The 144179-nt window shown below is 38.4% G+C and overlaps 2 protein-coding genes across 2 annotated transcripts; both read right to left on the reverse strand.

The window, feature by feature from the left end:
- Positions 1-6408: 6408 nt before the first annotated feature.
- Positions 6409-32669, reverse strand: Tmem168 (transmembrane protein 168). Its single transcript, XM_055612948.1, has 5 exons — positions 32462-32669; positions 26954-28201; positions 19778-19920; positions 17617-17891; positions 6409-8357 (listed from the first exon to the last, which is right to left on the reverse strand). Exons 2-5 carry the CDS (start codon positions 28079-28081, stop codon positions 7810-7812), a joined length of 2094 nt encoding a protein of 697 aa, XP_055468923.1. The 5' UTR covers positions 28082-28201; positions 32462-32669; the 3' UTR covers positions 6409-7809.
- A 27201-nt stretch (positions 32670-59870) lies between these two features.
- Bmt2 (base methyltransferase of 25S rRNA 2 homolog) lies at positions 59871-117996 on the reverse strand. The gene is made up of 5 exons (XM_055612998.1): positions 117695-117996; positions 101096-101237; positions 81520-81690; positions 65107-65221; positions 59871-63240 (listed from the first exon to the last, which is right to left on the reverse strand). The coding sequence occupies exons 1-5, from the start codon at positions 117849-117851 to the stop codon at positions 62611-62613; spliced, it is 1215 nt and encodes a 404-aa protein (XP_055468973.1). The 5' UTR covers positions 117852-117996; the 3' UTR covers positions 59871-62610.
- Between the last annotated feature and the right edge of the window lie 26183 nt (positions 117997-144179).

Below are 144179 nucleotides of genomic sequence, written 5' to 3' on the forward strand. Positions count from 1 at the left end.
ACATCAGGACTATGAGTAGAGGTCTATTTTCCCATATTATGCAAAAAATAAATAAATAAATAAATAAATAAATAAAAATAAAAATGACATCAGCTTGTATTTCAAAAGAGTGCACCCAATGACTTTATGTTCTCCTCCAGTTCACATTAAATTAACAAGAAAACAAAAGCCGACTATGCCATCAAAATGTAGGGAAGGGGAAGATCTATCATTAGACCTGAGGCTTCGACACGTAGCTGGACAATCAAAACAGAAGAGCACGAAGGGACATTCCAGAAAGGAGCAGCTTCAGCCTTGGGGAGGAGCAGTGACATCCTGCACAACCCTAGGAAGGCTCTAACTCAGGGGTTTTCAACCTTCCTAATGCCGTGGCCCTTTAACAGAGTCCCTCATGTTGTGGTGACCCCCAACCATAAAATTATTTTATGGCTACTTCATGACTGTAATTTTGCTACTATGATGAATCGTAATGTAAATATCTCTGCTATCTGATGGTCTTGGGCGACCCCAAGGGGTTGCAACCTGCCAGTTGAGCACAGCTGCCTAGCATCAACTACTATTGATATAAACTGAGGGAGGGATTAAGGAGTGGCGTTCACCAATCCTCATCAGAAAGGCTTCCTTCAGAAGGTGGTGGGAGTAGATAAAGAGACCCACAACCATATGTTAGGCAGAGCTGCTGGAATCCCTGCAGAAGAGGACAAAGATTGTAGGAGACAGAGAGGTTGAGGACACCAGGCAAACAGGGCTCATAGTGGCTCACAGAGACTGATGTGACAAGCATGGGAACTGTGTGGGTCTTCTCCAGGCTCTATATAGCTGCTGTGGTTACTAAGCTTGGGATTTTTGTTGGACTCCTAACACTTGGAGGAGGGGTGTCTCTTTTTCTTTTGCCTGCTGATGAGGACCTTTTCCTCCTACTGGATTGCCTCATCCAGCCTTGATAGGACAGGTTTGCCTCATTTTATTATATCCTGTTATGCCATGTTTGATTGAGTATCCCTGGGAGGTCTTCCCTTTTCTGAAAAGAGATGGAGGAACAATGGATCTTGGGGGAGAGAGGAGGTAGTGTGGGAGGGCTTAGGAGGAGTGGAGGGGGAGGACCCTGTGGGAAAAAAAAAAAAACAATCAAACAAATAACAAAAAAGGACCAAGGGGGGGGGGATTCATAATTCTGTAGTTAATAGTAAAGGTCTTTATTTGTGAGTGTTTTGGGCTTTTGTTTTGTTTTGTTCTGTTTTGTGGCAAGATAACTCCAATGATTCTATAAAGATATCTGCATTCACCTAAGGGCTAAATCTTTCTTTTTCTACTATGTGGGGGGATCACCAAAATATACAAGCTCAATGTCTATCATTTCATTTAAATGTGAAGCTCTATGGCTATCAGTTCTTACCATGGACGAGGAAACTGAAGCTCAGCCACTTTCTATTACTCCTTAAACATCAAGAGGCAGCCGATGACATTCAGATGTAATGGAGACTAAAAGAATAGCATCACGTTCCAGGAGAAGCATTGTAGAAACCCAGAAAGATTTATTTGAAGTCTCAATTACTACTTAGAAAAGAATAAGACACTAAATTTGTATTGGAAGCTAAAGCTGTGATTGCTGAGGAGAACGTATCATGAGAAGTAATGGATGATAAACCCAAGGAACTCTTTCAAAATAAAGAACAACATCAAAAATAATACCGGACGCTCTATACCCTACTCCAGCAGCATGGCTTTAACAGAGTGAGCGCGCGGAAAATAAATGAGAGAAAACATTACAATTTTCAGCTCGAAGACACAAGTGTTCAAATAAAAAGGATTTGCTATTGTATTCATAGCAATGTCTAAATCAGGCTGGGTGTGGTGCCTCTAAGCCTTTCATCCTAGTACCCAGGAGGCAGAGGCCCATGGATCTTCAAATTTCTAAGAGGCTTGCACAGTCTGCATAGCAAGTTGCAGAAGTTAGGCAAGGCTACATAATGAAACACTGCCGAGATAGATAGATAGATAGATAGATAGATAGATAGATAGATAGATAGATAGATAGATAGATAGATAGATACCCCTAAAACAAATGACTAAATTACCTTTACACTGTGATGGCTGTCTCAGTAAAGGCTCAGAGACAAAGAAACCAGCCAACCATGGACCAAAAGCTTCAGAACCAGGAGATAAACAATCCACACCTTCCTTTAAATTGTTTGTGGGATATTTTGCTGCAGGAATTGAAAGTGACTAATCAAAAATGGTTTGAGTCAGGCTCTGCCAATAAATAGGTTCATGGCCAATTACAGCACAGTTGTTTCATACTGAATCATGGCTGAAGAATCTGAAGCAGAGCAGGCCTGGGTAGGTGCTAGAGAATGTCAGAAGGGTAGCTTCAGATCTGTATGCATGCTCAGACTTGTCAGGGCAGGGTAGTGAAGGATTTTCCCTTGACTAAAGAAAGGCCCTGAACACAGGATCAGGATGTGATCAAATAGGTCATTCCCGTAAGAGTATCCTCCACAAGCAAACAAACCTGAGCAGATAGATGCTGTGCTGTCAGAGCAGTTCACAACAAAAGCGTAAGGAAAACAGACAAGTGAGTGCAGGTGGGAGAATCTCCCAGGAAAGAAGGACCAGTGCAGGATATGCTGGACATACTGTCCAGATGCACAGAGCTGGAGCCAGGTCACCATCTCAGAGATTCCCAAAGCTTTCCTAACCTCCTCACTTCTACCTCACCCAACCCCCTCACATCCTTTGAAAGGCCCTAAAACTGAAGAAGGAAGACTAGAGAAAACATTCACTTTATTCCCTTACCTAACTAAACAAGGTAGGTGTAACTGGAATTTTGATGAAGCTGGGTCCTCCTTGTTATTTAGCTTCTTTAGGTCTCTAGATTTTAGTATGGTTATCCTATATTATATGGTTAATATCTGCTTATAAGTATTTACCATGTGTATCTTTCTGTTTCTGGGTTACCTCACTCCAGATGATCTTTTCTAGTTCCATCCATTTGCCTGCATCATTATTTCCTTGTTTTTAATAGCTGAGTAGTATTTCATTGTGTAAATGTACCACAATTTCTGTATCCATTCCTCCATTGAGGGACATCTAGGTTGTTTCCAGATTCTGGCTATTATGAATAAAGATGCTATGAACATAGTTAGGCAAATGTCCTTGGCGAATGGTGGGGCATCTTTCGGGTATAAGCCCAGGAGTGGTATAGCTGGATCTTGAGGTAGTACTATTCCCTATTCCCTAATCTGAGAGCACCAGATTGATTTCCAAAGTGTTTGTACAAGTTTGCAGTCCCACCAGCAATGGAGGAAGGTTCCCTTTGTCCACATCCTAGACATGTGTTGTTACTTGAGTTTTTGATCTTAGACATTCTGATCAGTGTAAGGTGAGATCTCGAGTTGTTTTGATTTGCATTTCCCTGATGACTAAAGTTATTGAACATTTTTTTAAGTGTTTCTCCTTCCTTTGATGTTCCTTGGTTGAGAATTCTCTGCTTAGCTCTGTATTCCATTTTTAAAATGGATTATTTGGTTTGTTGATGTCTAATTTCTTGAGTTCTTTATATATTCTGAATATTAGCCCTCTGCCAGATATAGGGTTGGTGAAGATCTTTTCCCAGTTTGTTCCTTTTGTTGACAATCTCCTTCTCTTTACAGAAGCTTTTCCGTTTCAGGAAGTCCCATTTATTGATCTTAGAACCTGAGCTGTTTGTTGGTTTTCTGTTCAGGAAATTGTCTCCTGTGCCAATAATTTATTTAGACCCATATATATCACCCTGCACAAAATTAAAGTCCAAGTGGATCAAAGACCTCAACATAAAACCAGACACACTAAATCTGTTGGAAGAAAAGTGGGGAAGCTCCTCACAGGCCTGAACTTCAAATCTGCTGATTTTTCCGGGAAGGAGATGCTGACACCACTGGAAAGACATGTAGGGCAGCATTCCCTTCTTTGTAGATTTGGGTTATTTCTTGACTGCATTGGATGACTCAGGTCCATGGCACTTTTCTTAAAAGATCTAAGGTGAGAATAGGGCTAGGTCAAGTTACTAGAACCCAAGAAGTAGGAAGAGTATTTGAGGCCATGTGAGAACTACTACAGATGCTGGCCAGGTCTTTCCATCTCCAACTCTGCTGAAACATAAGTCTACAGATAGACAAAGTCTTCAAGCATAGTTTTTCAAGGGATCTATTTCACCCATCATCTTGGTGGTTCTAACCTGTTTTCTACAATCTAGGTAACAGATATTACCACACATTCCAATAAAGCACAGGTGAAATGTATTCCTTTGCCTGGAAAGTAAATAGAACATAGTGCTTCGGACTTCTGTAGACTAAATTTAATCCTCCAGATCTAGCTTTCCTGAGACCTAAGGCCTTTTCTTCCCTATCATAATCCTCTCACCTTTAACATGCTGTCACGTGTAGTAATGACACAACATTCATCATTCAAACAGTTATATTCATTAGCTTCTGTCCATGCCCGTCATCTCTGACAACCTCTCCTGGATGTACAACTATGTTTCATATAAATTGGGAAAGCCCATCTCAAAGCCGACATCTACAAGCAGCACTGTCTGTTTACTCTGCCAAGGCAGCAAATGTAGAAGCTGTCACTAATGTCATAGCATGGTGTTAATACACAAGAAACTATTTTTTTGAACCCCCATAGTGTTTCTCAAGATTTGCAAATAGTTAATACAAAATGAGGAATGGCTAGAGGCAGGAAATTGCTAAATTATCTTACGAGTGAAAGGGATAGGGTAGTTCTGGCAAATATATGGAGATTAAATTAGAAACAAACAAAACAAAAACAAAAACTTGAGATGGCTGAGAAAAAGGAAAGGTTTTTATAAGGCAAAGGCAATGCGAATGGAGAAAGCAGATAGTGCTACAAACACTAGAACTGGTAAGACCTAACAGTGTACTGTTATGGGAATAAGGAAGTAGGAAAATTAAGTTTGAGTAACAAACATGAGTAGTGTCATGATTCAAGGGGATAAAGTGACGTGAAGGGCAAGCTGGGCTCTTGACTGGCACTTGCTGAATGGAGGAGCCTGTGAATGCTAAATACAAGGGCAGAGACAACTGGTTAAAGACATTTGAGAATAATCAATAAGTTACAGCTGAACTCTCACATATGGATAAGGTCACTGAAGAAAGCTGTGAACAGGCAGTGAAATCTTCAGGTTCATATACTAACTATAAATAGAAGGGTTGAAAAATATATCAACATACCAAGGGGCATCCTGAGAGTAAGAAAATCAATAGTATAATAGAAACCAAACATAAGAGGAAAAAGCAGTTCATGAATGGTATGGAGATCAAAAGAAATGTCCACTCGCTTGACAATAGGGAGATAATTGTGAGTTTCTAGTATTGTCAGCAGGGTGCTATGTGTGGGACTCAGGTCGCTGTGGGTATATTACATAGTGAAAGTCAAAAAGTTGAAGAAAACATGAGATTCTATATTGAGACAACATGTGTGTGTGTGTGTACACACTGTATTTACATAGTTATAATGAATATAATGGAGTGCTACGGAGTTCACTATTGAAGTCTCAAGAATGCTCATATCACAGTGAGAAGAAAATGAAAGTAGAGACACTAAAGATACACATTTGATTACAAAGTAGTAGTTAAGTGTTTTGAACCAGAGCTGAGTCTAGAGCACGATTTAGGTTTCAAATTGGCTTCAGAGCAGTTTATTAGATGCAACTTCTTTTGTTTTGTATGAGTACACTGCCTTAGTTTCATCATTTACTAATATATATATATATATATATATATATATATATATATATATATATATATATAGTTATTAGAAGTGTTTGGGAAGATGTAATTAAATCAGATAAATTCGTAGAATAAACAATATCCATGGTCACTTATGAAGTTGTTTCATACAGAAACAAAGAAAGGACCTGAAGGATTGAAGCTGGAAAGCTCAGTGCCTTTCCACCTAGGTAGGAGAGAATAGCTATCGACGTACATGGATGTGCATAGTGAATTAGCATCTCAACACTATTTTCCTTAGCGATATTTAATTTTGAATTAAATATGAATCAGAAGATCACTGCAAGAACTCGAAGAAGCCTAGAAATTGTACAAAATTGATCTGAAATGGCACCCATCTGAAATTTCACAGAATCATACAAATGAATCATTTGTTGTTCAGTGAAGTTTAGTATCTGTAGTTCAAGCTATAAAACGAGACCCCCTTTTAAAAAAAAAAAATATCCTGTGTAGGATGTCACTAACTTCCAATACTGTATTCTGTATTCTGGGATAAGGAAATATTTCCAAATCAACGTGCCACCAAATATAAACTCTAAACCATAAGCATTTTGTGTAACTTCCACTTTTAATATACAAAGTATTCAGGAACTTTTAATTCACATTAAATGAAAAATTAATTTTTAACAAAATTTTTATTCAAAGTATTAGGTATACAATATTCAAAACATAGAAATAGGCTGTAGCAATGCTGCATAGATAGTGGCATACAAGTTCCCTGACTTCTTCCTAAATAAAACTTCAATTTTCAAGTCATCAGTAGAAAATGGTAAGTGTTTTTACCTCTTCTCTCTGGGGATGGAAAAAATGGCTTCAATGGTAAGAAGTCACCACTTTAACAAACACTAATCTCCAATTTAATTATACCTCCCTCTTTCAAAGATGAAAATTTAGAATGTAAGGATTATTGGAAGGGAATAAGAAGTGAATTACCTCTTAAGGAGATATCCTGATCAGTGCCTACTTTACTCCAACAAAACACTGAATTAAAGTTTTAAAATTACAACCACACCATTATGCTTACCCAAAATTACCAACATGAATACTTTTTTACATAATACAATACAGGTATACAACAAAAACGAAACAAAAAAAATGATCTGTTCCCCATCTTTTTACCTTCAGCAGAAAAGTTATTACAATAGGATCTGAAAAATAATCTTCCATGGCAGAGCACAACTCCACAGAAATACTTAAAGAGAATGACTTGAGAAACTGCAAAATTTATTTTATAAGAGTACTTTTTGAAAAGAATGGCAATTTACTTGAAAGGCATTTACAGCTGGAAATATTACTCATTAAGAAAACATAAGGTTACCCTGAGAAAGATTCTTAAAATTACCAGTACTTTCAAAGTCCCTCACTAACCATGAAAGAACACTTTGTAACATCTGAGCTCTTATTGTTACTTACATTCACAACGTTTTCATCTCCAAGGCAGTTGGAGCTTTGCTACTGTACTGGTAAAGGTTATAGCCAAGACATTTGGGTGTGGCGGAAAGGGCATTTTGCAGTCATTATGAACAGGTCTCTTCCTGCTCTAAAAGTTTATACTCCTGCAAACAGTCTTGGGGTCAAACCTATGATTCACAGATGAAAGAATCTTCTATTAAGTAAATTGGTAGTTTTCTTAAAACACATTTGTCTGGTCTACATTCTCTAATGTATGCCTAGAAAATAAGGCATTAAAAATTCTTCATTGGCCACTGCAGAGGATAAACAACTGTTTTCTTTTCATTAGAGACAAATGGAAACATACTTGAAAGTGCACTGTTATTTTTAAGATCTTATACAGCTACATTCTGCATTTTATGACCCTCTGTATACTTTTGTATAAAAATCATGCATATTCCCAATATCTTACATATCCCATAATTACTTAAGAAAAGACAAAGTGAGAGCAGCTACAACAGTAGCAAGATACTTTCCACAAATAAAAATACAGTATACAAAAAATGGCAAGTTATTGATGAATGGTAACATGAACTCTCAATAATATCCTTCCTTGGTGTCCAAATTAAGATTTGACAAGTTTAAAGCCTTGTCCTGTGTCCAGCACTGTAGGAAGAAACCAACTCATTTTTAATCTTTTCAAGCACCTAAAGCAAGTTTTGCAGATCCAAAAAAGGTTCAGACCACATAGCCAGTTGGCCAAATGCACCAATGGGTATGTAATACGAGGGAAGTGTAACATCCAGTGCTTGGCCACATCACTTCCTGTTGGCAGGTGCAAAGTGTAGTCACTCCAGCGCTTGGACACACCGTACACGGCTCTCACTGTGCGTCCCTTCTCAGTCCAGCAGATGTTGGTGGTGGAGTTGCAGTTGTACTCTACCCAGTCTTTCGTGAAGTCACCCAGCTGTGGAGGATCAGCTTCTTCGATATCGACTGTCTTTGCCAGCTCAGCTCCCTGAACTGCAATATACTGGTCATTAATCTTTCTCACTTCTTTCACCCATGGGGTTGAATTCTCGCTGTCCAATATGATGATAAGCCGGGAGCAGAAGGAACCATTCTTTTCTCTCCACCATTCTAAAAGTGTATCAAGGCGAAGTATGTCTCCACCTGTGGACAAGAAAAAATTCAGAGCACTGGTGATTTTTGAAATTTGTTTCTTTAAATTCTTTAAATTTTTACTTAACAACAAAATAACTTTTTAAAAAGTATCTTTTCAGAAGATACTTTCAAAAACATACTTTTAGCACTATAACTTACATAAAAGTATAACATGATAACTGAAGAAAATTGATTTATATACATATATTCCTTGGTTTACAACAGGATTTCAACCAGATATAAATTATTCTAAATTGGAAACACTGTAAGTTAAAATTGTATTCAACATACGTCACGTTCTAAATGCAAACACCAAAGCCTAGTGACCCAGTCCATTCAAGCATTAGCTGTGCACCACTGTGACTGTGGCTGGCTAGGATCTGAAGCTGGTGGAGACTTCCCAGCATCCCCACATTATCACATTGCTGGTTTACAGTAAAGTAATCATAACATATGCTTTGCAGTGACTGCATCTAGCTTTGCACCACTGTAAAATCATTAAGTTGAACCTCTGCAACTTAGAGACTGTACATAAATGTTTAGCAAACATTCTAAAACTTGGGTAGCAAATGATAGCTCATAATCCCAAATGCAAGTGTCACTTGGCATTTATGACCCACGAGTTGATAATATATTTTTACATAGGAAAAAAATCAAAAGGCTTTATGAAATGTTAAATGTATAGAAAATTCAATCTTCATAATTATTGCCACAAAAAACATTTTAACAGAACAGAACCACACCTTTTCAGTTTTATTTCTGGTTGCTGTAATAGCTACTGAGCAATATATAGAAGTCTTAAAATAACTGGCTCTATAAAAAAAATAGTTTAGTAAACCCTATTCTACACTGAGAAATCAACCCTTCTTTGTCTTCATAAGCTAACACCTATTGAGTGAGGGCAAGGGTCACTCCTCAGAGATCCTTACCACTTCTCCTAAGCCTGGAGAAGAGTTTATGGGTATGTTCACATTGAAATCAGAGCTATACCTGAAAAACCTGCAAGGAACACAGAAAACTCCGGTCCAAAGATCTGAAGTAAACACATTTCTATCTGGCTCACTGTGTGTTTTTTAGCATTTCTTCCTTTCTTTGTTTCTTTCCTTTTCTTTCTTTCTTTCTTTTTAAGAATACAATATTAAAACATTGTATTTATTTTTATGAATGAATTAAGTTTTTTCAGTATTTACAAAAGATTTCATTAGTTTCTATGATCTCACCGACACAGAAAAAACCTTGAATATTTAATATATGATACAACCCTTGTACAAACTGGGGAAAAAGTTAAATTTAAACTAACTAATGTAGCTGTTAATTTCTAGACAAGGCCAACTCAACATAGCAAACTGGCCTTCTATAGATATAGTCTGTTAACCCCTTTTGTACTTCACTGAAAAAAACAAACTGTTTTTCTTTACCTTCGTAAGTAGGCACCTACTAAATGAAAGCAACTTTCCCCAAAAATTGACAGCACAGCTTAATAATTCCAAGATCCAACATAACTTCCGGATTCTGTAGTCCTCTGAACAAAAAGTACAGAGGCATCCAGAATATTCCACTAAGAGAAAGGAGTGGATAAATGGAAAGAAAAAAAAACAAAACAAAACAAAGAAAGAAAACAAAGGAAGGAGGGATGGGGGAAGAAAGGAGAGGGGTAGGAAATAGAGACACTGGGGGTCGTTACGAGAAAAAAACAAAACAAGGAAGTTGTGCTAACTGCCTGTGCTGGTCTTGTCAATCGCGGGAAGAAAGCGCCATGGAGAAGCGGCACTCCAAACAACCTTGATAAGGAAGGGCCGCTACTACACACACAAAGCAGATGTATATTCTATTGCCAGCCCCTCAACTAGAACCAGAGGCATTTCACTTTTTGCTCATTCTGCGTGAATACTCAAAGTACTTGTGTTTTCATATGAATTTTGTTAGGTCTAAAACAGGCCCCAAGAATGGCAGTGCTGCAGACAATGAATGTCCTGGATGACAGTCTGGGCTTATCTCAGGCTGGACTCTGACCCAGTAAACAGAAGAATTGCTAGCAGACAAACAAAACTCAGCATTATTGGACACCCTGTACGAGGGGTTTCTGTTTGTCAGGAAAAGTCATTATTTCCCTTATCCTTTGCTCCACCCCACCTCCACCCACAGCCAACTACCTCAGTCAGGGCATCTAATTCCTGACTAACTCAAACAAGCCTATAACAGACCAAAGTCCCCATTCTGGCTCTGAGGCTGTTGGGGCCCTCATGCCAATTCCAGCCACTCAAACTCCCTGACTGTTCTGACCCACATGCACCATCCCACTGCTACCTGCTCCCCCTAAAACTGCCAAGGTTCTTTCTGCCTTTTGTTGTTCTCTCAGCATCCAATAGCCCTAACAGTTTAAATTCCTCAATAAACCCACAAAATGGTCTAGCGTTCTGTGGTTTCACTGAGTCCTTGCTTACAAATTTCAGGATTTAGATTTTTTTTCTTATTCATAAAGACTTTCATGAGTATTTTAATGGGAATTGCATTAATCTGTAGATTGCTTTTGCAGTACGCCTGTTGAACAATATTCTCTCAATCTATGAACATGGGAGAATTTTCCATCTTCTACTATTTTCTTCAATTGCTTTCTTAGTTGTTATAATTTTCATTATTGTGGTCTTTGTCGACCTTGGGTAGAATTATTCCTACATTTTTGTTTTGTTTTGTTTTTTCCTTTTTAGTCTACTATGAGTGATAATACTTTCCTGATTGAGCTCACTACTGACCTTTTTGTATGTTGGTTTGTATCCTGCTACTTAGCTGTTTTTGTCAGTTCTGAGTCTTTCAGTCTTTGTAAGTATAGAATATGAAGGAAATGTATACTTCCCCTTTCAGTTTTGTGCCTGAGGCAACTGTCCTCACCTCATCACCTTGGCTCTGTGTCAGTGACAGAAGGACACAATCATTTTAATTCTAGGAATTATCCCAAGAAAAGAACAGTAGAGGCAAGTTTACAAACATTTCTTACCACTGATATTTGAAGTAATAAAAAATCTAACACAAGGGGAACAGAAACTATAGAATAATCAAGAGAATTTTATAATAAAACTTAAACAATATTATGAGGAAATGTATATATTATGAGGACAGGGCACAACACTGAAGTTTATGTACAGAAATTACAGCAGTAGATACTAATGGGTATTTGGAAACCTATGGCCTTTCCCAATAGAAAAAACACCTTTTTCTCCTTTCCAAAATATTTAGATGAAGTAACTCTAGAGGGCAAAAAGTGCTTGTACACACATATAAGCACTGGAGAAGGGAGGAAAGGTACCCTCACAGGCATCCTTCAAAGGAAAAGATCTTTAACCCATCCTCCTCCTGGAACACTGGGAATGGATGAGTTCACAACCGCGTGATCCTCTGCCGTCTGATGAGGCAAGCTCTACCAGCACCTTCTAAAATTGACATTTTACTTATCCCACTAAAACCTTGGCCCGTGCTTGTAGGCCCTAAAAGTCATCCTTGTGAGAGATGTCACTTGTACTTACAACAGCCTAGTGACTTCTAGTTATCTCAGGCCCTTACTCAGTCACTCTCCCCAACCCTTCTCTGAAACATTGTTTCTAAGTCAACAGAACCCATGTTATGGACAAACCATATGTACTTTGTAGCTTCACAGTAACATGACTTGAGCTTTGCTGTACTCACATCTGAAAACCTCTTTCCTGATCTGTGCTATACATAAATATGACTCCAGAAGTGTCTACAAGGGCCAGACTATAGAAGTTCTGGCCTAGCACCAGAACCCAATTTCATTCTTGTCTTTTCACAGATCTGTTCCCTGACTGCTATAAGGCCGGCAGGGGCCCTCTACAGAGCAACTCGTACTTTCACAATTAGAAAGAGCTTTCATATGCTAGAATTACTAGCAAAAATCCAACAAACTAATTTCAGAATACAGAAACATCTTCTTTGCTAAACTATGAAACTACTAAGAGTATTTTATATATATATATATATATATATATATATATACATATATATATATATAATTTGCAACTCTGCTGGTAATAGAAGAAGTTTTACTTATCCCAGACCCTTTTCCCCTAAAACTTTGAGTCATGCTTCTAGGCCATAAAACTTGTCCTTGTGAGAGATGTCATTTATACTTTACAACAGCCTAATTGACTTCTAGTTATCTCAGAGGCCAGGCTATGTCACTCACTTATCCACTAATTTACTCAGCTTGTTATGAGAAAGACTGAGCATACATCCTACCTGATCATTGCTCTAATACCCATGCGTACTGTTTTAAAGGCAATACTTCAGTAAATGGTTTCCATGCACTACTAGTATTCTTCCACTTTTTCAAAAATGTCCAAAATATTAACTTTTCATAATTTCCAGATCTATAAAAGTATCTAGACATCAGACTACATAGACTACAGCCATGACACAAAGTCCACCCTGCACAGAGCCTCACAACTCACCCTAGCATAACACTCACAACTCTTAACACTCTTGAGCATATTCTATCCCGATTCTTTTTTAACATCAACAAGGCACTCAGAGCAGCAGTGAAGCCTTGTGACTTACCTTCCTATCCTGTTTTGTAGTGTTCTACTTTCTTGTAGGTTCTGTGCTTTACTTGGCTTCTGGCCCAGATTCAAGGTGCTTAACATTTATCTCGGTAACAGCCATTCAATACGTTTCAAGTATTTGAGACAGCTTTTTAAAGGTGCTATGTATCCATGGAAAACTGCTTGATAAAATACCTTATTTTTTTTCTTTCTTTCTATCTCTCTGATAATTATCCTAATTGATTTTTACCCTCAAGCAAGGAGGCAAAATTATCAGGTTTAATATTAAAACTCCATGAATCTAAAAAGACTACACATTCTAAGTAGTGTACGTTAAAGTATAAAGGAACAGTGACACGTTGAGATTCTTGTTCCCAAAGAAATACTGTTTTGGACTCGTTAATTTGTTAACCCAAGTAAAATCTAGTGCTAATGGTCATACTTCAAGGCTGCCAGAGATAGTTATTAATAAATTATTAGAGTTTAAAGTTCTTGGTCATTTGACTTGGAACAAATTAGAACACTTTACACAGAGCAGGGGTGTTCTATTTGATTTCAAGGCCAAATGAGTGTTAGAAGGCTGATGTCAAGCAGGCCAGGTAGCAACATCTGAAGAGCCTCTATGGCCTTGGGTCAACCTGACTATTTGCAAATAAGGCAGGGGCCACAGGCCACACTCCATGACAGTATGCATCTCTGAATTACAAGATAAGGCAGGACAGTGTCATACTATGCTATATGATACCCACCACTTTGTCCACTGAAATTGACTTTCCTACTGTATATAATAAACTCTAGAACAGCTGCATAACCACAAAATGTTCTGGATATCAAAGAACTGCATAAGAGCTAATTTATTGGTAGCATATTTTAAAGACTATTGAGAGATTACTCTAGAATGTTACACCCAGATAGTTATCAAAATTATAATTTTACTTCTAAATTAATTTTTCATAAATTGTTCCTAACTCTTCATAAAACTCAACAATAACAAATGTAGATGCTATCTACTATGGTATCTTTTTTTTCTTCCATAAAATGAAAGGTAATATATTAGTAAGCTGAATATGTAGGATTTCCAAAGCTTAAAATATTTAAGAAGAAAATGTAACCTTTCTGAAAAACATTTATATTAAGTATAAATCCTTAACGGAAGTACACACAAAAAAGCTTATTCCAAAAATTATTTTTCTTAGCTAGTGGAATGTAAAGAGGGACACCTCTAGTGGCAGCTCACCTCAGGAGGCAAAGTCAGGAGGATCACCTGAGGTCACAAGTTCAAGACCAGCCTGAACAACACAGAAAGATCCCATTTCCTAACACTGTCTTACAATACAATATTTAAAAATATAGGGATATGTGAATATCCAATAAAATTTGTTTGCAATGTTTATTATAAATATTTCATTTACAAAAATCAGTTCCCTCCTTTCGTCTGAATTTTTATTCTGTAAAGAGTTTTTAACAGACTAGAGCTTTTCTATGGTGCTCTGAGTTAGAATATACCATTCTTCTCCTCAATTTAAAATAGTCATGATGGCTCCTTTCTGGACTGTCATTCAAAAGCTATATGTAAAGGAAATTAATTTGTAAACTGCATTCAAGGCGTTTGTATTGAGTTCCTTCTGTATATCCTACTATTGTTTAAAACGTGTGGTCCATGTTAACAAATTCTCTTAATCCAAGCATGCCACTTCTTTAGATTCATGGTGACCGCCAATGTTGGTGACATGAAACAGTACGCGGAAACAGAGTTGCTGGGCAGGACTGGGATTGACCACAGTGAGTTACATATTGCCTTCAGCTTTCATTTTGTCCTTTGAAATCTGTAAGGCAACAGTGGTGATCAGAAGACTTCTCAGTGAAGCCAAGCCTAATGTTGTTTACCAAGTACTAAGCATAGTGGCTGATACTTAAAATGTGTGACAGCAGAAGCTGGAGAAGACAGGGAACAGGACAGAAGCCCACCACAGACAGCCTCTGAAAGACTCTGTGATCGAGGTATCAAAGCAGAGGCTGAGACTCATAGCCAAACTTTGAGCAGAGTGCAGGGAATGAAGGAAGGGGGAGATAGAAAAACCTGGAAGGGACAGGAGCTCCAAAAGGAGCCAACAGAGCCAAAAAAAAAAAAAAAAAAAAAAAACCCTGAGCCCTGCAGGGTTCATATGCCAATCAAGGACAATGCATGGAGAGTACCTAAAACCCCTGCTCAGATGTAGCTCATAGACTCAGTCTCCAAGTGGGTTCTCTAATAAGGGAAGCAGGAGCTTTCTCTGGCAACAACTCAGTGACAGGCTCTCTGATCACCTCCCCCTGCCAGGCAATTGATAAAGACAATGCAACCAGTCCTGATGAGACCTCATAGGCTAGGGTCAGAGAGAAGGGGAGGAGGACCTATCAGTGGACTAGGGGAGAGGCACCGGGGGAGAAGAGGGAGGAAGGGTGGGATTAGGAGGAGATGAGGGAGGGGGACACAGCCGGGATACAAATTGAATAAATTGTAATAAACGATAAAAATTAAAAAAAAAAATTTAAATGTGTCCAATGTTTGCCTTTACTCCTAGAACAAGCATTGCATTATTTAATATTGAGTTACAAAATAATACACTTTATAAAAAGCTGATTTTATTTATGATAAAACTCCATTACAAGTCAGGCATGAAATCAGTGGGCTCAAGCTGGCTTAACCCCATCTGCTTTTTGAACTTGTTTCCTTTTGGAGTCCTTACACTGCAGCTCTATGTCTGCCTGGCATAGTCTCTCCAACCAGAGTGAGGGTATGATGACTTTCATATAAGTAACACGGCCTCTGACAGAAACAACTAGAAGTCAGGGTTTACTGGCCCATGGTTTGGAGGGTTCAGTGGGCATGCAGATGGGCACAACAGTGCAGAGTGGGCTCATACATGGCAGCAGAGAAGAACAGAAAGTGTACCAGGGCTGCCTGGTTTCTTTTTCCCGCTTTTTACTTCACTCAACCCTCCAGACCATTGAACTGCAGCACCTACATTCAGGAAAGTTCTCCCCATGCCTAGGGATACTTCTCTCTGGAAATGCCATCAAGCACACCCAGAGATATGCTTTAATAGTCTCCTGTTTACTACTAAATCAAAACAGTTGGCAATGAAGATCAATCATCACAACACTTATACTTTATGACTATTATTGTTTTGATCTCAATTTAAAACTAGGCTAGATATAACTAAATGAACTATTTTCAATTGAAAAGAAAATTATCCTAATTTTTCATGATATATTCCATGAATTTTCCTAGCTGGGTATTACTTAAAGATGCCCCTACTATGATCCCCTACCATGTTCCATATTCTCTTAGATTCTGGGCATGTAATAATCTACAGAACAAAACCTATAATTAATGAAATCTTTATTATACTTAGGAAGATGGACAAATTTTGTAATAGAGTAAATCTCATGTTTCTGAAACTTCTCTTGGATAAAAGAAAAGTGTTTTCTTTTTCTATACACAGGTAAACCAAACTCTTTTCCCTCTCTAAAAAATATAAATGCATCAAAAAATATAAAATAACCCTGAAGAATTTTATAGCCTCCAATGAAACAGCGCTCATCCCCTGTCCTCTCTTAATTAATGGACATGGAAAATGTACCTGAAACAGTGCTGCAGCAGCAGAGGAGCAGAGAGGGCCCTGACCTGTTCCAGCGCGACCTCACGTTTAAAGTCTGGGTGAGATTTTAGTACTGCCCTGCTGCAGCACTGCTGAAATTTGTGTTCACAACATTTAAGGACTAAGAAGTACTAGTCAACAGGTCATCAGCTTCTGAGGGATACTACTATGTGGAATGATTCTGAAAACATTTTTTTTTTTATTATACCTGATGTGTGTTTTTATTATAGGTTGTAAAGTTTAGAAAAGTGTAAGCCCCGTGTTCTCTTTTTCACCGAGTAGCCTGCATAGTACTTTCCAACAGTCTGAAAAATCATTCATATAGTTTATCACTCTTAGTTTTTGTGACTGCCTTTAACACTAAGATGTATTTTTTTCTTTATTAACTACACTTTATTCACTTTGTATCCCCCCTGTGGTTCCCTCCTTCCTCCTGTCCCAATCCCTCCCTTCCTCCCCGCTCTGCACACATGCCCCTCCCCAAGTCCACTGATAGGGGAGGGCTTCTTTTCCTTCCTTCTGATCCGGCTACATTGTCTTCTTCTGTGGCCTGGTAAGGCTGCTCCCCCCTCAGGGAGAGGTGATCAAAGAGCAGGCCAGTCAGTTCATGTCAGAGGCAGTCTCTGTTCCTATTACTATGGAACCCACTTGTATACTGAACTGCCATGGGCTACATCTGTGCAAGAGTCTTGGGTTATCTCCATGCATGGTCCTTGGTTGGAGTATCAGTCTCAGGGAAGACCCCTGTGATCAAAATTTTGGGTTCTGTTGCTCTCCTTGTGGAGTTCCTGTCCTCTCGAGATCTTACTGTTTCCCACTTCCTGAAAATACTTTTAAAGGTAGACTGATTGTAAGTCTCAAATCCAACACGTTTTTTTTTTCTCTAACTACTATAAAGGAAATAGTCGTAAATGCTTGTTTATTTAAAGCTTACTAAAATAAAATAGGTATTCTTGAAATTAAAGGTAATCATGTAACTTTGGTCATTTACTAAGCAGGGAGCTGAGAACTTTACTGTCTCTATGTAAGCTGTGGATACATGTATTTCACAGCTGACAAAGGTGAACTTACCTGCTAGAGCCCACTCTCCCGAGCCATGGGTGTGCCCACTGTAATACAACACATAGGTATCGTGTCTAGGTCCGTCCACCGTCCGAAGTTCAAGGAAAGCTTTCAGTTTGGAATGCAGGGTATCAAAAGACAGTCCACTTGTGGAATAGTCACATCCATAGGTCTCAATCATATGATATGCAAAAAATCTTTGGATGGCATTGAGCATGGCAGTAGATCTCAAATTTAACTCCTGTACATGTTCTGGTGGAAGCAGTGTTGGCTGACCATCAGGACTGCAAAAAGAGAAAGAAAGAAAAAAAAAAAGTATTGTGGTTTTTAGAAGGTATTATTTTGAGAGATGGCTCAGTGTTAAGAGCACTCCTCTTCTGAAGGTCTTAAGTTCAATTCCCAATACCCACATGGCATCTCACAACCGTCCAATGCTGTCTTCTGATGTACAGATGTACATGCTGACAAAGTACCCACATATATAAAATATATGAATAAATCTTAAAAAGGGATCTACATTACATTCTCATCTGTCATCTAAAATGATTTTCCAAGAACCATAATCAACCATACTAACTAAATGGCAGGTTTCTCTTCCATAGCTCCTTTCATGTTAACAACTAAGTTTAGAAAAATCAAAACATGCTTTATAAACTTGTATTTCTTCTCAGTAAAACAGTAATAACTGGAACAATATTTCATGAAATTCAAAGCACTATTCTTTGCCTCCTATTCTTATTTCCTTACTGAATGCAAGACTGTATTGAATATTTCAAGAATAAAGGAAAGGACATTGTCTTCCTGAAAAAACTAAATTCACACATAAAACATGGGAAGCAAGAATGTGGTTATACATTTAATTTCTGTAAAACTGAAAAACAGGATCTTTGTAATGTGCTCAAACTTTACTAACTTAAGGTATAATCTAAAATAAAAGACATTAAATATCAACAAGGATAACTTTAAAATAGTTATTAACACTAAGGTTCACATATTTAAAACTAACTGAAGATTTCGACCTGACCCTGAAGCAAATGGTTCCCTGGGAAACACATAGAAATTGAGAGCTTTTAGTGCAGAGGGAGAAAAGCATCGCTGCTCTCCTCTCCACAGCAAAAGTTCTATCAGAAATTTTGAAAAGCTAAATTTTACTTCATGTCCTATCAATCCCATCCCAGTAATACTTCAGTTTTATTAAAATAAAAATTTTCACATATTTCTGACATTTAATGGTAATCAAAAAATTATCAGTCATATGGACTGAAATTATAATGGGGCAAAATTAATTGTGCATATTACTATTTCCACAAATTCCTTCTGGCTGAATTAGCATGTCTAATTTTATAAGACCCTTCCTAATCTCCTTCATTTCTCATGAAAACTTTCCACTTCTACCAAACCTTCAAAACAGAACTATTACAAATTTACTTGGGGGTTCCTTTCAAATATTGGGAACCAAATTTAAAAAACAATTATTTCAAGATATCCTCCCAAAACCAAATGAACTATAACTCATTTATGGCAGAAACTATTCTTTCTATTGTATAGTTAGCTATTAAAAGGTTTAAAAGTTGTAATGTTTGTAGTTTCAAATTCCCCCTACAAAATTATATGCAATGAAACTACAATAAAGTTAATTTTTAATAAACTTCATTGCTAATCTTTCATGTTTGTGCAGAATTTTTCATAGTGTAGAGTATTTCTACATCCTAAATCTTACAAGCTTTTCAGAATGCCCTTTTTCAGAATGCTATTTCCAAGAAGGGTGATAGTACCATAATTATCTTAGATAAGGACCCTGAGATTCAGAGAGATTACAACTGGTTATAAACAGAGGACTGGAATTGCAGGTTCTCAGGTCCAGCAGACATTCCATTATTGCATCGTTTCACAGGAACGTTCATGATACTTCCTTTAAAGATGGGCCTTTTCCTTCAAAAGGTCATCCAGATTTTCTGAGGCTTAGCTAAAATATAAGCTATACATATTTATCAAAATATTTATATTTAAACCTGAAAAATACAATATCACTTAAGAGTTAAGTTTTACACAAGGATGAAGTGCAAGGACACTATAAATTGGAAATAAAGTTGTGAAAAGTAATCTATAATAATCATTAAGAGATGCTAACAATCAAGCAGCTTCTCTCAGGTCCAACAAAGCACACTACCTGCAGAAGTTGGTAGGGATCACAATAGCATATCCAACGGAGGTTCCTCCTAAACAGTTACCGAGTTCGTGGAAGAGCCCATGAGCCATGGACTCCAGTGGCAAAACAATAAGAAACATGCTCAAGAAGATTCCATTTGTGGGCTAAAAGAAATAACAAACAAGAAGTTTATACAGTTTGTGGATATTTAGATACATATGTATTGACTCAGTTTTTACTTCTATGTTCAAGGATTAAAAAAACAACTGATAATCTAAAAACAATCATAAGTAAAAGCACACATTTGTAGACACGGATGAATTAGTAGAGTAATGAACCTTAAACAGATTTCTAAGTTTTTGGAAGCTGTAGCAAAAAGCAGCACATATTTTTTTTTTTTTAATTTTGTTAAAGAACCTTCCATCCAAATTGAAAACAAAAATGTGAAACACTGAATTTGTTATGTGGATGTTGGTAATCAGAAATCTGGTTTTCATGGTCGCATTGTAACCATTTTTAATAGCTAAACCATACCTCTCCAGCCCCCAACAAAACTCAGAAGTTATTAGAAGCAAAAGAATATAAATCTAGAGAACTACGTTTTTATCTAAATGTCTAATTATTACTTAGGAAATCTTGGTGGACACCTGTCAAAGTTCTAACAGAAGCATTAGAAATCGATCCTGTGACTGAGTACTCTCAAAAGAGACCAAACCACAAAAATCTTAAAGCCACAACCTTTATAAGAGTGAAAACACAGGTACAGAAATAAACTCAGGCAAATCTACTTACTAATGCTTCCTTATAACAAACAAAAGATTATGTAATCATAGGTCTTGTCAACTCTATAAGCATATGAAACTACAATGATCAACTATAAAGGCTGTGAGTGGAGGCTTCCTAGATTGAAACCAGCTACAAAGGCCAAGCTTTCTAATCTTGCAAGAACATTTCTGACCTACAAAGGAAAACAGTAATGATAGCTACCTCAAACAATTATAAGGATTCAATATATGTATACATACATAGTACATACATTTATACATACACAGAATGGAGGTTAGCACACAGAGAGCAATCTATAAATGGTAGGTCTGAATAGAATAGACTAGACTAGACTAGACTAGACTAGACTAGACTAGACTAGACTAGACTAGACTAGACTAGAATAGAATAGAATAGAATAGAATAGAATAGAATTTAGTAATCTTGTTGGTTGGTGGGTTTGGTTTTTTTTTGTATTTTTGAAACAGGGTCTCAAGATGTAGTTTTAGCTAGACCGTAACTTGTCATTTAGAAAGGCTAGCCTTGAACTCAGAGAGATTCTACTGCCTCTGCCTCCTGAGTTTGATTAACAGCATGCACCACCACACATGGCCCTCATTTAAAGGATGGAAAATCAGGTGAAGAGGAAAAGACAGTTAAGCACAATGCAAAAATATTTCAGTCAGCTATGGACCATATGCACCAGTTTTGTGTATGAAAATAAGTTACCCATTCAGGGTCCCATAGACTGAAAATGTCCTACTGTCTAGTAGCACTGTTGCATTGCTGTGTCGGATGTGGAAAACCTGCACTGTCAGTCATATGATTATGTACCGCACATAGCCAACAATAAATGACTGTTAGTGGTCCACGTATTTACCACCTGTGCTTCCTACCTAATGCATAGTTTACTGCAAAGTGGTATGCCATGTTTATGCAGCAACAGCCCCACATTTTGTGTTTGCTGACTGCAAAAGGCCTGATGGAGTGACTGACATACAACCTAAATTTGTGATAGCATACACTAGAATGCTCAGAAGTAACCTGTTAGGAACTGTACCCCACTCATCCTCCATGAAAAACAAAACAAAACACTATTCTGGACCATTGCTTTCAGGGGAAGGGGGTTAGAAGATCTACTCTTCTAAGTGGTTTCACTCTGTTCCCCCAAAGCATGCTCTGTAAACTTAATTCTCAATACAGCAATCTTAGAACATGGGGTCTAATTGGAAGTCATAAGGGCATAAAACTTACAAATGCTATTCACAAATGAATTAATTATCATTATATAAGGATTCACTCAAAGCTGCGAATGCTTCTTAACAATTCCCATCCATTCATCCTCCCATCCATCCATCCATCTATCCACTCACCCACCCATCCATCCATCAATCCATCCATCTATCCCCACCCACCCACCTGCCTACCTATCAATCTATCAACTTCTATGTCCTCAACTTCCTCTATTAAAAATGGGCTTCCCAATCCTCTCACTGTGAAAAATAAATGTCATTTCTTTATAAATTACCTACTCTGTGTTTCTGACACAGCAACACACAACACATGGAACATCCTATTTTATAGTTACGGAAAAAGTGATAAAATTTTAGCTTCAAACTAATATTCCCTTTAGAACCTAGACTAAATTGCTCTAAACTCGGCAAACAAATGAAATAAAACAAAAAGTCTGAATACTGTGCACTTCTAATTCAGCAGCAAATTGGAAAGCTTCCTGTTCCCCATGCCAAGTGAAGGACAGGCTGGCTCTCCCACCTTCCTAGGAGTGAAGTCATATTTCATTAACAGATTTCAGCTCTTCTTTGGATGTGAAGCTTATACTAAGACTCTACCATACCCAGGAATTGTCCCTCTATCCTAAAGTGAAATTAACCGTTTTACGGCTTTTCTAGTTTGGGTGAAAAGGGCTTCTACAAAAAGCTGTATCAAATCCCCATGGAATCTTCAAATGGCAATGCTTAACAAGGAAAGACATGTGAGAGCTCAAGTGAAAGATTTCAGAGAGCATGTCTAAATATAGAAGGTGCCATGGGGTATGTTTCTAAGTGGGATGCAGTCTCCCTTTTAGCCTTCTGTGAATTATCAATTACCATAAATGCAACACTATCTATGCTAAGATACTGTGCCTTTCTAATAGACTTATTTAAGGGAAAAGTTTAAAAGACAGAAGCAAACGGCAGGCAGTGAACATAAAACAAACTATGAGAAAAAGCAGCTGCACTGGTGCATTTTAAAGTCAGAATGAGATTATGAACCACAACAGAAGCTAATGTGACCTTCCAACTCTTTAAGGAAAGTAACCTGGAATGAAACTCATTCTGACATGATTACAGTTGAAAAACAAACAAAAAACAAACCTACTTAAATGAGTTTCGTGATGATTTCTTAGCTATAACATAAAAATACTTCATAAAAGAAAAGTAACTGATGAGATAGGTATGCCATCTCTATTTTCATGTATCCTGACCAAAGCTGACAAATTGATCTACTTAAAAGTTTCTTTAACTTCTTGTTTTTCTTTGTTGTATTAGGTCTGTTACCACCCAAGCAGTGGAAAAGCTTTCCAGTAGAAATCATAAATTAATGAGACATAAGAAAAGCTTAACATTTCAATATTATTCTTACAGAAATGTCACGTCATGTCATATGTGTGTGTAAGAGAGACAGAGAGAGGAGAGAGGGAGAGAGAGCTGGCAACAATATTTAGAAATGTTAAGTAAAAATAGTTCCAATTCGAGATAGCTGAAAATTTATTTGGATTAGCAACGTCACTCTTTCCAAAATAGTTTTACTCCAACAAGACCTCAATTGTTTCCCTTTCACTGTATAATTTTCTGATTCTAAATCATTTGAAATCACTAGAACTTTTGTAGGCCCAGTGGGTGCTTTCCTAAGTTATATTTCATATGAATGTTACATTTGATCTTCAGCAAAAGTCCAAAGGCAGATCACACATAGAAGTTAAAGAGTGTGTGAGCTGGGAAAGAGGGTAGTCAGATTAATGCGGTTTAGAGACAAAGGTTTCACAGACAGATGAGTGTAGAAATGAGACACTTTCGGTGTTTCTTTGAATATTTTTTTTCTCTGAGCATACTTATTTACACTTCACAGGACACTGAGCAGAGTAAAGGTTTTGAAATCTTTCTATAATCAATTAAGTAAAAATTAAGTTTAAGAGTCGAGTTTCCTGTGAGGCCCAATGCCAATATAACACTCAACAGATATCAAGGAGCAGCCAGCTGGGGAGTGTAAATACACCCAAGTGTCTTATGTCAGTTTGGGCCAATAAATCACCTAACAGGTGGATGGCTGACCAGGACTGCCACACTATCCCTTTAGGCTTTTAGCAAAGCATAACCTTTCTTTCTTTTCTTTTCTTTTCTTTTTTTTTTTTTTTAAGCTAAGCATAGGCTTAGCTTCTTTCCCATATCACTGAATTATAGACTTTAGAACTTTAACAAATTTCATGTGACTCAAATGCACAGATATCAAGAGCAAGGCTTGGCAAGCTTTTTCTATAGTTAATATTTTACACTTTGGAGGCAGGTAATAGTTTTCACTGATACTACTAAACTATGCCACCTATCATGATAAAAAACCAAGTGCTAAAGAGTTCTAAAACCTATTCCTACATTTAGGAACAGGTCTTGAATACCTAAGTCCAAAAACAAACAAAAGACTGAGGGGCCAAGATAGGTCAGCAGTAAAGAGTGCTCACTGCTCTTGTAGAGAAATCAGAATTCAGTTCACAGCGCCTGCATCAGGTGGCACACACATCCAGCTACAGGCAATCTGGCACACCTCTGATCTCTGTGGCGCTTACACATACGCACGCACACACGGTTTCTTAAATGAGAAAACACATTTTAATATCTTTCAATATTGACAGAATTAGACAGGTAACCATCAAGGACACTGATAGAAGAACATCTCTACCCAACTTGACTTGGCCGATATTATAATGTACTCTGTCCAATAGCACTGTAATCTTTTTCAGATCATAACAAGTCCTCACTAAAAGACTAATATCATACAAATTCTGTCCCCCTGATAAAGATAAATCAAAAATCATCAACAACACAAAGACTGCTGTTGGAAAACCAACAAATATTAGGATTTCACACAATAAAAATATAAATAACCCACAGGTCAAAGAAATTACAAAGGAAATTAGAAAATGCCTTGAAAGACAGTATAACACTGTATAAGACACAGACATATTGATCAATATTAAAAAATATCTCAGGTGTGAAATCTCACACATTTAATCATGGTAGACATAAGCAAAGGCAATTCAGTTGGGTAAATGTCAGTCTCTAGTCCTTTCAAGTAAAGGTGCTGAAGCAATTAGATATTTGTATACTAAACAAAATTAAGGTCCTTATACTATAAAAAAGAAACTAAAATAGATCATAGATTTAAATGTAAAGGCTAAAGTGGAAAAGCTTCTGGAAGAAATACTAGAGAAAAAAACTGATATCCTAGTGTTGAAAAGATTCTTGTATAAAACATTGAATTCACAGTCCATAAAAGGGAAAACTGATAAACTCCATTTTATAAAGTTAAAAGTGTTTCTTCAAAAAAATATCAGTAACAAACTTAAAGAAAAGCCAGAGTGAAAGGAACATTTCTATATCTTTTTTCTGATAAAATACTTTTATCTGATAAAAATAAAATCCCCAAATTCACAAATTTGGGAATTGTCTTAAAACTTAAGACACATAATCCAACTGAAAAAGGGGCAAAAAAAAAAAATGTAAGTTATTGAACTGACACAGAGTTTCATTAGGGACCTATAAACTAAAAGCCAAATGGGGTAGCACTTGAGGGTCAACTTTAAGAACACTACCATTGACGGTTACAAGCTAGAGATTGAGTCTCCTAACACTGTCTCTGCTGGGAGAGTCCTTAGAAAGCTTTTGTGAACTGCCATCAGTCCATACCCTTTACTAGAAGACCACTGATATATGCAAAACAGAAAACTCTAGTGACCAAGAAAGTATTTGGTTAACAGAATATTGTGACCTGGAAAGGAACCCTACATAAATGAGGCTGACTTGGCAAAGAGAAAGTAGCTAAGACTGGGGAAGTGGCCAACCCAGAAAGGAGAGGAAGGGGGGAAGTTCTAGAGCCCTGACATCTTCTAATTCTCTGAGTCCCAGCTCAGGCTTTGTAGGTAAAATGAGGAGGCTGCCCTGAGGCAGCAAAGATGTTTTCACCACTTGCCTGACCCCACACAGACTCCTCCAGGCAACCTACACTGCCTAGGAGCACCATGCCCAGGCAAGTCTTCATACACTCACTCTAAATCTCATGCTGCAGAACAAATTGGTGCAAAGCAAAGGATTACACCAAGAACAGTTGCTCTCTATGCCCACCTCCCAGCCTGAGGCACTCAAATGATACAGGTTGTCATACTACAAACAGTTATGATCAGACTTTTCCTGCCAGCCTCTTCCTCTCATTACCAAGACAACTAACTGTTTTTAATGGCAAAGGCATTCTGAGATCTTCAGCTTTCAGCACCTCCAGCTGAATGTCAATACTAGATAGTCAGTTAATACTCAGAAGAAGGAAGCCTAGGTTCACGAGTAATGTCGACATGATGCTGAAAAGATGGCTTAGTCAGCCAAGGGCTTGACATGAAACATGAGATTCTGGTTTGGAAGCCCAGAAGTTGTGTAAAAAGCCACGTGTGGTGGCATAGGTCCATTTCCCAATTCTATGGAGATGCAACAGACAGGCGAACACCTGCAGACTGTGGGCCAGCTAGTATAGCCACATAGGTGAGAGACTCTTCCTCAAGTTAAAAAACAAGAAAGGAAAACATAAAAGGAAAAGAACAGGCAAACTACAGAAAGCAACTGAGAAAGACAAGTACTTGCCAGCCTCTGGCCTCCATACGCATGCACATAAGCACAAACACACATATAAATCTACACAATAATACACATGCATAAATCACACACAAACAATTTAAAAAATTACTATAAACACAAACTTTTAACTGCACAGTTTGAACGTCCATAGCATATTTTTAAAAAAACATTCTGGGCAGGAAATGTACAATGAAAGCCATTTTTCTCACATCTATAATTCAGATTCTCTAATCTTTAATTTAGAAGCTGAATTATTTAGATAGTACTACAGAGCTAATTTCTTTTCAAATCTTAAGAAAAAGGCTACACTATAAATGTACTATACATAAGCCATGAAGGTGGGTATGGGTTTAGACTAGTACTGTAACTCTCAGACATCTGTAAGGATAATCTTAGCTATGTCTTTAGGTATAATCTAAGTATATCTTTCAGTGTAATCTCCACAAATTCTAAGTTTATCTCTTAATGCTAGGATCTTATCCAGTATCATTGGCATTGACATAAGAAAATAAGCAAACAAAAACCATGATCTTACCTGCCAGGAGACTGCTCCCAAAATTGCTGTTGCAAGAAGACTAAAAAAAACTAACTGCTCTGAAATTAAACAGAAATGACGCATCCCTTTGGATGCCATGATTCTATCAAGGCTATTGTTATCTGCCCTGTGGTTGATATATACTTTATGGCAGTCGTTTAATTTGGTATGAAATCCCCAAAGAGTTAAAAGAAAAATAATATGGCAAATCATCCAGAAAATTCCAAAAATGGAAAACCCTGGTATCACGAAATACCAGAGATGAGTGTCTCTAAGTTTAAACGCTGAAAGAATGAAGAACGTAAGCTCAATCATTCCAGTAAAAACCACTGAAAGTCTCCTGCAAATTCTTCCACGGTACAGAAAAGGTTTCCACCTCTCAGTGACTGAAAGTCCACTAAAATAAATGTCAAGGAAAGGATCGGTTATCAGGCAAATAAAAAAACACGCAAAAGCAACTGCATTTCGGGGAGTTTCCAATGAAGAGAAAAATAACAATACTGAAAAAATGATTAAGTTTGGAATAGCTAGAAAGGACTTCATTCTCAGGTCTATAATGAGCATGGCCAAAGCTATGACAAGCAAAATAACACTTAGAGACTTCTCCACCAACATAGTTGTGCTGGCGATGGCAAACCCAACAAGTTCCAGAAACTCTACTGTGGTTAGCAAAGTGGGCCGATGTCGGACATAACCAGAAATCCTCTCCACCAAAGCACACAATATCCTTAATACTATAGATGTCAGAAGCAGGTACTTGGTTGATTCTTCTTTCACATCAGTTTTAAAGGATGAATTATCAAGAAAACATAGAAGGCCGAGCAGGAATCCAAACCAGAGATTGGAGAGACTTAAACTTGCTGCTTCCATTGAAAAGTAATAGTAGAGTATGCTGGCGATCCCAAGGACAAAGAGGCCGAGAATAAAAATCACCAAAATTAAAGAATTTGCTGTTTTTTCCCATCTTACATAAAGCCCTAAACATATAGCCACCAGTAAGTTGATTCTGGCTAAGTAGCCAAGGTAGCGCACTGAGGAATGCATGTTCACTTCTCTATTGACTTCTTCCAGCCTCGTCATTGCCAGATAGAGACAGTGACTAACGCAGTAACGCAGTGATTTACACATGTAATCTGGCAACGCAGGTGATCCCACACGTTACAAAAATGAACTTCTTTATGTCATTCAACAAAGCCAAGGTGATGGTAACTCCTATTCCAACATTTTCTCAGTTTTCTTTATAGTGATCTAAAGAGAAGAAAAAATATTTCACAGTTAATTTTATATAATACATTGTGCTATCTTCTTTATACTAAATAAATAAGAGAAAAATAGAAGTTCTTCTGAAATCCAGTTCAAAGACTAACTGCATATATCTTAATTTGTTTTCTGGCTTACAAACTCTGCAGGTTACACAAAGAAAAATGTTCACAATTTCTATTCCTATTGATAAAATTGCATCACAAAGTATCAGTGGCGTCTTTCAGCGTTGATGCTGAACATGCCTAATCTATTCCTATCTGAATATTCAGTTTGGCTCAGATCACAAGCACTTGGCTTTGACACAATGAAACACCACTCAACTTTTAAGCAGAACGAAGGCCTTCATTATTACTTCTAGTACATAAAGATGGTAACCACTGTTACTGCCCTAATCCCCTACATCTTTTTACAAGACAGTTCTTAAATGCTATAAATTTTCAGCCATTACATTGTTTAACTAATAAACATAACTAGAAGTTAAATTTAACACTATTAAGGTTACTCAGTATTTAAACTTGAGCCGTAATTCTTGTACTTTCACTCCTACCAAAATAAACTAGTTGGACCATAGCTTACTTTTCAAATATAAATACTATCTATTTAGTAGACCAATTGCTGAACTTCTTACTCAAAAACCCCAAACTGGAATACTTACCAGGCCTTAGTAAAGTAAAGAAGAACTTCAAGTCTACCTTTTCAAAAGTCACTACAGCAATTATTTGCTAGGACCTAAATAAGTATTTCAACCTTAAGTGCTCCCATAGGTTTCACCTAAAATACCATAATGTATATACGATAACATATAATCCCACTATATATGTAGTGGGATCAATGAGATAGCTCAACTGTGAAGCAGGATTATATAAGTCCAAACCCTGAGACGCATATGGTAGAAGGAGAGAACCAACTCTTAAATTTGTTCTCTGACCTCTACAAGCATGTCATGTCACATGCACACATACTGAGCACACACACACACACACACACACACACACACACACACACACAAAGGATTACTGATCCATCCACTAGGTAGTTCTTTCATGGTTTCCATGTACTGTAAGAACTGGTCTATTGCAATAGCTTATGGCTATACAATACTCAAAGACTCATATATTCAGAAAACAAATAGTTTGTGGTCTGGGGCTGGGTATCAGTGCTGAAGTGCTTCCCTAAAATGCACAAGGTATTAGGCTTGAACCACAGCAACAAACACGTTATCAGTTTACTTAAACTCTCTTAATGGAGGAACATAAAAGACACACTTGACAAAACATGAGATAACTGAGAATTAATCCCTAACTAGTGTTTGGCTAGAGAAGAATGTTTCTAAAACAATCTTAGGATCATTAGCATATTTGAAGTGTTATTATTATTTCTACTTTCTTAGGTCAAAGCATATTTTCATTTCTAAATCTATTCATTGTATATTCAAACTAATTTTCCTCTATTATGTTTTCATGCAAGCATTTCTTACCATGGAGAGCTAAAGCAAATGTCTGGGGTTTGTTTGTTTATAGTGGATTTTTTTATGTAAGTATAAGAAGTTGGTAAAATCTAGACTACAAAGAGTTTTATGAAATATTACTCCTATGTGCTATACTGCCCAGGAGGAAAGGGAAAGAGCCTCAAAATACTGACAGTATAACATAGGCTCAGAAGCACTGCTAGAGGGAGAAACAATTCACACGCTACACTAAAAGGCACCCCTCCACATTCAGGGGATACCTGTGTTTCCTGGTCAGCACTCTTTCCTACTCTGTCCAGTCAAACCACTCTTTATTTCTCAAATCTCTCGACACCCACCTCTTACTGCATTTGTACCAATGACTTTCCTACTGAGTCAACAAAAAGGAACTTACTTAAGTTTCCAATCGCACAAATCCACCTCTATCTGCATCTCTGAATGGCAGTCAAAAAGAGTCCCCCTGCTCTGTGTAAAGCGTTCCTGTTCCAGAATGCCATTCTCCTCTCCAAACTCCCACTTATGCTTTATTCATCAGTATTTCAGCATTTGTAGGTCAGCTTTTTAAAAACTACCAAAGGATGAAGAAACAAAACAACCTTGGTTCTCCCCATCTCTCCTACCACATTCAGTTTTCTTTCCTCTTGACAGCTGATGTTTGCTTAAGTTCTCATATATTCACCTCAAAACACTGAACAGTGTGAGTCCCTCAGAGAAACCCTCTGCTAACTTCTGAACCGAACTACGCGTTCCTGAATATGATGGAACCCTTGCAGGATCCTGCACATTTTCTTTAAGAGCATTCACGCTGTTGAGTACCACCACCTTCTGAAACCTTCCCTTCCCTTGCTTCCTGAAGTACAAGAATCCATATTTTCCTCCCAACTCAGTGGATTGTCTTCAAAGTTCTTCACTTGCAACTCATCCTTTGGACACTGAATCCCAACCCATCCTTTGGACACCTAATGCCCAATCTTTGAGCAATCTCAATTTAGTTCTGGGTCTTAATTATATAACTAAATAAAAGACAATACATCTGTATCTTGGAATATTATATAGCCACATTCTTATCGGTCTTAAGTCTTTACCCATTCTGACTTTGTTTTAAAAATAGCCTGAAGTGTGTGTGTGTGTGTGTGTGTGTGTGTGTGTGTGTGTGTTAGGGGGGACAGTAGCCTGAACCAGAAATGAAAACAAATTTTAAAAATAGCTGCCTTCCCTAATGATTTGCTGGAAAGCTCCTAAGGTAAACAAAAACAAAGCACAAGGGGGTCAATCAGCAAATCACTGTTTGAGTCTAAAAAATCTCAGGCTGGGGATCTAACTCAGGAAACATGCTTAGCATTTGGGAGGACTTGGTTTGGCCACAGTAGTACTCCCGAGCCATCAATCCTGTGTACTACTTTAACCTTCTGCCACACTTATTCACTCACTATTAATCCTCACCAGTTCTAGATTTTTCTTTTTCCTAAGCTTCTCTTTCACATTCCCTCACCTTCTTATCCCCCAAAACACCACCTAAATTTTGGCCACCACGATCTCATTCTTGGATGTCTTTTTATTTTCTTCTACTCCACTCATTCTTATTAAAAGTGCTTTTAAGACCAAATGTTACCATGTTACTCTGCTATGCAAAATTCTCTAATGGCTTTCCACCCCACACAGCATTAGGCTACACTCTTCCAAGTGCCTTTATCACTGGATAAATTCCTGTACACTGCATAGGAACTACTGCCCTTGTACTGCTCTTCCTCTCACTCTTTATTCCAACACTGGCATTTCCATTATGAACTACATAAATACCATGCCCTCTCTGGACACATGCCTTTTCCTCCTCCTAGTCCAATCTGCCCTTTACCTGTCAAACTCTACAGGTCTGGGCTTAAATCGTGTTCTCAGAAGAATCACCTCTCACTCATCAGATGATCCTGGCACTCCCACTGAAACGGAAAAAAAAAAAAAAAACCTCCTTTCTTCACCATTTGTTTAATGTCTGCATCCCTCACTAGGCCACAAGGTCTCTGGTGAGATCTTCTACATGCATGCATAGTATCTAGCCAAGTCTGCAACCAAAATAGCATTCAATTAAAAAAAAAATAATACAGAACTAATTTGGTAAAGCAAATAAATACACAAATATATTTTATAATTAAAATAATTAAATAAAAACTTTTTAATAGGCCCACAGCTAGTACCAGTCGTTAAGTGAGTTCCTAGTAATTTGGGGATTACTTGCTTTTGGCTTTACTCTGGCTTTCACTTAATTCACCACATTTCTTGCAAAACGAAAGTGCCCTCCCCGTGTCCTAAGGCAATGGGCTTCACCACACAATGTATCTCTTTCATAACCTTTCGGTGGAAATCTATTTCTGTTCCATCGAGGGGGAAGTATCAAAACGTGAAAGAACCACACTGAGAACTCAGAGTTGGAGAATTACAGTCTTTTTTTTTTTTTTTTTTTTTCTGAATCCCAGCTAATAAATCTTTCGGGCCGCCTCTTAACCCCAAGGACGGCAACTCAAACTCTAAAATTCCTCCCTTTTAGGCAGCAATAATAACTTGTCTCCCATTAGGCCTCGTTCTGGCGAGGGATGGAGAGGTGGGGCCGGGACCCTGGCTGTTCGCCACCCCTGAGCTCTGGGACGTGACCCTTTGGGAGCCCTGGTGGAGGTGACCGCGGACACCAGGGGTCCCCGGCTGGCGTCGCTCCCCCCCGGGAGGCCGAAGGGGCGGGGCCTGGCCGGGCCAGCCGGGCTCTCGGCGGCGCCCCAGCCCCTTACCTGACTCGGCAGTCGCCACCGACCCTCGCTCCGTCCGTTGCGAAGCTCGCAAAGCAAAAGGGCATGGGTCTCCCGAGCCTCCTACTCAGAACCTGGAGGTGGTGAGCCGTGGGGGCGAGAGCTCGAGACGGCCAGCACTTAGCACTGCCGGGCCTCGGTACAAACTTTCTCTATTACCGACACGGCCGCCATGTTTCCGCCGCCGACTCTGGGCGCTACGGATCGCCGCGAGGGTCAAGCCGCGCCGCGCGCTTTCTTCCTTCCGTGGCCCGGCCTCCCAGAGGCTCTTTAACCCCAGCGGAGAGCTTTAAGAAGGCAGGTGTGCGCTGTGCTGCAGCTCCACCCTCGGTCCTGTTTAACTCCCACCCGGGATTAGCTGCAGAAGCAGGGAACCGAAAGACCAGACCGCCGAGGATGAGGCTCCGAAAGCAGCGAGGTCACAGCTTAGGGGTGGACCGAAATTGGGCCAGCTAAGGTGGAATAATTACAAGCGGGTTGTAAAGATGTGTAGAAGGCGTTGCTGCTCTTTCATACAGATGATATAATATGTGGCTTTGCGTATGCAAACAAGCCTTCAAAGCCCTTCTCTCCTTGCCTCAGTCTGCTTTTCTAATTAAGTCCGCCCTTAACCCCATCCCGAACATCTTTATTCTGCGGCCCTAACTGCCCGTGGCCCAGAGTGACCTTCAAACTCCGCTGACAAGTTTCATTTGCATTCTGATGGTGCTTGTATTAACATGGTCATACTGTTGGGAGCCGCATTTCACAGCTGCTGTGGAGCCCAATAGTCTTAGGGATTGGAATCTGTTTGCAATCTTGGTTTTTCCATCTATAAAAATTGTAACAAAAGCTTCCTCACAAGATTGTGACTCTACAGGGAAACAGTGTGTCCCTCCCTGCATAAAATGAATTTTAAGAATATTCAATACCTGTAAGAACACGCTGTTGCGGGGTAGGAAGCTTTAGTTGACATAAGTACAAGAACCGGTGTAATTCCATTTTGAAGTGGAGGGGTTTCCACTCAAAATAGAGCTTGTTGAAGTAGGAATTTAAAGATGAGCAAGGGGTAGGTATGCATGAGTGGATGGAGAATCACCAAGAGGGAACATTAACGTTAAGGAGAGCAATGACTTAAGAGACATAATATCATTCTTGCTAAGAGAGCAAGGGTGACTACCTATTACCTAGAAAATAGATAAGAAAGAACGTTCTAGCTAAACTGAGTTCATAGCATTATTGGTTAAAAGCTAGATTTTTATAAGGAATTAAACAATTAGGCCTGAAAAGCAGGTCCTGAATAAAGTATGACCAGGCAAAAGGCAGGAAGACCCCTTTCCTTCCCGAAAAGTTTCTGCCTGCCTTCTAATTCCTGCTGCTTGCAGCTCCCACAGAGGTCAAACCATTTCAAAGCCTTGGTCTTCTCATATGTAAACAAATACTGATACCATCTAGCCTACAAGGTTCCTCTATGGATTTAGGGAGAATGTGTTTTTAAAAAATACCTTACAACCTTTAGATCGCTTATACTTTCAGATAAAGCTCAAAAGATTTAAAACAGGGCATGTAAGTGTTATCTAGGTGAGAGAGCTCAGCTAGCTTGCCTGATGTTCTGGCTTGGAGCTAGCACTGCCAGAAGGAGGATGAGCAGGAGGAGGAGGAAGAAGTGGAGAAAGAGGAGGAGGAGATCCTTAAATAAATGCAAGCAAATTGTGTACTTTTCACCTTTGGCTTAACCTCCCCCACACTCTCCATTTCTGCACTGCAGCCTGTTTTCATTTCCTCAAATCAAGGGCGACATCCAATTTGGCTCAGTATTACATCAGCTTAGTTCCTGATACAGAGTTAGCATTTGTAGGCTAGGCTGCCCTTGAACTCGCAGAGATCCACCTGCCTCTTCACCGCTTATTGCTGTGTTTTTCCATGTCTCTTAATGATACAGTTGCCTTGGAGACGACTGAGGACATCAGGGCTCTGTGGATGCCCATTAAAGAAAAGCTATTTCCTTCTGGTCAAAAGAATGGAATCTACATCTGGCCCTGATTGTAGACCTGACGTTCTGATCTGCTTCAAAGGTTGGAACATTCCATATCACTGTCTCCTCCCTTGGGAGTCAGTGGAGCTGGGCTTGTCTATTATCGGGCCAAAGACCATCCCTCAAGAGAGCTGCCTTGCTAAGGAGATAGGAGGAATAATTATCCTCTTAGTGTGTACAGAGCCTCTGCCATATGGTTTACTTGCTTTTCTGAGTTAAGAGTTTTTCTCTTTCTTCTTTTATTTTCAGATACTGGCAAAAGCTTAGGCATATTTTCTTTGACATTTGGGATTGTTCTTTTTCTCTGAAGCTATCCTCTTTTTGCCACATAGCTGTGTAGTGCCATGGGCCGCTTGCTGACCTCCATTCCAGAACACGCCCCCCTAACTCAAATGGCATGGCTTTGTCTCCTCTACTTCTCCATATCCTTCCTCCTAGGGGCTACCAAGATTTATAGCCTACCTGCACTGTTGTTTTCTTCTCTTACTCCAATAAAATTGCCCTTGAGCTTCTGAATTCACTTTTAAACCACTTTATTGACAAGAGAAAGAACGCAAAGAAGGAATCCCAATTTCCCTGGTAACAAATGGTACTCTGCATGCAGTTCTGCAAATTTTCTGGTAACACTAATAAAGTTGAATTTCACCATTTTCATTTCATAAATGCAGGAGGTTTCAACAGTGATAGGTTGAACCAATCTCTCTGATTCATATTTGGAGATAAAAGACTGGCTTAGATTCCCCGTAGACTTTAATTCTGCTTCCTAACCAAACTACCAAATCTGTAATTTTTGCCCTGCCTATCTCACAGATACTGTATTCACTTCCAATTCAACATGGCTTTTGTGGACACTTGAAATGTTTTTCATTCATGCCACCAACTGAAACCTCTTTGGAGAAACTCCTATTGTAGGAGTTCAGTGACTGAAGCTGAAATGACAAAATTCTGACCTTCAGCCTTCATGGTTTTCAGACTTGACCTGATAAGGGTGATGAGGGAATGAAGAAGGGACAGGCACATAGACACACTTATAAAAAAGCTGGGATCAGTGGGGCATACGCTCTGATGGAAATACCCAGCAGTCTGGAAACTGGGTCATTTATTATCTACCTCTGAACAAGGGGATAGATTTATTGTATACTTATATATTCTGGAGGAGTTCGGTTACCTAATCTAGGTAGGTGGTCTTTGTAGGTACACAGTTTCAGGTTATAGTCATCCAACAGTGAGAAAGCTGTGGGAGATAATTTTTGTATCCACTGGTTTTAGTTAAAGGTTAATAGTTCTTAACCATCTGTTCTAGAACCAGAGCACTGCTTTGCCATTCCTGTGAGCCACACTTGCTGAAGGCCTAGCCATTTTCATGGGTCTGAAGCATTGGGGGCCCTAGGCATGGCCATGGCCATTTTAACAGTATGCATTCACTCGGGACTTCATTGGTTCCCCACAGATTTGTTCATGTAATCATGAGCACCACCTGAGAGAAGCGGATGACTGAAAAGCTTCAGCTGCAGGAGTGGAGGGGCTAGAGCTAGAGCTAAGTTCTTAGGACCGTTGTGAGGACTATGGGCATGTTGCAGCATCTGGCATTCATTATTAATGTTAAGATGTGAGATGTCCATGCTTGAAAACTATAACCCTGCCACTCTCTTTCAATCAGTTTTATAGGCTTTTATATAGTCTGTGAAGAGCTTCACGGCCAGTTATAAACCTGCTGTAGTAATTATCCAATTGTAGTTTCTAGCTATGGATTTTCAGAGTTTGATCCCCAGGAGTCCTTTGAGCTACCAAATATCCTCTACCAGATTTATTTTCTACTTAAATGAGCTATTTCTCCTTAAATAGCAATAGCTTTTTTGTGTTGCTCAGTACTGTCTTTGACACAGACCTCCTCTTCTTCCTCAAAAATGACCCTCTGCCTTGTGACTTGACCTCATTCTTGATGTTAATTATCATTTCTGTACACTGTAGAATATTTTGTGTTTGAAGGTATATAAATGTTTAGTCTGTACCATCTAGGGTGGATAATTGGCCCAGTTGGATTCTTGTGCATCCAAGAACTCTGACTATAAATTTTGACTATGGGTATATTAATTAACACGAAGAGTGAGAAGGAATTTTTTTTTTCCCCCTGTGCAAGTGCGAGGCTATAACATCACACAGGCAATTCTTCCATCTCAAAAATCAAGCCACTCCCCTCAAAGCATTGGGGAATCTCTGAGGAAGAGGAGGTGGAAAGATTATAAGGTAGAAGTGAAGAATGACATCGAGGAAACAAGTGTCTTCCAGACACCACGTTACTGATGTACTAGATCAGCCACATTCCAAGGTAAACCTCATGCCCAGTGGTAGGCCAAACTCAGTGTTATTTCATCTCCTCTCCCCTCCTCTCCTCTTCCCTCCCCTTTCCTCTTCTCTCCTTTCTTTTCCTTTCCTTCCTTTTTTTTTTTTTAAATATCTTATTGGTCTTTTACTCATTTGCTTTGATTCTGAAGAGAAAGTATCTTTTTTTGGGGAGTGTTCTTTGGTTTCTCTGTTGTTTTGTTGAAAGGGGAGAGGAAAGAGAGAACCAAGATGGGGTTGGATGTGTAGGAGAATTCTAGGATGAGTTGGGAAAGGGGAAAAAAAGTGATCAGAATATATTGAATGAAACAAATTAATAACAAACTGAAAATAAACATTTACATAAAAAGTGAGTTGTGTTTCAAAAACATTTTTAAAAATCTTCTGCTAGCGGCGTGACACGGTTCAGAATGATTCCATGCATCTAGATAACGTTTTTAGTACTCATGCAGCGTCCTGTTTGAGCACTGTTTCATGTCCCATTTTTGATGAACGTTTGTATAATAGCATTCTGTCTAAGCCTTGCTTTCATTATGTGCAACACAGAGTAGTAAGGGACCTCCCTTACTACTGATGACAGTGCCCACTGATTTTTTTAATAGTTTTTTTTTAAGGTAGCATAAAAAATATTGGGTTTCATATGGCTCTCTTTGTACTTGTTAATTGTCTCTCTAACATCCCTTTGAAGATCACCTATATTAACCTTATTGAAAGCTACTACACAGACCAAATAATCATGAAAGACTAAATGAAATTTATTTTATAAAAGTTCGGGGGCAATGGGGTGCTTCAGCCAGTAAAGGTGTTTGACTCTAAGCCTGGTGACCTGAGTTCCAGCCCCAAAACCACATTATGGAAGGACAGGACTGAATCTGCAAGTAGTCCTCTGACCTCCAAGCACATGCAAGCACCCAACTCCTGACATCTGGCACATCAACATCCAAACACCTGGACATAAGACAGTCACCTGGGAATCATTTCACTGTCATGAGACTTCAAGCTATGGTTATTGATGCCAGTATAATGATCCCAACAGCTGGAACAGATGCTCTGACACATGCTTTTTTGCAGGCAAAGTCTTTGCACCCCATGCCAAGAAGTTCACCCACAGCAGTTAATTCAGACGAGCAACACCTGTTAAAAATAGAACCATGCTAATAGAAAAGCAAGAAAGGGCAGAGGCATCTGTGTTAGAGAAAGAATGACTGTTTCCATCATATATTCCAATCCTGTGTGGCAGGAGGCCAGCAATGAGTCCTAAATAATTTCTTCCCTACATTCTCTGTTATATTCCTTCCTTTTAATTCTTAAGTCTGGACCTGAGGCTAAAGTCCAGGTTCCCAAGGAACAGTAGCAACGTGGCATTTTGTTTGCAAAGTGCTTTCATCTATTTTATATAATTTTTATAAAAATCCAGTGCTATAAATAGCTTCAGCAGTTTGCAGATAAGATCCAAGATCCATGGAGACTACATGGCTTCAGGTCCTTATAATTAAGCATCATAGAGTAGGGGCTTAAACCTGTTTTATGGTTTCCATTTTGGGTTTCCACTGGGAAGCAATCTTATTAATAGTGATCATAGTATATGGGAATAGGGCCATTGTGCTACTCTTGAAAACACCTTAGAACCATGTGGAGGAGTCTAAACTACATATCCATATCAGGTCTACTCTCTGTAATAACTTGTAGGTGTTAAGTGATTCTAGTAAGTAAAATCTCAGAACCTATAAATTTAAGGATTAAATTCAGGTGCATATTGTTCATATTACATGATATTTTTAACTCAGATTTTTACTTTTATCTCACTGTTCTCCATGTTTAAAAAGTCCATCTCCTAAGGCTTTATCTGTCTGTAAAATGAAAATACTAACAATATTTACTCACAGGGTAGTGAAAATAAAAATAAAGTGCTATCAGGAGACAAGTTCCTGAACAGAACTCCAATAGCACAGGCTCTAAGAGCAACAATCAATAAATGGGACCTCATGAAACTGAAAAGCTTCTATAAAGCAAAGGACACTGTCGTCAGAACAAAATGACAGCCTACAAACTGGGAAAGGATCTTCATCAACCCTATATCTGACAGAAGGCTGATATCCAGAATATATAAAGAAATCAAGAAGTTAATCAGAAAAAAATCCAATTAAAAATGGGGTACTGAGCTAAACAGAGAATTCTCAATAGAGGAACATCGAATGGCAGAGAAACACTTAAAGAAATGCTCAATGTCCTTAGGCATCAGGGAGATGCAAATCAAAACAACCCTAAGATTTCACCTTACACCCATTAGAATGGCTGAGATCAAAATCTCAAGTGACAACACATGCTGGAGAGGATGTGGAGAAAGGGGAACCCTCCTCCATTGCTGGTGGGAATGTAAACTTGTACAACCACTTTGGAAAGCCATCTGGTACTTTCTCAGACAATTAGGAATAGTGCTACCTCTAGATCCAGCTATACCACTCCTAGGCACATATCCAAAACATGCTCAAGTACACAACAAGGACATTTGTTCAACCATGTTCATAGCAGCTTTATTCTCAATAGCTAGAACCTGGAAACAACCAAGATGTTCCTCAACAGAGGAATGGATACAGAAATTGTGGTACATTTACACAATGGAATACTACTCGGCAATTAAAAACATGGAAATCATGAAATTTGCAGGCAAATGGTTGGATCTAAAAAAGCTCATACTGAGTGAGGTATCCCAGAAAGAGAAAGACACACATGGTATATACTCACTTATAAGTGGATACTCGACATATAATATAGGATAAACCCACAAAAATCTGTACACCTAAAAAAGCTGAGCTAGAAGGAGGATCCTGGGTAAGATGATCAATCCTCACTCAGAAAGGCAAACGGGTCAGATATCGGAAGAGGGAGAAAACAAGAAACAAGACAGGAGCCTACCATGGAGGGTTCTAAAAGACTGCCCAGCATTGTATCAAAGCAAATACTGCCCAAACTTAGGGCAAAATGCAGGGAATCTTAGGAAAGAAGGAGGAGATAGTTAGACCTGGAGAGGACAAGAGCTCCACAAACAAGGAGAACAACAGAACTAAAATAAGTGGACACAGGGGTCTTGGCTGAGTCTGATCCTCCAACCAAGGACCATTCATGGATATAACCTAGAACTCCTGCTCAGATGTAGCCCATGGCAGCTCAGTATCGAAGTGGGTTCCCTAGTAATGGGAACAGGGACTGTCTCTGATATGAACTCAGTGGCTGGCTCTTTGACTGCTACCTGATGGGGGAGCAGCCTTGCCAGGCCACAGAGGAGAACAATAGAGTCAGTTCTGTTGAGACCAGATTAGCTAGGGTCAGATGGACTTGGACTTGGAGAGGGGCATAGGAAAGGTAGCATTATGAAGGGAGGTGGAAGGGGCCTACAGCTGGGAAAGAAAGTGAACAAACTGTAATTAATATAAAAAAATAAAAGTTTAATTTAAAAAATGAAGTGCTGAGGCGGAACCAAGATGGAGACAAGCACACACAGTTCCTGAGCTGTGGAAGAGCTAAACTGTCGCAGTCAGTGAGTGGAAGGTCCTCTGAACCCAGGAAAACAACGGTGAGGCTTTCTAAATGACAGGGGACATCGCAAGACGTGAGGACTTTGATCTCCGGTCACCTGGGGACTTGTTGGGGAAAGAGAGAAAGGATCCTCTGATCACCAGCACTCCCCTCTTGCAGACCTTTCCCCTCCCCCACAGAGCGGACTCACTGAGATTCTCAGTGCAGACCTAACTACCTGGGGTCTGCAGCGGCTAAGGCGTAGCTTCTACCCTATAGCGGCAATTGCCAGCGGTACCGGTCTCGGAGTACCAGAGACCCTCGGAACCAGACCCGCGTGGCACCATCCTCCCAGGGTCCTGGGGCTGCTAGCCGCCATACTGGCTCCATAGGCTCACCCAGCCACTGACTGTACTCCCCGCCCAATCCCACAGTGACAGAGAATACGCTATATACTCACCAAAACCAGGCAGAAACGCCATACAAGCTAGGCACCAGGCGCTGGGCCTCCCAAGCTCAGAGAGCACAGTGGAGAGCCTGCAGGACTTCCCAGAAAGCATCTGGACTGGCAAGCCAGTCCCCAGCTACAGAGGGACTTCCTAACCTGGCAGCGAAGCACCTCGAGCTGGCGGGGCACATCAGGCCTCCAGCTTAAGACCAACCAGGGCTAAACCAGAGAGCAGAGGTCCCAGCTACCTCAATCCCTGCTGACCACCTAAAGATCTCCAACTACAGTAGGACTTCCTAACCTGGCAGTGGCAGCAGCACTGAGCTGGCAGAGCACATCAAAGAAGCAGGACCAAACCAGAGAGCAGAGAGCAGAGAGCCCGATATCCCGATCTCTGCCAAGTGACCTGCCTGAGAGTGAGTGCACCCCTGAGAACCTGCAGAGACCCAGACCCAGGGTCCTTATAAAACAGAAGCCAGGCATCGAACCCCCTCCCACCTACATACCCACTTTGGGAAACAGAGGGGCACTTGGGACCTTGAAGCTCTTGTACTGTGGGTCTAATTGAGGAGTTAAGGCAGTTAATGCCAGAAATTGCACTGCGATCATCACTAGCGCCTGCGACATATACAGTGCAGAGCCCCTCCCACACACTCAAGGGTTCAACATTATCCATCACTGTGTCCCTTGAGACACACGTCCATGCACACTTCCACACACAAACACACACACACACACACACACACACGTGCGCGCGCAAGCCTGCACTTGCCCGGTTTGTGCCTGTGTACTTTCCTCCCACAGGTACAGCTAGTCCTCAGCACACACTAAGGACACGGGACCTCTCTCAACTTCCTGAAGAATTCTCCAGACGCCAGAGTGAGACAGTACCAGTCTGATCTGCAGAATCCAAAAACAAACAGGGATGGTTTCAGATAAGCCAATGGCCAGGGGTAGGCGAAAGAATACTTCCAACATAAATCAGGACATCATGACTTCACCAGCAAACCCCAAAATTGATGGATACTCCAATTCATCAGAAGCACAGGAAAATGACTGTGAAGCCATGCTTACCCAATTATTTGAGGCTCATAAGGAGGAAATGAACAAATCTTTCAAAGAGTTGACCAGTCAATTGGAGGTAAAGAAAGAAGAAATAGACAAAACCCTTAAAGAAACACAGGCAAACATAGCCAAACAAATAGAGGCACAAGTAGAGATAAAATTAGTGGCATATAAAAAGGAAATGAACAAAGAAATAGAGACCATCGTAGAGAGACAGGAATCCAAATTCAAACACATAAAAGGAATGGTGCAAGGCATGAAAACAGAATTAGAATCAATAAAGAAAACATAAACTGAGAAAACCCTTGAGCTGGAGAACTTGGAGAAAAGATCAGGAACCACAAAAGTAAGCATCACCAACAGAATACAAGAGATGGAAGAGAGAATCTCTGGAGCTGAAGACACACTTGCAGAAATTGATACTTCTCTCAAAGAAAGTAAAATCAGAAAAGTTCCAATCACAAAATATCCAAGAAATCAAGGATGCTATGAAAAGATGAAATCTAAGAATAATAGGAATTGATGAAAAAAAGACTCCAGGCTCCAAGGTCCAGAAAATATTTTCAAGAAAATCAGAGAAGAAAATTTTCCCAACTTAAAGAAAGAGATGTCCATAAATATACAACAGGCCTACAGAAAACCAAATAGACTATACCAGAAAAGAAACATATCACGTCACATCATAGTCAAAACACTAAATCTACACAACAAAGAAAGATATTAAAAGCAGCAAGGGGAAAAGGCCAAGTAACATATGAAGGTAGACCTATCAGAATCACACCAGACTTCTCATCAGAAACTATGAAAGCCAGAAGGGCCTGAGCAAGTATCATGGAGACTCTAAGAGATCACAAATGTCAACCCAGACTACTATACCCTGCAAAGCTTTCAATCAACATAGATGGAGAAAACAAAATATTCCATGACAAAACTAAATTTACGCAATATCTACACAGCAAACCAACCCTACAGAAGATAGTAGAAGGAAAACTCCAATCCAACGAAAACAACTTTACCCAAGAAAACAGGGCATACAGATAATATCACAACAAAAATGAAAAGAAAACAAGCAATGAAACAGGGTAAGATCACCGACTCCATTACAAAAGGAACTAACATGCATTGGTTACTATTATCTATCAATATCAATGGACTCAACTCTCCAATAAAAAGACACAGGCTAACAGAATGGTTGCGGAAACAGGATCCAACATTCTGTTCCATCCAAGAAACGCACCTATGCAACAAAGATAAACAATATCTCAGAGTAAAGGGCTGGAAAAATGTTTTTCAAGCAAATGGTTCCAGAAAACAAGCTGGAGTAGCCATCGTAATATCTAATAAAATAGACTTTCATCCAATGTTAATCAAAAAAGATAAGGAGGGCCACTATATTCTCATCAAAGGAAAAATCCACCAAGAGGACATCACAATTTTGAATATTTATGCCCCAAATACAAGAGCACCTACACTCGTAAATAAAACATTATTAAACCTTAAATCATACATTGATCCTAATACCTTAATAGTGGGAGACTTCAACCCCCCATGCTCATCAAGGGACAGATCAACTAGACAGACAGCAAATAGGGAAATAAAAGCACTCACAGAATCCCTAAAGCAAATGGACCTAATAGACGTCTACAGATCTTTTCACCCAAATTCAAAAGAGTACACCTTCTTTTCAGCACCACATGGAACCTTCTCCAAAATAGACCATATAGTGGGTCACAACCTCAACAGATGCAAAAGGATTGAAATAATCCCTTGTATACTATCTGACCACCACGGACTAAAGCTGGACATCAACAACAACAGAAACAACAAAAAGCCAACACGCACATGGAAACTGAACAACTTACTACTCAATGACAGCTGGGTTAAGGAAGAAATAAAGAAATTAAAGACTTCCTAGAATTCAATGAAAATGAAGGCACAACATACCCAAATTCATGGGACACATTGAAAGCAGTGCTCAGAGGAAAATTTGTAGCACTAAGTGCCTGCAAGAAGAAATTCGTAACATCACATACAAGTAACTTAATGGCCCAACTGAAAACCCTAGAAAAAAAAAGAAGCAGATACACCCAAGAGGAGCAGACAGCTGGAAATAATCAAACTCGGCTGAAATCAATCAGTTAGAAACAAATAAAACTATCCAAAGAATCAATGAAACAAAAAGCTGGTTCTTTGAGAAAATCAACAAGATAGACAAACCCTTAGCCAAACTAACTAAAAAGCAGAGAGAAGCTATCCAAATCAGCAAAATAAGAAATGAAAATGGGGACATAACTATAGACACTGAGGAAATCCAAACAGTTATTAGGTCATACTACAAAAGCCTATATGCCACAAAATTTGAAAATCTAAATGAAATGGACAATTTTCTTGACAGATTCCATCTACCAAAATTAAGTCAAGATCAGGTAGAAAGACTGAATAGCCCTATATCTCCCAAGGAAATTGAAGCAATCATTAATCATTAACAGTCTCCCCTCCAAAAAAAAGCCTGGGCCAGATGGCTTCAGCGCAGAATTCTACAAGACCTTCAAAGAAGTGCTAACACCAATTCTCCTCAAACTATTCCACAAAATAGAAACAGAAGGAACACTACCAAACTCATTCTATGAAGCCATAGTCACCTTGATACCTAAACCACACAAAGATCCAACAAAAAAAAGAGAACTTCAGACCTATCTCTCTTATGAACATTGACGCAAAAATACTCAATAAAATATTTGCAAACCGAATCCAAGAACACATCAAAGTTATCATCTACCACGACCAAGTAGGCTTCATGCCAGGCATGCAATGGTGGTTCAACATATGGAAATCCATCAATGTAATCCAACACATAAACAAAATGAAGGAGAAAAACCACATGATCATCTACTTGGATGCCGAAAAAGCATTTGACAAAGTCCAACACCCATTCATGTTTAAAGTTGTGGAGAGATCAGGGATACAAGGCAATACCTAAACATAGTAAAGGTAATATACAGCAAGCCTATAGCCAACATCAAACTCAATGGAGAAAAACTTAAATCAATCCCACTGAAATCAGGGACAAGACAAGGCTGCCCATTGTCTCCATATCTCTTCAACATAGTACTTGAAGTCCTAGCCAGAGCAATAAGACAACTAAAGTAGATCAAGGGGATACAAATCGGAAAGGAAGAGGTCAAAGTGTCACTATTTGCAGATGATAAGATAGTATACATGAACGACCCCAAAAATTCAACCAGAGAACTCCTTCAGCTGATAAACACCTTCAGCAAAGTGGCAGGATACAAAATCAACTCAAAAATTCAGAAGCCCTCCTGTATACCAAAGACAAAAAGGCTGAGAAAGAAATTAGGGAAACAACACCCTTCACAATAGCCACTAATAACATAAAGTACCTTGGTGTGACTCTAACCAAGCAAGTGAAAGACCTGTTTGAGAAAAATTTCAAGTCTCTGAAGAAAGAAATTGAAGAAGATATCAGAAGATAGAAAGATCTCCCCTGCTCATGGATTGGTAGGATTAACATTGTGAAAATGGCCATCCTGCCAAAAGCAATCTACAGATTCAATGCAATTCCCATCAAAATACCAACTCAATTCTTTACAGACCTTGAAAAAAAGATTCTCAGGTTCATATGGAGAAACAAAAAACCCAGAATTACCAAAACGATCGTGTACAACAACAGATCATCTGGAGGTATCTCCATCCCCAATCTCAAGCTGTACTACAGGGTAATAATAATAAAAACTGCATGGTATTGGCATAGAAACAGAAAGGAGTATCAGTGGAACCGAATAGAAGACCCAGAAACAAACCCACACACCTATGAATACTCGATATTTGACAAAGAAGCCAAAAGCATTCAATGGAAAAAAGACAGCATCTTCAACAAATGGTGCTGGACCAACTGGATGTCTACATGCAGAAAATGAAAATAGATCCATATTTATCACCCTGCATAAAACTAAAGTCAAAGTGGATCAAGGATCTCAACATAAAACCAGATACTCTATATCAGTTGGAAAAAAAAAGTGGGGAACAGCCTAGAACTCATTAGCACAGGAGACAACTTCCTGAACAGAACACCAACAGCACAGGCTCTAAGAGCAACAATCAATAAATGGGACCTCATGAAACTGAAAAGCTTCTGTAAAGCAAAAGACACCGTCATCAAAAGAAAACGACTGCCTACAGATTGGGAAAGAATCTTCACCAACCCTTTATCTGACAGAGGGCTAATATCCAACATATATAAAGAACTAAAGAAGCAGAAAAGCAACAAACCAAGTAATCCACTTAAAAAATGGGGAACGGAGCTAAACAGAGAATTCTCGATAGAGGAGCATTGAATGGCAGAGAAACACTTAAAGAAATGCTCAACCTCATTAGCCATTAGGGAAATGCAAATCAAAACGACCCTGAGATTTCACCTTACACCCATCAGAATGGCCAAGATGAAAAACTCAAGTGACAACACATGCTGGAGAGGTTATGGAGAAAGGGGAACCTTCCTCCACTGCTGGTGGGAATGTAATCTGGTACAACCACTTTGGAAGTCAATCTGGCGCTTTCTCAGACAATTAGGAGTAGTGCTACCTCAAGACCCAGCTATACCACTTCTAGATATATACCCAAAATTTGCTCAAGTACACAACAAGGACATTTGTTCAACCATGTTTGTAGCAGCTTTGTTTGTAATAGCCAGAACCTGGAAACAACCCAGATGTCCATCAACGGAGGAATGGATACAGAAATTGTGGTATTTTTGCACAATGGAATACTACTCAGCAATCAAAAAGGAGGAAATCATGAAATTTGCAGGCAAATGGTGGAATCTAGAAAAGATCATTCTGAGTGAAGTATCCCAGAAGGAGAAAGACAAACATGGTATATACTTGCTTATATAGACCTACAAGATTTGATAAACATAATGAAATCTACACACCTAAAGAAGATAATCAAGAGAGCAGACACGGGCGAAGATGACCAATCCTCATTTAGAAAGACAAATGGGATGTGCATTGAACATATGACAGGAGTCTACCGCAGAAGGCATCTGAAAGCCTCTACCTAGCAGTGTTTCAAAGCATACACTAAGACTCATAACCAAACCCTTGGCAGAGTGCAGGGAATCATATGAAAGAAGGGGAGTTAGTATGATATGGAAAGGATAGGAGCTCCACAAGGACCAAATATATCCGGGCACAGGGTCTTTTCTGAGACTGACACTCAACCAAGGACCATCTATGGATATAACCTAGAACTTCTGCTTGGATGTGGCCCGTGGTAGCTCAGTAACCATGTAGTTTCCCAAAGTAAGGGGAACAGGGACTATTTTTAACAGGATCTCAAGGGCAGGCTCTTTGACATCCCCACCCCCCAGGGTTGGAGCAGTCCTGTTAGGCCACAGAGGAGGACTTTGCAGCCAGTCCTGAATATACCTGATAAAACAGGCTCAAATGAAAGGGGAGCAGGTCCTCCCCTATCAGTAGACTTGGAAAGGGGCAGGGAGGAGACCAGGGAGGGAGTGTGGGGTTGGGGAGGGAATGAGGGAGCGGGATACAGCTGGGATACAGAGTTAACAAATTGTAACTAATAAGAAAAATAAAATTAAAAAAAAAAAAGTGAAGTGCTAGAACAGTGCCCGAAGTTCCCAAAAAGTTCATCACTTTTTGTTGTGTGGTTTAATGAAGCAAATGAAGTTAGACTTTATTAAGTAAGGCATGGACATTTGTCAAGAAAAAGTTATTTTGTGGATTCATCGAAGTATTAGACAGTGGGAGAGATAGGGAGGAGAGGGAGAAGGATGGGTGTTTTGAAAAATGGGCTGTTGTAGTTGTTCTTGGTTTGTTTGGTCTTTTGAGACAGGGTCTAATGTACATCAAGCTGAGCTCAAACTCTGTCTGCAGCTAAGGATGACATTGAACTTCTGATCCTGCTGCCTCTATCCTCAGTGCTAGGATTACAGGCACCACACTGAGTTTATGCAGGGCGAAGGATCAAACCCAAGGCTTTTAAGCATGCTAAGCAAACATTCTACCAATACCTAACTCCTCAGCCTCTCATTTTTGTTTTCTATAGAGAACTGAGCAGTTTTGTCTTCTATCAGTTTTCCCTTCTCATATTTGCAGATCAGCAACTTCATGCCCTTAATGTAGCAAAGGATGAGAATATGACCTTAGATATTAACCATATCCTGACTTGTAGAAACAATATTTCTGCAGAGAAATATTGTTAGTTTAACAGTGATTCCCTTAGATGTGTCTTTCTACTTTTCCCCACTGCTGACTCCAAGGTTCTCTATGACTCTCAAACATTTGATGTGTTGGCTGTAATACACTATGGTGAAGATTTCTTTTTCTGGTCAAAATGTTCATGTCTAGCCACTGCGTGTGGTTATCTATATCTTTCCAAGGATTAGGAAAGTTTTCTACTATTACTTTTATTGAAAAGACTTCTTTGCTCTTTTCTTACTCTTAGGGGTTCAAAAAACAAATGCTTTCTCATTGGTGTCCATAAAGTCTTGAATGTTCTCTGACTCTTTCTTAGACTCTCTGTCTGTTTGATTAGACTACTTCAAAAGAACTATTTCATTAAGTTCAGATATCCTTTGTTCTCGTAGTATGTTGTTTCAGATCTTAACTATACTTTATTTGACTTTTTAAATTCTTCATTTCCATGATTTTTATTGAGTTTTTCCCCCTAAAGTATCACTCCATTCATTCATACCCTAATTTTATTTCTTTTAAGTGTATAGCTTGCACGTATGTTGTGGTTAATTTAATGGTATGGTGTAGTAATTTTTATTATTAGCCCTATACTTATTATGGTGGTATATCTAACTTGCTAGCACATTCAATAAAAGAGACAGACATGTGATAGATTTTACAATAGCCTTATCTTACCTGGAGATGGCCGACATTAGCCCTCTAAGCTATCCTTATTACTTCTAAGGCCTCATCTCAGCCTGTCTGTTTTAACCATTCCTGCCTGGGTTACCTCTCATTCATAATTCCAAAATAATTGCTAATGTCTTCATTTGGGCCAATTTCCTCCATGCATGCTGATCAGTCATGCACCCTTCTACACTAACCCATTATGGCCTTCTCCTTCCTTCTCCCATTGCTGTTTCTCTCTTCTGTGATCCTTCTGTCCCTAAAGCCCTCAAACCTTAGCCACACCTATTGCCTTCTGTCCTGCCCAGGTGTAGGTCTTTTAATCAGCCAATCAGGGATAATTGGGGAACATTCCTTCTCCTCACATAGTTACAGGAGATCTCAGTTGGTTTCTTTATTTGGTCATTATTGGTTTACTTATGTCCTTATAGTGTGAATGCAGGTATGTGGATGTCAGAGGACAGCTCGTGGAGCTGCTGTTCTCTTTCCACCATGTGCACGGTTGGTGGCGAGTCCCCTTAAGACCCAATTTATTTACTTAAAAAAGATCTTGCTTTCACACCAAGGTTGGCTTCAAACTTGCTTTGTATCACAGTCTGGCTTTGCGAGCCTGTCTCTGCAGCCTGCTATAATGAGAGGTGTGCCCCACCTCTTCGAGTGGATCCATTCTTCACCAGTCATTTCATCTACTTCAATTTCCTTGTACTATATCGCTGGAGAGTTCCGTTATTTTTAAGGTTTTTTTTTTTTTTATGTTTCTTGTGTGGCATGCTGAAATTGGTGCAATTCCTTACCTTATGGTGTGGCCTTTGTCTTGAAGATACGTCGTGAGGTGTTAATGTGTCATGCAATGCTGGTTTTAATTTGATCTGGACACGCCAGTGTAGTCTTTTAATAGTGTCTATGGCTCATACCTTGGCAGGGTTGGTGTCTTTAGCAGTTTCAACAGATGTGCAGACAGCAATGGATGATCTGGGTTTGTAGAAGATCCGACTGTAGAGAGGCTAGAAGTTTCCAGCCCCAGGCCTAGGGATAATGAGAACAGAGATAGAAATGCTCTGTGCTCAGCCCAAGCCATGTATTAGTAAAGCTTGGGTATGCCTCTTATCTCATGCTATCATCGGAGGAAATAAAAACACTTACAAAGTACTAAGGGAAAAGTACTGACATCAGGATAGGAACAAATGATGTGTTTGGTTGTGACCATGTTCGGTAGATACATGAAATATATGCAACACAAAGATGTAAGTCTATTTTCATGGCTTTTCTCCACAAGAGTTGAAGACAAGCATGAATTTAGAAAATACAGTTGCTCATATACTTTCCTGTTTTGAGCAATGGTCTATTGCTGTTATAGTTTATGCGGGCATTTCATTCTAAAATCAATAAACTTGTTTAATAGTTTTATAATTAATGTAAGTAGAAGAAACAATTCTGTAGTCAATGCCTATTGCTCAAAGATTTGTACTTACTTTCCTTTAGCTTAAAACATGAAAAAAAAAAACCCTCAGTTTATTAACCTCAATATCCGAATACCATATAATTGAGGTGGTCCCCAATGCAGAGGGTATTCACTTCTCCAATCTCATCATGCTTCACATAGTAAGTACAACCAGACCTTTTTAGTTCATTTTTGATTCTTCTGTCTGTAGCTTTATTTTGGCACCATTTCAATAACTACTTCTGTGTCCAGGCTGGGTGTTTACACAATTCTCATTTGTGAACTATCAGTAGAGTCGGTTTTTCAAAAGAACCAGAGGAGTGAGTCAGACAGCAGCTCCCTCCAATCAATCCCAGTCCTCCCACAAAGGCAGAGGCAACTAAAGAGTGGTTGGGAGTGTGCAGCATTTCTTTATTTTAAATTGAGTGTGTCATGTGACAGGAGTCTGGGTAGATATGAAGACTCCTGGTCAAAGGGCTTGGTTTTGATTGGGCAGTCTTTATTTCTTCTCTCTTGTATTCTCTCATCTCTTTTATGTCAGGTTCTCAGCTTTCTCATCCTTTGTCTTGTTTCAAGGTAAGTCTCTTCAGAATCTCTTTATAGTTGTAAATGGCTGAGGAGTAAAAGTTCCTATATTTTCATCATGTCTCCCAATGTTGCAAAAATGGTCCCTAAACTGTATAATTTCCAGTTTTCTGTCTTTCTTTTGTATGTTTTCTTTTCTTTTCTTTTCGAGACAGGGTTTCTCAGTGTAGCCCTATCTCTCTTGGAACTCTGTCTGTACAGATCAGGCTGGACTCAAACTCATTTGTCCACCTGCCTTTCCTTCCAGAAGGCTGGGATTAAAAGTGTACACCATCATGCTCAGCTGCAATTTTCTGCTCCTTAAAATTCTACTCCTTTTTCTTTTTTCTCACTTTTCTTTTCATTAAACATTTTAAATATGTTTTTGATATTTTTAAATCAACATACGATATATTAATATTATGGCACTTAAAAACAACAAAGTGAGCCAGGCAGTGGTAGTACATGACTTTAAACCCAGCACTTGGGAGGCAGAGGCAGGCGGGTCTCTGAGTTTGAGGCCAGCTTCTTTTACAGGGTGAGTTCCAGGACAGCCGCGCATGCACAGAGAAACCCTGTCTCCAACCTTTGCCTCCGGCCACCCCTGCACCAGCGAAGTGTATTTTACCAGTTTCTCCTCCCTGCTCATCTCTCCCATCCCACTCCTGCCCTTGATCTACCCATATAAAACATTCCCTAGTCTCTTTTTCAGTTTTGTGTCCCATGTGTTCTTTTGTCATGCCCCTGCATTCTTTCAGAGCATTTATTTTTAACACCAAAATAGTAGCAAGCAAACTGTCTTAGGGTTTCTATTGGCGTGAAGAGACACCGTGACCACGGCAACTCCTATAAAGGAAAATATTGAATTGGGGATGGCTTACATACAGTTTCAGATGTTTAGTCCATTATCTTCATAGTGGGATTCATGGCAGTGTGCAGCCACCTGGTTCTAGAGAGGTAGTTGGAGTCTTACGTCTTGATATTCAAGCAGCAGAAAGTGTTGAGATCCACTAGGTCTAGCTTGAACTTCTGAGATGGCAAGCCCCACCCCTAGTGACACACTTCCTGCAGAGATGCCACACCACCCAATAGTGTCAGTCCCTAGGAACCTATGGGACCATTTTCATTCAAACTACCATAGAGACAAAGAGAAGATTGTAATAGATGGGGGATAAGAAGTGTTGTAAAAACATATTATTATTTACTATTGCCCCACGTTGGGCGCCATTTGTTGTAATGTTCATTAATATTTACTATTGATATATCTTTTAAAAAAGCTGCTGTTAATCCTAAACAGCTGTATACCCAAATCACCACACAGAGACTATGAATTATTTAGTTAACCTAGAACACAATGCTGGGCAATAGCTACTCCATCCTAATCCTCCAAGCCCTCATAGTTTCCTAACATTTAGATTCACCCATTGTATTTGCTTTTTGTGAAATCTTAGATCTGGTTCATTTCTCCAGGTTTTTCCAAGACCTCTTCTCCTGCCTCTGCTCTCCCAGCCTCTCTCCTGTCCTCTGGCTCCTCCCCTCTCCCTCCTATTCCTTCTTCTCCCTTGCTCAACATTGTGGCTGGTTGTTTTATTTTGGCATGTTTACACAAAGTTGAGACAGGTGATGCTTAGAATAAGTATCACAATGCAAATGTCCAGATTGAAACCACAGAGTGGGGGAGAGAAATCAGAATTTGAGTGAACAAGGGTAAGGTGTGTACATTCCAAAAGAACATTGTAACAACACAGAAGCTACCAAAACATTAGTCTTTACTGTACCTCAGACTCCTGTTAGGTTTCTCAGTCTTCCCCATCCCCTTCCACTTCTCTGTCTGTGAGCTCATTGTTAGTATATAATATACATAAGCTATCGATTTTTGTATATTGTACTTATTCCACAATTTTGCTGAAAGGGTTAATGGGATCTAAAAGATTTTATGGTAGGAACTACAGGACATTTCAAGCACCGAATCCTGTCTGCAAATAAGGGTAGTCTTGTTTGTAACAAAATTCCAAGTGCAATGTTGAGGAAAAGAGGAGAGTGGGCATCCTTGTCTTTTCCTGATATGAAAGAAAATGCTATTTTATCCATTTAATGTATCATTGGCCATGTGTGTCATATATAATATTATGAATGAAGTATGCATTATCTATTCCTAATATGTTCAGCATGTATCATGAAGTTATGCTGGACTTTATCAAATGCCTTTTGTGAATGTACTGAGATATTTACAGACTCTATACCCTTAAGTTTACTTACAGGATATATTATAGTTATTGATTTACATATACTGATCTAATGTTTTATTGCTGTGACGAAGCCCACTTGGTTGATGTGTGATCTTCCTAATGTGTTCCTGAATTTAATTTGCAAGTAGTTTTGATTTTTCATTTTAGTAAGTGTGTGTGCTGTGCACATGCCCCGACACCTGGGGATTCCAGAGAAGGGTATTGACTGCCCTGTAGCTGGAGTTACAGGTGGTCTCTGGGAACCAAATTTATGTCCCCTGGAAGATCAGGAAGCACTTCTAGCCACCACCAAATCATCTGTCCACCGCCTTAACGGGAATTTTTGCACCAATATTCATCAAGAAAATTGGTTGGTAGTTTTATGTGTAGTATATTTATCTAGCTTTAGAATCAGGATAGGGCTGGAGAGATGGCTCCGAGGCTAAGAGCACTGGCTGCTCTTCCAAAGGTCCTGAGTTCAATTCCCAGCAACCACATGATGGCTCATAACCATCTATAATGAGGTCCTGTGCACTCTTCTGGCCTGCAGGCACACATGCAGGCAGAAATTGTATACATAATAAATAAGTAAATCTTAAAAAAAAAAAGAATCAGGATAATAATGGTTTGTAGAAAGAGTTTGGTAGTTTCTCTCCATTAAATTTTACGGAGAAAATTGATTAGTGTATTAAAACTTGCTTAAAAGTCTGATAGAGTCCTTGTGTGGGGCAAATACTTTTAGTCTTAACACTCAGGAGGCAGAGGCAGGTAGATCTGTGTTTGAGGCCAGCCTGGTCTACGTAGACTAGCAAGTTATAGGCCAGCCAGGGTTACATAGTAATATCCTGTCTCAAAAAAAGAAACAAAACAAAACAATAAACAAATGAAGTTTGATAGAATTCAAAAGTGAATTCATCTGGTTCTTTGCACAGAGACATAATTACAGCCTTCATCTCATTGTTATAAAGACCAACTTATGTACATCATCTGATTTTAATTGTGGTCATCCTAATGTATTTAGAAATTCATATACTTTTCAGAGGTTTCCTAGCTTTTTGATTTGTAAGTTTTCAAACAATTCCCTTACAATGTTCTAGATTTCAGTCGTGTCTGTTGTAACAACACTCTTTTCACATACAGTTTCCATTCATCTTCTCCCTTTTTCTTTTTGCCAGTTTGGCTAAGGCTTTTCCAACCTTCTCAATGTTTTCAAATAACCGACACTTTGGTTGACCTTGTATATTGATGGTTACAATCTATCTATCTGTCTCAATCTATCTATCTATCTCAATCTATCATCTATCTCAATAATTTCTTCCTATCTATGCATTGTTGTTGTTATCTTGCCATCGCTGGGTTTGGGATTGGTTTCTTGTTGTTCTACCTGAATTTTTAAGTGCATCATTAGGGTGTTTGAGATGCCTTTTCTGATATGCTTATAGCCATAAATTGTCCTCTTATGACTGCCTTGGGCATGTCCTAGGGGTTCTGTTTTCCTTGTTTGATACTAGGAATCTTCAGATTTCTTTAATGACACTGTTGATTAAAAACTAGTCATTAAAACTTCATTTATGGTCCATGATATGACCAATTTTGGAGAGAGTACTATGTGCCACTTAGAAGAATATGTATATTGTCTGTTGGATAGAATATCTTGTATGTATCTGTTAAGTTCAGGTGATTGATGGTGAACCTTAACCTTTTTTAAAATAACCTTTAGAGATTATAATAAAATTTACATCATCTCCTTTTCTTTCCTCCTATCAAACCTTCCCATGTAACCCCTCTCACAAACACACCCCTTGCTCTCTTTCAAATTCATGGCCTCTTTTTTCTTCATTGTTGTCACATACACATATGTGTGCCTTGGAGAACCTACAACTGCCTCTTTATTAAACCAGAATAATCCATAACTACGTCCTAAATGTTTGTCCTTGTAGTCACAGGTATACCACAGATAATCCTCAGCCCCGCATCAAGGAACCATCTCTGCAATAGATGAGAATATTACAGAAGGTAGGCCTGAGCATGACATGTCTGCTATGGCAGGCTGTGCCCTTTTCCCATTTCCTCTGCCTTTCTAAACCAGAGATTACATTCCTAAAGCTGGCCACCAAAGTATTTTCTGTTACTGGCCACTTCTTCTTCCTGAAGCTGACTACCAAGGTCAAACTATCAAATTATTGAAGTCCAGTAATCAAAAGCTCCCTTCTGGCTACCCCAATTAACACATCCAATAAAAATCAACCAACTAATCCTAACACAAGGTTTCCCCTTTCCTTTTATAAGCTCCCATTTGCCTATGGGCCACATCTGTCTCCTCTCCATCTAGAAGCACTCATGTGTCCCTTTGGGGCAAATTACCCTTCCCTTTTCCCCAGCTCCTTTTCTCTTCTCCCTTGTTCTCTCTCTCCTGTCTTTCTCCTCTTATTCACTGTCCTTTGTCCCCTTGGGGCAATTAAATGTCCTTTGTGCTGAAAACTTGGTTTTAATATGTCTTGTCCTGATTCTTGTCCTTTTAGTTAAAACCAATCAGCAGAGCTGTGGAACCTAGTTCCCAAATAACATGTCTACCAAACAGTTCTGTACCTAAGATGTGGCAATCATTATGGGAGAGGGAATGGAAAGATTTTAAAAGCCAGAGGAACAAGTAGTCTGCTGTGAGATTGTGTTTCCTCGAAATGTCAGAACCTATACCCTGAAAGTCTCAGCAACATGAGACGTACCATATCCTGAACAGTGACACAACCAACAGACATGTTTTAGCTTAAGGAATAAATAAATTCATAAATAGATAGATAGATAGATAAATAAATAAATAAATAAATAAATAAATAAATAAAATGTCATGGTGGGAGTTCCCTCCATGTATGGGCATGTGTAGCACATGGATGCAATGTGTAGAGAGGCCCAAAGAGAGGCCTTTAGAGAGGGTGTCAAATCCTTGGGACTTGAGTTACAAATGGTTGAGAGCTGCCATGTGGGTGCTGAAGATGAGAATTGAACAAGGGTCTTCTGGAACCAGTAGTTACTGCCCCCAAACACCCTTTTATACTAACTTGTAATTTTACATTAGCTTTGAAGTTTTAGTTTTGAAAACCGATCAAAATATCCAAGTGGGGAAATGAAGTCTCCTAATATTGCTGTGGCAATATCTATGTGGCCTTTTATGCTTCTCGATGTTTATTTCATAAAACTTGTGCATGAATGTTTACAAATGTTATATTTTCTTGGACTATTTTCCTTTATAAATAGGAAGTGCCTCTTCTTGTCTCTATTGATTAGTTTTGGTTTGAAGTCTCCTGTTAGAGGATAGCTTTGTCTGCTTGTTTACAGTTTGTTTGCTTTGCAATTTGATTCCACCCTTTGATACTTTTTTTTTTTTTATGTCTTTGCTAGTGTGTTTAATCAAGATAACAAATAGCTGGTTCTTGAATTTTCACCCAGGTAATTTTGCATCTTTTTCATTGGCCAGTAGGTGCCACTTATGTTAAAGATTATTCTTGAAAGGAGCCTGAGAACATCCAAGAATTTGTTAGGTGATGTTCTGGTTTACTCTAGTATTGGAATTTCTTTTCTTTCTTCCCTTGGTTTTGAGGGTTTACCGATTTGCTGTGTTAGACATAATTGATTCATTCCTGGCTTTTTCATTTGTTCATTCCTTTCCCATAGTGTATGTACCCTAGACGCTGTGTTTTTCCTTCTCCCAGCAGAGAATTCCTTTCTGAATTTTCTACATTGGCTCGGTTGTTATGTAGTATTGTCTGACTTAGTGTTCGTTTTGAAATAAACTTATCTGTACATCTGTTTTGAAAGATAACATTGCTGGGCATAACATTCTTGCTTCATACTTTCAGAGCTTGAAACATTACTGTTTTACATCTGGCTTTTATGATTGCTGATGAAAAGCCTGAAGCTATTATTACTGATTCCTAGCTTTGTATATTAGCTGTATTTTGTTTTCTATTACATGTTAGTATTAGTTCATTTTTGACATCTTGACTATGTTGTCATGGAGAGTTACTTCTCTTCTAATATCTATTTGAGGTGCAAATGCCTGTTGACGTTGGATGTCTACTTCATTCTCTAGGTTTAGGGATGTTTCTGCTATAATGTCATTTAACAGCATATTCCCTTTGATTTCAATTTCTATTCTTTCTTCTGTGACATAAACTTTTGCATGTAGACTCTTGAATGTGTCCCAAACTTCTTGGAAATGCTTCTCATGTTCTTAAACTTTTCCTCTATGCATTCCTGATTATATTATTGTTTCCCATGCCTAAAATTCATTCTTCTGCATGGTATTGTCTGTTGATACTTTCTGATGCTTTTATTTATTGACCATTTCTTTCCATTATTTCAGTTTGGTTCTTGTTGAAACATTTATTTTTTAATTTTACCCACCATGTTTTAGATTTTCTTCTTCAATTACTGTTTAAAATTCACTTTGAAGATTATGCTGTCATGGTCTTATATAGATTTTCCTAGTTTGTACAACTATTGATTCTTCAGTATGCCATTACTTCTTTTAGAAAGTCAGACTCTGAATTCTGCCTCAGACATTTCAGCTACCTCTGTGATTTTGGATTTCATTATAGGGGAAATAGGAGCTTTGGGATGGATTGCAGCTAGCAGTTTATATAATTTTTTTGTTGTTGTGCTTTATGAACCTGTTAGACTGGATTTGTCATCCAGTTTTAATATACCCTTCTTCCAAATCTACTTGTTTGTATTCTGGGCATCTTACTGAGACAGTCATGTGCAAGAAGTTCAGAAATGGAGCCTGGTGAAGAGTGGAGCTGATTTCCTGGTAGGCTAGCTGAGATGATCTGGTATTGGCTGGGTGATGGCAGGGCAATTCCTAGGGCTACACGTTGATCACTAGGAAATGTAGATGTCAAAACTCTAGCCAACATATTTTTCTCTTATGGGGCAGGGGTGGGGGAAGAATGCTTACTTCCATCCAAGTACTAACCAGGCCCAACCCTGCTTAGCCTCTGAGACCAGAGAAGAGCACTTGGCTTGCTCAGCGTGGTGATAAGGATGCAGAAGTGCAGCTCTTCACAACTGATGGCTTCTGGCCAAGAAGCGGGTGGGTCACTGCGAGTTTGACCATGTTCCAGTGAATATATGGGCAACATAAATTAGAATCATGTTTTCTTTTTTCATTTATTTTTTGGGGAAGGACACAAAGGTTGTGGCAGACCTGGGAGGACTGGGAAGTGAGTGTGATTAGGCTGTATGATGTAAACTTTCCAAATACTCAATAAAAATATTATGTTGGAAGCAAACAAATTAACAAAAGCTAAAAACCAAAACTCTAGCCCAACCATGGATTCTGGCATTTCAAGAGTGAAAACTCTGCTGTGAACTCTAAGCACCACTGGAGATAAAGCTCTGGTCCCTCTAATGAACTATGGAACTGACACTGAAATTGATGTTACAATGATCCCTAGATTCACACACATAAAAACAAACCCTTTAAAAAATAAAGGTAAGTTAGACACTATTTCTATTAAATGCAAATTATTATTCAACAGTTACAACTAAAAGGAATACTATCTTAACAAGCCTGGTGTTGTGGCTCATGGCTGCAATTCCAAGAGTTAGGAGGCTGAGGACAGAGAATTCCTGTGAGTTTGAGAACATCTTACACTACACAGTAACACTGTCTCAACAAAACAAAATAAATACAACAGACAAAACCCTCAAGAGAAACCTCAAAACACAGTATTAGCACAAAGCATTCAATTTTAGGATACCACATTCAAATCAAAGTTAAAGGTAAGTAAAATACTTTCCAAATTGTTAAAATTTACATTTCTGTACTGTTTAGGAAACCCAGCACTTCTCTCCTTTATCACATTTACAGGAACTAAAAGTTACTGCAATTGTTGGCTGTGGTAAAATGCTTATACTCTGGGCCTTGCACAAATTTACACTACTAAGGGGAGTTATGTTCACTGCAGGACATGTACTTTTTTCCATTGATTATTACAGACGATACTTTAAGAGTGAAAAATTGTGAAACATAAATTACAATTTCCACCTGTTATCTAACAAGCTGACACACTGAGGAGAAGTGGCTTTTGGTGTTTTAATGTAGTGCAGATTGACGCTGAGGCCCTACCCGCAACTAGCATGTTCTCCGTTCCAAGCCACCTCCCCCGCCCAAACCTCAAATCTATGCTCCACTGACTGCCTACTGAGGAGCATCCCCGCTGCACTGAACTCACCCGAGTGTGGGAAATGGACAGGAGCTCTAGAGCACTGGTACTTCTCCTACAATCTGAAAATTTCTACTGACCTTGTGCTTTTCTGGAGTTGTGAGCAATGCAACTTGCTCAATAGGTTGTGTGTGTGTACATGTGGTCAGCGTTTAAAACCTTCTGCCCCACGCTCTGTTCCATCCTAGGAAATAAATGAAGGATTCTAAGCAGAAGCAGAAGATGTCTATGATCGGTCAGCCATCCTTCCCTAGACACAAAGATGCTCAAGGGAAGCTTGACTTCACACACACTCACACACACTAAATTCCAAGAAAGCCCAGGACTATGATCACTTCTATGCCTGTTGTTTCCCAGCATATGCTACATAGTAAAATAAAATTGTTGGAGTGAAAGCCTTTCATGAAAAAGCTAACACCACCTTGAAGGAACAGATACACTTCACTATAAACTATTACCACATTTCCCTCTCCGGGTCTCTAAGAATGGATTTATGAAACAAAGACACATGGCCAGATGAGATGGAAATTCTGAAAGTCAAATTCTAGATTGCTTCCAAGATTTCAAAGTTTTAGTGAAAAGACTTTCAATTTACAAACGACACACAAAGAATATTAGAAAATTTAAATTTTTTTTTTAATAAATGTGCTTTGTTCACAAAATGTGAAAAAATACAACAAACACAAACGTACATTTTCAGGTACGCTAACTCCAACCACTTTGCACCTATGGTAACACAGCATGATCTGCTCACGAGCCCCACGAACCCAACCAACCACATGATTATCATCTGGCTTTTACTTATTTATTTACCTATCTATGTATTTATTTAAAATTTTTGAGACAGGGTTTCTCTGTGTAGCCATGGCTGTCCTGGAACTCATTCTGTAGACCGGGCTGACCTCCAACTAAGAGATCAGCCTGATTCTGCCTCCCAAGTGCTGGGATTAAAGGTGTGTGCCACCACTTCGCGCCACAGCCACCACTACCACCTGGCTTGAGTATCATGTTTTTGAAATACCAAGTTTTGGAGAAATTGTGTGAAGTGACAGGATGTCCCTGAATCTACTTATATCCAGAAGACGTAACATTTAGCGTACCCATGCAATACTGGAAGGACCTGTTAACGTCACTGGCCATTACTTGTATAGTCTGACCCCATGCCACATGGCTGCTTCTATGTCAACACTTACATGCTGAACTGGCCTTGTGGAATATGTATTGGTTAAGTTCTAATTTGAGAAAGCCGAGTTTACAGTAACAAATGACATAAGATCAAACAAATTTATACTAAGTGGCAGTAGTTCTCATGAAGAGCTATCTTTAAGTACTACTGAAAACCCATCATGCACACCTCGGAGCAAAAGCACGCTCAGCATCAGTAAACAATCAGAAGAATGGATAGCACCAACGTTTTTTCGCTGTAGCAGAAAAACTACCTCAAAGGTCATACCTAGATCAACCTCCCAAATTTACTTTCAAAGCGATTTCATTTGGTGTATTGTTTTCTTTGCTCTTAAGATTGTAAATAGTAAACAAAACAAACAAGAAAACAGCATGGTAAGAGGAACGTTTGTTTTATCCTGAACACAGTGCCATTTCAATCTTGGTCTTCTTTTCTTTTGTGGGAGTTGTGAAACGTTATCCTGTAGTGCCTAAATGAAAAGAAGTATCAACTCTAATAATTATGCAACTGTACGCTATTGCAAGTAAATGAAAAATTTCAAGTTACTTATGGCAAATTTGAACAACTAATGTTTATTGCATTTAGACAACTGACTTTTCTAAAGTTGTTATAATCATGTTACTTTCATTAATTTAGCATGTGAAACTGAACTTGAAATATTGGATACATACAATGAACAGATATCTTCAAAAGGTAAGTTTATGTAATTCTAAATAAAAATTGACATTCAAAGTTAACTATAACAATTCACAATAAGCACAAAAACATCAGTTTTACCAGAGTAAAGAAGTGCAGTTTATGAAATTTAGGATCAACTATTGAAAATGCAAGTTTCTTTTAAAAATACACATACACACACTCTGACACTCACACACACTCACATAACATTAACCATGAAATCTGAAACTGTGATATTTCAGTGCAAAAACCTCAGTATGAGGTAATTTTAATGTAATAACCACTCGAAAAAAATCCACACAGTGGCACTCTTAAAAATGATAGTTTACATGACACATGACAATTGCTGGCTGACAAGACAATGTGGACTGAATGTTCTTAACGGTTTAAGCTTGTCTTGTTTGGACATATATTCCTATTTAATCATTTGCTTCTGATTCAGAAACGCAGAAAGGCATTTATCAACGTGGAAAGGGAAATTTCCCACAGCCAACTAATTGTTTATATAGTCAAAGAAAATTTTCTGCTAGGGCTTAGAAAAGAATTAGGATACCAAAAGGTCAAGACCATCTTATGAGATTATCAGTAGGAGGTTAATTTCCAAACTGTTAATGTAATTCCAAACTTGTGGTGCAGCACTGCCTTCATGGACAGGTGAGGGCCCTACCAGAGTTGGTCACAGCAAAATATAAACTCTTACAAGTGCAAACCCTTTCACAAAGGTGTCCCAGGTCAGTATTGGATATTATACATTGCTCCTTGCTTAAACACAACATTTTATAAATGAAGTCTAAGTTTTAAAAAATAAAAATGAGCTTTCATGTATAACTATACTGAACACCAAAGCCCAAATCAGTGAAAACGTCATGGAAATACTGCTTTGGCAATGTTGTTTGCTGTACTGTGTTAATGAAATTAGAATACATAGTTTGGGAAGTCTGTCTTCCAATGTCTAATGTCTCCAAATGAGCTTAATATGAAAAGAGTTGTCACCAATTTCAAAAAGTACAGGAATACTGGACAGTTAGATGAAACTGAGTGGAAATGTTTTCTGTGATCGTTAACAATTTAAAGAAAAAGGTAAGTGCACCACAAACAACTAATCCAACCTAGGTGTCAAATGTTTAACTTGTGAATCATCAAAGTGCAATCTACGGCTTTCTACATATCTTAAAGTTCCCATGACAACGGTGTAAAGTCAACACTAAACTGAAAGGGAAAATATTTAGTAAATTAGGCTTCACAACAGCACTAAAGAGAAAAAAGGTACCTTTTTAGTCTTAATGCAAAATGCTAACAGTGGTTTCTGCTAAGACAGAAGTCACTTTGCATAAAACTTTAAGCTTCCTATATAAGAATAAATTTTGAAATCCAGAAGTAGAGAAAAATAGCAAACTCTGTAAACGTTTGCATCTCTTCTATGCAAACCACGCTTTAAATACTGAGTTCATGTTAGTATTCTGATTAGTGTAAGCAATTAGTTTAGGAGTCTGGAATAAAAGGGCATTTTGCGTTTACATTAGCTTAAAAGTAAGATGGGATCCTCTAGCTCATAGAAGGGAATAGAGCTGGTTTGACTTTCTCCAGAATCTGAGTCATAAGGAGCATCAGGGAGCTCTGTGAAACCGTATGCTAGCTGTTCATCTTCTAGATCTGATCGGACATAGCAGGAAGCGTTAGAATACTCCTCATCTTCTACACTGTTGAAATCTTGAGGAATATATAACATCCCTGGATAGTTCCTACTAACCAAGTCACTTGTGGTTTTAAGGGAGGTCTTCCTAAAAGCCATGAGATGCATATGAGAAAATTTTGAATACTTGAAGCGCTTAAAGCCCAGGGATTCTATAGCAATCTTCCAGCTCTTCATCATCATAGCGTGCCGGTTCTGATGGGAGGAATCGGGGGTGATGATGAGCAATAAGCCATTTAGCACTAACAGCTCATGGGCTTTCTTGCAGCATATCCATCGCTGGTAGGGTGATGGAAAATAGGAAAGAAGGAGAGAGAAAACAACCACATGGAAAAGTTCTCCAGGAAGAGAATCAATAGGATTTTTCAGCTGCTTCAGAAAAGCATCTATGGCGTCTTGCGCAAGCTGGAGTGGCTGCTGAAGCTGCAAGTTCAGGAAGTCACACTTATACACACTCTGTAGAAATAAAAACAAAAAAGGCATATTAATGAACTTCACAGCGTGTGGTATGTGTGCCTGTAATCTTGGTTCTCAGGAGCCTGAGCTAAGACTGTATGTTGAAAGCCAGCCTGGGTAACATAGTTAGACCGTGTCTCAGAAAAGAAAAAAAAAAAAAAAAAAAGCAATTTCAAGAATATGTTTACCTTAATACATAAGCTTCACACTACGGGAATCACCATCTCATTGCTTTTCCATAGAAGTCAGCATTAATTACCTTTTCCTTCTAACAACACATATTTTCCTTTCTTTCTTTTTATTCTTTTTATTGTTTGAGAGGGTCTCCTGTGGTTCAGTAGCTTCAAACTTTGAAGTCAAGGCTGACACTGGGCTCCTGAACCTGCCTTCTCTCAAGTGCTGGGATTGCACATCTGTCCCACAATGCCCTGGTCTCAACTAAACTTAGAAGCCTTGAGTAATTAAGTCTCCAAACTTCTAATCATCACTCTATATGTGCAGACAAATACACACAAACTCTCGCACACCCTAGGTCAAGAATAATTTAAAGCATCTACTCAAATATATACTTACTTTGAATTTAATTTGGATAAGAACATATACATTCATTTCTAATGTTTTTCATTTATATTCAGTTTATTATCAATAGTTAACCAAAGTACACGTACACACACACACACACACACACACACACACACACACACACACACACAGCTTTTAAGACGACTGTCAGAGTAATTGAATGTTAGACAGTTTGTAACAGAAGTGTCTACGGGGAATGTGTGCTAACACCTTGCAAACCAACCACCGGAACTCACATCCTGGAGGTCAGGGGTGAGGGAGGTGACTAGCCACCTTAGTGGCTTGATCTGCTGATGGAGTCTGGCAGAAAATAGAGACAGTGAAGCCTAATAAAGGCACTGGATGCTGTCTCTCTGTCTCCATATCCACCTGTCGCTGTGTCTGAGGATAGTCTGCCTTGCCTCAGGCTCAAATTGAATGAGCTGGCTGGCGGCAACTATTGACGTCCTGAGACAAAAATAACATGTACATCCTAAGCCTAATTTTTCCAAGCCAATTGTCACAGTGACAGAAAGGTAACTGACAAACAATGCAGGAAGATTTATAAACTTTGTATATGCAGAATGATGCTAACCCTCTATAAAAGGTCAATAAAATGCTTTTTACTGTATTAACTCCAAACATTTAAAAATGATAATGACACTACTTTTATTCTATTAAAAAGCTAATTTCTGCCTTGAAGCAAATTATACATTAAATTTAATTAATGACATCCGATGACTAAGAAAAACACAACAAAGAAATAAAGATTTTATATTTTGCTGGATACTAAAACTCTATAGAAATACGGAATAGGAAAGCACTGTAAGGTTTCAGGTTATGGGCCCAGGGCAAAAGCTCTTGCCATGAAAGCCTGAAGAGTTTCATCCCTGGAGCTCACATAAGAAGCCAATGCTCAGAACCTAGAATCTCTGCACTCCTAAGGTTAGATGGGAAGCTGAGACCGGAGGATCTTGCATACGGTGTACAACGCCAGACGCCTACGGATCCTAAGCAACACAGCTACACTTTGTAACCTACATGTTTGAAAACCAATGATTTTTCCTAGAGCATACTTCCAAATCCTGGCTCTCTAGATATAAAGAAGGTACAAAACAAAGAAAATAAAATGTTCATAATGGTTAGCCAAATGCTAAAAATTTTCAGAATATATAGTCTTGAATAGAAACAATTTACTAGTTGGTAAAGAAGAAGTCAATGTTTACTATCTTAAGAATGTAGAGAATGCTTTTTCTTTTTAAAGACACATGTAAAAAAATCAAGTCTGTAAATAAAACTACATACCTCTACAGCAGGTACAATATCTATGCCAACAGTCAGAAATTCTTCAAACTTCAAAAATGGATTAAAGCAGCTGCCAACATCAAGTAATCTGATTTTTCCTGAGGCTTGAAGCAACCTAAACACAAATACACATTTTAAAAAGCAAACTGAAAATAACACATGCAAAAATTCCCATATAAGAATAAAGATTATTGTGTAGATTACTAGCTCTTTAAACCTTGTGGTAGGAGGAGGGCTTGAAGGAAAGTTGATGATATATTTATGCATTCCACGTCAAAAGAGAAACACACGGGACTTTTATATGCCACTATATATTCCCTGTTTAAATAAAAACAGTAGTTTTGAAAATGGCTGTTTTTTTATTTCTTGACCTGTCTTGAATGCCTGGCATACACAGTGGATTCCAACAGCTGTTTGAACATTTAAGCTTCTGTAGGGGAGAAAGTAAAAATAAAACAAATAAAAAAACACAAATAGCAACTTCTTATCGTGAAAATAATTTTTTCCTAGCCACGACTCCAAAAGGGTCTTAAACCCACATATTACATTTTGAGAATGAATTCAAAGAAAGGAAGAAATGAACTCAAATTAATTCTCAATAGTCAATACAATTGGGATTTTACTTTAATTTGTCACAATGACTTAAATGAATGAAAGGAAAACAATTAATACAATAGAATTCTTTAAATAAGGAATTTTTTTGTATGCAAGTATTCTTTTTTTCCAAAAACAGCAGAAATCGAGGTAGTAAGTTTATTCATAATTAAATTCAGTCTGGATCTATGCAGTAGACAGTGGCCTTTGTTGTTCCCAAACCTACAGTCTAAATAAAAAAATAATAATAATTAAAATAGTATTACTGTTTCAACTTCCAACCACTTTAACCAATGTTATAATAATTTTCTCTAAAAAATTTATGAGTACACATTGGGAAAATAAAGGAAAGAGACTATTAATAATTGGCTAAGGACAGAATGTTTTTATTTTTAAAGGCTAAAATGTAGACTTGTACAGCTATGTTCTGTGCCATGGCTAGCATTTACTTTATAGGGGTTTTCAGCTATAGATCTGAAAGTGATTCTTTTTTTAAAGAAGAAATGTAATAAGGAGGTTATTATTAATACACTCAGCTAATAGCTTTATTTCATAGAAATACAGTCATCTGTTGCATTACAAGTCATGTATAATGACGTCTCTATGAGCGCACACAACACCAGACAGTACCTAAAATGTGAATCAATTAAAAATTTATCAATAAAATGTAATTTTAAGAACTTATCTAAACAAGGTTATAGGAGTATAGAGGATTAGTAAGTTCTCCAAGTGGATTTTATTTTTTTATCTATAATATAACTTGTTCTAATTGGAAGATCCAGATAAATGTCAGCTTCTCTAACAAATTGCCAGAAACTTTCACAGTGACAAGAACTGTTCTGAAAACCTGAGGCATGACCTTCTGTACCATGGCCAATCTAGGTAAACACTATCATATGTAATCTGGATGCTGTCTATAGCAAATAACCACTTGTAAACTGAATTACATTTGGCAGTCTTTGAAATATGACAATATACTAGTTGAAGGAAGACAGAAGCTAGCAAATTCTTAGGGAAAAAGTTTAAAAAGTGCTCAATCAGAGCAAACATTCTGGCCAATAGCCAGAGAAATGCCTAGCATATACTTGTATAAATTTGAATATCCAGATGATAGGCATTCAGAATACATGAGTATCTATAATACATATGATTATATAATATTGCATATACTACTCTATCACCTTTCTAAACCTTATTTGAGGATGTAGTTAGACTATAGGTTCTGAAATTAGATTAAAAAAAAAAAAACAAACTTCCTCTGTCTCTTACTATGTATTGTGGAGATGGACAAAATGAGACAATCTATTCAATGCTTGATCAATGTCTGGTACACATCTTTTTTTAAAAAAGGCAGGGTCTGGCTATATAGACCAAGAAGACTTAGAACTTGTTCAGCAGCCCAGCTGACCACTACCCTAGGATGGGATGACCTTCAACTCATGATCCTTCTGTCTCATCTCCAAGTGTGGCAATTACAAGTATGTGCTCATATGCTACTATTTTGGACATTCAAAATTACTAAGATCAAGCAATAACAATGCCATTGTACTTTATATAAAAGGAAGGAGCACTGAATTTACTAAGCATGAGTTATTCTATGTTAATATTGAGATAACAAAAATATTTGGAAAATTAGCTCTAAAAATGCATTAACAGGTGAGGAGGTGGATGGATTAAGGAACAATGACCACACATCATCTGTATAACTTCAATACTGTTAGACTACTTTCTATTTTCAGTATTTTTGCTGATTCTTTTGTTGAGTTGTTGGTGATCACAATTTTCAAAATAATAACATTTTACTATACATCAATAAGTTACTCATGAAAGCTGAACACTAATGAAACACTGTTATAAAAATCATTCAAAAAAAATCCCTCTTTCCCAATACTAGAAATAACTGTGGGAAAGCAGTATCAGAATTTCAACTCATTGTTGAAGTATTTGGTAAACACAAGTCTAGGTATCATGCAGGTATGTTTTAAAAATAAGATTAATATTTATATCAGAAGTCTGAATAAAACTGATTCCCCTCTACAGTATGAGCAGGTACCATACAATCAATTGAGAGCTAAGAGAAAAAGATCACGGTTGCCTAAAGAAAAATACATTTTGCCTCCTGACTGAGTCCAGAACTGGTCCTGAATTACAGATTACGAACTTGACAAACCCTATAATCATGAAGGCCAATTTCTTCAAATAATGCTTCTCATTGTGTGCATATATATATACACCACACACACACACACACACACACACACACACACACACACACATGCACACACATGCACATATAAACATGAGTACACATATTTCTTCAAATAATTCATATATATATATATGTCATCTGGATATTCAAGTTTGCACAAGTATATGATATTATAAAGATATAGTCCATTGATCTTTTGAGAAAAACCTTGCCTAATACGCATTCCCCATATATTCTGTACCAGAGGAAAAAGGGAACTCAATCCACAGAGGAATGACAGCGGAAGCCCTACCGTTAGTTTCTTGCAGCATACTGTAAAGTACTGCTTCCTTGTCCCCAAAGTAAGTCTTAGCAAAGACTTAATGAACATAATTTCTTAATGGGAAGCAAAATCATCATGACTACTAGTAATTTTTATGGACACACAGATGTGTTGTTAGCACTAACATGCCTATACTTTTAAAATTGATTGCTTTTCTCTTAAGAGTTGCTCTCTTTTCATACTGCACTATTTTAAAGTTAATGTATCTGATCTTCTGTTTTAAGGTTTATAATGTACTTCACTTGTCACATGCCCAGTGAATAGGATTTGGTTCCAGGAAATGGGAGGGGAAAAAGTATTTAATATTTTTAGTTCAAAAGCAATTACTTAAATTGATGTCCTTTTTATTCTGAGTAGTTAAATGTCTGTTAAAACTTAATCTACTACCTTACATTACTAGGAGGAAGGAGCTAATAATAATATTGGTATCAGAATGTCAATTTTTAAAAAGTACAGTAGTTGTTTGTTTGTTTTTTTTTTTTTTTGAGCAGTTTATTCTCCAACATTTTAATTTTTCAACTCTTTGGAAACACTTGCAATGCTTTTGTAACTCCATCCTATTCCAGTATTAATTTTCTCTGTTTCTAGCTTCAATTCCTCTCCATGTTATAAAGTCAGTTAACTCAATCATGAAACTGAAACATCTTGGAATTGGGGATATATTTTATTTCAAAATCTAAAAGAGAATCCATTTATTGAATTACAGAGTTCCTGTATACATAATGCTAGTCTTTGCTCCGGACAGCAGAATACCATACCACTTCTGTGCTGGTAAGTCTTTACACTCTAATGTAAAGAGAAATGGCTCTGGGTTAGGCACTAAGTTTTTTAATCCTTCCTCACCTTTGCAACTCCTATTAGGTTCTACGAAAATTTGCCATTATATACTAGTCTTCTTGTAATTTGGAGAGAATGGCTAAAATTAGAATACTATGAATTCTTTTAAAAAAACTTCCCAACAATTTCAAAACTGATATTATCTTTGTATGAACTGAACCTATATCTAACCCGTAACAGAACAGAAAATTTTTGGAGACAGGTTTTTCCTCTTGAGTACTTTTAAGGCAACAGACATTAGTTAAAAGTTTTGAGATTAAGGAAGACAATTAATCCTCAAAAACTCAACTCCTTCACACTTACATTTATAGCTTAACAGTTCTGTGCTATGTCCACCATCATCAATGGCTTAAGGAAAAACAAATCTATATTAAGTAACATTTTCTTTTTTTTTTTTTTTTGCTAAAGTCCAAAAATCACTTCTCTAGAGAACTGACAGTAGAATACAGAGCTCTTTAAATTTTTGTGTATTTCCATAAACAGCTTTACCTAAGGGCTCACACTTAAATTTGGTTAAGTTCTTAGGAACATTCTTAAGTTTAAAACATGGCATTTTTCAAAAACAAAACAACTATCTTATTCAGTTATGTCCATGTTTATTCTCCCATATATTTAAAGACAAGCTGGGTATTCATATGCCAGGCATTCTGTAGGGGTCAAAGATACAGTGATAAGATAGTCACTATCCTTCAGTTTACAAAGCAGAAATATACCTTAGGGAAGTGCTATACAAATACACTAATTTCTGAATTATACAAAGAGCCAAACTGAGTGCAGAGGGAATTATAAATAACAAATGCACAGTAATACAGAAGGACTATCATCACCCAAATAATAAAGGATAGTCTTGAAATAAAATGTGTATATATTCTTCAATAAATACATACATATATTCTTCCATATAGTTAATTTCTAAATCCTGAGAAATTGGTCATCATTTTCATAGGAATAAACTGAACATAGAATGTATTTATAAAACTTGGTGCAGGGAAATACTTCACAATTCTGTGAAACACTATGGCTGAAGATGTCTGCTTTGACTTTGGCAAACTCACAATTAGGTCAGGGATCTTCACCAGCTAACTGATGCAGCGGGGAGCAGCCAGGGAGGGAAAGGAATTCTAGCTCTGAATTCTAGACCTCCTAAGCGTTTACATATTCACATACTCAAGTGACCTCTCTCTTCAACATACACGTACACACCCACACACATTTTACCTACATACCGCTATATACTATATTTTTTGCAGGGTCTTGAAAATTAGGATAACACCAAAGTTAATAGCTTATTTGTCATCTTAATAGGAACAATTAACTTTATTTATTTTTTATTAATTTTTATTTTTTTAATATTAATCGCAGGAACAGTAAAATTTATGAGTACTATTCAAAGCAATACATTGTTTAACTCTCAGTATCACTGAATCCAATGTGCAGAAGTTAAAGTCAATTATATCATGAATTTTACGGATTACAAAATATGTATAATTTTTTAGAAATATAATTATCTACAAAGCATGACATATAATTAAGTTTTTTTCTATTGAAAAATGTTCTTATAGCCATCCAATTTTCCTGACTCTTATAAAAATCATTTTTTCAGGATATTTTTGAGCTGGATCTTACTGCACACCGTATGAATTGAACTCATCACTTTAGAGTGCTAGAATCACAGCACATATCTCTATGCTTGACTTGGGTGAAACAGAAATACTTGTAATAGAGGTGGCTAGTCCCTTGTCTAAGGGAAAACAATCTGTCCATGTTTCCCTCTCATTACGGAAACATGAAGAATATCTTCAGTCCAAAACAGAACTTAAAATGCTCTAAGAGCTGAGATTTATTGCACTCTGGATAAGATGCCTTAAGGTGGAAAATTCCACACCTAACCTCATATGGTGAGTCACAGTCAAAGGCATAATCTTGTTACACATATGGTAACAATTAACTTCTAGTCTATGTGTTAAATGAAACAATGAATTTGATGTCCTGGGTTCCATTCCTAAACTACCTCTTTGTATATGTATATAATCTCTCCAAAAACAAAACAAAAACAAACAAACAAATAAAACCCAGAAATCTACAGCACAGCTGTTCCTAATCATTTAGATATCCAACCTGTAATTTTGCTTACACAATTTGAAAATAACATTTTCAAATTGTGTAATGCAAAAATTCAAATTCAGAATGGGTAGCTTGTAAATCATGTAATAATACTTTGAGACTTCCATTTTTCTCTTCATTCAGCAGAAAAGAACTGCACTTAAATGAAGTTAAAATAAAAACAAATTAGTTTTTCTACCAAACTGCCATTTTTACTATGTAGAATAAATCATGGACATTCTTTTGTAACTAGGTCCTTCTTTTCTGTTGCTTGACTGGGTGAACTCAGGGCCTCATGCATGCTAATCAGGTGTTCAACCATTGTGCTCTCTGCCCCTGTGGACCCCTCATACTTGCAAACTATGTATATTATTAAGCAACCAAAATAGTAATGCAAAAATATGTAGTTGAAAAATTAAACATAGCCAGGCTCAGTGGTGCATGTCTATAATTCTAGCACTTCAGGAAAGGCAGAGGCAAGCCGATCTCTGTGAGCTCAAGGCCAGCGTGGTCTACAAAGTGAGTACAGGACAACCAAGGCTACACAGAGAAACCTTATCACAACAACAACAACAACAAAACAACAAAAAGAAAGAAAAATTAAACATAAACTAAGATATCTGTAACTCCATATACATTTCTCTCCTTTATAAAAATCTTAACAATTGTTCTTTCCTGATTTTCCTCTTACCTAGCATGGAACAAGGGAACAAATAATTAGCAAATATTGCTCTTTTGTATGACTGCAAATTTTTCAATCTTACATGTCTTGGTTGCTAAGGCCACTTGATATTTCACTCACAAATTTTCTGCTTTCACCTGTAAGCTTTTCAGACTGAATGTCTCTTCAAAAGGTTTTTCTTAGTTTTGTGCCTGCTTGCTTCCTCTACACACACATGCACTCTATGTATGTACATGTAGCCATGTATACACATGTACATTCATATGTACACATACACATCAGTTTTACTGACTTAGAAACAGTAAAGCCAGCTCGTCAGTCAGTGTCCATCTGCCTATGTCCTTCTGTCTGTTTACTAAAACTCCTGCTTAGTGTCCTTTATACCTGAGTTAGGCTATAGCTTTTTATATTTTATAGCTATGGTTATCATAATGTGTATGTATACAGTCAAATCTGGGACACTTCTGAAAATAAAAGAAAACTGGCAATTATAAAACAAGAGTGCACAAAAATAAAGCACATAATCATTACAATTTTAGGCAGAGTAGCAAACGAAATTACAGTACCAATTAATGGTTAAGCGCTCACCCAGCTTAATGTCTTAATTGAATTTCCCTCTTAATATCTGAATATGATTTTTTCACTGCTTTCTACATTAGGAACATGCAACTATGTTCAGTATACTCTAGCATGAAATGTACTTTTCTGTATGAATTGTCTGAATATCAGTGTTAGGTATATGGCATAAAATTTAATATTCTATATAGTACTATTAACCAAAGTAGTTTTCCAACAATTTTCTTAGGATTTTAATCTCAAAATCCTTTGATGAAAAATGAGTTGTATTTATCAAAATACAAATGATTTAATAACAAATAAGACATAAGTATGTTCTGAAGCAGTCTATATAAGAGTATATTGAGATTCAATACTGCAGTATTATGAGCAAGATGGCATTCCCTATAGAAAATTCATCCATGAGCAATACCAGGGAGGGAGTGTGGAGTTGGGGAGGGAATGAGGGAGCGGGATACAGCTGGGACACAGAGTTAACAAAATGTAACTAAAAAGAAAAATAAAATTAAAAACAACAACAACAAAAAAAGGTTTTCTAAATAATCAGCCAGAAAGACATCTTTTAAGGGAGAGAAACCTTTAAGTAAAACATTTATTTGATCACTTCACTGTAACGACCTTGCAAGCAGCATCACTGAGCTAGATTAACACTCAAGCAAACACTTTCCCATTCCCAGTGAATGTCTGTACAGTTCAAGTGATTTTTCTGAAGCCACAGAGCTCCACGTAGCTTTATGTTTTCACTGTCAATTACATTTTTATGGAGTAGTCCAACAACCACTCCCCACCCCAAAACCAACCAACCAACAAAACACAGTTGAGACCAGAAAAACAGTTAGCTATGTACTTTGTATCCTCTTTCACAACTCCTGTCTTTTTGCCTGAATTTTATCCTTCCTTGTTGCCTAAAATTACCCTTTCTTGGCTTCTTTTCTAAATGTTAGCCTACACCTACACTGAACAGCTGTTTACATACAGGCTAGGATAAATATATGAGAGAAAATGTGGAATTTTTTTTTCCCTTTGACTTTGGCTGACCTAGCTTAATGTTATACATTCTTAGTCCATCTACATTTCTGCGAATTTCATTTCTCTTTATAGCTAAACAGTGCTCCATTTTGTATGCATACAACATTTTCATTATTGGCTCTTCTATTAAGGGACATCCAGATTGTTCGATTTCCTTGCTACAGTAAACACAGATGGGCAAATATCTCATCTAGTAGTAGGATATGGAGTGATGTGGGTATATGTCTACGAGTAGACAAGCTGGGTTATGTGGCAGTAAATGATTTTTTTGTAGTTATTTTTTTTTAAATGAGGAACTTCTATAATGGCTAAATTAATTTGTACTCCCAGCAGATGAGGATTCTTCTGTTCCCATGTTCTCTCTAACATTGGTCAGATTATCTGATGATAGTTTTTGTGTCTGGGATGAGGCAAAACCTTAAAGTCCTTTAATTATGTTCCCTGGTTTCTAAGGAGTAGTTCTGAATGGATAAAATTCAGTTGTGCATGCAGTGGTGAACCCACCCCTCAGGGGACCCCAGTCAACCCCAAAGGGACACAAAGAAAACAAAAAGACAGGAGAGACAGGAATGTGGGTAAGAGTTCTAAGAAGGGGCAGGGTAAACAGGAAGGAGGAAAAGAGAGAGAGTTCGGTGAGAGCTATCAGAATGTGTCATAAATGTGTAAAATTATCAAAGAACAAATTTAATTTATCAAAAATTAACAAATGAAAGCGGTCTTCATGGGGAAATAAGCAGGCAATGATTAAAGCTGTAATGCTCTATTTAATATTCCATCAACTCAATTCTGTAAGCTACGCATACATCTGGACAAGAGCCTGAGAGCTCCACTCTGTTTTATTATTTTGTTAACGTGATTACGTTAACATTATTTAGATGGTTCAGGATAATAATAAAATAAGTCAGTATACATAGAGGCACATAATTAATAGTGCTTAGCCAGCTGGATAAACTCCTAATCTGCACTTCAGGGATTTCTCTTAACCTTTCCACTTACCATCACACTGGTAAGATTGCCATTAGCCCACTCTAACCCCTCCACCCCAAGTGAACTTGAAATCTCTGAAATTTCGCAGTCACCCTTAACATTGTACAAATACCTCAAGGTCAATGACCTCTTAATTAATTAATTAAGCCAATTAGTTTGTATCTCACTGGTCAAAACAGCGATTTGTTATTTCAAAAGAAAACACTGAAGAATCCATTTCTTAAATTATCTTTTTATGGTTTTGTGTAAAGTGTCTCTAGCTTTTCCTACATTAGATCAAGTTAAACTGAATTCCAGTTAACAAAGTAATAATTTGTTTTAGACAGTAAATCTAAATGGTGATGGGAACATAGTTCATAGAATTATATATTAAACATTTTATAACCTGAGATTAAAAGATGTTTCAATGACTTAAAACTCTTACTAAGAAGGCACATTTATTTTATACATCCCTACAAATAGTGTTTATTTCAGGGGAAAACACTTTGTGGTCACAATTTTCCTTTAGATACGGTATATTACAAAAGTTTGGATCATGGTTCTGGTCTCATGATAATTTCCCAATGTGCTGTTACCCAAGCAGTATCTGAATCTGTATCATCATTACATTTATTCTTGACAACCAATACTTTAAGTCATTATCAGAAATGTTAGAACTTTGAGATTGTTTTTAAGTAGCTTGAAGAGTTTCCAATATTATTCTATTAAATTATTTATTCCTTGATTTTCATACATTCAAGCAATATATTTTGATCATCTCCTTCCTTCGACATTCTCTCAGTCCTTCCTATTTGCCTTGCAACTTCAAATGTTCTTTCTTTCTTTTAGTTTCCAGCCCACTGACTTCAGTTATTGTTGCCAGTATGTGCACAGACTTAGGACCATGTAGCAGGACATGGATAAACTAAGACAGGCCATGCCTCAGAAGAAAACTGACTCTCCCTCTACAGGATCAATGGCTCTCAGGGAGGGGCAGGGCCTTGTGTGTCCCTCTCCCCACCCATGCTGGAATGCTGACTAGCTTGGTTTTTGTACAGATCTAATACAGGTAGCCCCAGATGCTAGGAGTTCATGAGTACGAGGATCCTGTTGCATCCAAAAATCATTCACAACAGTCCTTGACCTCTGGTTTTTATAATCTGCTATGGTGTTCCCCCAAGCCTTGTGGGTAGGAAGTGATCTAACCGAAGTCTCATTTGGGGTTCAGCTCTCTACAGACACTTACTATCTGTATTTTGCCAAGCTGAGAATCTGTCAATCACCACCCACTTTACTAAGAAGTTTCTCTGATGATGGGTGTGATGGCTTGTGACTGGCAACACAAGCTATCGTCATGTGGGAAAAATCTCAGTTGAGAAAACCCCTCCTTCAAATTTGTAAGAGTTTGGGGGTGGGGCGTTTGTATGCAACAGTCTTAAGATTCAAAAGCTCACACACACTGGCCAGCACTTAAAATCCTAATATTTAAGTGGACAAATGAAGCAAACATGTAATTCTCAAAGATTAAAATGAGACATAAAGATATGATTCTACACAATGCTGTGCTTTAGTTGTTGACAAGTTTCGAAGTCAAAACAATATTCTTTTTTTTTTCTTTCTCTCTTTTTGGGGTGGAGGGTGGGGTTTGAGACAGGGTTCTCTGTGCAGCCAGGGTAGTCCTGGAACTTGCACTACAGACCTGCCTGCATCTGCCTCCCAAGGGCAAGGATTAAAGGCATGCACTCTCATCACCTGGCTTCAAAAACTTCATGAATACATTGGTGATGAGTTTCTTCTCTTATACTAAGAATTAATTAATAATTGCTTCTTTGGAAAGAATTCTAAGACCAAACCCAAGCTCTTGGGAACAGACTTATGACCAGTTAGCTGTTTTTATCATGTATTTTGGAAAGTAAAATGGTATCACACATGCCATCTTTCTGCCATAACAGGCATGTAAAACTCCACAGAACATACCTCACAGCCCTAATTTTACATCATGTCCCTTGTTCTTTATGTGATAAATTTACATATATCTACATATTAATACAAGGAGTTGTCAATTTATTCCAGTGTCAATAAATGAAAAAAAAAAAGCCAAAAAATACATAAACAGTCAATGCTGTTAAGTTTAGGTAAATAGGCACTTACTAACCTTAATTCAGTAGTTACGGGCAAGAGCCTAGAGCCATTTACAGTGATGCTATGTAGACAATCATATCCTGTCTTTTCTCAGATGCTCTATTTAGTAATAGATAACCGTACAAGAACATGTGTCTTCCTAATATATAACAAATTTGGAATCATTATAGTAAGGTACACACAGTGGTGAAAATTTAAGAATACTATGAGAAATGAGTGCTTTATGAGAAAGAGTTTATAAAATTCTCTGCGGGACACAGTTCTTACTGCATAAAAACTAATGCCTGCAGGAAGTCTGGAAAGAAATGTGCTTAAAATGTAACCAGGGTTGAGTAGTAGTCAGGAAAATCTAGAATAGTGATTTTTAATATGATACAAGTACTACAATAAGGATATAAGAGGTTAAATACTGGTGTGGAGTTTGAATGAGATGGCCCCCACAGGCTCATCTATTTGACTGTTTGGTACCAATTCATACAGTTTTTAGATGAAAATGTTCCTAGAAAGAGTCATCTTAGGCAAAGTCACTCTAAATGCTTATCGTTCTATAACATACATTTGACCTTTAACAACCACATTTAGATACTTTCCTCTAAATCAGAAGACATCTGACTATGGCAAAGGCTGACTGTGATGGTTAGTGTTGCCTGCCAAATGACAGGGTCTAGAACCTCCTAGGGAACCAGCTCCTCTGTGAGTCTAAAGGGGATTATGGGAATTAGGTTAGGCTCTGGGATGACTGGGAGGGATCATCTAAATTAGATAAACTGAGGCGGGCAGGCCCAGTCTAACTGTGGCAGCATCAGTACCAAGCTGTGATCCGGACTGAATACAAACGAGAGCAAGTGGAGCGCACCACATCCGTCCCTCTCTGCTTCCAGATGTGGGCGTCTCACGCCCTGACTGCCATGTCTTTCCTAATCAAGATGAATTGCTCCCTGAATTGGGAGCCAAAAAAATCCTTCCTTAAGCTATTTCTGTCAGGTATTTTATCACAGCCACGAGACAAGTAACTAAATATATCAACAAAGCTGTTCTTTAGTATATAAGGTTAGAGAAACTCATGAAAAATAACCATTCCAGGAGGCTTAAAGGAGAGGCGAGTAGGCTAAAGGATGTCTGTCACGAGAACAAGTTGAATGTAGGCTAAGAGCACTGAGGATCTGTGTTATGCTTCCTAGAGCTGTTCTCTTTTCTGCCATACCTGTTTCATCAAGGGAAAACCTAAGAGTCTTCCAGGTCAGAGCTGGCTTTCAAACTGAAACAATTTCGCTGCTTGAGGTATCGGAATTGGTTTGGGGTATGGTGTGAAAAAATTTAGGGAGTATTCTCAGTAAACAAAGTAAACTTGCTTGGAAAAAACAGGGACAGGCAGCAGGCATGCCAGGCTCAGGTTGCTAGGCTAGTCTTGGTCAGGCTGAGCTTCAGACTAGAAGATAAACCAGAAATTTAACAGCAAGATGCTGAAAATGAAATAGACATAAAGGAACTAGATAAGCCCTGAACAAGACAATGGCCAAAGAGGGACTGGCAAAAAGCAAAGGGTGAGGCTGGCTGACATACTGTTTACATTTCAAATGCCCTCCTCAATCATTTCATACATGGATAAGGAGAAGATGGCAATTATCCTGGCCCAACTTCTAATCTATCAGTGTTTAATCATTCAGCTAGGCAGATGCAAATACAAACTGGCTTAAAACAAGCTAAGAAAGAGGCAACACAGACATTAGCATAAACCATAGAACACAAAGATCAATTATATCGAGGAGAAAGGAAAAAGAGACAGGAAAGGAAGAAAGACCCTATTCCTTGACAGTCGTAGATAAAACACGAAATGACAAGATTTATACTACATTATGAACAATATCCAACTGTCAACAGAACATTATAACATATACAAAGAAAAATAAAAGTTGGTCCACACTCAACCAAAGAACAGTAAATAGAAGGTAACAATGAGTGGGTGCAAATGCCAGATTTTGCAGAAAAAAAATTTCAAAGTAATGATTGTGAAAGGGACAAATGGGCATGCAGTATACATTTGTAGTCTCAGCTACTTGAGAGGATGAGGCAAGGAATTCAAAGCCAATGAAGCAACATAATGAGATCCTATCCTAAGAACAAAATTTCAAAAAGCATTTGAGAATTAAAGGAAATCATGTCTAAAGAATCAACGAAAATTACGACAGCAAATATCTATATTAAAGGGATATCATAAACTACAGCAAAAGAAAATGTAGAGTTAATGGTTTTATTCTTTTTATTAATTACAGTTTATTCACTTTGTACCCCAGCTGTAGCCCCCTCCCCATTTCCTCCCAATCCTACCCTCCCTCCCTCTTCTTCTCCTATGCCCCTCCCCCAGTCCAATGATAGGGTAAGTCCTCTTCCCCTTCTATCCGACCCGATTCTATCAGGTCTCATCAGGACTGGCTTATTTGTCTTCCTCTGTGGACTGGTAAGGCTGCTCCCCCCTCAGGGGGAGGTGATCAAAGAGCCAGCCCATGAGTTCATGTCAGAGACAGTTCCTGTTCCTATTACTGGGGCACCCACTTGGATAATGAGCTGCTATGGGCTACTTCTGTGCAGGGGTTCTAAGTTAACTCCATGCATGGTCCTTGTTTGGAGTATCAGTCTCAGAAAAGGCCCCTGTGCCTAGATTTTTTGGTTCTATTTCTCTCCTTGTGGAGCTCCTGTTTCCTCTAGGTCTTTTTATCTCCCTCTTCTTTAATACGCTTCCCTGCACTCTGCAAAAAGTTTGGCTATGAGTCTCGGCATCTGCCTTGATACCCTGCTAGGTAGAGTCTTTTAGAGGCCATCTGTAGTAGGCTCCTGTCCTGTTCCCCGTTTTCTCCCTCTTCTTATATCCATCATCTTTGTCTTACTGAGAATTGAGCATCTTACCCAGAGTCCTCATTCTTCCTTAGCTTCTTTAGGTAAACAGATTTTAGTATGTTTATCCTATATTATATGTCTAATATCCACGTATAATTGAGTATTTACCATGTGTGTCTTTCTGCTTCTGGGATACCTCACTCAGTTAAATAGCAACAAATAACATAATCCAATTAAAAAATGGGGTACAGAGCTAAACAGAGAATTCTCAATAGAGGAACATCGAATGGCAGAGAAACACTTAAAGAAATGCTCAATGTCCTTAGTCATCAGGAAAATGCAAATCAAAACAAAGCTGAGATTTCACCTTACACCCATGAGAAGGACTAAGATCAAAAACTCAAGTGACAACACATGCTGGAGAGGATGTGGAGAAAGGGGAACCCTCCTCCACTGCTGGTAGGAATGTTAACTTGTACAACCACTTTGGAAATCAATCTACCTCAAGATCCAGCTATACCACTCCTAGGCATATATCCAAAAGATGCCCAAGTATACTACAAGGACATTTGCTCAACCATGTTAATAGCAGCTTTATTTGTAGTTGCCAGAAGCTGGAAACAACCCAGATGTCCCTCAATGGAGGAATGGATACAGAAATTATGGTATTTTTACACAATGGAATACTACTCAGCAATTAAAAACAAGGAAATCATGAATTTGCAGGCAAATGGTGGGATCTAGAAAGGAGTTAATGCTTTTCTCAGCTACCTGGAGTGCTGATTCCTATCACTACTGTTATTTGACAGTATTGGGAACTGAACTATAACAGGGTCCCAGACCTTAGAGGGTCTCAAGACCTTAGTCCAACTGACTCCATGATGGAAGTAACATCCACGACATAAGACTTAGCATGAAGACAGCACCACTTGCCAAATCTAAAACATACATCTAATCCATCAAAGTCCATAGTTATGGAAAAGTCTCTAAATGCATTACCCTTGTTTTTTATTTCTGTAGTTCTGCTTCTGGCTAACTGTTCTTGTTAACCGAAGTATGTCAACCCAGAATATGGTTTTTGTGCTTAAACACTTACCTTGAGAAATGCTTGGTGCTACACTGGGATCCCGAGCACACAGTGTAGTTGCTGGCTGGCTAATACAGACTTTCTATTAACTTAAACTCTTGTCTGAGCAGTCTTCTCTGGTATTGATCCACAATAGAACCTAGGGCCTCTCAGACGCTAGTCAAGTGCTCTATCACTAAGTCACCAACTTAAACATAGTTAAGATATTTCATGACACCTGAGGCACAAGATGCTTAATAACTCATAAGCTTTGCAATAATATTAAGGTAAAGATGACTTTTTCTTTCCTAGGGAACTTGACTAGTGCTAATTTTATTTAGGTGAAATAACTCATAACTACATAATACTTTTAATATAGTATAATGTCAGAGTAACCAAAGATAATGCTATGCTGGCATCAGTTCTGAAGTTACTTAAGAGTTTAACTTTGCTGTTTTTAGGATTTATCAAAAATGTTTTTATAACTTACAAACAATATTATATGACGCCAAAATTTATTCTGATACTATGATGTGTACATAATTTTAATACTAATGATTAACTGGATTATAATACTAATAAACTTGCAAGGTTTATATCTATATACATAAAATATATATATATATTAGCAGCATGCACATTTTCAATTCAACAATAACATGATGATGATTGGTTAGTATTAATATTTTTCTTATTTATAATTTCTTAGTGGCTAACTACCTTAAGCAGTTTAATTGGCTTTCATTGTTTTGATTCTGTATATTTTTGAAATAATTATAACATTTAATAAACCATCCTTTTAAAAATTTTTATTAAGGATAGCATATGCTGAGGAATCACTTAAGTTTTCATATATTTCTTAGAGTTATATGATAGTTTTATACTTAACAATATTATAACTTTGTATTCCTGAAACTTACATATACAAAAAGAGAAAGTAAATTAAGTATTAGCCGTTACCCTATTTCACGCTGTGTAAGCCATTCTACTATACTACTCACATTAACACAGCTCCTGGGGAAAAGTTGACCGAAATGATAAAGTGTACTTACTCAGTTAAAAATTCAGGGCTTGTAAAGCTGAGGTTTGTTAAACGACCTTCAAGTTTAGAAGACTCATGCACAGTTAAGGCTGGAGTGGTCTTAGTGGCGAGTACAGCTCGTTTTTCATCTTTTTCAAGTGCTTTTCTCTTGCCACCATTTTGGAAATACTCTCTGCATACACTAAAAATAAAAATATTTTAAAACATTAGATGTAATGAAGTAAAATGAATTAAACAACAACAAAAAAGAAATAACCCTTCATTATTCAAAGTGTGAAACTTTTCAAATTAAAAGGCCACATTTTAAAAGCTATTACAGTGATAGCTAATTTTGGTTGTTAACCTCACCAAATCTGGAATTAACAAAAAGCCAAGTGGCTGGGTACACGTGTGGGGGATTTTTCATGACTGATCATCTGAGGTGGGAAGAGCCACCTTAAACCTGGGAGCAGCCTACAAAAAGAACATGGAAGAAGAAAGCACTTGCTCTTTGCTTACTTGCCTTTGCTCTCACTGGCGCATCCCTTCACTGGTACTATTGCGTGCTTCTTTGGGATTCTGACATACACTGAAGACTATCTGAGACATCCAGCCTCATGGACCCAACAACAACTGGATTCTTGGACTTTTCCTGGTAGACTCTTATTGTGGGACTAGCTGGAACACAGCCTGTAAGCCACTCTAATAGATCCCAATTCATTTGTTTGTTTGTTTATTGGAAGATGATAGAGAGACTGATTGATTCAGTCTATCAGTTCTGCTTTTCTAGAGAACCCTAATTAATATAATCATATTATAATAAAAAATTATTATAAATGTTAAATAGGTTTGTTCATGAGCCATCCTTGCTGGATAAGTTGTTTTTCCCTTTGTCATTCCTTCCCCCATCCATCTGCCACCTGTTTACCCACAATGCCTAGCTCCAGACCTACATTCTATGACCCCTGGCTCCTTTTGTTCAAGGGCTACCTCTGCTGGCTAGTTTCTTCCTTATCTCATTATTCACTCTACCTGCTGTCATTTCCATACTTACAGCCCTAGCTCTAGATCTACGCACTCTGGATCTGCTTTGGTCATGAGCCGTCTCTGACTGATAAGATGTTCTCCAGCCCTCTTTCTACCCACTGCCATCTCTATATCCTCTGCTGTAGCTCCAAACCTATAATTTAGGGGTAATCTTTGCCTGGTCCATTTAAACAGCTCGTCGACAGCTCTACCTTGCCTAATTCTAGTCACACCACTCCAGCAGTAGTACAACCTAAGGTAAGGCCAATTCTCATATCAGACACAAGAAACCAAGAAAAAGTTCATATGCTCAGGTCAAATCGTGAAACAAACAAAAAACAAACAAGCAACAAACAAAAATGGTCAAGGTAGTATGATTCCTATCAAACTCACCAGTCCTATAGAAGTGTTTTCTAATGAGAACTACTTACATGAACCCTAAAACATAATTCAGAAGAACAATTATAAATTCTATCAAAATATTCAAGTAATTTAAAGAATTAAATTTAAATTCAAGTAATTTAAAGAATGAGCAAATACTTCATTGACCTCTAAGAGGATCACAATAAAGACCTGAGTGGTGTCTAAGAAAACAAAAATACAGGTCTAAATGATGAAATGATAAAGATAATTTAGAATTTGAAAACAGAATTCAATAAAGAGATAGAAATATTGAAGTGAACACAAGGCAATGAAGACGAATGGGAAAAACTCAATATTCTAATTAGAAAACTCAGGGGAAAGCCTTAAAAGTAGAAAGAATCAAGCAGAAGACAGAATGTCAAAATGCAAAGATAAAGTAGATGACCTAGGTCAAAGAAGCAAAGAATATATATATATATAATTTTAAATGTACAGGAAAAGAACATGCAAGAAACGATACCATGAAAAGACTACATTTCTTCAGTTATAAGACAGAGAAACAGCCTGGGTTAATGGTATAGACCAGATCATCAACAAGACCATAAAAGAAAACATCCCCAAACTAAGGAAATACATACCCATACAGATACAAGAAGCACATAGAATAACAAATAGATAAGATCAGAAAAGAAACAATCCATAGCATATCATAGTTACAAAAAAATACTAAATATACAGAACCAAAAAAAAGATGAAAGTTAAACAACCAAAAAAAAAAAAAAAGTCACATATAAATGATAAAAAAAAAAAAAATCAAATCAGAGTAACAACTGATTTCTCAATAGGAATTCTGAAAGCCTGCTGGAGCAATGCACTCCAAGTTCTAAAAGACTATAGCTATCAACCCAGACTACTATAAGGAACAAAAGTATTTGCCACAGTTGAAGAAAAGGATAACTTTCCATGGTCTAAACAGTCTAATAATATTCATAACCAACTACAACAATAGAAACATTAAGCAGAATACTGGAAGCAATACTTTGAGTGGAAGAAAGAATAAACACAACCGAGAGACTCTAGAAAGAAAATGAAGCTGTAATGAAATTAAAAATACAACTAAGAACACAAACCAGCAAACAACAACAAAAATGATTGCAATCTACACAATCCTTTCAATAATAACTATATATCAATCACTTCAATTCTCTAATCAAGATATGGGATAACTGAATGGAATAAGAAACAAAATCCATCTTTATTTTTTACAAGAAACTCATCTTAGATTGAGAAATAAGTACCACCTTAAAAAAAGATAGAAAGAAAAGTATGTCAGGCAAACAAGAGTGGAAAGCAAGCAGTTCCTGCCATATTAGCATGTGACAAAACATACTTCAAACTAACTAATTAGAAAAGACAAAGAAGGGTACTTCATTCTAATCAAGATACCAATTAATCAAGAAAAAAATACAATAGTAAACATATATGCACCAAACTCCTGTGGGGTGAGCCAGCCTGAGGGCAGGTGCAAGCGTGAGAGAGCTGGCTCTAGAAGTCCAGAAAGCTGTCCACAGGGTCATAAGCATGAGAGAGCTAGCCCTGCACCTCACCTGGACAGCACAGCAGATCTGACCCTGGTTGTGGGGGCATAGGTGAGCCAGCCCTGAGAACATGAGAGAGCTGGGCCTACCACCCATCTGCAGTAAGGTGGTATGGTTGTGGAGAGATACCACCCCACCCCCAACCCCTGGCTCCTCAACCCCCACTACCTGTGGAAGCTGGGAGAGCTGGCCCCAGGGTCATGAGAGTGGGTGAGCTGCTCCTGCCCCTCACTTGCTGTAGCACTTGGAGAGCGGGAGGGAGGGGGTCCTATACCTTGTCTGAGCAGCACAGTAGAGCTGGCTCTGGTGGCAGGGGGTGGGTGAGCCAGTGCCAATGGTGTGAGGGAGGAAGAGCTGGCCCTGCCATTCCTCTGCTGTGATGTGGTCCGGGCAGGGGAAGATGCCTTTTACCCCTGTACCTTGTTACCTGCAGCAGTCTGGACGGCTGACCCTGGGGTCATGAGAGCAGGTAAACTGTCCCTGCCTTTAACCGGCTGCAGCACGCAGGACAGCAGACCCCGCGCCTCACCCAGGAAGCACAGTAGAGCTGGCCCTGGTTGAGGAGTCACAGGTGAGCCAGCCCTGAGGGAGAGCAAGGGACTGCTGGACCACTCCTCTACTAATGAGGTGTCATGGGTGGGATGGTGATGCCCCCCTCCCCCACTGTATTCAGGTCAAGGGCATGAGATCAGGAGAGTTACTATGTCCTTGCCTGGGCAACACAGTGGAGCTGGCCCTGATGTCAAAGGCACTGGTGAGCCAACCCCGAGAGTGTGAGAGCTGAAGAGCTGGCCCAGACCCTCCGAGGCTGAAGCACTTGGAAAAGTAGGGATGGGCATCACGGTGGAGCTACTCTGGAAGCATGGAGGCACATTTGAATTGGTCCCAAGGGCATGAGAGCAGGAGAGGTGACTTTGCCTCCTGCTGATGGTGGTATTGTAGGAAAGAGCTGGAGAGCTAGCCCTGGTGCTATGGATAAGGGAGAGCCAGCAGGTTGACCAGCTCGGCTACCACCTTCATCTCAATCAAGAGCTCTGAGTTGGCTCACCCCAAAATCTGTGTCTGCAAATGACTGGGATGCATGAAAGGGCCAGTTCCGCTGATCCAAACCTGTAGGATCTTCATGACCCAGGGCAACAATAGGATAAATGGGAGGAGGGCAAGTGAGCATGCAATACTGATGGTGTCACAGAAGCCAGAGACCTCAAAGCAGATCAAAAAGACTCATTGGAATAAACATTTGCAAGTAAAGATGTGTCAACAAGAGGATACACTATAGGTCACACTACAGCTTCTGTGATGAGATGTTTTTCTATGCTTTGTTTGTTTGTTTGCATGTGTGTGTTTTATTTTGAGGGGGAGGTTACACGAGCCCAGAGATGAGGGGATGAGTAGGACGGGGTACATGCTGTGAAACTCATAAAGGAAAATCTAGAAGAAATGGGTATTTTTCCAAGCTACCAAACTTAAACTAAGGAGAGATTATAAAGCCTAAATATACCTGTAACAAAGCAGGAGACAGAAATTCTCCTTTTAACTAAGAAAACAGAAAACTTTTCTTAGTTTTCTTCGACTGGCAAAAGCACATGCCAAGACAGATTCATAGCAGAATTCTACCAGAGTTTCAAAAAACTGCAACCAAATTTCCTGTTATTCAAAAGAGTAGAAATAGGAGAAAAACTTCCAAATTTGTTCTATGAAGCCTGTATTACTAGACTGACCAAACCAGGTAAAAATACAACAATGAAACTAAACCAAACAAATGACAGGCCAATATACCTGATGAATGCAGATGCAAGCATTCTCAATAAAATACTCTTAAAGTTGGTATAGGAAATGCCCCGGAGTAGCTGGCCTATTCAAAAGAGAGTCTATGCTTGTCTTTTGTGAGCTTCTTATTTCATTTTTGTTGTTGTTATTTTCTGGTCTTAGTAGTTTTTTGTTTGTTTTGATTTATTGTTTGTTGGTTTGTTTTAAAAGAGATAAAATGAAGTTGGGAGGGTAGGAAAGTGAGGAGTTGGGAGAGAGGAAATAATATGATCAAAATTTTAAAAAATTGTTTTGAAAGATAACAGTTTATTGAATTCATTTTTAATTATAGCTGAAACCACAGATCACATCTATGTACTATTTGGGGAGGTGAAAGAATATGATCAAAATATACTGTATGAAAATAAACCTTAAGTAAAAAGCAAAGATCATTTACCAAGATCAAGTTGGCTTCATCCTGGCAATGTAGGATAGTTCAACATATTTAAGCCAATAAGAATAATAAATGGTAACATGGACTTAAAGGTTTAAAAAAAATAAGGACACACGATCATCTCAATAAATGCAGGAAAGGCCTTTGACAAATAAAAAATATTTTCATGATAAAAGTCCTATAGTGTGGGACTGGAAGGAATACAACTCAACAATAACGAAGGTTCTATATGAGAAACCTATAGCCATTTTCCTAAATGGATAAAAACTGAAAGCAATACCGTTAAAATCAGAAATGAGACAAGGCTACAATCTACCCCCTTCTTTTCTAATGATGCTGGAAGCATAAATCAGAGCAGAAAGAAATTTAAAAAATATTAATGGAGAAAAAAGAAGCCAATATCCCTATTTAGATATATTGTACCTAAGTGTGATAGCTATTCTCAGTTGTCAGCTTGACTAAATCAGGAACCAAGGAAAATCCAAGTGGGTGGGTACATCTGTGAGGGAGTTTTGAAGTGACATCTTGTGTTCATGAATTGGTAGAATTAATATTGTGAAAATGGCCATCCTACCAAAGGCAAATTATAGATTTAATGTAATCCTAAACTACCCACAACATTCTTCATTGAAATAGAAAAACAAACAAACAAACAAACAAACCAACCTAAAATTCCTGTAAAACTAGAAGAGGCTCCAGGCAGCCAAAGCAATCCTGAATAAAAAGAACAATACTGGAGGAATCACCATTCTAGATTACAGAGGTAGAGAAATGAAACAGTATAGTACTGGCATAAAACCCAAATGAAACAGAAATTCCAAACATGAGTGCACATAACTACAACCATCTGGTAGCTGACTAAAGAGTCCAAAATCATATACTAGAAAAAAGACAGTATCTACAACAAATGGTAGGTGCTGGGAAAACTGGATAACCACATATGAAGAGTAAAATTAGAACTCTTATCTATCAACCTGAACAAAAATTAGCTTCAAATGGATCAAAGGCTTCAATTTGAAATGAATTGGCAAAATTTCTGGGGGAGTGGTGGAGGAAGACAGTACCTTAAGAGACACAGTTGCAGGAGAAGCCTTTCTGAATAGAATTCTAGATGCCCAGGAATTAAGGTCAACAATAGACAATTGAGAACTCATGAGAATAAAAAGCTTCTGTAGAGCTAAGCAATCAATTGAAGAAGAAATCCACACATTATAGAGACTCTTTGAAAACTATGTCTGAAAGAGGATTAATATTATAATATACAAAGAACTCAAAAAAAGTTGAGAAAAAATGATTCAATTAAAAAAATGGGCTAGGGTTCTAAAGAAAGTACTCAATAGAACAATGACTGTATCAATAGACATGCTAACACAGAAGAGGAGAATTTAAGGGAGTCCAACTAGACAAAGAACTACAGGCAAGTAATTATTAAAGGATAAAAATTACCCCCCAAAGTGATTATTCAAATGAAGTGGTCAGCCCTGACACCATGTATACACACACAATAAAGATTCAGCAGGTTGTAGTTACATATTTGTGTGCATATAAATATGTATGCTTATATATGTAAGCACATATTTGTTTATATAAAGGGTTGACATATGTTTACATACACACATAACATATATAACTATAAATTGATTATAATAATAAAAGAACAGGATATCAACTTGAGAGTAGGCGGCATGGCAGGAGCTGGAGGAAGGAACTATGTAATGGAAGTTCTACTTTCTTTAAAAACTCAGTTATGTAAATATGTTGTTTTAATTCAAGTGTGGGTTTTTGGTTTGGGATTTAGTTTGTCCACAGCTGATTATGCTTCCTGCCTGTTGGATGTGGTCTTTGCCAACTAGTAATGGCCTGCCTCCTGCAACATGAAGAGGGGTGTGTTTTAGGACTCTGTGGAAGACAAATCAGGAGCGTGGAGAGAGAAAGGCATGGCGTTTGGAATGGCAAGTTTGGAGACTTCTGGCTCAGTGACTTGAAGAGAGAGATGGAGACAGACAGAGGAGACTGCTTGCTTTATTTGCTGTTGATGGAGATTGGTATAGCCCCACAAGAACCCATCGATCTAAACAACCTGGACAAGTAAAGGAATCTATGACCCATCTCCCTACTAACCTTCTCTCTCCTACGTAGGGTTGAGGGTTGGAACCAAGAGGCTTTAAGCAACCACAAATAAAATAGTGCTTAAAAACGAGTGCAACAGAGATAGGAGGGGCTGAAGGGAGGAAAGGGAAGTGATATAATTACATTTAGTTGACCTGATAGAAGGTCAGATAGTAGGGGAGGAGGACCTCAGTGGACTAGGGGAAGGACACGAGTCAGGGGATAGGACCTAGAGGAGATGAGGGAGGGGGCTATAGCTGGGATACAAAATGAATAAATTGCACTAAATAATAATAATAAAAAAATTACAAAGAAAAAATTTAATAAAAATAAAACAAAAATGCTAAATAGAGGTAAGTTTGAGAACTCTTTATAAATGATAAAGTATAAAATACTAATAGATTATGTTTAAGACAGGAACATGCTTTTCAGTATAGATGCATGAGGTACATATGTGTGTGTATTTATATATACAAATACACACACACATATATATATTTTTATATATTAATGAGTTTTAACTAAGACATACACTCCTCCCATAAAGCTTAGGCACCCGCTATTCAGTGACAGCATACTGAAATAATAGTGTGAGGGTTTAGTTGAAGCCTGCTTCACTGCCTGCACATAGATAACCCAAGAGGGCCCTCTTCGTTTATGACAACAAAGTCAGGTAGGCTTTCAGCATATTACAATCATTTTATTTCTTATTTACTAAAAGAAAGAATAAAAATTTAGTTCAGGAAAAAGGGTGCTGGAAAACTAAGCTCTTTTCTTATTCTTTCACAGCACAATTAACACAGAACAGTTTTGTGGTCTCAAAAGGCATGAGTATTTCTCCCTATAAGTAAGCAATTACTTCTGCAGCAGATAATAGTTGGGTTCCTCTGATCCAGATCAATTTCAACCCTTTTTGAACTGGAGAGTGTCAGATCCCACAGACTGGAGGCTCATTCTCCAGTTCTCTAAACCTCACAGCATGAGGACTCATTCCCTTTGTCCAGTTAGATGTCAGTCACATGATCCACATTACATTACCCATGCGTCTGAATGAGCACTTATGAACTCCCTCCTCTGGTTGAATTAACATGCTTGAGTGGCTCAAATACTCAGAGAGACACCAATTTTACCAATTTCTCTAAAAGGTATTGTTGGGAACACACAGGAAGATGTGTGTGGAAAGTATCAAAAGGCTTCCTGTCTTCTTCAAGAAACCCACATATTAACCTCTGTATAAACTCTCTGGAACCAGTCCTTTCGGTTTTTATAAAGATTTCCTTGCAAAGCCATGATTAAACCCTACAAAAATGTGGTTAGACAAAATGGGCATGATCTAATGCTAACACTGTGTTGAAACAGAGCAAGGCATGCATTCTGCTTGGTCTCATTAACAAACATTCTTCCCTCTAGAGCAAAGGGCAGGACCCTTCCAGAGTAAGGAGGGTCTTCCTGCCTACTGTAAGACCGTAACAAGAAATTTCCTCATGGGCAACTTGAAGACAGAGGGTGGAGAAAGCAAGTTTCCAGGACCTGTGCTAAGAGTTTCTGGTTGTTAATGAGTTGCACGGGAGAAGAAGTGATGAGCCAGGAGCCTCTGCTGAAAACAGACATTCACAATATCATGCACTATAGAAGTGTAAGTTTAAAGATATTAAGAGAACAGTTCAATACACATGACTATTACTTACACGTGCGTTTTTAGATTCTTCCTATTAGACAAGCATTTCTACTTGTTTCAACTTATTTAGTATCAAAGTTTAGGGTTGTAAAGGTGAAATCATTTTAAATCCACATAATTAAGTTCATTTCAGTTTGTTATCCGGTATCTAAACTGATAACTAGCACAGACTGGTCAGTGAGTTTCTTACAGTGTGCCTATATAGTCCTGAATATGTACAGGAGGACACCACACCTAGGTATGTAAAGGGACTATGAAAAGATCAGAGAATCAACTCAGATACCTATTAACTAGTCAAGCTAACGGTAAGTGTGTGTGTGTGTAAATATATGAGGTGACTAGTACAGAATCTCACACACACCCCAAAAACTCATATTTACTAGTTATTTAAAGTAGATGAAATACAAACAACTTTTCCATTTTATATTCTTAAACCACTTATTATTATTATATTTCCTATCATAAAATGAAAATTAACTAAGTTTGCCCACAGACTGCTTGATGGTATTCAAAACAGACCTGGTAAAATAAAACTTAAAAAATAATCAGTTTATAACTGATATTATTCCTGGTGTAAGGAGGGTGATGGTTAATGTTAAGTGTCAGCTTGAAAGATTTTGGAATCATTTGAAAGATAGCCCCTCGGGGTATTATGTAAAAGTAACTTTTATTTTCAGTTATTGTCTTGGAGGCTTACTGCTTCTGTCTGCTTAGAACCTAGGCCTAGTCCTGGAAGCTTCTATAATCTATAGGCCTAGAACGTTTTCAGCCTCTGAGACTTACTACTGAAGAAGCTTACCCTTTCTAGATCTTTCTGAATTCTGGCTGGCTGGTTCAACACACTGTTCTTATTCAAACTCCTCTCCTAGCTGACTGATTCAATGTGGCTTCTCTCTTGGTTTCTTATATTGAATTGTTCTGCTTGGCCTCAAACTAACTCTTAGCAATCTGTTTTAATCTTCTGGATCCTTTTTATTCTCCGGCTCATTCTGTCTTTATCTGTGTATAGGTTGTTCTCTCTTCAGCCTCTCTGTATAACACTCTCCTGGTAAAAACTACCTGTGAATTCCACAAACTAAAGTGCTAGGAATTCAACTCCACCACACTGCTTTTCAACTCTCTGACTCAACTGAACTGCCTCAATAGCACTCAGATCTGCATGTCTGTCTCCTAAGTGCTGGGGTTAAAGGTATGTACCATCAGGACTGGACCTAAACTTTTCTTTATCTGAAATCTGCTCTATATCGGGCTGGCTTTGAACTCGGAGATCTGCTTGCCTCTGATTCCTGGGATTAAAGGCATGTCTATATTCCAGCCATACTAAATGGACCTAGAAGTTTTTTGAATGTGATCTCTTGCCAGAGCTGCTATGTTCTGAATTAAAATTGCTCTACAGCGTTATTTTAATGGTCCTGATTGAGGCAGGAAGACACATCTTGAGTAGGCAGGACTATTCCCCCAGTCAGTAGTTCCTGGATAATATAGGTAGGGAAACCAAGCTAAGCCCCAGAGGAAGCATCCAATGCTCATCCTCTTCTGACAGTGGATGAAATACAACCGTTTCCGGTTGCTGCTGCACTGACTTCCACATTATGAGGGACTGAACCTAGAACTACAAGCCAAAAGAAACCCTTTCTCCCTTAAGTTGCTTTAGTCAGAGTATTTTATCAAAGTAACCAGAAGAGAAACTAAGACAGGAATTGGTACTGCAGTGGGCCTGTGGCTATCATTAACCTATTTTGCCCTTAGACTGCTGAACTGTTTTGTAGCTAGACTGTGGAAGAGTTTGAATTCTAGATTAGAAAAGCCAAAACATTTTCTATATACCTCCTTACAAGATAGATACTTAATAAATATGCAATTAATCAGGAATGAAATGAGTTTCAGCTTCTAAACAGAATTAGAATTAAAGCCAAAGCTCCTAATGGGTCCAGAAGATGACTCAGCTATGATCTTCTGATCTTCCCTCTCTACAAATATAAATAAAATAAAAAACTATGGCTGAGTAAAGCAACACAGAATAGTTAATGAAATCTTACATAACAGAAACTAAGAAAAACTGAAGCTAAACTGACAGGTGAGCCATGTTCCTTGTCTTCATCTCTTTTCCGGTTGCTGTGATAAAATACTCTTGACAAAGGCAATTTAAGGAAGAAAGGGTTGATTCTGTGTCACAGTTCATCGTAGTTGTGAAGTCAAGGCAGCAGGAGCCTGACACAGCTGTTCATACTGCATTCATACTCAAGAAACAGACAACAGAGCTGGCAAGACAGCTCAGGGGCTAAAGAGAAGTAGACCAAATAAACTATAGAGGAAGAAATAAACCTTAATGTATTCAGATGATACTCTGAGTATCTGGACAATCTGAGAGATCAATGGTAAAATAACACAAATAGTAATAAAATTATGTTAAATGGTGATATACATGTAAAACACAAAAATGAAAAATAGAGATAAATATGTTTTTACAATTCATAATTTCATCTTAAGCAATTAGAAAATAAGTAAACCAATTGATTTGAAAGTATGTATGGAAAAAGAAATCCTCAAGAAAATTCTGAAAAGGTTTTAAAAGGGTGGGTAGGACAGATGACACAGAACAACATTATGTAAGTCTATGATTAAAATACAGGCATTAGTCAGATCACAATAGACATAACTAAGTGAACATAATTACATAATAAAACCAACTATGAGATAAACAGTAACACAAAATTAATAATCTGATAAACAATCATTCATGTAAGTATCAAGTTATAACACTGTGATCAATTTTCTTACATAACCGGTTTCGGGGAAATGGAAATCACAGGGGAAAGTTATTTATGGGGAAAAACAAGAATGATACTTCAAAACAAACACAAACAAACACCAGCTAAACTTTAAACAGATGAAATACATAAATACAAAAAATGAAATTAAAAAGTACTAGAAGAAAATGAATGAACAATGAATAGGAATTCCTCTAGTCTGCAATTCATGAAATCTCTTCTAAATATACTTTTAACTGGTACAGCAAGAAAGAGCATTTATAGTGTATAGTATGACATTTCAATACACTGATCCTCTGTACAGTAGACTTACAGTTCTACTTTAAGATATTTAAGAATGACTCAAGGAATGGAACACTGATTATGTAGACCTACCTAAAAAGCCAATAATCTCAAAACCCAGGAAAAGTCAGTTTAATCTGATCCTGAAGGCAGGAAAAAGCTGATGCTCTTTGAAGATAAGCAGAAGAAATTTACTAGTTCTTTAAGGGAATTAGTCTGCTCAGACTTTGAACTGGCTGTTTGAACTGGCAATCTGTTGAGCTTATCTAAAAGTTAAAACAAAGATCTTAGGCTACAGCAGACTTCATAATTGTAAGAGTCAGTTCTTTATAATCAATCTATTACTGTATACTCACACATAAGTGTACATATGCATTGTGTGCGCACACGGACATATTGCTTCTGTCTCTCTGAGAACACCTAACATAATATCAAACGGCAGGATCTCCATAACTAAGTTTAAAAAAAGGGAGGAAACAATATAGTAACCTGTTATCACCTACAGTTCAGAAAAGAGTAGATGTCGGAGGGCAAACCAGTGTGGTCATTTATCAAAAGATTAATAGATCTGCTACGATATGTAAGGACTAGATCTCCTACACGCTCATTCCTCTATTCACGATAACTAGGATGTGAAAACACCTACATGTCCAACAACTAATGACTAAAAACTGTGCTACCTACATACAATAAAATGTATACAGCTGTAAAGAAAATGAAATGATTAAAATTTCAGGCAAACAGATGGAGCTGAAAAAACATTTCACTAAGTACAACAGCCCAGGTACAGAGAGACAATGTTCTATTTTCTCACTCATAGGTGGATATTTTGTCAATAGTTTAGGTTTGTATCTTTAACTTGGAGTACGTACCTGTAGAATCCAGAAAACAAGAATCCTGTTACTGGGGAGGAGAAAGAACGATCTTAAGGAAAAGGTAGAGTACTGGTATTGTGAATGGAAAAAGGAATGGGAAGGAAAGTTTTAAGTGGGGAGAGTGATAGGAGGAGAGGGGTGGGGGGAAGAGCTGAGGAGTGAGTGGGGGAGGAAATAACTAACATCAAGGATGTTTGAAAAAGCCATGTAAATCCTACTATTTTATAAGCATTATATATGTATATATTTATATACATATATACATATATGTATAAAGTGTGTGTATATGTATATATACATATATTATATATGTATATATATACATATATATGTATATATATGTATATATATACATATATATGTATAAAGTGTGTGTGTGTTTAATGGAGTTACCCTTCACAGGTAACTCCCAAAAACCAGAGTGCCAAATAAAAAGCCTAGTGACATGTTTGAGATAATTCCATGGAAATATTGGATGGTGGTGTCCCAGACAACCTATTAACAACAGAGGCCATTGCCACTGCTCTTGACTGCCCACTAGACTTTCAGGGTAAGATCCTGCTGTTGAAGATACCACAGACTTTGGTCACAAGACAGGTGAATAAAGTTGATGCTCCCTCTTTCCAGATGACCCTGGCTTGTGTTAAGCTAATAAAAAAACTAACCAGCATATCTATTTACGTCGTAATTTTATACAGTCCTTTAATTTTAAACTTAAAGTAGTTGGTGAACTACTGCTAGGCACAGGACCTGCCCCGGACCGCAGCTGATATAGCCAGGTAAGACAGCATTGAAATAAACTCATTTACCTTTCCCCTCAGCTGTCACTTGCAAAGAGGTTCTATGTCTACTTCCCTCTCTCAGTGCTAGGACTGTCTGGCTTGGACCTGTGCAAGCCGTGTGCATCCTGCCACAGTCTCAGTTATTTGCTAGATAACATTTCTTGCTGGTGTACTGTATCTGTGTGTTGTCCCCCCCTCCCAATTATAGGTTAATTCCTTTAAAATTCTTTTCTCTTAAATATTGGGTACATATTACAGAACGTTTCTAGAAGCTTTCCAGATGGCTTTCCAAAAGGTTTTCAGTGTTGGTTTTCTCTCCCCTATTCGCCTTTTCACCCTGCCCTCTTATTCCTCACTTCATCTAAACCTTCCCAGTCCATTTCTCAACCTTCCCCCTTAATAATCCTATTTTTCTATTACCTTCCCTTGGAAGATTCCCCTCCCTTCCAATGGCTCTTCCTAGTTACCTAACCTCTGTGGGTATTCCAAATGAGACATAACAGGGGAAGTTCAAAAGCTTTCATCCACGAGAGGAAACCTGCAATGTTTGTCCTCCTTGATGAACCTGAAGGGTTACCTTGTTTATCATGGTTGCTTCAGTTCCCTCCATTTACCTGAAAATTTCCTTTTCCCTTAACAACTGAATAATGTTCCATGATGCAGTGTACCACATTTCTATTCCTGTGTTGATAGATATCTGGGCTGTTTCTATTTCCTGACTATCATGAACAGAAGAGCAATGAACGCGGATGAGCATGTATCTGTGTAGATGCAGTCCTTTTTCAGATGCTACAGTGATGTAGCTAGGCCTTGGAGCAGACCTAGTCGACTCCTTGAGGAACCTGCACACTGATTTCCATAGTGGCTTTTCCAGTTTGCACCCCCACCATCAGCACGTAAATCATACCTTTCTCTGCAGCCTCTAAGTCATCTACTGAATCTAGATTGTTGTTTGTGTTGTTTTCTTTTTTGTCTTCGCCATTCTGACTAGGGTAAGACCTCAACAAATCTAGGTCTGACTAGGGTAATACATCAAATGATCCAATTTAAAAATGGCCCACGAAACTGGGTGCCCTGGCACATGCCTTTAATCCCGGAACTCAGGGAGGCAGAGGCAGGCGGTTCACTATGAAAAATTCCCGAACAAAAATGGCTGAGAGACACTTCAAGGAGTTTCACATCCATATTACGGGTCCCGCCATCAGGGAAATGCAAATGCATACTTTGCGATTTCATCTATCACTTTCTGAGAGCACTATACCTGAGCACTGCATTTACATCACATCTACCCGTGCTCTCCCCACACCAGCTCCTCCCATTTCCTCCCCCTCCCCCTCTAATTTCATCATCTTCTGTAATTAAATAGTGCTGTGTGTGCGTGTGCATGTAATCCAGAACAAAATGTGGAAAGGAGGCTGCAGTGTCTTTACAGTTTTATTTTAAATTATGTATCATTTACTTCCCTGCTAATTTTAAGTGAGCCATATATTTCAAACACACACACACACACACACACACACACACACACACGAGGTAGATGAGACTAATAAAAGAAATAAGAACATGGATCCACCTGTTTTTCTTAAGTGGACTTCCATGTGGCATTTTCACAGGGGCATTGAACCTTCCACCTGGATAATGTCTGCCTCACATTTACTCTCCTTTCTTTTTTCTTAAATTTATTATTTTTTTTCCAAGAGGCACTGTATCTTCATGTGTTCAGAAAGAGATCAGTTTTAGGTCAAACTGCTAAAAGAAAGAGGTTGATGTGAATTTAACTCCAGCTTCTGAGAACAATAGTCAAGAACAAGTGGTGGATTTAAAAAGAAAACAAAAGTACTGAGCCTACCATGATGACACATGCTTATAAAAACTGCACTCAGGAGGCAGGAGCAAGAGGGTTGTTGAGTTTAAGACATGCCTGGGATATATGCTGAGATCTTGAGCCAGAATAAAACATTTGTATAAAAGAGGTCTTTATTTAAACGCAAAGCCTTCAAAAATGTTAAATTTTCAGTTATATATAATTTATTTTTTTATTAATTACAATTTATTCACTTTGTATCCCATCTATAGCCCACTCCCTCATCCCCTCCCAATCCCTCCCTCTTTTCCTTCTATGCTCCTCCCCAAGTCCACTGATAGGGGAGGTCCTCCTCCCTTTCCATCTGACCCTAGCCTATCAGGTCTCATCAGGACTGGCTACACTGTCTTCCTCTATGGCCTGGTAAGGCTGCTCCCCTCTCAGGGGGAGGTGATCAAAGAGCCAGCCACTGAGTTCATGTCAGAGACAGTCTCTCTTCCCATTACTAGGGAACTCACTTGGACACTGAACTGCCATGGGCTACATCTATGCAGGGGTTCTAGGTTATCTCCATGCATAGTCCTTGGTTGAAGTATCAGTTTCAAAAAAGACCCCAGGGCTCAAATATTTTGGATCTGTTGCTCTCCTTGTGGAGCCCCTGTCCCCGCCAGGTCTTACTATCTCCCCCTTCTTTCATAAGACTCCCTGAACTCTGCTCAAAGTTTGGCTATGAGACTCAGCATCTGCCTTGATATCCTTCTGGGTAGAGTCTTTCAGAGGCCCTCTGTGGTAGGGCTCCTGTCCTGTTCCCTGTTTTCTCCCTCTTTAGATGTCTATCCCGTTTGCCTTTCAAAGTGAGGATTGATCATCTTACCCAGGGTCCTCCGCCTTGCTTTATTTATTTCTTACAAACTGAAAGCTAGGTCTGATGATTGTTGCAATTCAAATATTTCCACACATAAAAAATATCTTAGTAAATGAAAGCACATCTGCATCTGATGAGTGGGCTCTTGGACCTTTATGGTAAATGCTATCAACTGGCTGAGGTAGTGCCCCTAGAGCCTTCAAATATGGACTAACATTTTCTCTTTGTGGTTAGATAATAATGTATGGAATGACACTTGGCTTGATAATTAATTCAATCTTTAATAAGCTTCTGAGATAAATTTACTTCCGTTTATTAAATATCACATTTGCAGTTGTAAAGTTAAGATTTTTTACAGTATAACAGTTTTTAATACTTATTCCCTGTCATCATTTTATAATTGTTTTCCATTATAAACAGAGCATAATTATATATTCTCCAAAATCACTGTGGTATGTTTATTCATAACTCTTTCTGTTGATCAAATTTCACAATAAATAATTTGTATACAGTAGAGAATTAAAATTCTGACATCAGGTTTTGAAAATGATTTTCTAGTATTGCTGTACTCTCACGTTTTCACTAATTCCATTTCTTAGTCATTTTGTTGTTGTTGTTGTTGTTGTTAGCTTTTTTTCCTTATTGGGTGCTTATATTATTCCATCTAGCCAATGGGAATCAGTCAGAGTTTGCTTTTATTGTCTCACATTGCTTTTGAGCAATTTACTTCTATCCAGTACAGAAACAAGTCTTTATTTTCCTTGTCTAATAGATCTGCTATCAAACTTTTCAGAATCGAACTTTTATTTTAATAAAAGGCAGAATTTGAAAGTAACGTACTACGGGCAGCTGCATGTCTTTTATGTTACATCATTTTTGTGAGAGAATTAGAAACACAAGAAGAAGGGGGCAGAGGGAAAGAGAGATTGAACATCCTTAATCTCAAATGCTCCAAAGTCCAATACTTTTTAAGCACTGGTAAAAGCACAAATAGAAATTCTCCACATTCATGATCAAAATATTAAATAATCTATATGCTGAAGACAAGCAGGGGAATAATAGGTTTGATAAATTGTGTTTTACCAATGGGTAAATGAGCACAAAAACATTTAAAAACATATATTAAAAACAAAACTAAACTAAAGTAAAAGTGGAATTGTCACATGAACCAGCTGTACCACTCTTTGGTATATACCTGAAGTCCTATAATACAGATACTTGTGTATCCACACTTGCGGCTGTACTGCTCACAGCAGTCAAGAAATAAAATTTATTGGGATAAATTTTATCTACCAATAGGTGAATGAAAAAAAAAATATGGTACACATACACAAGGAAAAATCATGGTATTTGCAGGAAAAAGGATGGGACTGGAAAACTGTTTTGTTAAGTAAGCCAGATCAGAAAGACAAATATCAAATGTTTTCTCTCAAATGTACAACCTAGATTTAAAATTACAAGTCAGTATATGTGTGACTGTGTGTATGTGTGTATGTGTGTGTGTAAAACTCCATGGTTTTTTGTTGTTGTTTGTGGGGGATGTCTTTTTATTTCATTGTGTTTTGGCATGTTTTGTGTCCTATTGGTTTTGCTTGCTACCTTCATTGTGTCTTTGAGACAGAGACATACAGAATGTAATATCCAGAGGATATGGAGGTGGGAAAGATCTGGGAGTATCTGGGGAAAGAGAAAAACATGATCAAAGTATTATTATATAAAAATTTTTAATAAAAGCAGAGAGCCAACCACGGTGGAGCATGCCTGTAATCCCAGGACTCAGGGAGGCAGAAGCAAGCGGATCTCAGTGAGCTCAAGGCCAGCCTGGTCTACAAAGCAAGTAGTACAGCCAAGGTTATAGAGAAATCCTGTCTCAAAGACAGAGAGAGAAAGACAGAGACAGACAGAGAGACAAAATAACAAGATGATATAATAGAAAATAAATAATGCACCACCATTAACTTTCAACATAGGAAAGATTAAAACAGAGCAGAATTCATATACTTGTGGTTAAGTTGATTAAACTGTTTGTTCATTAGAATGAATTACATTGTTCCTAATAAAAATAAATGTTTTAAAAGAACAAAGAATATGATTTCCAAAATATTATTGAAGCAATCTTTAAATTAATTGGGCTGGATGTGGGTGGGTGAGAAGGTGCTCAGAATATAGAACAGCTGTGTGTGGGGGAATACTGTAATCAGAATGTATTGTATCAAACAACCTATTTTCAACAAAACAAAAAAATTTAAAGATGTAGGGTGTAGAGGGATGGCTGCAGTTCGGGCCACTGCAGGTTCCTGGAGAGTACCCGAGCTCAGTTTCCAGTACCCATGTATGTCAGTGTACTCACAATCACCTATAACTTTAGCTTCCAGTCGCCCAACACCCTTTTCTGGGTTCATCAGGCCTACACACAGATGGCAAACACACATACACAATGAATCTTTAAGAAAACTGAATACACGAAGGGAAAATTAAATGAAAAAGGAAGTGTAAGATGGAACCTACCATAAACATACAGTTTATACAAATAAAACAGTGCTTTTCTTCTGGGAACTCTTTTTAAAATTCAAGCAACATAAAAGAGGTTCTAATTTTATCACACTGATAGCATTCATAGCAACAGTATTTCATTTTCTGACTTCAACATTAGAAACTGTACTATGAGAATACATGATGACATACCCCAAAATCACACATCAAAAATTCAGAATTTTGAAACTGCTAGCATGCTCTTAAGTTTAATGTACTTACTTTTTACTTGAATCCAAATGTATTATCTGAAGAAGTATTTATATTATGGGTGAGTCAATTACCCCTGCATTTTGAAATATATTAATATTTAAAGTATTAAAAGTAGAATTTTATAAACAGTTTGGAAAAAAATTAAGCATGTTAAAGAAAAAAAAAAAAAAACATTTCCAGGAAGAAAATGTAACTGTTTCAGCATTCAGGGAGGCAGAGGCAGGTGGATCTCTGTGACTTCCAGGCCAGCCTGGTCTACAAAGGGAGTCCAGGTCAGCCAAGGGTACACAGAGAAACCCCTTCTCCAAAAAAGAAAAGAAAAAAAAGGTAACTGAAATAAACCTAGTGAGCTCATGAGACACAAAGAAAAAGAGGATGTTAAAGTGATCTATACATGATTTGGAATATGTATACTTCCCCACTGTGGTATAAAAATCATACATTATTTGACATTTGAGTTTAAGATTATGTTGGAAATCAACAGTGCCAGTCTGTAAAACACTCACCTACAACACCATTCAATGCGACCTTCACCTTCACAAGTTTTTGCCCAGTGATTATCTGCCAAATTTTTCATTGCAACAGCATATTCACAAAGTGTTTCCGCATCTTCACAGTGTTCTCGCCAGATCTTATCAAAATCTCCCACTATAGGCAAAGAAAAGATGAACTAAGTTAACTTTACTTAAAAACATGTGTGAGCTAATTTTAGGAAGATAAAAATAGTTTATAATAAGTTTACAAAAGTCATGAATTAAAACGTAATAAAGTGTTAAGCATTGCTTTACAACTGATGATCTGGCAATCAACATTGACCCACTTAAACAGACTTGTAAAATTGAACATCACTGAGTGTATTGGTGCACATGCACTTGAACACACACACAGATGGACATATATGGTCCATCAATTCAAGAAGCAGATCCATGTTGGTAAGGCACAACCACAGCTGGAAATGCAAGCATTAGTTTTCATGTTATCTTTGCTTTATACAACTTGGGAAAAGAAAGAACACAGACACCTGTGCTTTGTACCTAGTCTAGATATATTGTCTCTTTAAAAACTCTAACCCCCTAACTCACCCCCATCCCTGTGCTTGGAACAAAGGATGCTATAAGCCTCTTCAATGTTTTGAGCTTTTGTTAATGCTCTGAATGAAAAGTATAAGCAAGTGATAGAAGGGGCGAGCTTCATTTGGTAAAATGTCTGCTCTGCAAACACAAGGACCCGAGGCTCCATTGGAGGGAGCCACTGAAACAACCCTGCGGTGCTAGTGAAAGCTTGCGTTCCACGAGCTGGGGGGAGAGGTGGGTCTGCTCGGCTTACCAGCCCTGGCTAGCCAGCCAGCCAGATGCTCTGCTTACCAGCCCTGGCTAGCCAGCCAGCCAGATCCATTTGGTCAGTACCAGAGCAGAGAGAGACCCTGACTACAAAACCAGAAGGATCAGGTGGATGGTACCTGATGGATGTACCACAGTTGTCCTCTGTGCACCACATAAGCACAGGCAAGAGCGCGCGCGCGCACACACACACACACACACACACACACACACACACACACACACACAGGTTACCATCCAGCTATTACTATTTTAGTTTTTAAATCATTCATCATTACGTTGAAGGTAAAGTTTCAAACATCACTATGAAGACTGATAATGGTCAAGGAATTATTTGGCCAAATGATGTCCATTAGCACAACAGGGTAAAGAATTAAAATTATCTGAGCATCTCCTGTTAGCGTCTTTAAACAAAGGAATGAGTTCTCTTCTACCATGACTAACTCTAGGCATTTATGGAGTAACAGAATAAACATATACAAGGAATAGCCAACAGTGGAACTAATTATATTAAAACTCTTTTTCCAGGCAAGAGTAAGTCTCTCTTTTTTTCTTTTAACAGAAAAGGGATGAAAATAGTTCAAATTTAACAATCAACACATTTATTCAAGTTTGAACAACAACCATGTAATTTCACTTACTGGCTATTTTAGTTCCACAGACTTGCAAGGACTGAATTGGAAACCTATTTATTACCCCTATGGTTTTGACTGTGTCTTGAAAACAAGGGCACAAACACATCCATACACACATTGTTCCATTAAAATGCTATGGTATCAACCATTCATAGACTGAATACTGATTTTAATTTCAAAGTAATTAAAGCTTGACTAAGTGTTAAGAGAGTGTCATGCCCTTAATATACTAATATTTTCAGGAGTCACTAATATTTGTGAAGGGACTGTGCTCTTAATTTGTTACACATCAAATTAGTGTTATTGCCTCCTAAAAAGCAAACAAAAATTTTCTAAATTCTCAGCAAGTTCTTTCCTAGCAACATCTATCAGGTGCAGTGACTGATAAGACTATAAACAGAATAAGGGTCTACAAATTAGTGCTCTGATTAGTGATCCTTTCATACACCTATAAGTACTCATAACACTACTTTTCTTGAATCTACCCATCAGACTGGACACAAAATAACTCAAAAAGCTATAGTATAGTTTTAAAGGAGCTTTATTATTTGAGTTTTATATCTTAAGCTTTAGAAAACTCTTTGAACTTGTTTCGCTATCTTATAAAACATATATTATGCAGAAATACTTGAATTATATGTGTGTGTAAACATGAGTCATTTGAATAAAATTTCTATTTTCAAATGTATTTCAAAGAACTTGTATGTACTGAAAATGGATTTCATTTGTGCAAGACTTGATTTAGATTCTACAAAGTAGGTAAATCATGAAGACTTGAATACTTGTACTTTATTTTGAAGAGAGTCCTAAAATCACAGTAGTAAGCGTATGGGAAAGGAAAAATACAAAACAAAACAACAACAAAAGACAAAGTATGAGAAAAAGCTAAAACACAGAACAGGGGTGCATTGGTAACCCTGTTTTGAGGACACCACATCCCTGATGCTCCTGGATTGAAAGGGCACCTGAAGCGCAGGCAGCTTGAGCACTGAAGACCCTATTTCCCACTACCTGGGTGTTAAGAACCTTGGATTCCTGTATGCACTTACTGAGTAAGGACAAAGTCACCAAGGGTCCAAAGTGCTGTAGAAAGGTAACAGAAAGATAGTACACATTTAAAGTTGAACACTTGTCCCAGATGGTGATTCTGAGCTCAGAGTTTGTCCACTACAGCTGAGAACTAAGGGTTATGTGAGATCCTACTGTCCCTATTAAAACTTCTGAGTGTCCTTACCATGTCATTTTAGACTCTGAAACTGAACTTACTCTATAATTACCTATGCGCTAGAAGATGCAAAGACAATTATAACTACACAGAAACCTACTTCCCTATAGCTTTTTAGAAGGCCTCTGTATTTCTTCATTCAACAAAACTGTCTTTAAATATTCCTTTTCATGTAGTTTTGAGGGTCATTATCTGCTTATCTGACATTTTAAAGAAATCAAGTCTTTTTGTCTCCATTTAATTAACATGAATGGCAAACAGCTTAATGTTAACAGTCAAGCTTACAGACTCTTGAGTGTGCTCACACTGGAAGCTAATATGTGACTGGTAAACACAGTGCACTTAACTATATAATTGAGGAAAAAACAATTAATTTTTTTGTATTTTTATTCTTATATTTGCTAAAAATGTTTTTTTTTAATATTTTAAAGTATGCATGGGTAAATGCACACACACAGATATCACATGTGTGCAGGTTCCGATAGATGCCAAAAGAAGGAGGTGGCAGATGAACTGAGCTGGAGTTTACAGGCAGTTGTGAGCTATCTTACATAAGGGCCAAGAACTGAATAAAGATTTTCTGAAAAGCAGCAGTATCTTTTTATTGCTGAGCCATCTCTCCAGCCCCAGGGGAAGAATATTGTTAAATGCTACATGAAATAATAAACTTAAGAAACAGAAAGTAAGACAGAGGAGAGTACAAAACATACAAATAAAATGGGAGTGAGGCTATAACAAAACAGACTTGAACCTAAAATATTCCCTATGTCCCTTATAATATATCCTCAACCACAACTTTTTTTTTTTTTAGTTTTCATTTTTTTAATATTCATCACAGGTTATTTACTTTGTATCCCAGCCGTAGCCCCCTACCTCATTCCCTCCCAATCCCACCCTCCTTCCCTCATCTTCTCCCTGTCCATTTCCAAGTCTACTGCTAGGAGAGGTCCTCCTCCCCTCTTATCTGACTGACCCTAGCTTATCAGGTGTCTTCAGTACTGTCTGCAATGTCCTCCTCTGTGGCCTAGCAAGGCTGTTCTTCCCTTGGGGGCAGGAGGAAGTAAAGGAGCCAGTCCTTGAGTTCATGTCAGACATAGTTCCTGTTCCCCTTACTAGGGAAACCCACTTGGATACTGAGCTACCATGGGCTACATCCGAGCAGGGGTTCTACTTATATCCAAACATCAACCACAGCTTTTAATGCAAGCCCTTATCCCACAAGTGCTTATCAAGCCTATTAAATATACATTAGAGTAAATGCTTAATAGTTAAAAAAAAATTGAAAAAACAGTTTGCATTTACTTATGAGAAAATTTCACTTTGGGATAATTCTCTGAAAACCTATTAAGAATGCTATTTTAGATAAATTAGAGAAAAAACTAAGAAAAGATAATTTTTTTCATAGTATTCTGCTTTTATAGTATTCAAAATACTGCATTTAACTAATTCTGAAGCATATTACAATGTGGGTTCTGAAAGCAATCCCCCTTTAAGAAAGCTATTATATGCCCAGTTTATATATTCAAATTTCTTCTGTGCATTCCAGCTGTACCCATAACACATGTTAAAAGTTGACTCTAGGATGGTTGACTGTCACTTGTTAATTCAGTCAGCCACACTGTGACTATTCCTTCTCTTAAAAGGACAGAACACTCTGCTTCCACTGAGACATAAGCACGGTCGGCAAGGCTTTCCCTGCATGAAACCGTGAGCTAAAATATAAACCTACTCTCAAAAAGTACTACAACTTGGGGGCTGGAGAATGGGTCAGTGGGTACCGGGCTTGCTTGGTGCCCATTCAAAGAAAGGCTCATGTCTGGCTACCTAAACCCCACACCAGCAGTAGGCAACGAGAAAGGTTCAGAGCGCTCACTGGCCAGCTCACTAGAACACCTAGTCTAGACAATCGGTGCGCTTGAGGTTCAGTCAGAGAGTTCATCTTTTAAAGTATATACATATCATATAGATGATAAAGCCAACTAAGAAAGGGCAAATAGTGCATGCATTAGTTTTAAAAAACAACCATATTTTTAATAATTTTAACATTAATTTGGTATCACCTTACAATTTTCTTTATAAAAATCAAGTACAGCTAAATAAGATATCCTCAACCACAATTTTTTTTTTTTAGTTTTCATTTTTTTAATATTCATCACAGGTTATTTACTTTGTATCCCAGCCGTAGCCCCCTACCTCATTATGGAATTATGGAATTATCCATATTTGCCCCCACTTAACTCTCTCATGAACAGTTCCATTCTAAACCCAAGTGATGATGCCATCTTTCTTTTGCAAATTAACTCTTCTCTTACTATCAGGCAGAGCACATTTCTTTCCTTTGGAACATAATGGAATTTATATTTTTGAGAGGGTTCATCTGCCATTCATTTGGTTATTTCATGATGATCCTCCAGTATTTTGCATCTGCCTCCTTAGAGTACTTTGTCATTCACTCACATGTTACTTATTGAAAACAGTTGTGATCCCCCCCCTAAAAAAAAAAAAACAAAACTGTAAGGTGAAAATAAAAAAAAAAAACACTTTTGATTTATAACTTATCTAAGTTTACAGAAGTTAACCATGGTGCCCACGTGAGAGAGGCAAAATAATTAAGTGTTCTCTGTATTCAAAAACAGTAAACATCAGTTATAAAATTTCAAGCAAACTAGCTGTTCAACTAAAAATAAGTATACAGGCCATCGTCAACTGTGACTCAAGTAATGTCCGAGTATTTAAAAAACTGACATTGTTCTAAAGCAAAGTCTTGAAAGGTTTAGAATATTAAATCTAAAGTCTTTTGCATGTATGTGAAATGTCACTCACAAGCTCATTAAAGCGTTTTCTCTCTGCCTTATTGCAGGCGGAAGTGGAGTCACATTTACTGAGTTCTTTGATAGTTCACAGTTCTTTTTGGAAAACCCTTAAGATTACGGAAAAATAATCTGAGCAAAAGCACTAAATTATCAGAAGTTTCTTAGGAGCAAGGACAGTGAATCACTACATTTTTATATAATGGGATCATATAATTAAAAATAATAATTTTCTCAGTAACTATCTTCACTCTCATTCTTAAAAGGTATAAATATAAAGCAAAGATCTGAAATTTAATGAGTATAACTCTATGACTCATTTATGAAAAGACTATATTTATAAACCACAAATAGTAAGGGATTAATATAGAATATATAAGAACTCATAAAACCTAGTACCGAAATTATACCAATTTTTAGAAAAAGTGGATAAAAGAACTAAAGCCACGTTTTTTTTCCAAACCAGACATAAAAGGATTACCAGGTACATGCAAAGATGGCCATCATCTCTAGTATTTAGGTAAATGCTAATTAAAACTACAATGTGAAGGCTACTATATATATGAAACTACTATATATGTGAAGAAAAGAGTGTATGTACTCTGTGTTGAGGGTATAGTACAGGCATTATGGAAAACAATATAGAGATTCCTCAAAACATCCCAAAGCTCCCGTCCCCTTCTCTCTGTATATAAAAAACAAAATCAATACGTAAATGGAATTTTGTATTCTCATGTTCACTTTGGTATTAACCACGAGATATAAGAAAAAACAAAAAAACCTAGGTGTCCATCAGTGGGTAATAAACTAAAGAACTGCAGTCTATACATATATAATGAAGCATCATTCAAGTTAAAAAAGGAAAATGCTGCCACTCTTGACAATGTGAATGAAGTTGGAGGTCATTACACCACATGAAATATACCATTCAAAAAGGGATACACATCACAGATCACTTATATGTAGAGTCTAAAGCAGGTGAGCTTAAAGAAATACAAAGTAATGCTCATCAGAGGTTTCAGAAAGTGGGAAGAAAAGATGCAGATGTTGGCAAAAGGGTAAATGCTAAGTTACACAATGAATGAGTTTTAGAGTTCTACTGTATAGTATGGTAACTATGTTAAAATGTGTACATTAGTAAAGAAGTAAATTTTAGGGGGGTTACAAAGTGAATAAAGTATAAAAAAATAAAATAATAATAATAAAAGAAGTAAATTTTTGTGGTCATACAGAAAATTATTGTTATGAGACGATATTAAATTGACTGCGGAATCATTAAATAAGGTATATTTTCATCAAAATAACAGGATATATACCCAAAACTCATACAATTCCTCACCATAACATTTTCTTTACTTTATATATAAAAAATGTGTATAATATACATACACACTATTGAATCCATTTAGTGTTGCTCATATATATGTGATTAGTGCTGACAACGTGGAATTATATACCGTAACAGGGGCTATTTGCCATTTATAACATCAAAAAATAACATGTTACAATTCTTGGCAGTTTGGCCTGTAATTCATGATATATTACTAGTTTTTAAATGCCACAATTCAAAAGAAAATATGCTACATTATTTAAGTTATAAAACCCTGAAAGGTAACTCATAACAACAGAACCTAAGGAGCAGTGTGTAAAGAGATAGGATTGCCAAGGGAGTTCTGGTAGTAATGTGAATGTTCTACGTTTTGTGGCAGCGATTTCACAGGTGCACACAATTATTAACATTCATGAAGCTCTGTGCATTAAATGGAAGGGCTCTACTCTGTATGAACTACATACATTTCACTAACTTAAGCTTTAAAGGGCAAATTATTGAAAACAAACACTTTGGGGCCTAATACATAAGTCTTAAACTTTTAGGAATTCAGAACGATTTTCTGGTTGTGACATAAGCATACTGGCAAATGTGGCCAGAGGTGCTTTATCTCCAGAAGACCAGATTTCCAAAGTCATGTTCAAGAACTTTTAAATGCTATTTCTTAGAACTTAAAGAAACGAAGCTGATGAAAAATTATGTTCTAATCACTGCACCACCTTGTATTTCTTCATGAGTTTTAAGTTTATGAACATTCACTGACATGAACAAAAGGCCAAACCAGACAAACTACAATGGCTACATTAACCACAAACAAATGGGCTTTTGTCAGTCAAATGCTGTTATTTAATCTCTGTAACTGCATTATCAGTTAATTTTCTGGCAGTTGCTCTCATCTCTGGTGGCCAATTCTCAATGTACATTGTAACCACCCAGACATTTCATTTAATGTATCTAGAGTATGAACCGGTCACTTACCCTATAGGTTTACAACTAAATCCACTATATATACTATGGCTCAAACACAAGAGCTTACATATATATAGTAAGGCTGCAGAGTCAAACCCCACGAAACAGTACAGAAAGTCATGGTTGGGGCAAAGTGGAGTCAAGTTATACTTAAACAGGAAAATAACACATGACTTAACCGTAACATCTACAAGCACACGTTTGCTCATCTTTATCAGCATTTATGATTAAGAAACTACATTCAAAACATAAAAGCCTTTGACTACTTGCAGTAAGGGAGACAGTGTTAAAAACGTCAGGATCATATTATTTGTTTCTCCTTTATGAATATGACTACAAAGATGACACCTAACTTGCACATAAAAGTACTTATGAGGAACTTCCCAGAATGTAATTCATGTAAGCAGGAAATTACCTCACAGGCGGGAACTGGCGATGCTCAGGCACGCTTACAGGTATGAGGCTGACGGTTTAATCCACACAGCCCCTGTGATGAACATGAGTAAAGCCGCACTTGAAGCCCCGCAAAGCAGGGCACCAGTGCTTCTCAAATACTACACTTTAAGACGGCATCAAGTCAGCCTCCACAATTTAGGAGAACAAATTGGGGCCATAAGATTTATCTGTGAACTCAGGGCATACAAATATAAATTACATATACCGAAATAAACAAACTATTACCATACTTTAATGTAAATATAACTAGTAAATCCATTAAAATATCTCTAATGCTTATACATTAAATTTTTTGTCAAAAAATTAGACTGTGATAGGAGGGAATCAATGGGTAAGTAGGGCAGAGTAGCAGGAAGAGTAGAGCTCACTACATAAAGGAAAGCAAGGCTGGTTCAACACAGTTTCTCAACTGCCACAGTACCCGTGTTCTCCTATTTGTAATTTCTAAGTATATGAAAAAGGGATTTTCAGAATAATCTGGGTCACTAAAAAGGAGGTAGTCATATTAGCTTCTTTTGCATATACATCTTCAATCTATGTGAGGAACAGTGTTAGGCAGAGTTAGGCAAAAGGGAGAGTTTTACTGAAAGAACTAAGCTTAGTGGGAGAGAGGTAAGTAATCCACATGCCAATAAATGCCAATCCACAGACAGGCATTTATTTAGACAGATTTTGTGTTAAACTGTTGGGGTAATCTTTTTGCGTGCTGTGTGAAGGTGCCTCTGCATATTCATAGTTATTTCTGCACTGACAGAGAGCTGAGTATTGTCCAGACTTTGGTATTATTCTTATGGCTCACCACCTACATCATATTTTGTAAATGTGTTCTTCCCTCTTTTGATGGGTTTAATAAAGAGCTGATGGCCAATATCTAGGCAGGAGAGGAAAGGTAGAACTTCCAAGCTGAGAGAGGGTCTCTGGGAGAAGAATGAGACTGGGTTGGGGGTGAGGAGTGTGGGGGGGGGGGTATTTGCCCACGTGACATGGAGCCAGGACTGAGTGAGTGGTAACAGGCATGTGGCAGGATGCAGGCCAGGAATGCCAAGGCTAATCTGTATGGCCTAGCTGAGGGTTTGCCCAGCTATACTGTCTAAACTTTTAGTAATAATAATGTCTCTCTGTCATTATTAGGGAGCTGGCGGGTCCAAGAAAGTCTCGCTACAATAAACATTCTAAGAACTTAGTCTAAATGAATACCTGCAGTATGTTAAGAGGTCCAAAGATTTCTAATTTTAAACCACAGTATTGGATAAAGTGAGGCCGGTTGCCGAACTTATTTATTTACGATTCTTTTTCACTATTATTATTTTCTCTAGAGTCATGTTATATAGTCCAGGTTGGTCTCCGGCTGCTCAACTGCATGCTTCAAACTCTTAAATCCTAGTATTGAAGGCATGTTCCACAATGTTTGGCTAATAACTTGATTTTTAAATTGTGAGGAAAACAGTATCTGGTTAAACTTCCTGGTTATCACTACTCCTAGTTTCAAGACCAATATTCTAAGAATGATACATGAGTGGGAGGGAACAGGATGCAGTAATGGATAATATCCAGGGGCGAACCAGTTCTTCATGCTGCCTTGTAGGTGTTCAGCTTGGACAGCTACAGCTACAAACACCACCTCTGTGGTACCTAAGCAATTTGAAGACGATTGGAATACCACTCATTTTAGAAATTAACAAGAACTAATAAAAATGGAAGCTCAAAAAACATTTCATAATAAAACAGTAACTTCTTTTTTAATTTTAATTTTTATTAATTACACTTTATTCACTTTGTATCCCCCCCTGTAGCTCCCTCCATCCTCCCCTCCAAATCTCACCCTCCCTCCCTCTTCTCCACCTATGCCACTCCCCAAGTCCACTGATAGGGGAGGTCTTCCTCCCCTTCCATCTGATCCTAGTCTATCAGGTCTCATCAGGAGTGCCTGCATTGTCTTCCTCTGTGGCCTAGTAAGACTGCTCCCCGCTCAGGGGAAGATGATCAAAGAGCAGGCCAATCAGTTCATGTCAGAGGCAGTCCCTGTTCCCATTACTATGGAACCCACTTGGACACTAAATTGCCATAGGCTACATCTGTGCAGGGGTTCTAGGTTATCTCCAAGAATGGTCCTTGATTGGAGTATCAGTCTCAGAAAAGACCCCCGTGCCCAGATTTTTTGGTTCTGTTGCTCTCCTTGTGGGACTAAAACAGGAACTTCTTAATTCTGCTGTCAGTTATTAAAATTCACAGTATAAGATTGTTCTTTCAACAGCACAGTATGATTTTAGGTTAATGTGTTATATGTGACAAAAAGTTTTCATTCTATGACAGAAAAGATATTTCAGCACTGGAAATTTATATAAATGAACATAAATGTTACAAGAGATGGACATAACAGGAGCTATGTGAAGCATGTGCCTGTGTTATTGAGATATAATATAGGTGTGCTTATTTTTATTGCAGAAATACCAAGCAGCAACCAAAAAAATAGGAAGAGACAATCTAATATATGAAATTAATTTATACATTAAACTACTAAAGGTATGGATTATTGTACTGGTATGGATATTGTACCTTAAAAATGACTCTATATAGCAGTATATCAAAAGTACTGTATGGAAAAATCACTAACTTATTTAGCTGCCTTATTGGCACTTCCCTCCTATATACTACAATTTTATTATAGAAATGAAGTATCATATAGGCAGACAAGGAATGAGTTTGAAAACACAATTAGAGCTCTCATCACAGGTTCATTCTTTGGCATCAAACTATCTAGTTTTACAACAAAATAACCTTAGCTCAGTGTTCCACCCCACCAAGTGGGCCAATAGTCACCTCCATCAGAGGCAGACAAGAGTTAAAAAGGTTCTAAGTTCCAATTTACAGAATTGTTTTCTAGCGGGCCTAAGAGTCAACATTTTAAAATTATCAGAATACTGAGGCACAGTTATGCCTAAGACATTGCATTAGATACTGGAAAGTACAAACAGGATATACACAAAAATACTGCACTTAGGCCAAGGCTGAGAATACTTCAGAATCAACACCAACCACCATTTCTTAAAGAGTGTAAAGCATGTCAGGTGGTGGTGTCGCGCACCTGTGATCCCAGCACTCAGGAGGCAGAGGCAGGCGGATCTCTGTGCAGCCTGCCTGGTCTACAGAGTGAATTCCAGGACAGTCGTGGCTACAAAAACCAAAAATAGAGTAATCCTAATTTTTCCTTTTCTTGAAGACTTTAGGTGCTTACTTTGAGCACGTTTACTACAAATAAAGCATAAACAGCAGGTACAGCTCTGCAGTACAGAGGACACTCGTCCTCCGGGGCTCCCTGTGTCCTGTGAAAGCTCCGCTCTGCCCTTCAACTGTCCCCAAGCATTACTTACCACGCCATCACACTCTTCTTGGCAGTTTTTTTGTCTGTCTTTCTTTTCCTCAGTATAAAGGGCTTCCAATCTTCAACTTAAAAAAAATACATCTCTACTTAAGCACCATCTCTAGCTCAATTCTAAGCCAATCTGACTATCTACCTGTCCCCACAGCACTCTTACTCAACCATATATAATGAATTTCTAAACTGGAGGCTTAATGGCTACTAACATTTTCCCGAAGAATCTTTACATTATCATTGTCTTTTCCTCTTTACTTTTATGAAAACTGTGTATCTACGCTTCAAAATATTATTTTTACCTATGTCACCATCATGACTGTTACTTGTATCTTCATTATCGCTAAATCACATGAATGTGAATAGATACCTCACTACTCTCTTCTAGATTTTACCTTCTATTCTGGTCTACTGTACTTTTACATCAGTGTTGACTTCTCTGTCCACTGTATACCTCACTAAAATACTACAGATTTATGTCCTACGGAGTTCCAAAGATAAAAACTGTCATAGACCCAAGGCTAAGAACTACAACATTTGGGATTTTGTTTGTTTGTTTTGTTTTTAGCCTGTTAAATAACCATCACATCTGCACTGAAAATTTTATCTTTTGAACTATAACCCCCTTGCTGAGATACCACAAAGACACATGATAAAATCAAATAGGTAATGTGCACTGCAAACCTACTATGTGCTCTTCACTCAGTCAACAGCATCAGTGTTTCTTTTAATGTTACTAATATTAAATGAAATTACCCTTTCATTTTTTTCCCCCTGCAAAAAACAAATTCCTAGGGCTAAGTTAACAGGCTTTCTGGTGATGAGTCTACCTATTTTAAAAATCAAGCAAAGACTCCCATATATGTGTACAGACGTGCACATATACACACAACATTTTCTGATTCTGTATCATAATCAGTATTGACTAGGAGAAAACATAAAAAGAAAACTGTGAAACCGCACTTGAAAAAAGTAAACAGAGAGCCTGTGCAAAATGTCTTGGGGGTCATATTTATTAACACAGCTGTGGAGAAAGTACTGAAAGAAAAGTTCAAGTTAAAATAATCTACGATCCTAATTTTTAAAACAATTCAAATACTGTACTTCATGAAAAACACCAACATTATAAGGTAATTCTATTAATTTCAAGGCTATTTTGGTTTTAGTTCTAAATTATCTCTAATTCAAAGTTAGCATTTTCCCCTACAATTTTTTTTCATTTCAGGTGTTTGCTAGAAAAGAAAAGGCAGCTGGAGAGATGGCACAGTCCTCGCCTTGCAAGCATGTTCCGATCGATCCCTAACACCACACAAAGGGCCAGGCAACTATCATCCCACTGCTATCAGAGGACTGCCGGACAGCCTGCTCAGCCTAATTAGTGAGCTCTAGGTTCAGAGAGACACCCGTCTGAAAGAAATAAAATGGATACAACCGATGAAGACAACTCAAGTTGACCTCTGACCTTCATAGGTGTATGCACACAAACACACACACATACACCAAAACTACAAAAAAAGCAAAAGGAAAACTGAAACTCTACAGGATGCTAGTTCAGGTCTCATACTAAGCAAGTAAAACGAAGTCCTTGTTTGGAAAGCAAAACTAAACTATTTCTTATAAATAAGCTGTCTATACATCCTATGACCTAATTAAAATATCTTAAGTTGCAGTGGAAATCAAATTTCAAAATTCTGGATAGCACAGATAGAAAACTGTTTGTGCAAGCACATTTTCCTTCGTACATAAGTCTTAATCTATAAGTCTTCTATCTACAAGTGGCTGGACATAAAAATATCCACTTCATCATCAATGCTGGGAACTGTCCTCATAGTTTCTTTTAGTAATGTATTCAGATAGATTGTACCATCTCAAACACTGACCATTCTCGCCAATTCTTGTTTCACTTATACAAACTGGCATAGACTTCTGAGTGGCGATACTGGGCAGGCAGTAAAATAAAGCGGAGTGGAAAGGTGGTTAAGAGTACATCAAATTCACCTACTTACCTTTGTGACACTGTTCACTTTCCCAGCCCTAGCCTGCTCATAACTGTCAACACTTCACACTTGGACAGATTAGAGCAGAGGAGGAAAAACGCCTTTTCCCATCACAATAAGAAGGTCCCATTCTCATTTCTCTTTCTGTTGCATTCCCAACACACTATCAGAGATAAAGCAAGGAAAACTCTTCAAGACAAGGTTTCTCTGTATAGCCTTGGTTGTCCTAGACCTAGCTCTGCAGACCAGGCTGGCCTCCAACTCACAGAGATCCACCTGCCTCTGCCTCAGAGTGCTGGAACTAAAGGTGTGAGCCACTGCTGCCCGGCCCAATCCTACAATCTTTACCCTTACTTGTGTCCTTTTCAGTAACTGCCTCGTTTCCTCTGTCATTCAACTCAACCTATTTTGCTTATTACCAGTATATCCCTAAAAACTATATACTTCACTCAATTCAACTCATGTATCTCTCATAGATAGCCCCTACCCATCAGTTTATATTCTTTTTCCTTGCCGAGCTTTTAATGTTACTTCCCAGTCTCTGCTTTCTCTTATATTCTAACATTTATGTCACCAACATTAGGGTAAGAGGTGGGCGGAAAAGTCTGTAATCGCCCGTAAAAAGGACAGCATTAGGGAGGAACTATGTCAGCTTTGTGAAAGTTACTTTGATCTTTTTAGGACTGAGTCCACTCATCTACAAAAATGAAAGAATTAATTTAGGTTATACATTAAATCTAGCCAACACGTTTCCTATCCCTAATGATGGGAATGTAGACACTGTAGATCTGAGACAGATTAAGATGCAGACAGTTTAAGATCAGCCATGCTTGAGAATCATTAATAAAAATTATGGCTTCTTATAATCTTACATTCCAGATTTTAAGTGAGAATTTTCACTGCATTTCCCGGTGAGGAAACTGTTATGAGCTTATAAAATGCATTTATGACTGAAGACCACCAGTCCTTCAGTACTATGTCCCCAAAATAAAACACCAAAAATAATTGTATGATGCCCAGACATTTTCAGAAGGCATTCAAACAACTGAGACTAGGCCCACTTCAAACGTGAACACTGGAAGGGGCACACTCATTCAGATCATCTACATTTGGAGTTCACTGATAGGGTATCATGTATCAGTAGAGCAGAGCCTAGAGAAGCCTAGATTGTTGATGGAATTCAGGGCATTAAAATGCTGAAAGAACAGCTTCACTCAAATGCTTACCTGGCCAGCATCTCATCAGACTATTCAGTTCTCAACTACATGCATTGCTTTCAGTTCTGGTAGCTTCTAAGTACCAGTACTCATTTTGAACCAAGTGTTACCCTAGTTGGAATTTGGGCTTAAAGACATGTTTAAACATGTGAGACTAAGCCTGCATAAATGACAGCTTAAAGAGAAAATGACACATTAGCTGTGTGTTAATTTAAGTAGAACCTATTCGTTTATGAATAAATGAATAATGAATAACAATGAAATTATTACAAAAAGGCTAAGAATAGAAACATACTAGTCATTTTCTTCTAAAAGATGTACCTTAAATTTGTACAAGATGGCATGATAAATTAAAGAAAAGTGGGTCTACTTATTTCCTCATTTCCCCAAACATAAAAACCAAACGAGAATGCCATTATGTAAGCGCATTTTGTGACTATCAAGAATGATGCAGTTGTTGCTATGGTAACCACTCATTTTATTGAATTGCAGTTGGGAATTAAAGCCTTTTAATAAAAAAAAAAATCCAATACCTTAATATGCTTGCCAAGGATCTTCTACTGGCACCTATCAAACAATAGCTATAAACCATCTTTGGGGATATCAAATGGCCTCTATTAAAAGCCAGGACTAACTTGTCAAGGAAAGAAACTTTGAATAGCGTTAAAATAAAATGAATCAATGACACTCCAAGAAAGAAAGACTTCGACTGAACTTTCAGAGTAATTGAAAAGTGTGTGTAACTGAAAAGTGACATGATCTCACAAGTCTTTGTTCCTTCACTGTCATAATTTCTCTTTTAACTTAAGCTATTAGTCAGTTAAAAGACTAACACTAGATAGAACGCTGCTGCCTAGTTTTCGTTTTGCAATTAAGCTAAAGCAAAAAACCCGCTGAAAGCATCTCATTTTAACACGAGAAGAGGAATTTTTTGTCCCCGAGTATATGAAGAATAATGCAAACATCACCTTCCGAATCTTATAAAGTTGCTTTGTTAGAGACCTTCCATTTACAAAATGCCAGGGTAACTCGTAAAATTCAACAATAGACAGTGCTCCGGCGTAAGCACAAGCCAGTAAAGCGGCTTCCACGTAGGGGGCCGTACCTAAGGCTGGCTTCAATGGCATCCGTGTCTTTCTGAGTCTCTGTGCTTCGAGACTATTCAAAACTGCCCACTATCCTAAGAGCCTGCGCCAGATCTCTCTTCTTTGACTGTTTCCACAAACTTGGAGATTGAGCTGCGGTGAAGGAGTGTTGCCTGCTACCCCCTTTCCCCGGTAAAACAGGTGAAGCACCTTGAGATCCTCTGCTTGGCCTGTTGACTTCGCAGCCCTGGGAGCCCAGGCGGGGGAGGCCTCGGCACGGCCTTGCCAAGGAGCGAAGAGGAAGAGGGGCTGTTGCCAAGCGGGCAGAACAACAGGCTGGTCCACTGCAGGAGAGTGAGGGCCTTCGTCCCTTCTGACAGTCTCCTCGCTCGGTGGACGTTTCCCCGGTCTGGAGATCTTACCTGAAAAGCCCCTCCCTCCCTACCTCCGAGTGTGTGCTCGGTGACAGTGGTCTCAGCACACCGCTGGGGACAGGGCCTAGGCGGGTGGCGACTGCCCATTGGGGCTCCGGGCGCCGGTAGCAGGCGGCCGGCTGCCGGCGGCCAGGGCAGACGTGCCGCCCCCGTGTGTGTCAATGGTGGCCCGTGGGGCTGAAAAGAGCTGACCCAGCCGGGGGATGCGCCTCCCCTCCCCCGCCGCCTGTTTACCTTCGCGGTACTTCTTGCGGAGCCGCCGGTGGACGCTCTTCACCACCCCGGACAGCTTCTCCTGCTCCAGCTTCCGCTCCTGCTCTCGGGGCTGCGCGGCGCTCGGGGGCCGCTGTCCGCGCGCTGCGCCTCGGCCGCCCGGCCCCGGCTCCTCCATCGCGCTGCCGCCGCCGCAGCCGCCCCTCCGGCCCCGCGGTCTCTCCCCGGACGGAGGAGGGAAGGAGGAGGCAGCAGCGGAGGCAGCAGCCCAAGGCGGCCGATGAGCACCTCCGAAGGCCTCGGAGGCGGTGTCTCCCCAATAGCGCAAGGTGATTGGTGGACTTCGGAGGGCTGGGTGGAAATGGAAAGGGCCCAGGGCCAATGGGCGGAGGGCAGCGGCGGAGAGCCGGGTTGTTTGGAAAGGAGCAGCTGAAGGGGGCGGAGCGAGCCCTCGGTCCCTAGCCAGGCCACGCCCCGGATGCTGTGCGAAGGAGCCGTGGAGGTGGGGGCGGGGGAGGGGGGCGGGGGCCTTTGGTGCGGGGATGCGCTTGCGCCTCAGAGTTTGCTCAGTTTGAGCTTCATTGTACGGTCCGGGCTTGGCACGTCTCCCAACTTTCCAGGCCAACGTGAGTTGTATGCCACAGGACACGATCCTCCACCTCAGCACCCACTGCGCCCTGTTGCACCTTTGCCTGCTCCCTTCAACTAGATACCCTTTGAAGACTTGACTGTGCAGGGTTTTACACTTCAAAGAGGAGCCCAAACTTGCATGCCTTCTTTGGGGTCAAGGAGAGGTCAAGCTACCAAATCCGGATTTAATTCTCTAGCTAACCATGGCATGTGCCTGGCATGCAGCTGCTGGGTGAAAAGACAATGAAATGGGGCAAAGAAAGATGATAGAAAAACAATAGGAGATGTGGGACAACCAAGTTCTAAACACAGAAAGGCCATCACGTCTTCCTGAGGTACTTTTGTTGTGACCATACCAAGGGAGCTACAGGAAAACCTACATTGATTGTAGGTCGTCTCAGAACCCAAGAAAACTCTGATCAAAATATGCTCTCTCATTATTTTGGAGCTTTAGTCCACCAGTGGCTTGCGTAGTTCAGTAACTGGCTCCCCCTTGTCTACCTCCTTTTTACTCATGTACAAAACTATTAAGGGGATGTGTGACCGCTGACCTGTTTATGAAAGATGGAAGCCTGTTCTGCAAAAAGAGACTGCATTAGCTCTCTCCTGGTACCTAGGCTGCTGGAGAAGCAGCAGGCGGAGCGGGGAATGAATTGTATCTAATTGCGCACTACCTGCACGTTGCAGCTCTTGATTATAATACATTGTATAGACATTGTTGCATTGAAAGTTTCAGATCAATGATTCTGTAATATTAGTAACATTCTCCTCATGTAACGATCCGGTCCAAAGGAAACTCTTATTTCCCCCAATTCTAGTGGTTAGATAAATGCCACATTTCTCAAGAACTGGTAAAGCTTATTCCTCTCCACAAATGTCTTTTACCATCAGCAGAAGGGATAAATGGTGATCCGTGGTGTCTATTACTATACCAAAGTGCATGCTGGCTTCCAGGCACTCTGAGCATCACAAAAAGCTGTTATGCATTTTAGTGTCCCTGGCTGTTCTCAGCTCCTCTCGCGCAAGCACCGAACTTCCTCCCAGCCTCGGGAGTTTCCCTCCCCTCCCCCAGCTTCTCATTCTCTTCATAATCATGCTATTTCAGCTGTGTGTACCCTTGGGTTCCATCTTTTACCTTGGTTTGGTTTTCCTCTCACCCCCATCCCCCACCCCAACCTGTTTCTCTTTCTCTTACTCTCTACTCTGCTCCTGCTTCTCTCTTGGTCAGGTCCAGTTCCGTTGACCATTCTCAGTCTACTACTCTCTCTCTGCTCTGGACTCTTCCAAATGTCTCTGCTTGTTCTCTCATTCATATATACAATACAAACCTTCCCCTCAACCATGTAGTGGCCATGTGTTCAGTACCTTCTGAATTAAGATGATCCTGAAGAACAAAGTATCATACACACTTTCCAGATCACAGGAGCAGGGATATCACAGTGAAGAAGTAGATCAGACACAAACAGAGATAATCAAACTTCAGAGAACTAATCGCAGTTATGAAGTGAAATTACAAAAAAATAGGGAGGAAACAAAGAGTGATGTAGCCTTACACGAAGAAATTTCATTTGCAAAGAAAAGAGAGCTTGGATAGGATACCTAGATATTTTTCTTTCACCAAACACAAAAGGCAAATAGTAGTAAAGACAGGCACATATGTCATTTGTCCAGAGTATTAGGTGTTTGTTGTTTTTTTAATATTAACTTTTCCCACTTCAATCTAGGAAGGTAGGTCTAATGATGTATTTTTATTTAAATATTTTATTTTTATTTTTAATTATGTGTGCATGTGTGGGTTTTTGTGTGTGTACACACCATGTCTTCTGAGTCCAGAAGAATGCATTGGGTCAGCTGGAGCTATACTTAGGTATAGGTAGTTATGAACCTAATTTGGGTTCTCTGCAAGAGCAGTAAACACTGTTAACTGTTAACTGTTAACTTCAACCAGGGGTTTGTTTGTTTCTTTGTTTTTGCTTTTTCAAACTTTTTTTCATACTGCCAGCAGATGAATTTATAAGACCTTTGAAAAAAGTGGCTTTCAACCATCCCAGTGCTGGGCTCCTTTAATACAGTTCCTCATGTTGTGGTGACCCCCAACCATAGTACTATTTTTGTTACTACTTAATAAGTGTAATTGTGCTACTGTAACAAACCATAATGTAAGTGTAAATGTCTGTGTTCTCCAGTGGTCTTAGGTGACCCCTGCCAGAGGTTCATTAGGCACCAAAGGGTCTTGACTCACAAAGAGAGAACCACTGTTTTAAAAGATTAAAAGTGTTGAAGGGAATTTGATAAACAGAGGAAGGATTAAAGAAGACAACAGTTAATCAAAGTTTTACCAGTAAGGTGAAACATTTTTCCTTTGCCTGTATGTCCTCATTTCAAATGGGATGTTTCTCAAATGGCTAGGTGGTAATCTATTGTATGAATAATCTATTTTTTATTAGTCAATCTCCAGTAACTTCATATTTAAGTTGTCTCCACTTTTCCCCATTACAAGTCACATTGTACATAATTAATACCTTTGTATGTTTTCGATTATGCATATATTATTATTATTAAAGAAACCCCATTAAAGTTATTTTTTTAATTCAAAGCGTCATACCTATTAAACCTTTTGGTATCTGTTGTCAAGACACCTTTTCACCATGGGCTAGGACGTCATGCTTCTTCTGGCAAGAAGGGTGGATATTTAACTTTCTGGACCATTCCCAAATATCAGTACTACTAGTTGCTGATTATTCATAGAGGTCTTTTAAAAGTCTGTGTTTTAAAAGTACGAGAAAACTTCTTGCCACTTCTTAAGTGGTATTCTGTTTGACATTATATTCCGTTTAACATATAAAAAGAACATATTTACAATAAGCAGTCATTTTCCAAGAAAAATTTGAATTTGCATTTTGATATCTGGCTTTCTCAGAATCAACTCAAGAACTGGAAGATTGGATAGTTAAGTTTTACTTAAAATTTATATGAATTCCGATTAAGCCTTTGCTTCTACATCCTGAGAAGGAGTGATACTCAGTGTTCTTATCAAGACATGGCAAGGGCTATAGATCACACTGGAAACGAAGTTTACAACTACCTTTCTCCAGCCTAATTAATGATACCCGGCAAAGCTCTATACCCGCTATGCTAGAAGAGAGATGGTAACAGGCTTTCCACCTAATTGAAATAGCTGTTCTAATTGATGGAGAAGAGCATTTACTGTAGCATGTAGGTTTGGTGTCATACTGAACAAGTGTACCCTATGGCCAATAAAATATCGGTACCTTTCTCCCATCTCGTCGAAATTTTTAATTTGTCATAAATATATATATTTTTTAATTCTCCCAATACTAATTTAGATGCTTTCTGGAGACAGAGGCTGTTGAAATTAACCACTAGTCATGGAGAAGGACAAAGCAGTCTTGCAGAAAGTGCTATTTTTTAAGACTCAAACCCTTGTCACTAATTTCTCATCTTCACTTCTTGCCTTATCTTACCACCTTCTGCACCCTCCTCCACGCATGTAACAGCAAGGTTCACACATTGAAGAAAAAAAAAAATCTTATACAGCGGTGAGGAATTGCCTTGTTCTTTTTGTTTGCAGTCACACCCTTTATACGAAGTTAATTACTGTGGATGGAAGAGAGCCAACACAGTGTAACAGCAAAGTTATAAAGGAAGCTAAAAACAGCGCTCAGTGATGAAAGCAAGCTTTGCATGTCCACATCACAGGTTCTGAGGGCCTTGGAAAAAAAAATGTAGTTTCTTTCATTCTGCAACTAGTGAGCGTCCCTACAGAAGAGAGAACTGCTGATGGAAATAGGGAATTTTTAAAAACATTTTATTGATTATTTTTGTGAGTTTCACATCATATGCCCTAATCTCATTCCTCTCCCCATCCCTTCATATTTGCCTTCTGCCCTTGAACCCTCCCCCTAAAGAAAATAAAAACAAAAACTAAAAGGAGCTTTTATTCACTTGATTAAATTGTAATCTTAGATGAATACTGCCTTCATTTGCTAACCTAGGCCTAGTAGTCCTGGAAATTTCTAGACCAACCTTAGGCCAAGAATGCTTTCAGCCTTTGAGACTTACTGCTGAATAAGCTCCCCATTGCTGGTACTTTCTGAACTCTGGCTTGCTGGTTCAACTCAGCTGTTCTGGCTGAAAACTCCTCCCCAAGCTTACTGATTCAATTTGGCTTCTCTCACTTTCTCCTTGAATTGCTGCACTTGGCCTCAAACTAACACCTGTTCTCATTCTCTGGCTCATTCTGTCTTCATCTGTGTCTAGCTTGTTCTCTCTTCAACCTCTCTGTAAAACTCCCCTGATAGAGACTGCCCCTGAATTCCAATAAACTGAAATGCCATGAACTCAACTCCAATGCATTGCCCCTTAATTCTTTCTCCACTGAACTACATGAACAGAACTGACTATAACTCAGAGATGTGCATGCCATTGTCTCCTGTGTGCTGGTATTAAAGGCATGTATCACTACTTCTCCACTTAAGCTTTTCTTTACTTGAAATTTTCTCTGTAGCAGGCTGGCCTAGAACTCAGAAATCCGCTTTCGTCTCTCTCCTGAGATTAAAGGTGAATCTGCATTACAGCCAGATCACACCCACCTAGAAGGTCTCTGGATGTGATCTCTTGCCAGAACAGCCAAGTTCTGAATTAAAATTCCTGTACAAAACAACAACAACAATAACAACAACAACAACAAAAAAAAAACAGCATATACAATATCTCACTATGGAAGCTGTAATGTGTCACAGACTTTTCTACAGTATACCCTTTGTCCACACCTCTTTACTCGAAACTGTTCATCACAATGAGCCATTGGTCTGGTTCAAGGCCTTTGGCTTCTGCTGCACCATCAACATTCGAACCTTGGGGCTGGAGAGATGGCACAGTGGTTAAGAGCACTGTGTGCTGTTCCAGAGGTTCTGAGTTCAGTTCCTAACCACATGGTGGCTCACAACCATCTATACTGGGATCCGATGCCCTCCTCTAGCCTGCACGTGTACATGTTGCCCTTGTGTCATGGAGATCCTGCTGCTTTGGATCAGCAGGACTGGCCATGTCTCGTGCCCCAGCAGTTCACAGAAGAGGTGAATGCTGGGGTGGCCAACACAAAACCCTGAGTCTGGGCCTAAGCGGCAGCTGAGTTGGTCAGCCTGCCAGCTCTCCTGTACCCACACCACCAGGGCGAGCTCTACAGCACTGCTCCAGATAGCTCACCCAATGCTGCAGCTGGCAGAGGGCCGGGTCAGCTCTCCTGCTCTCATGACCTTGCTGACGCTTCCTCACTCACCAAAGCCAGCTCAACGGGTGCTGCCCAGTTGAGGTTCAGGGCCCACACTCTAAAGTGCCACAGCCTGTGAGAAGCTGGGTCACCTGCCTGCTCTCACATCCTTGGGGCAGGCTCACCTTCACCATCAGGACCAGCTCTTCCGTGTAGCCCAGGCAAGGTGTGGGGCCTGTTTAGCCAAGTGAGAAATAGGGAATCTTTAAATGACCTAAAACATTTATATTTTATTTTCATTTGTTTTTATGGTGCTTTCCAGTTCATTTTGGCCTTCTTTATAGACAAATTCTAAAAAAAAAAAAAAAAAAGTTATATAAGAAAATCCCTAGTTTAAATCTATGTTTTTAGCTCATATACTGGTATGCATCAGCCTGCTTTCCTATAGAATCCAGGACCACCAGTGGCATCACCCGCAATGGAATGGGCTGGGTCCTTCCTTCATCAATCACTAATTAAAAATGCCCCACAGGCTTGCCTACAGCCCTGCCTGTGGAGACATGTTCTTAATCGAGGTTCCTTTCTCTCAAATGACTCTAGCCATCACACTTTAGTCTATGATCAGTCCCCTATTTGGGGTGGGTCACATGTGTGTCTTATCCCAGAAAAAGGCTGTCACACAACCCTTGAAAAGTGAAATTTGTATTGTTCTGGAAATAACTGCCTATTATTTGGAAAGTTATTACACATTCAAGAAACACTATGACTAAGTATAAATATGTTGTTTAATTTTAAGTTGTAGAAGCATCATTAGTGGAAAATATTATAGAAAAAAATGAAAAAAAAATGTTTTTCGTATTTTGTTTCAACTTATATTTCTTTGTAAAAATAATACATATTTTTTTCTTAATACTTTGCTAAAAATAAACAGAATGAAAACACACCCAAGCAAGGAAGCTACTCTATTGATGTTTCTATTCAGTCAGGCAGAGCACAATGTTAAAGATAGATTTAGTCAGTTAGTTAGTGTGAGACAGGGCTTCTCTGTGTAGCCTTGGCTGTTCTGGACTCACTTTGTCGACCTGGCTGGCCTCAGGCTCACAGAGATCCACCTGTCTCTGCCTTTTTGAGTGCTGGGGTTATTAGTGTTCACTGCTGTGCCTACCTGAAAAGCCCATTTATATTTTATGTTCATTTGTTTGAAATTGATGGTTTCATTTATTGAAATTGATGGTTTCCTCTAAATATTACGTATGAAAGTAAACTATAAAGTTTACTCAGGCGCCTCTTTTGCCATTCATTTTGTAAAGAACTTGTTGCGATTATCTTAAATTTTGGTACGTGTATGGATGTGGAAGTGAGTGAGGTGTCCAAAGAGAACACCTTAGCAGCCTTAGCAGCCTTCCGTCCCACCTGGCTGCTAAGAACTGAACTGGGGTCCTCTCGGAGAGCAGTACACACTCTGAGAAACTACCTGTTTCTCTAGAGTTCACACACCGAAGACCAGCTTTAAGTACAGTACGTGACAGGTATTACTTACTACCCAACTTCGACTGCTATTAAGTTTATAATGTTTTTGTGGCATACCAACTAAGTATAGTCAATAATCAGAGATGGGCTAATATAGAAATAGGTCTAAATAAATGCAAGAGCTTATGCCCATAAGATGGTATAAGGCTGAGCATTGATGCTAGGCCTGGTGGTAAAGGGTGCATAAGAAACTGAAGCCGAAGGAACACAAGTTCAAGGCCTGCCTGAGCTAGTGAGCTCACGGGCATCCTAAATAACTTAGCCAAAGTTTACCTCAAACTAGAAAGATGAAATGTTAAAAGGGGAAAATATATTTTAGCAATAGACCATTTATCTAATGTGAGTAAAAAAAAAAAAAACACAGTTTCATACAATCCACGATACCCAGGGGTGGATGTGTGTGTGTGTGCGTGTGTGTGTGTGTGTGATACATTCATTGTCTTCTGACCCTTTTCCATTATTCACAATAACAACTTACTTTATTATTTTCCCTCTCTTATATGTAAAGTGAAGAGTCTGTGTTTGATTACTATTTCAATTTACTTGTCTATCATTATTTTCATCATGGTTCAGGAAATAAATGCATTTTACTTTGGGACTTAGCACATTTAAAAACATGTTACATATACACTCAATCTCCCTGCATCTGTAATGAAGACATATTTTCCACTAGATAATCCTTAACTTGGCTAAGTGAAAGGCATCGATGACTTTTCTTTTTTTTTATTATTATTATTATTTTTTTCTTTTTAGTTACATTTTGTTAACTCTGTGTCCCAGCTGTATCCCGCTCCCTCATTCCCTCCCCAACCCCACACTCCCTCCCTGGTCTCCTCCCTGCCCCTTTCCAAGTCCCCTGATAGGGGAGGACCTCCTCCCCTTTCATCTGACCCTGTTTTATCAGGTATCTTCAGGGCTGGCTGCAAAGTCCTCCTCTGTGGCCTAACAGACTGCTCCTCCCCTGGGGGGGGGGGTCAAACAGCCTACCCTTGAAATCCTGTTAGAAATAGTCTGTGTTCCCCTTACTTTGGAAAACTACTTGGTTACTGAGCTACCACGGGCCACATCCAAGCAGAAGTTCTAGGTTATATCCATAGATGGTCCTTGGTTGAGTGTCAGTCTCAGAAAAGACCCTGTGCCCAGATATGTTTGGTCCTTGTAGAGCTCCTATCCTTTCCACATCATACTAACTTCCCTTCTTTCATATGATTCCCTGCACTCTGCCGAGGGTTTGGTTATGAGTCTTAGTGTCTGCTTTGAAACACTGCTAGGTAGAGTCTTTCAGATGCCTTTTGTGGTAGACTCCTGTCATACGTTCAATGCACATCCCATTTGTCTTTCTAAATGAGGATTAATCACCTTCGCCTGTGTCCACTTTCTTGATTATCTTCTTTAGGTGTGTAGATTTCATTATGTTTATCATATCTTGTAGGTCTATATAAGCGAGTATATACCAAGTTTGTCTTTCTCCTTCTGGGATACTTCACTCAGAATGATCTTTTCTAGATCCCACCATTTGCCTGCAAATTTCATGATTTCCTCCTTTTTGATTGCTGAGTAGTATTCCATTGTGTAAAAATACCACAATTTCTGTATCCATTCCTCCGTTGATGGACATCTGGGTTGTTTCCAAGTTCTGGCTATTACAAATAAAGCTGCTACAAACATGGTTGAACAAATGTCCTTGTTGTGTACTTGAGCAAATTTTGGGTATATACCTAGGAGTGGTATAGCTGGGTCTTGAGGTAGCACTACTCCTAGTTGTCTGAGAAAGCGCCAGATTGACTTCCAAAGTGGTTGAACCAGTTTATATTCCCACCAGCAATGGAGGAGGGTTCCCTTTTCTCCACAACCTCTCCAGCATGTGCTATCACTTGAGTTTTTCATCTTGGCCATTCTGATGGGTGTAAGGTGAAATCTCAGGGTCGTTTTGATTTGCATTTCCCTAATGGCTAATGAGGTTGAGCATTTCTTTAAGTGTTTCTCTGCCATTCAATGCTTTTCTATCGAGAATTCTCTGTTTAGCTCCGTTCCCCATTTTTTAAGTGGATTACTTGGTTTGTTGCTTTTCTGCTTCTTTAGTTCTTTATATATACTGGATATTAGCCCTCTGTCAGATAAAGGGTTGGTGAAGATTCTTTCCCAATCTGTAGGCTGTCTATTTGTTTTGATGACAGTGTCTTTTGCTTTACAGAAGCTTTTCAGTTTCATGAGGTCCCATTTATTGATTGTTGCTCTTAGAGCCTGTGCTGTTGGTGTTCTGTTCAGGAAGTTGTCTCCTGTGCCAATGAGTTCTAGGCTGTTTCCCACTTTTTTTTCCAACTGATTTAGAGTATCTGGTTTTATGTTGAGGTCCTTGATCCACTTGGACTTTAGTTTTGTGCAGGGTGATAAATATGGATCTATTTTCATTTTTCTGCATGTAGACATCCAGTTGGTCCAGCACCATTTGTTGAAGATGCTGTCTTTTTTCCATTGAATGGATTTGGCTTCTTTGTCAAATACTGAGTATTCATAGGTGTGTGGGTTTATTTCTGGGTCTTCTATGCGATTCCATTGATCCTCCTTTCTGTTTCTATGCCAATACCATGCAGTTTTTATTACTGTTGCCCTGTAGTACAGCTTGAGATTGGGGATAAAGATACCTCCAGATGATCTGTTGTTGTACAGGATCGTTTTGGAGATTCTGGGTGTTTTGTTTCTCCATATGAAGCTGAGAATCTTTTTTTCAAGGTCTGTAAAGAATTGAGTTGGTAATTTGATGGGAATTGCATTGAATCTGTAGATTGCTTTTGGCAGGATGGCCATTTTCACAATGTTAATCCTACCAATCCATGAGCACGGGAGACCTTTCCATCTTCTGAGATATTCTTCAATTTCTTTCCTCAGAGACTTGAAGTTTTTCTCAAACAGGTCTTTCACTTGCTTGGTTAGAGTCACACCAAGGTACTTTATGTTATTAGTGGCTATTGTGAAGGGTGTTGTTTCCCTAATTTCTTTCTCAGCCTTTTTGTCTTTGGTATACAAGAGGGCTTCTGATTTTTTTGAGTTGATTTTGTATCCTGCCACTTTGCTGAAGGTGTTAATCAGCTGAAGAAGTTCTCTGGTTGAATCTCATGTATACTATCATATCATCTGCAAATAGTGACACTTTGACCTCTTTCTTTCCGATTTGTATCCCCTTGATCTCCTTTAGTTGTTTTATTGCTCTGGCTAGGACTTCAAGTACAATGTTAAAGAGATATGGAGAGAGTGGGCAGCCTTGTCTTGTCCCTGATTCCAGTGGGATTGATTTAAGTTTTTCTCCATTGAGTTTGATGTTGGCTATAGGCTTGCTGTATATTGCCTTTACTATCTTTAGGTATGTGCCTTGTATCCCTGATCTCTCCAAGACTTTAAACATAAATGGGTGTTGGACTTTGTCAAATGCTTTTTCAGCATCTAAGGAGATGATCATGTGGTTTTTCTCCTTCATTTTGTTTATGTGGTGGACTACATTGATGGATTTCCGTATGTTGAACCACCCTTGCATTCCTGGGATGAAGCCTACTTGGTCATGGTGGATGATATCTTTGATGTGTTCTTGGATTCGGTTTGCAAGTATTTTATTGAGTATTTTTGCATCAATGTTCATAAGAGAAATAGGTCTGAAGTTCTCTTTTTTTGTTGGATCTTTGTGTGGTTTAGGTATCAAGGTGACTATGGCTTCATAGAATGAGTTTGGTAGTGTTCCTTCTATTTCTATTTTGTGGAATAGTTTAAGGAGAATTGGTGTTAGTACTTCTTTGAAGGTCTTGTAGAAATCTGCGCTGAAGCCATCTGGTCCAGGGCTTTTTTTGGAGGGGAGACTGTTAATGACTGCTTCAATTTCCTTGGGAGATATAGGGCTATTCAGTCTTTCTACCTGATCTTGACTTAATTTTGGTAGATGGAATCTGTCAAGAAAGTTATCCATTTCATTTAGATTTTCAAATTTTGTGCCATATAGGCTTTTGTAGTATGACCTAATAATCGTTTGGATTTCCTCAGAGTCTGTAGTTATGTCCCCATTTTCCTTTCTGATTTTGCTGATTTGTATGGTTTCTCTCTGTTTTTTAGTTAGTTTGGCTAAGGGTTTGTCTATCTTGTTGATTTTCTCAAAGAACCAGCTTTTTGTTTCATTGATTCTTTGGATAATTTTATTTGCTTCTAACTGATTGATTTCTGCCCTTACTTTGATTATTTCCAGCCTTCTGCTCCTCTTGGGTGTATCTGCTTCTTTTTTTTTCTAGGTTTTTCAGTTGGGCCATTAAGTTGTTTGTATGTGATGTTACGGATTTCTTCTTGTAGGCACTTAGTGCTATAAATTTTCCTCTGAGCACTGCTTTCAATGTGTCCCATAAATTTGGGTATATTGTGCCTTCATTTTCATTGAATTCTAGAAAGTCTTTAATTTCTTTCTTTATTTCTTCCTTGACCCAGCTGTCATTGAGTAGTAAGTTGTTCAGTTTCCATGTGCGTGTTGGCTTTTTGTTGTTTCTGTTGTTGTTGATGTCCAGCTTTAGTCCATGGTGGTCAGATAGTATACAGGGGATTATTTCAATCCTTTTGTATCTGTTGAGGCTTGCTTTGTGACCAACTATATGGTCTATTTTGGAGAAGGTTCCATGTGGTGCTGAAAAGAAGGTGTACTCTTTTGAGTTTGGGTGAAAAGATCTGTAGACATCTATTAGGTCCATTTGATTTAGGGATTCTGTGAGTGCTTTTATTTCCCTATTTGGTGTCTGTCTGGTTGATCTGTCCCTTGATGAGAGTGGGGTGTTGAAGTCTCCCACTATTAAGGTATTAGGATCAATGTATGATTTAAGCTTTAATATTGTTTCATTTACGAATGTAGGTGCTCTTGTATTTGGGGCATAGATATTCAAAATTGTGATGTCCTCTTGTTGGATTTTTCCTTTGTTGAAAATATAGTGGCCCTCCTTATCTTTTTTGATTAACTTCGGATGAAAGTCTATTTTATTAGATATTAGGATGGCTACTCCAGCTTGTTTTCTGGAACCATTTGCTTGAAAAACATTTTTCCAGCCCTTTACTCTGAGATATTGTTTATCTTTGTTGCATAGGTGTGTTTCTTGGATGCAACAGAATGTTGGGTCTTGTTTCCGTAACCATTCTGTTAGCCTGTGTCTTTTTATTGGTGAGTTGAGTCCATTAATATTGATAGATAATATTGACCAATGCATGTTAGTTCCTTGTGTAATGGAGTCGATGATCTTACCTTGTTTCATTGCTTGTTTTCTTTTCATTTTTGTTGGGATATTATCTATATGCCCTGTTTTCTTGGGTGAATTCGTTTTCGTTGGATTGGAGTTTTCCTTCTAGTATCTTCTGTAGGGTTGGTTTGCTGTATAGATATTGTGTAAATTTAGTTTTGTCATGGAATATTTTGTTTTCTCCATCTATGTTGATTGAAAGCTTTGCAGGGTATAGTAGTCTGGGTTGACATTTGTGATCTCTTAGAGTCTCCATGATGCTTGCCCAGGCCCTTCTGGCTTTCATAGTTTCTGATGAGAAGTCTGGTGTGATTCTGATAGGTCTACCTTCATATGTTACTTGGCCTTTTTCCCTTGCTGCTTTTAATATCTTTTCTTTGTTGTGTAGATTTAGTGTTTTGACTATGATGTGACGTGATGTGTTTCTTTTCTGGTCTAGTCTATTTGGTGTTCTGTAGGCCTCTTGTATATTTATGGACATCTCTTTCTTTAAGTCGGGAAAAATTTTCTTCTATGATTTTCTTGAAAATATTTTCTGGACCTTGGAGCCTGGAGTCTTCTTTTTCATCAATTCCTATTATTCTTAGATTTTGTCTTTTCATAGCATCCTTGATTTCTTGGATATTTTGTGATTGGAATTTTTCTGATTTTACTTTTTCTTTGAGAGAAGTATCAATTTCTGCAAGTGTGTCTTCAGCTCCAGAGATTCTCTCTTCCATCTCTTGTATTCTGTTGGTGATGCTTACTTTTGTGGTTCCTGATCTTTTCTCCAAGTTCTCCAGCTCAAGAGTTTCCTCATTTTGTGTTTTCTTTATTGATTCTAATTCTGTTTTCATGCCTTGCACCATTTCTTCCATGTGTTTGAATTTGGATTCCTGTCTCTCTACGATGGACTCTATTTCTTTGTTCATTTCCTTTTTGTATGCCACTAATTTTTTCTCTACTTGTGCCTCTATTTGTTTGGCTATGTTTGCCTGTGTTTCTTTAAGGGTTTTGTCTATTTCTTCTTTCTTTATCTCCAATTGACTGGCCAACTCTTTGAAAGATTTGTTCATTTCCTCCTTATGAGCCTCAAATAATTGAGCAAGCATGGCTTTAAGGTCATTTTCCTGTGCTTCTGATGAATTGGAGTATCCATCGATTTTGGGGTTTGCTGGTGAAGTCATGATGTCCTGATTTATGTTGGAAGTGTTCTTTCGCCTACCCCTGGTCATTGGCTTATCTGAGACCTTCCCTGTTTGTTTTTGGATTCTGCCGATCAGACTGGTACTGTCTCTCTCTCGAGTCTGGAGAATTCTTCAGGAAGTTGAGAGAGGTCCCGTGTCCTTAGCGTGTGCTGAGGACTAGCTGTACCTGTGTGAGGAAAGTACGCAGGCGCAAACAGAGGCAAATGCAAGCGTGCGTGTGTGTGTGTGTATATGTGTGTGTGTGTGTGTGTAAGTGGGCGTGGGCGTGTGTCTCAAGGGACAGAGTGATGCCTAATGTTGAACCCTTGAGTGTGTGGGAGGGGCTCTGCAATGTATATGTCGCAGGTGCTAGTGATGATCGCATCGCGCTTTCTGGCATTAACTGCCTTAACTCCTCAATTAGACCCACAGAGCAGGAACTTCAATGTTCCAAGTGCCCCTCTGTTTCCCAAAGTGGGTATATGGGTGGGAGGGGGTTCGATGCCTGGCTTCTGTTTTAGCAGGACCCAGGATCAGTGGAGCTGCAGATTCTCAAGGGTGCACTCACTAACAGGCAGGTCACTTGGCAGAGAATGGGGTATCTGGGCTCTCTGCTCTCTGGTTTGGCCCTGCTTCTTTGATGTGCTCCGCCAGTTCCGTGCTGTTGTCACTGCCAGGTTATGAGGTCTTGCTGCAGCTGGAGATTTCAGGGTGGTCACGTCAGTGGGAATCGGGGTAACCAGCCTTTCTGTTCTCTGGTTTGGCCCTGGTTAGTCTTAAACTGGAGGGCTGATGTGCCCTGCCAGCTCAGTGCTGCTCCGCCGCCAGGTTAGAAAGTCCCGCTGTAACTGGAGACTGGGTTGCTAGTCCAGATGCTTTCTGGGAAGTCCTGGGGTCTCTTCACTGTGCTCTCCAAGCTTCGGAGGCCCAGCGCCTGGTGTGTCTAGCTTGTATGGCGTTTCTGCCTGTTTTTGGTGATTATATGCGTATTCTCTGTCACTGTGGGATTGGGCGGGCCGTACCGTCAGTGATTGCGATCCTGCGGAGCTAGTATGGCGTCTAGCAGACTTGGGCCCTGGGAGGATGGTGCAGCCGCCACGCGAATCTGGGGCTCCAAGACACAGTACTGCTGGCCTTTGCCGATAAAGGGCTTGGGGCTCCGCCTCAGTGGCTGCAGGCCCCAGGCAGTTAGGTCTGCACTGACCATCGATGACTTTTCAATGCAGCCTTTATTTTTAATGCTGTAGAGAAGACTATATTAATTTTATGTCCTTCTAATGATTCATGAGTTAAAATTTAGAAGACATTGGCAATATGAAAGATCTCTTTCATCTCCCATTCTACAATGATTCTGTGACTGGCACTGACCTTGATAGTTCCTTAACAGATGGTCGTGTCCAGGCTGCTCAGTTCCTTCTGAGCCACATCTTTATTCTTGAGGAATTTCCAACATAAGGAACATAGTGAGAAAGCGCCACTCTTCTAACCAAACTGTCTTGAAAGAGGAGTCTGTTTAGAGGAGTGGAATACAACCAAGCAGAAGGTGGAGGGGAGAGTTTGGTCCGTTGAGGAAGACTGTGAAAGTGCGGGCCCTTTGGGTTGCAGTGATGGAGTGCTGTCTCTCACTGTTTAACGTTTCATCTGCAGGCCAAGTAAAGAGGCAGCCAGGTCTTCCCAGAGTAGTTGCTGTGCCTTTCTTGGGGCTGGGGAGACACTCCAAATCTGCATCTTTACTTCTTCTAGATATGTGGAGCTGCTTAACATACTGTAATAAATGGCATTTTAAAATTTGAGATAGCTAGAATGAGTTCTACTCTTTGTACAGAGGGGTCCAGTGAAGAAAATCGAGTGAGCTTTAAGAAGCTTTTCCCATAACTCCAGGTGTATTGTCATCTGCTGTATTTTATCAGCTGATGTGTTATCATTCATACATTGCAAAGATGTATGGTTAAAAAGTAACTGTTGTCTTTAATTGCTTTGCAAGTGAAATATAATACTTAATAATCCAAGTAGCCACAAATATTTCAAGGAGCCTGAGAAACTAAAATTTCCTGGATGCAGAAAAGTTGATTTACGTTTCCCCTTAAACTAGGATACAAAGTGAATTAATTGTAATAAATTAAAAAACAAAATAAATAAAAGAATACATCAATCTACTTTTAAAGTTTAATGGTTGTAACAATAATTTTTGTCTTTTCTTAAGAGTAAAATATGTTCCAAAAATTTCAGACTACCTCAGAAATATAAAGTTATCTATATCAAACTATAATCACAATGTTTTTCTTAAATTTGACTGCTATTGTCAAAAAAATGTTCTTGTAAAATAATTAGAATTTGTGTTTTTTTTTAGAAAGTCAAGAAACATGGCATTTACTATGCCAAAAAACACAAGATTTCCAGTTTACTTAGCGCTTCCACAAAATTCTTCATACACAAGCCAAACTCCCAATACATTTATTATATTAAATAAAAAATTATTTTAGCCAGGCATGGTGGCTCTTGCCTGTAATCCCAGCACTCAGGGATGCAGAGGCCAGCAGATCTCTGTGAGTCCAAGGTTAGTCTGATCTATACATCAAGCCCAGGACAGCCAAGGCTACACAGAGAAAACCAGTCTTGAAAAACCAACACGTGTATTTAACTATTGTCAAAACAACCAATGTTAACGATTTCAGTTCTCTACAACTTATCTAGAAATTCAGGGAATCTTATTGTTAAAACAAACAAAACAAAAAACTACCAATGTTGGGTTCTATAGTTGGTTCAGCAGTTAAGAATACTTGTTACTCTTGCAGAAGATCTGGCTTTGGTTCCAGGACCTAAATGGTGGCTCACTACTCTGTAACTATGATTCCAGAGGATTCAGCAGCTCCTTTTGCACACATGTGATACTGTATAAAATATATCATAAAAATAAAGAAATAAAAACAAAGAGCTACTGTTTTGTTATTATTGTAGAAATTAACAAGCTTATTCAACAGCTCAAATGCACATAAACATGAAAGTTAAAAATTAAATAAAAATGAAAGTTTCAAGTCAATTTTGACAAAGCAAAACGAAGTAGGACTCTTGAATATTAAGTATACAAGCATGCTAATCAAGGTGGCAAAATGTAAACAAATAGATCAGAAAAAGGAGATCAGGAATAATGAGTAGGTGAATATAAATTTCAGAATTTCCCACAGAAATGGAAGGACAATTTTAGCGGTGAAAGGATGGTCTAAGTTTTTAAAAGCTAAGCTAAGCTAAGCTAATTACACAGCCATTTGAGAAAATCCTTCACATTCATGCCTCATGCCATGAAAGAGAAAATATTCAAAACAAAGGACAAGTTTGAGTATAAAACCTAAAGTTACAAAGTCTCAAAAAGAAAATCTTGATAGTTTACTGTCATGTGAATAGTATTTCTAGATATAATACAAGCACAATTCATAAAAGAGAAAATAATATCTTAGACATCATCAAAATTTAAGACTTCTGCTATTTGAACAACATGCTAATGGAGTAATTTGGTGAGGTCCTGAGGGAAAGACAATGATTGATGTCATATACCTGGCAAGTGTTTGTATCCGGCTATAAAAAATACAATCAGAACAAGATAAGCAATTCACATTATCCAGTGAAGTTGGTTGTTCATTTGGACATTTTGGCTTTGTTTGTTTATTTAATTTATACATTTATTTACATTTGTTTATTGTTTTCGGTACAAGACTTTGTTGTGTATCCTGGCTGATTTGTAACTTGCTATGTGGAATAGACTGGCCTTGAACTTGCAGTAATCCTCCTGCCTTTGCCCCTGAATGCTGAGATTGCAAGCATTTGCCACCATGCCCCCCCCTTAGTTCTTTTTAGATGCTTTCCACTTGAAGTGATATACATCTTGAAATTAATAAAAAAAAATCTATTAAAGAAAGTGTTTATCTGGGTTACCAACAAACAGTTTAAATTAATCATTAAGTGTAATGGGTTCATATCACTTCTTTTATTACATCTTTAATTTTTTCCTCAAAACTTTAAGGCTCTTGGACTTTTTCACTTAAGAAACGAAAACTTTTAAGAACATTTAAAATCAGTGAGATCAGCCTATAAAATAGAAAGATAAAGAGAGTTAGCATGGATAATGAGTAGAAATGTTTATTAAGCTAATTGTGTTCTCCTAGAAAGAGAACTCTTAAGGCACTTTAATAGTATTACTTTCTAAAGTGCATTATCACAGTAGAACTGTGACCAGTACATTCACTGATCTTGTCCTCAATAAAACCTGTGCTTACCAGCTGCTGTGATGACTTGGGGAGTAGGAAATGTTCCTTTGCAGTGAGAGAGAAAGGGGTTGCAAAAAGAAACTAGATTGGCATACATTGGATTTGTACATCAGCAAATCCAATTTAAAAAATTCGTAGTTTACAGACATACAGGCATCTTCAAAAATGGTTTCCTTTCAAGATACTGCAGTGATTTCAGTTTGAAAAAGTTTCTGAACTTTTAACTCAAGGTAATGAGCTAGTTAATGGAAGACTGAGTTTTGTGTAGGAAGCAATTACCTCGATTGATAGGAAACTTGAGAAAATGAGCACAAGCTTTAATGAGATTGGCAAAAAGGTCATGTGTCTGAGGGCTGAGATGGAGTAAAAAGGGATAACTGTGGGAGAAATCGTCAGAGGCAATGCCACAAAAAAACAGTAGACATAAAGTTGAGATATAATACCATTGCATCTGCTTTTATAAAAGGCCACAGAATTAATTTGCCTAAATGTAAGGTGACCCTGGAAATTTGTGAGTCAAAAGTCCATGGTTTAATTGGAGCTTTGCCAGTGATCTCATTGGCATTCCTGCTAGACTGTGATAGAAATGAATTTGGAAAGAATAAATCATTATAAACCAACTGTCAGGTATACTTCTACCTCATGCACTACTTTTGACTTTTTGCAAGGAGCATGATGCTGCTCTTTTAGGCACTGCTTTTACTTCTTCTCCAAGTTACTTCTCAACTCTCCATGTGATCTGACTTCCAACCCCAGCACCCCACTTACATTGTTCTGAGAGAGGTCGGCAAGGATGTGCTTTTCAAGTTCTTCAGCCTCTTTTCAGCTTATATCCTATTTTCCTTCCCAGAAGAATTAAGCACTTTTCACTCCTTTCTCTCTCATAAACTGTTTCCTCCCCAGGCACAGCTATCTCCATTTATCCCTTTGTCCATTCATTTCTATCTCCTTTTTATCTTTCTCATAGGTTTATCTCTTCTGCTAGGATTTTGCTAGAGAGCTATTATCCTTTTTTTCCTTTTCATGATACTACTGAGTGATCTCATGCAAGCATCAAGCTCCAACTATGTTCTATGTTCTTAATACTGATTTAAGCATTCCTTGAATTTCATACCTGGAGCTGAGTGCGCCCTCGCCCAGTACACATGAGAGTGTTTCCCTCAGACTTTCTATTTTATTTTCTTATTCTCCATGCCTCAATTATCAGCAACCCTGTGTGTCCTGTTGATAAATTAGGCATCTCAAGCTATCATTTCTTATCTACCTTCTCTTGTCTTGTATACCCAGGCACTGTCTAGTCAGTCTTTTCAGGGGGTTTGCTAACTCTCCATGCCTTTCCACCAGTGTCCACTACTGTCAGTGTCCTAATATGAAATCTTCTTGTTTTTGCTTGGAATTTTACTTCGTGGCTTCTAAATTGGACTTAACTCCTCAAAAATCTGGTAAATCTCTTCTCAAATTTCTGTATTGCTGCTGGGAGTTATCTTTTTTAATTGATAGATATGATCATGCTACTTCCTTGAATATGAAATTTATGTCTATATGAGGGTTTTCTGCTTAGGCTTACAGTATGATCTTGTACATGTTCAGGTGCTAATTGACGAGAATTGGCCCACAGAAGTCTCATGTTTTCTAAATTATTTTCTACTCTGTAGAGGCAACATGGCTGCTCTGGCAAGGAATCACATCCAAAGATCTCTGACAGAATGAATCAGAGATAGGATATGCCAACTCTTATGAGAATGGCACAGGATAAAAGAGGCTACTTAACATTAGAGAGACGAAGAGAGAGGGGTGATGTCATGTATTTGTGGCAGTTTTACCTGGTCAGTTTTACAGACAGATTACAGAGAACACAAGCTACATACAGGTGAAGACAGAAAAAACCAGAGAACGAGGAGGAGCCAAAAGATTAGAACATATTGCCAAAGTTGTTATGAGGCCAGGCAGACAAATTCAGTCAGAAGTGAGAGAAGCCAGACTGAACCAGTCATCTTGGAAGATGAGATTGTATGCAGGCTGGAAGCTTCAAGGCCTAGGCCTAGGGGTAGAACAGAGAAGAAAATGCTCTGGGCTCAGCCCAAGCCATGTATTTCCACAGCTTGTGTATGGTGCTCATCTCATGACTTCACCTGAGGGAATAAAAGCGACTCTACACCACTCCCCAGCCGTAGCTAACTGAAATAAGAATGGAAATCTGAACCAAGACAGTCATTCTCCTTCCTATAACCTCTACACCAATGACTTGTGGGGTTATCATATTTTGATAACATAGGCTAAGAAGAAACATACAGACTGGAAAAAAAGGAAAGATAAGTGAAAAACTGTGGACAATATTCTAGTCCTTTTCCAAGCTACCGATTCATTCATATTGTTGAATTTTACAAAACCTCTGTATCTTCTTACTAAACAACAACCTCATTTAATTATTTGTTTTATTGTTAACTTTACCTCATGGATTTCTGACTTTTGCAATCAAGGAACTCTTAATGATTATGACTATCAACAAACTGAGTTTAAAAAAAAACAACATTTAAATTTGTTTCATTGCTTTTTCCTGCCTCTACTATCCACTATAGCTCCCAAAGACAATGAAACATTTCCTTTTTTGAAGTATTATTATTATCAATAGTATAAGTTACAATTTATTCACTTTGTATCTCAGTTGTAGCCCCCTCCCTCATCTCGTCCCTCTCCCCCTCCCTTCCTCTTCCTCCCCTATCATTCTGCCCGAGTCCGCTGATAGAGAAGTCCTCCTCCCCTACTCCCCTAGCTATCGGGTCCCATCAGGATTGTCTGGATCCTCTTCCTCTGTGGGCTGACTTGGTCACCCCACCAGGGAGAAGTGATACAGGAGCAGGCAACTGAGTTCATGTCAGAGACTGTCTCTTCTCCCCTCTTCTCCCACATGGAGACTGAGCTGTTTAGGGGCAGGGGTCTAGGTCCTCTTTCAACTTAAGACCATGCATAAACAAAACATTTCTTACATCTATGTCTCTGTTTTAGTTCTTTTTATATGGTTTTAATAGAGTATTATGGACTGTATACTGTACAATAAAGATTTATTTGTTAGAGGTTTGGAGGCTGAGAACTCCATAGTCACCAGGCTGGTGTTGACACAAAAGCACAGCTCTCACCTCAAGAAAACAATAATTTGTTCTATAGCTAAATATGAGTGACAATGCCCCAGGAAGATAGATTCAGGTTCCCCAAAAGCCATATAACAGTTAACGAAATTTTAGAGTGATAGAAAAAAGAATAACCCAAGATAATTTGGCTATGGTCTCCAATATTTTAACTCTTCATAATAACAAAGTTTAGTCATTTAGCCTTGTAGAATATTTCATGTAAATTGTTCCCCCAAGCCACCACAGTTTTTACTTCCTCTGGGTACTTTATTTCACACTGGCCATCTGTCAAAAACCTCTTTACTGTTTCACCTCATGGCTGAAGGCAGAGAGTCTGGAAAGGGATGGAGCAGAGGACAGGAAAGAAGAAGGACAGAGGGAAAAGGAGAAGGACAGAAGACTAAAAATTTCCCTTACTTTAAAATCCCACTCCTAAGAAAACATACTCATTTCTACACTGTAGCATCAGCTTATTCATGATACCTGATTGTTCATGAGCCATGCTCTCGTGACCTGATCATTACTTTGATTGCTGTCATGGCCTCTTAACATTGAACAAAGGCCTCTAACACATGTTCTTTCAGGAACATTAGAAAATAGCAGTTGCCCCGTGATTATTGCCATTCTGTTCTAAGGATGCTTCTTTCTCAGAAAATGATTCATAGCATTTCATAGGCTCTTTGGTTGTTGCTTCATATCCTGACATTACATTCTCACCCCTGCTGTATTCTCCTCTCCCCTCCTTCTTCAGCTTGTGTTACCTTGGCTGTCAATCTTTGGAGAATCTGAGCACAAGGGTCTTTCCTGAGACTGATACTCCAACCAAGGACCATGCATGGAGATAACCTAGGACCCCTGCACAGATGTAGCCCATGGCAGTTCAGTATCTAAGTGGGTTCCATTGTAATAGGAACAGGGACTGTCTCTGACATGAACTGATTGGCCTGCTCTTTAATTACCTCCCCCTGAAGGGGAAGCAGCATTACCAGGCCACAGAAGAAGACAATGCATCCACTCCTGATGAGACCTAACAGACTAGGATCAGAAGGAAGGAAAAGAAGTCCTCCACTATCAGTGGACTTGGAGAGGAGCATGCATGCAGAGGGTGGAGGAAGGGAGGGATTGGGATGGGAGGAGGGAGGGAACCACAGGGGGGATACAAAGTGAATAAAGTGTAATTAATAAAGAATTAAAAAAAAACTTTAGAAACCTGGAGCATGACTTACTGTTGAAATAAAAAAAAAAGAATATCCCCATTTCCCATGCTGCTTCCTGACCCCTTTGATGTTATACCCTAAATATCTGAAACAACACTCTGCGTTTACATCAGAAACCTCCACCCGTGTACAGGAATGCTTTGGACTGTCCTCCTGGCCCAGACTCTCCTTCATATATTAATCCGCTCTCTGCTTTTCTTCAAAACTCAACCTAAAAAATTTGTTTACTATGGCTTCCTCTGCAGCCTCATTTCCCCTTCAGTGATCAGCCTTTTCAGTCTGAATTTTGTTCCCCAAACTCTACCGCAAGTGCTTAGTCAAAATTACTAACCATCTTTAATTTGCTATGTCCTGTGGTTTGCTACTTGTGGGTCTCTCTTTTAGCCATTTGGTACCTTGGACTCATTAGGTCATTTCTTCTTTCTTGAAACATATTATCTCTCGGAAGACTTTTAGATTCTTACATTCCCTATGCTCTAGCATTTTCTCACCTCTCTTTCTTTCTTGAATCATTTTGTATTCAACTATAAATATTGAAACTGACCCATTTTTCCCACTCATGCCGCTGTTTTCTCACTCCTTCCGTCTTGTATGGTAGGAAACTTCAATCACTTGATTTCCTTTTCCTTCATACACCTATGAGCCCTCACAGAGGCCTATTGATTCTTTCAAAATGTGCTGTAAGCTGCCCACCATGCAGTATGCACCACCACTGCTTCAAAACGCTGCTCCTGTTATCACTGTCTCTCTCTTAAACTGAAAAGGCACCCTTACTAGACCCCAAACCTCGTGGTTCACTATCTAGTCTATGCTATACTGGGGAAATAGGATAACCTTCTAGATATACAGAATGTACCATGCCATCTTCTTGCTTAAAAAACATCAAATACAATGAAATTTCATTTCAAATATTCTAAACCCTATTATTTCTAATTATGGGTATATATGTATGTATGTATGTATGTATGTATGTATGTATGTATGTATGTATGTATGTATAAAGTCATGTAACCTCTTGCAATGCTTTCCAACCTATGGATTTCATTATCCCACCTATTATTCTACCTTTAACTTTTTCCTATTTATGATCCATTCATTGGCCTTTTTCCTCAGTGTCCTTAAACACGTAAAGTTATTTTCCACTTAAGTATTTTGAATACATGATTTCTTCTTCTCCTAAGAGCTCTCCACGATTAGCACTTTGTATCTTAGGTTCCTTTAATTGTTAATATCTCAGCAAAAATCTTTCCTCCCCGAAGGGGTATTTATATAAAACAGTAGCCTCCAGCAAACTGAAAATCCCCATCACATGACAATCATTTCCTCATAGCAATTGTTCCAGATGGCATCTTTCCTTCTCTTGTTATCTTTCTCTTTCACTAGAGACTAAAGACTTAAGGATATTTTCTTTGTTTTTGCAACAATGTATTCTGGTATGTATTTTCATGACACAACAATTTTTTATTAAATGTTAATAATAGAAAAATATTTGTCTTTTAATAACCAAACACCATATACTTGTGTCTATGTTGTAGTCTAATACCCTAGAACACAACAATGTTTCAAATTCAGGGCCATTAGGGAATCCTATCTGCATGCTATCTTCTGAGTACAAGATCATAGGAAACTCCCATAAAGATGGAAAGGCAAGTTTCTGTTCAAATGAGTGCAAATTATCAAATAATTTTATAAAAATAACGGTTTAGTACTGTTGTTTTCCACATGTAAAACAGCTTTGTGGGGTTGGCAAGGTAGCTCAAGGGGTTTACTGACAAAGTACCTTTACTGACAATCCTGATGACCCAAGTTTAATCCCCAGAATCCACATAGTGAAAAGAGAAAACAAACTTCTAAAAGTAGTTCTCCAGCCTGAACACATATGATGTGGTGTAGATACACATGCACACACACAATAAATACAATATATTAGAAAAATTATGTCATTGAGTATAAAATAAAATATTTCATTATTTTATAACAATTTATCCATAATTATCCATTGATTTATCAAAATTTTACTAATAGTCTAGTATATGTTAGGCATGAAGCTCTAGAGATATAACAATGAACAAAATAGAAAAAAATAAAATCACTTGCTCTCAATGAATTCATGGTTCAATAAGATTAATGCTTCTCCAGAATTCTGATTTAATTAGTAATGCTTAAACTTCGGTATATAATTTTCTAAAATCACTTTTGGTGATTCTAATATGTTGTTAGACCTGAGAATATCTTCTTAATGCCTGGCTTACTTTTTAACTGTGAAAATCTTATGGCTACACTTTTTTTTTTTCTCTAAATGTGAGCTATCTTTCGACAGCTACAACTTTTTTAAAATTTGCATTGCAGTAAGTAGAACTGAATATGAGATGTGAAATCTTATGTTGTAATGATGTATTTTTCTTTGTGAGAATCTATTCCAACTGAATCCATTTGAAGAAGTAGACCAGTTAGAATTCTCATCCACTTAAAACACAAACGTGGAAATTGAAGGCAAAAAGAAAATTAAGAAAAAACAGAAAGTATCTTTGTAGTTTTCCCTTTTCAAGTAACCACTATACTGTAAGATTGGAAAATTCCTTGTTCCTCTTTGTGCTCTCTTTGCTTTGTATATTTAGCATTTGGTATTTATAGTATCTGATTGCATGGAGAACTATTCATAGTGATGACTTTCATAAAGAGATAGTTTATATTTTTAATTTATTTATTACCTTTTTTTTTTTTAAAAAAAATGTGCATTGATGTTTTGCCTGCATGTATGTATGTGTGAGGGTTTCAATCCCCTGGTATTAGAGTTACAAACAATTGTGAGCTGCAATGTGGGTGCTGGAAATTGAACTGGGGTCTATCTGAAAAAGCAGTCAGTGCTCTTAACCACTGAGCCATCTCTCCAGGGCCCCAAGTTTACATTCTTTAATGGTGTTCAAGAACTTAAATTCTACATGAGTACAATCTATATTCACTCTTACACCACATTTTTGCATACTGTGGTAAAATATAAATAGAAGGTTTTTAACATCAATGGAGGAATATAGACATTTGAGCATTGCTTTAAATAAGAAAAGGGAAATTTTCATCACTCCAGAAAGTTACACTGTCCTCTTTTTGTCAGTCTTTACTTTTTACATAGTAAATACTCTGAGCCCACACAGGAATAACCTGCCTATTCCTGAGCTCACTTTAAAGAAACACTGTACGTGTGTGCTGTGTCTGATTCCTTTCCAACATGCTTTCTTTAGTTATTCGTGTTGTGTAACACGGCACCCTCTTTTTCTACTGCTGAGTAGTATTTCATTGTATAAGTAGGACGTTGGTTAATGTCCCATCAATGGCTGTTTGACTTCTTTTTGCTGTTAACATTTGTATGCATGTACAAGCATGGACTTCCATTTTCACTTTATGAAGAAATCCTCGGAGCAGAAAGCTTAGCCTTAGGACTGGGATGTATTTGACTTGATAAGAACGGGCTTAAGCCTTTTATTCAAACTGCCTTTGCTTTGCCATTTTACACATGTCCTGGCAGCTTAAGAAACTTCCTGTTGGGCTGCATCTGTTCTAATATTCAGTGTTAGAACTTTGAACTTTAAGGTATTCTAAGGAGTGTGATGTTTTTCCAGTGTGTCTCCACGTTGCATTTCCCCACTAACTACCAAGCTAGAAATACTCTTTCATAATGTCCATAGCACTTTTCACTTCTACAATTTCCAATTGGTTCTTTTATGTAATGTCATTTTTCTACTAATGCTTGCACATTTATTCACCCATTTAGATCATCTTTGATCATGAACATCTGTATAATCATCTCTTTTAAAGTTCTTGGTTGATAATTTTAACATCTAGCTTGGGATCTGTCATTGACACCTTTATTTTCTGTCTACGGGTTATATATTTTGGTTTCTTAGCATTTCTACTATTTTTAAATTGCATAGTAGATTAGTAGATATTTTGAATGATACATTGTGAAGAATTTAAATTTTTAAATAATTTTCTGGGAAGTGTTGATTTTTAGGTTATCCAGAGAGTTAAATAACCAGAGATTTTCTCAGATTAGTGAAGGCTGAACTTATATATTGTTTCAACTTACA

Source organism: Psammomys obesus, unplaced genomic scaffold, assembly GCF_907164565.1.
Source record: "Psammomys obesus unplaced genomic scaffold, mPsaObe1.curated_primary_1811, whole genome shotgun sequence".
NCBI lineage: Eukaryota > Metazoa > Chordata > Mammalia > Rodentia > Muridae > Psammomys > Psammomys obesus.

What these genes read in the sequence shown, in the direction of transcription:
- Tmem168 (XM_055612948.1), bottom strand. Translation starts at nt 28,081, where the DNA reads ATGTGTAAATCACTGCGTTACTGCGTTAGTCACTGTCTCTATCTGGCA. An exon ending in TGGGAGCAGTCTCCTGGCAG is followed by an intron (nt 19,921 to 26,953) that starts GTAAGATCATGG and finishes TATTTCTTTTAG; the next exon opens with CCCACAAATGGAATCTTCTT. An exon ending in GGGAGAGTGGGCTCTAGCAG is followed by an intron (nt 8,358 to 17,616) that starts GTAAGTTCACCT and finishes TCTTGTCCACAG; the next exon opens with GTGGAGACATACTTCGCCTT.
- Bmt2 (XM_055612998.1), bottom strand. Translation starts at nt 117,851, where the DNA reads ATGGAGGAGCCGGGGCCGGGCGGCCGAGGCGCAGCGCGCGGACAGCGG. An exon ending in CCGCAAGAAGTACCGCGAAG is followed by an intron (nt 101,238 to 117,694) that starts GTAAACAGGCGG and finishes CTTTGCCTATAG; the next exon opens with TGGGAGATTTTGATAAGATC. An exon ending in AGCCCTGAATTTTTAACTGA is followed by an intron (nt 65,222 to 81,519) that starts GTAAGTACACTT and finishes ATTTGTGTTTAG; the next exon opens with GTTGCTTCAAGCCTCAGGAA.